Source organism: Pyrus communis, chromosome 4, assembly GCF_963583255.1.
Source record: "Pyrus communis chromosome 4, drPyrComm1.1, whole genome shotgun sequence".
Classification (NCBI taxonomy): Eukaryota; Viridiplantae; Streptophyta; class Magnoliopsida; order Rosales; family Rosaceae; genus Pyrus; species Pyrus communis.
In genome coordinates this window covers 2,083,360-2,220,127 of record NC_084806.1, presented here as the reverse complement: position 1 = coordinate 2,220,127, position 136,768 = coordinate 2,083,360, and the positions used below count along the sequence as shown (strand labels likewise).

The following is a 136,768-nucleotide window of genomic DNA, read 5'->3' as shown; positions in this document are numbered from 1 at the left end:
GCACGGACATCTGATTCTTTCTGCATAACGTATATGTTTCTAAATAATTCTAGTTCCAATTTTAACCAGTAGATACTGACAGATCCCGCAGAAGGATTCAAAACACAGTAAGGCAGCTCAATTCCCACTTTCTATGGCACAATCATTTCTCTATGATAAACAAATTATTAACACAGCTCGAATGGTGAAGATCAACTCCACGCAAAATGGCTTAACAAGACTAGAATAAAGACGTACAAAATCAAATCAATCGCCTTCAACAAAACGCAATACACAACCACCACAAACAATTCAAATTCCACACACTAAACCACATTTTTGGCACATGTTCGAAAGCTCGAGCCTATAACCTTGATCGTAGTAACAATATCCTAATTCCTCACTGAGCTGAAATCAAACACTAAACCTACAATAACATGAATAAAACCGAACATTTGAATTAAACAAATAAAGGGAATTGAACTTACTTGAGAGCAAGCTTTCTGTAAGCGGTTTTAATCTCCTGATCAGTCGAATCCCTCGAAACGCACAGCACCTCATAGGGGTCCCGCCGTATCGCCGGCGCCGACGTCCCTTCCAATTTCGAATTCGTCTCCATCTCTCTCTCTCCCTCCTCTCTTCTCTCTCTGAAGAAAATTATACTTTACAATCTGGAAATTAGAGCAATCTCCCTCGAAGCAGCCGAGTTGGTCTAATCATGGAAGAATCGAATTGACAAACAATAGTAAAATTGCAACTTTTGGTCGCCGAAGCGCGCAATTCAAAGTCGTATTGGATCGCTCTCTCTTTTTCTGATCTCGGGAAATGAAGAAGGGATGAGAATTTGTATGGCGAACAGGTCAAGGGATTGGAACAAAAAATTGATCTAATCCAAACGAGGCCTAATAGCTGAAAGAAAGAGAGAATGAAAAAGATAAATTAGGGTTTTGTACCATTTTCGCGTGTGAGAGAGAGGGAGAGCTTGAGGGAGCCGGAGAAGACCCAAAGCCAGCACACTTGCCTTGTCTTCCCTTCGCAAATTCCCCCTTCTACTCTTTTTTTTGTTTTTTTTTTGGTTTGAGTAATTTACACAAACATTACCTGATCATTTTTTTTTTTCTACTTTTTTTTTAGGGTATTTTTGTCTATTTAATATCTAAAACAATTATTTATTCAATTTCAAAGATATACAAAAAAAAAGAGAGCAACTAGACTCAACAATATAAAGTAATTGGTTGTATGAATAATCAAATGAGAAATTCATTATCACCTCATGCAGAGATCATATTTAAGCATGCCTAAGTCATCGGGTTAGTAGGAGACACCATCTTTAATAGATGCATAGCAAACAATATTACAATCACATATTAAATAAATATAAAAAATGATTATTCCTTTTAATTGCCCCTATTATTTTGTTCTTCCAGATTTTGTATTAGGCAAGGTGTTTTGTTTAACTTTAACGAAACACTTCTGTTACTGTTTATTTTTAACGAAAAATCACATCTTTACTTTTTTCTGTATTATTTACCATACTTTTATTTGTCATTTTTCATTAAAACTAAATTTTTTTTTTTTTAACTTTTCATTAGTTTTCTTAAGAATTAAAGAGTTTTTTCACAATGGCAACTTAAATATTGGAGAAAGATAGAAGCGTCACACTATTTAATCGGTTCGGCCGGCCGCCCACGCTAAGCAAACTATAGAGGTGTAGTTTAACTCATTTGCGAGGTCCATCCAGTCTAAATGCTTTCCATTTTCCCTTTTTATGTGAACATTAACGATGGCCAAAATTAAATTGAAATAGCTATAGTGGTGCACATAATTTACAAAGCCACGTGTGGGTTGTAATGGCATGCAACTGCTTTGACGTCCCCGTTTCATGTAAGTTATTCTCCAGGAAAATGTATTTACACACGTTGGAAAACAGCAAGTCCATAAGCCATCCATCAGTTGTGTGATGTTAAGCAGTGGGAGTTGGAGTCTACCCTGATAATCTTGGTGTTATAGGATCCACAAGTCCTGCACTTATGGTACAGCCAGTGGAACGGCGCGGTCCCCTTCTTATCACAGTCGTTGCACAGTATGTCCTGGAGCAGGATACCAAAAATCAATCGCTTTCCTTGGGACAATGAAGATGATAAGGGGACAACACAACAAACGGGAGAAAAGCGTCGGATAAGTTACCTGACAGCGATCCCTGTATTCTTCTGGGAGTTCCTCGGAAGCCAGTAGTGCATCAAGCATGCCAAAATAAACCTGCAAGGCAGTCAAAATCTTTATAGATTACAGGCTTGCAAAGGGGAGTTCCCGTCATTCAAACAAAAAGTTATATCATTACCGCCATATCTCCCATAGATTTGCTACAGATTGGGCAGATGTAGTGACTGCAAGTGTATGCCTGACATGATGGATTAGGGAACACAATTACATATTGATCTTTCCTCGAACATTGGTCCTTTAACTAGAGATAAATTTGGAGTAAAACGGGAGTAGGAACCGAAGGAAAGAAACTCAAGAGGAACAAGTGAAGGAAAAAAAAAACCTGGAAGCAAGCTGAATGCATGTAATGGCCACAAGGAAGAGCTCTCACAGTTGCACTTGAGGTAAACAAAAAGTCGCAGCAGATGGGACAGTTTATTTCAAGACCTTTTTCCCTGCATTTGTGATCCAGTAACTTCATCCCCAGGCAACAATTGCACGTCATGCAATGAAAGAAGTCGATGCCAAGTCCCTTCCCAACACGACATAAATTGCAGGAAGGACAATGATAAACAGTCCTGATATAACCGAAAAAGATGAGGTGAGAAACCCAAATTTGCAATCAAAATTCTAGATTCATAAATAAGAAGCAACACCTAGAGCACTAAATGATAAAGGTGTATAGTATACGTCTATGTTTGACTCCAACCCAGACTTACCCACCAGCAAAGTTAGCATTCCATCAGTTTATGTATAAAAGGGTGGTGCTATCTACACACCCATTTTTACCTCTCACACACCCTTCTCAATTTCTGGCCGTCGGATAGAATGAATTGAAGAAGATCAATGGACAAAAATTTAACAAGGGTGTGTGAGAGGTAAAATGGGGTGTGTGAATAGCACTACCCATCTAAAAATGATGAATCTTGAGAATCCAAGTTAACATAACCTAGTTTCATTTGGAGGAAAAGTTCTGACCGAAGTATGCACCTTTCATCATCAAAAAACTTGCAAACACTACAATAGTACTGTGCCATCGAGAATCCATTACAGGAAGGTGTTGTGCAGACTGGTCCAACAGGCTGAATTTTCAAGCAGCGCATGCACATCATTTCAGATGTAGCCTTCCTGCAAATTAGTCAAAATAAACACGAATGAGAAATGTCCATTCACTAACAAAATTTCCAATAGAAGATAAAGAAATGAAGAGTATATAGTTACCGATCCATTGAATGGTCGCTCACGTTATCATGGCAGAACCTACATGTAAATAACTTGCCACAGCAAGCAGCACGGAGTTTGCAATTTCTTTTATAATGCTCACATCCAAACACTTGTTTCTCTGAATCACGAAATGACGGTGAACATCCAACCAAATCTTCACCATTTGAACCTTTGACTGCAGATGCTTGAGGGGACTTCTGCTGAGAAGCTATCCATCGACTATCATGACCCATTACTTGATCAGGACAAGTGAAATGCAGCATGGATTTACAAGGCTGAACATAAGTGTTCGTGAAATAATTAAAACATGAACATACCTGGTCATTAGATTTTGAAGCAGATATGCTTTTCTTCTTGGATCAAGAGTTGAATCCCGAGAAACTTTTCTTACTTCTGATTCAAGCTCATTCTGATTCATCCTAAATATATCTTTCCATCCAGGTTTAAATGTGTCATCAGTATGTTCGAAGCTTTCAGAGGCCTCTGCACCTGAAACAGTAGATTTGAAGAGCATGAGAAAGTTTTTACATAAATGTAATATCTACTACACAATTGAATCTTATAGATTTCAAGAAGTAATGACTACGCATTTATCAAAATCATACCTCAGCAATTTCTTTCAAATAACCATAAAAGTAGATTCTGGACAATTTATAACTAGACAGCAGCAAGAAAAATATCATACAGACCTAAAGATGTGCAACTTTCTGGTGTTTCTGTATGGGAAGATGCAGCTGGAGTTCCATCCCACCATTCATTAAGCCACTCACTGAACATAGTATTTTTGGTTGCTTGCTTCCATGTTTCCATCAATTTATTTTGCTCTTGCTGAGTAAGAGCATCAGTTACCCACGGCAACATTGATTGAAGAACCTCTGCTCCTGTAGTACCAATTATTCTACCAACAATTTTATCTTGTTCTTCCACAGAAAAATGTTTATCAAACAATGGCCACAGTTCAAGTTCTTCACGGAAAACATGGTGATCCAATGTCACTCTTATGGATTTGCACATGCCCTGAAGTTTCGTGGCTAGTCCATTGTACTTTCTCAGCGTATCATCACTCTCGAAAGAATCCAAGCTACTTCGAGTTGAATCATTAGATACATTTCTAGTACTCATCAATTCATTAAGTTGTGAAAGCTCAGAAAGAACAGAAGAAATATCCTCAAACAGTTTCTCTTCCTGCTTGTGATCTAGAGTGTAAGCATGGCTAACATTATGAAGAGTCTCTTTGGCTTCTAATGCTGGAAATACAATATCGTCCTCTGCATTACTATGAGCTCTATATAGACCCCATAACAAACGAAACCTACCGGTAAAATGCCTAATAAAAGCATCATTACAACCATTAAGCTTTCCAGATTCAACATCCAAATACTCCAAGTCCTTACGTATAGCTTTATGGAACTTAAATATGTTATCAATAGGTCGTGCTGTACTACTAGCGTCAGTAGAGCTGGTATCTGTTTCCCAGTTAAAAAGACTGGAGTTAAGCGGAAGAGTAGAAGGATTAAAAGATAAGGCACGCAGAGATTTTGCCGGAGTAAGAGAACCCACTCCTAAGCTACAGTCATTTACTCCTAACCCCGGGACACAGCATGTCTGGTTACTGCAAGAACTTTGAAGGGTATTTATACTTTCTATAGGCTGGCAAGCAAAAGTTTCTGATACTGAGTTTACGCTCTTGACTGGCCTTAGATTGTCATGTGCTCCATCTATTTGATTGCACAAAGGCCTTTCCCTAGCAGAATACATAGAGGTGCACAAACATAGTGATTTATAGCTAATGTCTTCTTCGGTTTCATTCAATGTCCTTGGAGGACAACTGATTGCACTTGAAGACAAACAAATGTTTGCAGAACGACCTTTGCATGCCCAGCCAGAAAAAAGAGTAACCAGTGCTGAATCTGATGCTGGAGCTGCATTACGATAACTTTGGTAGTTAGAACAGGTATACAAGATTATGCAAATAGCATGGAGAACACAACATTTGCTGGAATAAAAATAACAATAGTAATAATTTGATAACTCAGGAGGAACCTGCTATTCGAAGATTTTGAAGAAAGGAACTTGCTTCCTTTTCAGTAAGCGATCCTACCAACCATGGCAAGACACACTCAATCAACTTCAAGGGCATCATGCATAAGCTTTGATACATAAGAACCCGCTGTCTTTTGGGGCTAAAATGCTTACGAGCAAGTGGAAGGACCTAAAATGCATTATACTCATAAGATGACATTTGAGCAGAAAAAAGATGCTTGAACAGAATAAACGCTGAATCAGAATAGCAACATTGTTAAGGCACCCTAGACACTGCTCACAGTCACAACACTCTCAAATAAACTGTTTCAACAAATGTAAAACCGATGTCTAGAATTGGAAACTAAATTATCATATTCATGCATTTGTCTAACAAAATACCTATAGCATCTAGCTTTCCAGATATAAGAACGGAAAAGAAAATTACTTTTCTTGTATGTTTGGTTTTCAGGATAAAATCCTTGAAGCTTTCAAATACTCTAGTCTGGACAACAAGAAAGATGCAGGGAACTTATTATCAACTTATCAGAGATAATTTTAGAATGTTTCCCTTCCTCTCTCACAAAACCTATAAAAATTGCAGAAAAAAAAATATATCAGGTGGGAGAACTGATTTCCATGGTGCCCACAACTTTCCCTTAAACAAATTCACAAAACAAAAATGAAAGTTACTTTCCTATAACTTGCTCTCTACTTATTTGACTATGATCTTAGGAATGTGAAAAATAGGTTAGCTATTCTCTCCCTCTCTTAGGCAGGTCAGCTCATTGTCATATTGGAAGTGGAAACAGCACGCACCTGAAGTTCCTCATTCTGGAAGTGCTTCAGTATGCCATCTATTATCTGATCAGCATGAGAGCATAACTTCATATAAAATTCAGAAGTGGATGAGTTAGCTCCTGCCCTCTGGATGCTTTCCATGAGGCACCTAAGCTTGTCAAATTGAATTTCTTCTTCTGCATGCTCGTGAGCAAAATTGAGTTCTGCATCTAGAGAAGGGAATATAACTTTGTCCTCAGCAATGCTGCAGTGAAGTCAAGAGAAACTCATCTCACAATACGTAGGCAATCATAAGATACCAAGTAAGTAAAGCATTTGATTCATACAAGTCTTTATACAGCACTGATGTCTAGTGTTCGTTCACAGTTATGAACCCAAAAATAAATAAACTGCATATAACCCATGATGGCACAGAACATATGATCTATTGAAACTTAAGATTACAAGATACTAAACTATACACAACAACAAAGTTATCGCCTCAAAAATCATAACCTTGCATAACTCATGGAACTGAACATTTTAGTAATTAAGACAATTTGATTAAAATAGGCACAAGAGGTGGCAAAACGCAGTTCAAGCTAATCCATTATGCAGACTGACTGATGGCCCACTACTAGCTGTCCTTGGTCATAATATAAGATGTCGAAGCAAAGAATTCAATGCATTAGGAGTATGTCATTTCGCAACAAGAAGAATATCAAAGGAACAGACAAGGCCAAAAACCATACCTATGGAAAATACAAACTTCTGCAATGAACTGCAACCTCTTGTTGAATGCAGACAAATCAGAAAAATCTTTAGAAAGTTGTATCCTCCTAACGGCCTCAGCTATGTCACTTAACTCTCTTTTTATAGCATTGTGCCAAAAAAGTATTTCATCTATCGGATTCAAAACAATGGTGCTGGAATTATCAGATTGTACGTCCGCACGTTTCCTTTTACAAGTCCTGGAAGATTCGCACACGCACTTCCCCTTATTTACAGAATCTTGAAATTGCCCCTTGGAATTACCTTTTCCCTGAGAAACATTTTCCCCTTCCATCCAGGCAAATACAACCTTCGCATCATAAAAATTAAGGTCAGCAAAACATATATTTCTTTCTCTAATAAACAACTTGAAATGATATGCCGTGAAAAGCAACCCTCACCTGCTGCAGAAGCTTCTCTTCTGGTATTACTTTGCTCAAGTACTTGCGCATATCCTGATGTTCGTCAGATGATATGGAGGAAGAGAGCCATGGAAGAAATTCCGCCATCATGTTAACAGGAATACTACACAGAAACTGCCACACCAAGGAAGCTTGCTCCTCAAATGAAAACTTCTCAATAAGCAAAGGGAAGACCTGCCAAATCCAATAAAACTCAGCATTTGTTGAACAATGACGAAAATCATGTAAAGTTAACGAGGGGATGAAACAAATACCTGTTCCTCTTCCTTGGACATATGCTGGCTGATTGATGTTTGGATGGCTCCAGTACAAGAAGCCAACTCTCTCCGGTAGCTCTCCTCATTTTGTTTATCGGAGTTTAGCAGCTCAAACAATTGATCGAAAAGAACGCTCTCTCCCTCGTGTTCAAGAGAATACGTTCGAGCCACATTCTTCACCCGTATATCGAGAGCTGGAAATATGACCTGAAAAGCCCAAATCCATCAATTTTTACAACCTAAACAGTTTGTGCATAATCTACAACCTCAAAATTGAGCAAGTATAACCATCACTAGCATAAAATGTAATTAAATAGTTACATAACGCATGGATGATGAGTAATTAAACCAATAATACTAACACTAATCACCAAATTCTCTACAAAATTGAAATCTGAAACAACTGGAATACTACAAGCATACAGTCTCACAGGCCAGAGTCAAACCACAAACACACCTCGTCCTCGGCATTGCAATGGTGCTTATAAATAGCGCGGAGGAAGTGGTAGCGCTCCAGCAAGGGCTGAATTCCAGCGGCGGAGCCTTCGCTGGTGGCGAAGGCCATGGCGGCTCGGTGGAGGCCATCGAGCTCGGAGCGAATAGCCTTGTGAAACAGCAAGAAGATGAGGATCGGCGACTTGTGCGCCGAGCTCTTCAGGCAAGTCTTGGACGGAGAAGGATCGAGCGGGGCTAAGGGTCCAGCCATTACCGCCACAACTCCACCTCCACCAGCAGGAAATGGTGCCGCCATTTATAGAAACCGACACGTCGTAAATTTGGGAACGTGATTGCGGATTCAGATTTCCATAAACCCTAGGGTTTCCTGTGCTACTGGATTTGGGCAATCCGGTCGGCTCGCCAAAATGCAGACACACACGCGCGCTCGTTTATGGTGGTTCTGATTGTGCGAGCAGGACGGAACGGGCGACAGCACGAGAACGTTCAACGCTTTGCAAATAGATAAGGGAGGGACATTTTATAGTTGTCCACGTCGCGAACTGGCCACCGTGTTTTATAGGTAGGGGACATCAAGGAGACTCAGGTTATATTTTAGGGTTGTTGTCGTAAATATACAAGTTTGAGGAGAATGATGACGAGTACAATAGTTGTCGGGAGGAGAAATAATTATATATTACACGTGCCCTCCACGCGTGAGTAAGCCACCACCACGGTGGTTTTGGACTGTGTACATGGACTGTCGTTTTGACCACGTAAGCATCCACTCAGTGATGGATAATATCAGACAGGTAGCAGCATCACGTGTACATGGTTTGTCGTTTTGACCACGTAAGCATCCACTCAGTGATGGATAAAATCAGGGAGCCAAGGTGGATCTTATGAGAGACAGGTTAAAGGTTCATTTTTAATAATATTGATATTATCTTTAACTTATTAATTACTAGCATATGGGCACACATCAAATGTGTGAGAAAATTTTTTATTTTTGTTTTTGAAATAGAACGAGAGAGGAACGTGGGAGTGGGAAGTTTTTTATTTTTTTTTTATAATTAGAGATATGTTAGGATTACATGTAGATGAGACTTTGAAGAAAAAAACAGCAAAATTTGATTATGTGAAATTACATTTCTACCTTATATTTCTTATTATGTTCTATTTTAAATATTAGAAGGTTAAACTGGTAACTTCATGAAATTTTGGTTGACAATGAATATTTTATTAATTAGTAGAGATTATTGGCATAATTCAATAGCTGTGAGATTTTATTACAAAAAAAATTAGTATTAATTGAAATTAAGATATTTAAGGCGGAAATGGAGGACGTGCCAATGTTTGGGTGGCACGTGACAAGCCCGTGTTGTTACAAGTTCCGTGTACGTTCAGATATTCTTCTCCCATGGCTTTGGAGATTCCAAATTAACCTACTACCCGAACAGAACCGGTGGCTACGATGCATTATGCCACCGACCGACTACGACGTGCATGTTCACGTATGAACAGTAACTAAAGTTGTAGAAAATAAGAAAACAAACCATTCTATTTCTTTCTTTTTTTTTCCCTTTTGGAAACTTTAACGTGATAGGCTAGCATATTACTCGTGGTGAGATTAATGTGATAAGGATTTATATGAATTGAGTTCACGGTTTATCAGAGCATTTCAGTTCACTAACAAAGTGTCATGAGTAATTTTTTATTATCATAACATTATTTCTCAAATCAAAAATTTATCATAACGATAAACTCGTTCTATATAAGTTGCTCATCATTATTACATAGAATTAGTTAATTTTAGGGGCTTGATATGGTAATATTCGTATGCCTACTCGCAACACTTCGTAGATCGACAAAGAGAGCTAAAGTAAGAAGGAAGCATATGCAGGAGGACCTGTCGATGGCATGCAATAACTGGTCAGTGACTAGATAATGCAGAATCTTATGACTTGTAAGTTGACAGCATATTTGGTACGACGGGCTATTAATTTGCACGTATCAATTTGATGTACCGCCGTATTCACTTTGAGTTCTGACTCTTTGCACCAGGATATGCCGACGTGTGAGATTGTAATAATAATTGTTAGTTCGAAATGTCACGGTATATGCATAAATAACGTAGTCTAATCAAGTCTCTCTATCTGTACAGACAACTATTTTATAGTTTATAGTTTATACGAAGGTATTTATTCCAAGGTCATATATTATAATATCACGCAGCGCAGGATGATCTGTGGTTGCATGGTTGTTGAGGACAGGGACATTGTATTACAGCTAGTCATGCATGGTCCGTGGAATATTAGCAATTATCTTAATCTTATTATTGTTTCAAACCTTGTATTTGACATGGATGAGTGAGACTCACAACCTTTTTTTTTTTTTGGACAAAATGGGGTTAAGAGCAGTTCCAGCGTTGGCTGGTGCTCGGGGGAAGGGCTGGTGAACAGGGCTGTAGAGCCCGAGTGAGAGAGTCCACCGTGTGGCAGCCCAAGGGACAGGCCCCGCCCAAGGGAGGGGCCTGGCATGAGTTGCCAGCCCGAGAGCCCGAGGGCTTTATGACGCACGGCTGACGTCACCCAGACGTCATCCACTTTTTTTATTTTTTCTGTCAGGCGCGTGGCCCTCAAGCGCGCGTATGGGAGCGTGGGCCGACAGGATTTCAGGAATTGGGGCCCGTGACCCATTGAAAATTGTTACCGTTGGGAAGCCACGTGGCTTTCCACGGTCCGTTCGATCTCAGTGGTTGATATTATTAGCCTTTATAAATAAATAAAAAATAAAAAACAGTTTTAAAAATCAGAAATGTTACCGTTGTGACACATGACACAATCTGGAGTGTTGGAATTCAAATTTTTTTAAATCCAACGGCATAGATTAATTAGTTGAATAAAAAATACAAATAAAATTACAAATAAAATTATTTTATAAATAAAAAAAATGCTAATATTTTATTGCCTATTGCCAGGGCTATTGAAGTGCAACGGTGGAGATGCAAAAGGCAGTTACTGTATGGCAGTTACTGTTCACCGGGTGGATAGCATAGTGTATTGCCTGGGGGAAGGGTTCCCACGCTGGAACTGCTCTAAAAGTAAGAGCCCAAACAAAATTAATCAATAATAAATCTAGATTGGGACATTTCAAGTCGATTCTCATAAACAAAACTAACTGAACAAGGAGGATTGTCAAAGTAAAAAATTGCCTAAATCTAAATCAAGACTATAGTTTGCTAAACTGTTCACCACAAAATTCTTTTCTCCATAGACATGTCGAACATCGCATTGCCAAGATCTTGAAAGCAACTCTTGACATGCCAGGCCCAAAACAAGAGGACCTAAATGATGATTGTCACCAGCAGCTTGCAACACCAAATGAACTGTGAGTGCAAAGTCTGATTCTACTAATAGTTTACGAATCCGTAATCTTCGTGCCAATTGTAAGCCCAAACAAATTAAGTCCCCATAGCTCATCAATAAGAATCTTACATGTGCCCAAATTGGTAATACAGAAATCCATTTACCATCATGATCTCTTAAAACACCACCTGCTCAAATAAAGTTATTATTTCCCTTCTTACAACTATCAATATTAAGCTTAAGCATATAACAAATTATTTCCCTTCTTACAACCATTTACCATCATGAGCCTCTAAATGTCAAAGATGTACTTGTGGCTTTGAATCAGTGGTTATCAGTCATACCCCTTTTCAACCTTCGATAATTGATTAGGAGCCTTCACTAGTTCCACATAAAATACATTTATCAGCCAATGCATATAACAAATTAATTTTCCCTTATAAATAAAATAATTAATTCCCTTTGCCTATTTCATAATGTTTTTATCAGGACTTTTAGCATGAATAAACTATAAGTAGTTGGTGAAGGCAAATTTAAGAAGAATAATATTTGGTTACTCGCTGAGGGTTATCTAATTTACTAACCAGGTGACATTGGCCAATAAAATCAACACAGCTGTCCCTTTAATTCTTTATTAAACTTTTGATATGTTAAGAAGCAAACAACCCTCTTCTTCCTCCCATTACCCCTGCCATGGCAGATCTGGACAAGTCCTATCCTCCTCCAACCTCCATCAACCCAATCCCGTGGCCTCGTCGGCTCCGGCATCATATGCAAGCTTCAAGCTCACTCGCTAAGCCGACATCGAGTCCTTAACCGAGAAACCCCAATTTGAAATCCTCCCAGCTTTCGTCGGGGCAATCTCGCTGCATGGGTGGGGGAGGATGGTGGCTTGGGATAATGGGATGGAAGGCTGGTATATGGGTGGGATTTCAAACGGAAAATTAAACCAAATTTGGAAAAAAATTCAGATTGAAGGAGGGTTGGGTGGGCTGAATATGGGTGGGATAGGCTTGGGGGGGTGGTGGGAGAGGATGATAGCTTGGGATAGGAGTGGGATGGAAAGCTGGTAGTATTTTGGTGAGGGAGATGACGTGGTCGGATAGCACGATAGCATATGTCTGGCAAACAAGATAAAGGCTGACTGCTATGTTTGGTTCTTAATATAGCAAAAGTTTAATGAAGAATTAAAGGGACAGCTGTGCTGATTTCATTGGCCCATATCAATTGGTCAGTAAACTGGATTATTCAGAAAGGAAATGGATTCTCTCCTGAGCATCTGCTCAGGATCCTACTGACCTCACTGTTGGATGAAAATTCAACATATATAAATATGATGATTCTTTTAAAGTTATAATAATTGTAGTCGTTGAATTTTCATCCAACGATCTTTGTGTGTGGGTCAATAGGATCTTGAGCATATGCTTAGGTGATAATCTATTTCCATTCAGAAATTCAACCAATCTAGGGCAAAGAAATACTTAGACTTCTTTTAATTACGTACATAATTAGCCATCAGTTTACTAGCTAATTTTTTCTTTGTTCTCTTTCAACTGTTATGTATAGGTAAAATTCATGACGATTTTATACTTCGTACTAGGATGACCAGCGATCAACAACACCCAGTAACTAATAAGTAAAGGAATTTCGGCGCAATAGAACAACCCAAATAACGTAAGTACGTAGGTCAGTAAGAGTACGTATATGTGTGTATATACATTTCTGATACTGCAAAAAATTTCAAAGTATATTCTACGTTGATCATGCAGCTATTCAGCTATACATATATCCATAGTATATCCAAAGATCTTCATGTCAAATTCAATTCATATCGAACTCGTAAGTACGCATACAATTGAGATTAAGCATACAAATCAGATTAAACATATAATTAATTAAGGACAAAATCTGAACACGGTTGATTCCACTCCCACGCACAAGTGGATGAGTGGAGGATTAAATAATTTGGGAAGAGCGTGTAGTGCTTATGTTCGGCACACACTCTTCATTTGTAAATTCAAATCACTTTGTGGATAACCCACCATTACTACTAAACTATATCTTCTTTTTTTAAGATAAAAGCTTCCTTTCTCATTTTTTTTGTTTTAAAATTTTTTCTAACCAAAATTAAGCATGTATCTTTCTTAATTAACGTCCAGGTGGCCATGTAAATTATAAGTGAGCGTATTTATATGCAGATTACCCAACAGTGGCTAGGAAACCTCAGAGAGTGTTGATATCTTTCTTCAGTAGTAATGGGTCCACCATCTGCATATCTGCATTACCCTCCAATGGCATCCACGTACACCTGCCTTTTTAGTAAATTAAATATACAGTCATGAGTCAATTTTAAGGTTAGTGGGAGAAGCTTCGAACCTTATCATCTGTGTCTTTCGACTTTCGCGTGTCTGTCGTGTGCAAAGTGCTCTCCCATCTTCCCTGGAAACCCCCTGCTAGCTCCTGCACCACTCATACTCAATGATATATATATATGTAGTGCAGTATGCATGGAAAAAGTTTATTGTTTTCAGATATATTTGGTCGCACTATATATGGTTAGGTTAACTTTTGATTAAATAGTTTGGTTCATAATCTTTGACCACCTTTCCTTTCCCACCATCAACACAAATCATGAGTGTTTATCTATTAACCCACTCCTTGGATTTTGGATACAGACCACGTACGCCATCAAAATATGAACACATCTGACATTTCTGCAAATTCTATTAACTCAGTCCCAGCACTATTATGACCAAACTATGCAATTGGTTGTCGTTTTGGGGATATATATGAGGCATAGATTAAGGATAAGCCAAATCTTCATAAGGACTACTTTTGGTCCATGTGGCGCATGTGTGACTTCCACTTCAACTTACAAATAACTTTTATATTGTGTCATCAATTTAACATATGATAAGAAGGTTAAATAGTCATAAGAGATAAATTGATATGATTTCAAAACATTACATCGTGTTGTGAGAAAATTAAAATTTAATGACCTATTTAGAAAACCACCGTAAACTTAAATAGTATAAAATGTAGTTACACTCGCAATAAAAACGCTTATAAGCATAAGTTCTTATCTAAACTACCTATTAACAAAACGCTCTTTGTCAACTAAAGATGGTGAAAAGACCAAATTAACTCTGTCAACACAACCAAAGAAAAATAAAAGTTATGGACACAAAATAATGTTATTGTTTTTTTCAAAGCATCACATTAGGTAACCATATAAGTGGCCACTATTTTCTCTTCCTTGTTTTTCTTCTAATTAAAATAAACTTTTAGTGACGTAATAGTTATCCAAAAAAAGTCGTTAAAAATATGAATAACCTCTTTAGCGACAAAAAAATTATTTGAAAGTTGTCACCAAAAAGTTTTAGCAATCATTTTATATTTTCTTTCTTGGTGAATTTTCTTTTCAAAATTTTAATAAACACATACATTGCATGCGTATAATTGCTAGTTGATTATATAAACAATCTCAAATGGGTGAGGACAGTGAGGAGTGAGGAGGCCTGTTTATGAAAGCCGCATGCGAAGTGGGGCGTGTCAAGCCCCGAGAAGCAACCCAATCTAAAAGTGGGCTTAGCTAAATTCGGTTGAAACAAAAAAAAAAACACCAACGCGCGGCTACTTCAACGGATGAGATTGTCTGACTTATCATCCTCTTCTTATCCCTTCCTATTTGAGCAGTCACGATTAAATCACATCAGTATTTTATATTCATATTACTTTTTATCTTATTTTATTTATAAAAAAATCAACATAAAATATTGATATGATTTAAGCATTCAAATAGAAATAGAAAAGGATAAGGAGGAGATGAGGGACAGACAATCCCCATCCCTACTTCAACGACTAAAACCGCCATGAACGGTCACATCAACGTCACTGTTCCCGCATTAAAATGCCGTTACGGTTGTGCCGCCGTTTGGTACAACCACTCTGCGAATTGAAAACCCTAACCCTCGCACTCTTCTCTTCATCAACCTTTCCGTCTCATTCTTCCAAATCTTAGCAATGGCAGCGCACCGGAAGCTCGCTGTGATTCTCGAGAATCCTCAAAACGACGCCGAATTCCTCCTCGTGAAACAGACGCGACCGCCGAAGTTCGACGACGAAGAGTACGACTCGTACGTCGATTCCGATCTCTGGGACTTGCCCTCCTCCCAATTGAACCTTCTAGAAGGACAATCGAAGCCCTCGATTGCAGTGGCAGGCGCAGAATCGTTGTCGGGGAAGATCGATTTGGAAAAATTCGATTTCGATTCTGCTCTCAACCAGGTATCTAGTGGTTTCAATCGTCGAATTGTAAATTTTGGGTTTAGGGTTTATGTACTTATGAGTATTGATTTAGTAGGTTCTGGAACAAGTAGGGTTTAAGGCAGCTGACGGTGGAGATTGGAGGTTGTTCAAGTACGTGGAGGAAGGTCAGTTTGGACCCGGTCCGCCCATTAACTCGGTGTTCATTAGGGGAAAATTGGTAGCACCGGAGCAAAATTTACAAGGTTTGCTCATATCACTGTCACTTTAGCAGTTCTTTGTTTTCCCTTTTCGAACTTTGTTTAATTTACTAAGTAAATGTATTTTGTATGAATTATAAAATGGTAATGGATGTGATATTTTGGTGAGATATATGCAGCTTATGTTAAATGTACATATGCAGAATCGTGTAAATGGATGTCTGTCCCGAGTTGTCTAAGCTGGCTTGTTGAAGTGAAACCAAGCAGTGTTCGTGTGGGGCCATTGATAGTTGCAGGTCTTCTAAATGAATCTGAGCAATCACGAAGGATGAACATTCCATCCACCTTACCTTACCAGGTTTGCCGTGTGTTTTCGGTCTTATTAAACCCCTTCTTTATTTCCATTATACGCATTGTATTATTGTGTTCCCGCGGAGTAAAGATTGTTGTGATTGCAGGAGTACCCTCCTGGTGTTGTGCTTGTACCTATGGGAAGCAGGACAGCAAAACCTTTTTATACAACAAACCTGGTTGTTTTTGCACCCAAAAATGCTTCAAATGAATCTGGGAAGAATGATTTTATTGCTTGTGGAGATGCATTGATAGTGGATCCTGGGTGCCGGTCTGAATTCCATGAAGAGGTATGACATGCTGGTTTGCTCTGCTGCCTCTGTAGTATGGTTTAGTTTTAGCTATTTTTTGTAGGTCTTGGTAACTTATTTTATACTTTATACATTCAGCTTGCACAAATTGTAACTTCATTGCCAAGAAAGTTAGTTGTCTTTGTTACGCATCACCATCAGGATCATGTGGATGGTAAGCTTTTGTAAAACTAGAAAAAATATAATATCATATGTTTATTTAACTTTTGCGTTTGGTTAAATTAAATTGACATGTAGACTTTTGGTCTTATTGATGTTTCCAGGTCTTTCAGTTATTCAGCATTGCAATCCTGATGCTACTTTATTAGCACATGAAAATACCATGCGACGCATTGGAAAAGGTTGTTATCTTAGCATCTTGTCTTTCCAGTGACTGAGAAGTCTAGAAATAAGGATCTTAGCTCAATTTTGTGATTGTACCACAGTTTACTGTGATTTCTAGATGAGGTCATTTTGAAACTAACTTTAGATGAAGAGGAAAGACCTTTATTTCAAAACGCTTGATATCCTAGTGTCTGTCCTCTTTTATAATTTTGGATTGTACATCAGTAAAGTTTTTATAGTAAAAACGTAGAATGACTGATAATCATTTAGTAAGATGGAAGATGGATCCTTCTTATGAAATTAGGGATATGAGTTGCTATTACCTTCTAGTTTACTATTTTATTATTTTGGGTTGTTTGTACTTTGTTCTGCTCTTCTTAAGGTCTTCTTATAAAATTTACTTCCTAATTTTATAGTATTATATGATGACAGATGACTGGTCTCTTGGGTTCACTGCAATTTCTGGAACTGAAGAGATTTGCATTGGTGGTCAGCGATTGATTGCCCTTTTTTCTCCGGTACTTCTCACTTGACTTTCTTATTCAAAATAAAATCATTGATGAAAGGCACTGCAATAGTGTGATGAACCTCACTACATTCCCATTTTTTTCTCTCAGAAGTTCAATCTCTGAGTTTAACCAGTAAAAGCCACTTGTTCTCAGATATTTTTAAGCCTATTATTTTTCCATTATTCTAATGAGTTATTAACTGTTTGGTAATCCTGATATCCTGGCAGTAACATTAGCACCAATGCTTTATGCTTTCTTTAGGAAAAAAAAGCATACTGAAGGTTTTGGTTTCATATTTATGACCAATGATATAGAGTTTTACTGATTTAGTCTTTCTATTTGATACAACTCTGATGTTAATCTACTATGCAGTTTGAAAATAATATTTATTTAATTTATTTATTGACTTTAATTCAGGGGCATACAGATGGGCATATGGCACTGCTTCATGCCAGTACCCACACATTGATTGTGGGTGATCATTGCGTGGGGTAAGATAGAAGAGAATTCTGCTTTGTTATGAACTTATGAGACCCCTAACCTATGATTTGATCAGCCCCTTGCTTGTGAAAACATGTTGCAAACTTTGCGCTATACACTTACACCAGCAATAGAAAATATATGTGCCTTCTTGTTTGTATTTCTCAGTTGGTTTATGTTTCTAGCTTGCCTGTGAATCTGAGGGATTAAAATTATCATCTTTTCCTTCAAAGTTTCCTTTTTTTTTTTTTTTTTTTTTTTTTTTTGTAACCAGTTTTGGTTCTCGAAATTAGGTTTTATTAGTCAGACATTTTTACCTGTTGTGACTGCTTTGCTTAAAAAAAACTTTGGTTTGTTTCAGTCAAGGTAGTGCTATACTGGATGTTACTGCTGGGGGAAATATGACTGTAAGTTTCTATCTATGGTATATTACTTAAGTTAATTTTCTCTAGAAGCAGAGGTTGATGGTATATCCCACATGTTATGGTGGTTTAGCTTATTCCCGTTGTCATAATTAAATACATATAAACATTTTTTTTTTTTTAATTTCGAATGCAGGATTACTTTGAATCAACTTACAAATTCATGGAGCTTTCCCCACATGCCTTGGTCCCCATGCATGGGAGAGTTAACCTGTGGCCAAAGCACTTGCTTTGTGGATATCTCAAGTATGAAACTCTCTCTCCCTTTCCCCCCGTTTTGTCTGTTGGTAGAATCATCATCACTGTTCTTGGCCAAAAAACTAGAATTCAGAATGGTATTATCATGTCACTATTTTAGATGTATTCAGACAGAGGAGTATTACCTTTCAGGAACCGCAGAGCTAGAGAAAGTTCTGTCTTGAAAGCGATAGAAAATGGAGCAGAAACATTGTTCGACATAGTTGCCACTGTATATTCAGAGGTTGATCGTAGATTTTGGATTCCTGCTGCATCTAATGTGAGGCTTCATGTGGATCATCTTGCCGAGCAAGATAAGTTACCAAAGGTAACATTTTCCTGATTTCATGACGTAATCTTTAACTTGGTCCAACATCAATGCAACTTTGGCATGCACGTTGGTTGTTGATTTGGGTGAACCTCAGACGCATTGTTCTTGAAGCATATTCATGTTAAATTCAAATTCAAACAATTCCCTTTAAGGTGTGCAGGGATTCTCTTTAGAAACTTTCCATAGCAGTTTGGCTGAATTCTCTGCCAAGGTGGGTAAATTATGAGCCCAAGCGAGGAAGCTGCTCTCTCTTTGGCCCTTTTACAAACTACCTTTAGGTTAGATAACTAAACTTGCACGTTTCGCCCGAAATGATATTTGATTGTTTGCAGCTTAATTGAATCCTTGAAATATACAGAGCCCAAACAGAGAATCTTAAAATGTTTTATGAATTGAATTATGTCATATCCGTTTTTCTGGTCTGATATGTTACTTACAGAAAGATGATCTTTTTTTGTTATTTGATCGTTGCACCCTTATCAATTTTAGCACCGAAGAGTTAAACAGTGTTTCCAGTGTTGATTATTAACTCACATGGGGCTTATAAAAGCTTGCTGCATTACTTCGTGCAGGAATTCTCGATTCAGAGGTTTCAAAAAACTTGTAGGCTGCACTTCTTCTCTCGATGGATTGGGGCATATTTAAGTAGTGTTGTCAGGTTAAATTGTTCGAAGCCAAGGAAATCTCAGGTTCTTGTTGCCGGGGCAGTGGCTAGCTTTGCTGTTGTGTTGTACATGTTTAAAAACAGGCTTAGTCCCAGATAAGACTTGTTTTAAAATCTATTTCTAGGATAAGTCCCCAGGAACGCGCTGTACTGTTTGTTAATGTCGAAATTGTACAACTCTTTCTTTGTTTGATACCAGTGACATTCGTTCATCGAAGTCAGATTGACCCCAGAGAAAAACCTTGGTTGGTAGGACGGGCTTATACGCCTCTCTGTCTCTCTCATCATGGCCGCTCGATGAGTGAGATGAACACAGGGCGTATACGCTCGTCCCATGCAAGTGTTTCCTCGAGGCTCCTTTTCGGTGTCAATTGCCAATTCCCTTGAAAACGATTGTTAACTCTATCTTGCGTTCAAAGCAAAAAAAGCAAAAACGTTCCCCAGTTATCCTAAAAGGACGAAACTGAAACACTTCTTTCAATTCGTTGGTGTATACGCGCTCTTAATGTACGTATAAAATACCTATATTTCTGAAACCTATGACACATGATATTGATGAACTCTGCCCTGTGCTTTCCACTGATGTCCCCGTACTCCGTCACAACGTTTGTCAGGGCTGTGATGGTGTTTCTCATGTGCTCTTCCGCTCTCCAATCAAACGTTTTAGCCTTTTAGGCCTACCCATTTCTCAGGCACCGACCTTTTCTCACTCGGTATCACTCAGCACACTCCCCTTACACACCATTTCACATGGATGACCTATTTAACGCAAGAAATTTACCTATACCGACTACCGTGACATTCCAAATGAATACACATGGAATCGCGTTATTTGTTCAGGATGCTACATTGGCGTACTAGGAGCACAAGCCTCTCTCCTACATATATATCTAGCTTCTTGTTTTGAGTTTTCACTTTTCACATGCTCAGAATCAGACCCAAAAAACATAGAGTTATGAAGCAAGGGAAGCTCACAGTAGTTGTCAAAGAGCTTTCCGCAGGCCATTTTCATGTCAAAATCACTATCATCCTCTCTCTGTCCATGATTTTATTCATTATCTTTTTCGGAATCTTTGTTAACGATCACACGAAGAAATTCCTAAGCTCAGATCTGATCGTCCCTCAGCTCAACACATTCACCCCACTCTCACCTCGGCCTTCCTACACACATCATTGCCAGTGCAACTTTTCTTTGTCTTCTGGCTTACTGCCTATAAGTATTTCAAGTCCAAGAGGGTCGACATTGAAAGATTACTTGGCTCCCAAGGATCTATGGCATTCCATGAGTGACGAGGAGCTCTTCTGGCGAGCTTCGATGGTGCCACAAGTCATGGAGCACCCGTATAACCGAACACAAAAGGTGGCGTTTATGTTCCTAACAAAGGGACGATTGCCATTGGCGCCACTTTGGGAAAGATTTTTCGGAGGACATGAAGGCTTCTACTCTGTTTATCTCCATTCAAGACCAGACTTTAAGATCAAGCCACCGGAGTCCTCGGTGTTTTACAAGCGCAGGATACCAAGCAAGGTCATAACTTTATGTTGAAGAATGCATCAACTTTTACGTCGGAAAATTGACCAAATGAAAAACAATATATAACGATTCGTTTTAATATGCAATTTGGAGACATTTTCGGTTTGACTAGCAGTAGATTGTTGGCCCGTCTCTTTAAAATTTTGACACATTAACGATGGAAACTAAACAGTAATTAGTGGGATTTGGCATGCAATTCATTAATTTCTTCATGAAACTGTACTCTGCAGATAGTTGAGTGGGGAAAGGCAACAATGGTTGATGCAGAGAGGCGCCTATTAGCCAATGCCTTACTCGATTTCTCAAACGAGAGGTTCGTTTTGCTCTCTGAATCATGCATACCCCTCTTCAACTTCACTACAATCTACAGGTACCTCATCAACTCCAACCAAACTTTCGTTAGCTCATTCGATGATCCAAGACACATTGGTCGCGGGCGTTACAACCCGCAAATGTTTCCAACCGTGACATTGTCAGACTGGCGGAAGGGCTCGCAGTGGTTTGAAGCTCACCGGAAGCTTGCGGTGGAGGTAGTTTCCGACGTGACATACTACCCTAAATTTAAGGACCTTTGCCTGCCTCCTTGCTACACGGACGAGCACTACATGGCAACTCTTGTGACTAAAGTTGGTGCTGGCATGAACTCCAACAGGAGCATTACTTGGGTTGATTGGTCAAGAGGTGGCTCGCACCCTGCAACGTTTGTGAGGAAAGATGTGACAGAAAAGTTTCTCAATCGGTTAAGAGATGGATTTAATTGTACTTACAATGGTGGCGTGAGTTCCATTTGCCACCTCTTTGCAAGAAAGTTTCATCCAAGTACACTGGACCTATTGCTCAGAATCGCTCCACGTCTGTTTGGATTTAACAACTAAGATTGCAGAGGTGTGTTAGACCAGTTGACAGTTGGCCAAAGCAGCATATTTATCACTTTGCTCTTGAGTTTGAATCTCTTTTTAAACTATAAGTTAAAATAGTTTAGAAAATTGCATTTTAAAATTAAAATAAAAGAAAACTAACTAGAATATAATATATATATATAAAATCATTTGTATGAAGTATGTTGGTTGGTGTATGGATGTCAAGGAAACTTGCAAGCTAAACAAGTATGATAATCTTTGCTTGCAGACATTGAAATTGTAATTCCGTGTTTCTCCTGGACGATTTGACTCAATAACATAGTACTAAAAATATATCATAGAACATGTGTAATGCATGTGACGGCAGAAATTTCTTACACTCCTCTCTCCCTAAATGTATTTTTTTTTCATTCCTTAAAAAAGTGACAAGCTAGCTTCGGCACAGTAGTCCACCATTTTAAGAGTTAGAAAGACTCACATAGGGATTTTATCCTCTCTTGTCTCCCATTGTGTGATTCACCAACAATAAGAATCAAATCCAAGAGTACCATATAAAATACAAACTTGAAATTTGTCCCTAACCACTGGACCACCTATGGGTTCTCTCTCTCTAAATATATTTGCTAACCTTTTAGCTTCATCCCCTTGTCATATAAAAATGATTGAGACCATAATTAAAAACCATTATTCTTTTTTTTTTCCCTTAGCAGAAATAGGTGGCTTTCTACAAGTTATAAGTCTTTTTTTTTTTTTTTTTTGTAGATAAATCATAGTATGATATGTACGTATATCATTTTTTGTGATTATACGAGTTATATTTGCTTATCTAGTAAAGTTAAATTGTACATGTAAATAAAATAGTCAAACAATGTCGTCTCAACAAACAAAGATAAATTTCTATTGGATATTGTTGTTGTCCACCTTCGTTGATTACTTTTGCCAAAAAAAATGCCAATTGGAGTAGAGACAGGTGCGTAGACTGGCAGAAGAGCCTCCGCCTTCCCCAGATTCCTCTTGCCCTTGCATTCAACAGCTTACTTGTTTGGCAAACAGTTATCATCCATGGATTAATAAGCCACCGGAATGGACAAGGACTTCGTCCTTCTACGTTTGTTTGTTTTGCTTTAGGACCACGGACACCAAATTTTACCTTCCAACTGAAATTGGAGTACACCACCACGACCAAGTAGTTGGGTAAATTAATTTTCTTTGCCATGAAGAAAATATATGCATGTTAGTATTCCCGTTCCATCCATTCCATTATAGGGAAGGCTTTTGTAACGGTTGGTTTGAAAGTATTTTTAAAATGATTGAGACCGTTTTTAGAAGAAAAAAAATTTATTTCCAAAAGCACTTCAAGCGCTTCATGCAAGAAACACCAGTTATGTATTTCTTGTAAGAAGCACTTCAAGTTTTTTTTATAGGATTTACTTACATTTTTACTAAAGATTGGTTCAAAAAACATTTAGAAAAAAAATGCTTTGAGTCACTTTAAAAGCAATATTAAACTAATCCTAAATCTGTTTTCTTTTTTCCTGTTTATTTTTCTTATTAACAAGTCACTTCACTTTTTTTCTTATTGATTCATAAGTTAATCCACATGACAGGTTTAGTTGGGTAACATTTTGTCTTCACTTAATTAAAAATGTCTTAATTCCTACTCAAATAAAATTGAAAAAAAAAATGTATGTATACTATTTGGTTTACAAAGTCATGTATATGAACGATAAGAGAAATGTTAAGAAGATTTTCTTAAAAATGGAATTCTTCGTCACATTATATTTTCTTGGTATAATTTTCTTTTTAATGTTATAAAATATTATAAAAAAATATGAGACGGAGAAAAGGCTCTCTGTCATTTCCCTGGACAATAATTGCGACCAAAAAGAAAATACGAACGATGATTTGACGATGGCGAGACATGTGTAAGCAGTCCATTGTGGAATGTTGAGACCAAATCTTTACTAGCCCGACACCCTCGCACCTTCTTTTGGATCTGGCTTCTTTGCCCTCCGGTTCTCTTATATTTTTATTCTTTTTTATTTGTACGATTACGATTAAGTTACATCAATATTTTATATCTTATTATTTTTATAAAAAAATTAATATAAAATATTTACATGATTTAATCGTGACTGTACAAAATACAAAAGAATGAGAGTATGAAAACTAGGAGGGTAGAGAAACCGGATCCCCTTTTTTTGGTGTAGAAAATAAAACAGGGACAAAGCGCCTTGTCAGATGCTCATTTAGTTGCACGGATCATCCACAGTTTTCTCACTCTCATCACTTGTTATCTGTATCTCAAAAGGAGCAAAAGATAGGGTAGAAAAATTGATGGGATCCGCATCTAAATCCCTTATAATTTGGTTAAAACCAAACAAAACAAAGTGCTCACATTATATACAAAATTGAGTTCTGGATAGAGAAACTTAAAAGGAGATTTTTTAAAGTATGATTCTTTATGGATTTTTTGTCATTTTATATTTTTTTAATAATATTTTAGGGATGAGATCTTTTGATATAGGCGCTTCGGTTTTGAATTTTATAGATCAAACATCCTGCTTTTTAGTGATTTGATTAAACTTTTTTTTTGTCATATTTTGGTGCTATATGCACATTGTATTGTAACAAATTTCCTATAATCTAGCATTTTGATTACACTCTCCTCTGTTAGAGATAATTGTAAAAAAAAAAAGAAAAAAAAAAGGAAAATGGTTAGATTCAATTTATTTTCACAATAATGCTACAATTTAGCAATAATTATCTACGATTTAAGATATTTTCTTTCCAAAATAGTTTAAAATATTTTTAAATCCCACAAAATCAAACGTACTGAAATAAGTTTTTCTTTTAGTATGTTAAGAGAAAATAGGATTGAGAATAATATAAACGTACCAATACACAATATGTACAAAATAAAACCTACCAAAATATAAATAATGTACCAATATTAACAATATATATCAAATCAAACGGACCAAAATTGCAAATAAACGTACCAATTAATGATTTTTGTAAATTCAAACGTACCTCCAGATAATATATACGTAATGTATTGTACCTAATAATAATTTGTCAATAACTATACTTAAAAAAACCGCAAAAAAAAAATTTGAAAAAAAAAAAAACTATGATCGAAAAAACATATCTAGAAGAAGAGAAAATACAGTTTAATTACTAATATCTCCACTAAATAAGGAAAAGTGGATTACGCAGATAAAAAGATAAATTCAAAAACTATTTTAATTTAAAAAAAAATATAATAATGACATGTCATTTAGTTTGAGGTGGCTATTGGTCAAAGCATTTTAATCAAATTTTAAAAAGGCAAAGATATTTAATCTAAATGATATAGAAAAACTATAGGGGATTCTAATTTTCCCAATATTTTATAATATTGACATGGAAATTATGCCAAAAACATGAATGGTGGAGAGTTCGGAGTGTCCCACTTTTGAGCGAATCTCCTTAGCAATTCCATTATGGATAATGAATATAATTCACCGTCGAAAATCAGTGCAACAATAACTGAGAAACTTTTTATAATGTTTTCTAATATATATATTAGTATTTTTTTGGACTTTTTAGTGTGCACCGATATATAGCATACATAAAAAAATTTAGTCATGAGATCTTTAGTTATCAGATATATTTGAATCCCGATTCATCTGATAAGTGTTCTATATTGTAGTCAGTGTTCAACACATCCACAAATTGTTGATATTTCAATTGAAATATCGGAAAAATCAAGGATCCATATGAAAATGGGTAAAACGAAAACTTTACCCTACATCAGCGAGATATAAGGAAATTAATGAATATTGACAAAATTTCTCATTCACTACAGAAATTTTGTAGGAATCCAAAGTAGATTTTGAACTTTTTTGTGAGATTTTTTTTACTAATTTCGACTAAATTTGTATAAGTTAGTATATACATTGCATTACAAATTTCCATGTCAAAAGCAATTCATATCAAGATATAGAGATATATCCATCAATATTTTGGCCTATATCGATATTTTAAACCCTAACTCTAGCATAATAGAATTTTCGGGTAATTCTTTCCCGAAAAGAGAATAATAATTCGAGAGATTGAAATTGTCAAAGATAGCATGGGAATGGAAAAACACCGCCGGCCATGCCATCTGGAGTTTTATGGTTGCCAAAAGTCTGGGGGCGTTTAAATGGTCGACCGAAAACGTGTCGAGAAACTAGAGGATGCGTTTCTCACGCGGACTATTATTATTGTTACTTAATACTTTTTATTAAAATTATTAATTGGCGGCTTTTAATATTGTAATTCAAAGTCCAATTAATCCCAAAAATAACGCCTCCGTCGTTTCATAATTCTTTACTGTTACCGTCAGTAAAACGACGGCTCCCTTATATATAATTTGTTTTAAATTATATATAATATATTTAATTTACACAAAAGAACTGTTTTTCTCTCTTCCCGTCTTTCACTTTCCTTTTGGGTTTTTCTTGTTGACCAATTCTGATTAGGTTTCTTAAATATTCTAGTTATAATACTAAAATAAATTGGGTTCAGGTAAACTAAATTCGTTAATTAATAATTTAAAAAATTTTAATTTTCAACAAACGGTAATATTTAATTATGGAGAATATCACTAAACTTGTTAAGCTTTACAATAAACTTGTCATAATAATGATTTTCAATTTTACTTTTGACAAGAATTGAACCTAAGACTTACAAATGAAGAGGAATATCACTAAACCATGATATTAGTATTTAAACTTAACATGGTTGTTGAAAATACCATAATTTTCAACAACCATGTTAATTTTACAAAATTTAGTCTAAAAAAATAGATTTTTCTAGTCTTATTGTACTTTTTTTTACCTTAATTACGATTAATAAAATAAAAGGTTTCTGTCCAACAAAAATAATAAATAAATTCCAATAATAAAAAAATGAGAGTTTACTTGAAACTCAAATTCCAAATTTGTTAGACGGATTGAGATGGGAGAGCTGCACCCCCTACTTCGTCGCCATGGTCTAGAAGCTTCAAAGTCATGAGTTCATATGACCTTATAGGTTACCAGCCTTCCCCAACCCATAAATTTAACCCAGACGGAGTCCGATCTCTCCTCTCTCTCTCTCTCTCTCTCTCTAACTTCTCCCTTCTTCATCCCTGTCTGCTTTGTACTTCAATTCCTGGCACGAAAACCTTCTTCTTTCTGGGTTTGTTCAAAGTGATTTGCTTTTGGTTTCAGACTTCGATTCAGATTCTTCGGTTAATATCCCAGAAAAGATAGTTATATATATATATATATATATATATATATATATATATATATATATATTTCAAAGTCCCGGAGTTTTCCTGGATTTCGAAGCCTACAATCTAACTTGGTATTGGTCAGATTTCTTCCCATAAGTTTGGTTGGACCTTTTCTTCTCGATCAACTCTCTGAAGCCATAACAGTATCATTGATCATATTTTCTTGTAAATATTTTTGTTTGTTAGAATGAAGGTACTAAATCAAAACCCTTTAAACTTCTTCTCAAAGCTCTTCAATTTCCAGCTCAACCTCCTCAATCTCCTCTTCTACTTCCTCCTCTTTGGCGGCGGTCTGACCCTCGGAATGGTGCTCAGCTTCTACATGAAAGACTTTTCCTTCAGTCTGCAATTAGCACAATTCTCCTTCTCGACCTCAACATCTGCATCCAATCCGCACAACCTAATGCCGAACGTAAAAGCAGTCCAACCGAACGAGAGTTATCGTCCTCCTCGTATAGGATTGAAGGAGTATCTAAAGCCGCCGGAGGTTTTCCACGACATGGACGATGTGGAGTTGCTGTGGAGAGCTTCGATGAGTCCTCGGATTTCCGAGTATCCGTTTCCCCGTGTTCCCAAGGTTGCTTTCTTGTTCTTGGTAAAGGGTCCTGTTCTTTTGGCTCCGTTGTGGGAGAAGTTCTTCAAGGGACATCAAGGCTTGTACTCGATTTATGTGCACTCGAATCCATCTTACAATGGATCGCACCCGGAAACTCCAGTTTTTCATGGCAGAAGAATTCCTAGCCAGGTCAGTTACTTTTCCTGCATAAATTTATTTGTTAGCTATCCTGCATCCCGTGATCTGATGACAATTTTGGAGTGCTAATAACAATTCTGTAAGTAATTAGATGCCGCAAAGGTGAGATTTGGAGGGAACATTAGTTTTGAATGAAAGATTAAGAATCCATTAAACAATGACATGATTGTTTGAAGTTGATTGACTAAAATGTTTAAACTACAAACCTTGTTGGCAAAATAAGATTGAATGCTTGACAGAGCGCCTGCTCTGTTTTAGACAATCCACCTACTTGAATGCACATATTTGGTCTAGGTGCTCATGCCTTCAAATCATCGTAGTTCTCTTAATTAATCACCCGATTTGATCGATTACCATCCTAATGTGTAGAAAACCTTTCCGTAATGGGTTAATTCGTACTTGATTTCGAAATGTCTTAATCCAAAGAGCATGACATGGACCATTTGTTTAATTAGGCACATTAATTCAGCCTAGTAGATTAACAAAACGGCATTGCTAAGCGCACGTAACAGCGCTCGATGATTTTCCTTTTCCGGCAGAATGTTCATTAATGGCAAGATCGTTCTTCTTACTAATTTTTATACATTCTTAATGTTATGCAGGAAGTAGAATGGGGAAATGTGAACATGATTGAGGCCGAGCGCCGCCTGTTGGCGAATGCTCTTCTCGACATCTCAAACGAACGGTTCGTTCTGCTCTCAGAGTCATGCATTCCCCTCCACAACTTCTCCACTGTCTACAATTACGTCATCCGCTCCAACGAAACTTTTGTGCAAGTCTATGATGATCCAAGCTCGGTAGGGCGTGGCAGGTACAGTTTTAATATGTATCCACAAGTCTGGTTGAATCAATGGCGAAAAGGGTCGCAATGGTTTGAAATGGACAGAAGCCTTGCCATTGAAGTTGTCTCGGATAGAAAATACTTCCCGGTGTTCCAAAGTTACTGCAAGGGATCATGCTACGCAGACGAGCATTACTTACCAACATTTGTGAACATGAAATTTGGGAAGAAGAATTCGAATAGGAGTTTGACCTGGGTTGACTGGTCGAGGGGCGGCCCACACCCTGCCAAGTTTACTAGAACAGATGTGACGGTTGATGTTTTGAATAGCTTGAGGAATGGGACTTCTTGTATATACAATGGAAGAGTATCCAACGTTTGTTACTTGTTTGCTAGAAAGTTTGGGCCTGAAACACTAGAGAGACTGCTGAAGTTTGCGCCGAAGCTCATGGGATTCAACAGATAGAATGATTTGACATACGAATATTTGAAACTACTTTCATCTATGATGACTAAGATCATAGTTGTTGTCAAATTTATATTCATTATTAGATTGATTTAGTGTAGAGTAGAAAATAAAAATGGTCCTGTTTCTGTTTATAATCCAAATCACTTCATTCTTACATTTCTGGTAAGCTACTTTTATTTTTGTTTATTTTGAAAGCAAAGTGGTGTTGGTGGGTTAAACTGCTCCAAGAACCCCAATTTCAAAGGCTTCGGCGTCTTGCGCCTATTTGATGGAATTGTGGACTGAAATTGAACAGAAGGTCTTGAGTTTATAGTCGTGAATCATTTCTAAAAGTGGGATTCTTCATGACTCTCTATCGTCTCACAGTTTCACGTCAATTACCGAGCTAACATTATAAAATATTTTACAAAAAAACGAGGTGACACAAAGTAGGTGGAGAGTCCCAATCAATATTATAAAATAGGGGTGTGATATCCACACATCCTTTTTTACTTCTCTCACACTTTTTTAGTTTTCAACTATTAAATCGGATGAATTGAAGAAGATCAACGGACATAAATTAACAAGGGATATGTGATAAGTAAAGAGAGATGTGTGGATAGCACACCCCTATAAAATATTATACAAAAAAATGAGGTGATAGATAGTAGGTGGAGAGTCCCAATTTTTTTAAGTTGTTGATGTCAATCCACGTCATGCTACACATAAATTGGTATTTCGGTTAGAAAATACTTAGACTCGTCTTTTTTTACTATTATTGTTGATGTAAACTTCTTGACTTGTTTAGAGATGCCCTTCGTTGCCACAAAACCCTTTGCGTTCATCATGCAATTAAGAAAAATAGGCTGATGGGGACAATCACATCTATCCTAATCAAAACATGTCATTGGAATAATGGAATATATGGACTTAAATCATCTTATGCCCTTAAGTCATTTTTATTTGAAGCTCAAGCAATCGTATTTATCTTCCAAATGAAGAAAAAGCAAAAAAACTTTCCTGTTATGTTAAAAAAAATAAAATCAAACAAGAATGTAACCAAAAAATTTGGCCACAATTAGGCATTGAACAATATTGGAATTGGAATGACTAAGCTAATCAAATCTTTTGAAATCCATTTTTTATTTTATTTTATACGAACTATTTTAGCTAAGGTAATAAATCTCCGTTTCTTTTATTTTCCCGTATTTTCTAGTGCATTAATCTCAAATAGTTAAAACAAATCCTTAAAATTGATATAACAAGAAAAAGCATTACATTATTTACCTCATATACAAAAGTAACATAAGATATTGTATTTACTATTTCATTGCAAACAGGTCCATGCTAATTGCCATGGTGAACAACAAAGTCCTCAAAGCAGATAATTTCAAGGCCAAATCTTCATAGCATGTGATATGTTTATGTTTCAGATTGCTTTGATTTCTTAATCCCAACTTTTGTAAGCTAATCGTCTTATTTTTTATGATTAACAGAGGTTAATTATAACTAGTTTATAATTAATCTCTTCGTAAACATGAAGGCTCAAGATCCAAACTCTCCAAGCTTTTTTCCAAAATCCTTCAATCTCCAACGCCACCACCACTATCTCCTCTCACATTTCCTGCTCTTCGTTTTCGGATTAACCCTCGGAGTTGTACATAGCAATCTCAAGGACTTTTCATTTGGCAGGCTACAATTCGCACAGTTCCCCTTCTCACCCATGTCACCTCCTCCTCCATCCAATATTTCAAAAACCCTAATGCCAAATGCAACTTCCCCAACAATATCCGTTGTTGCGACCAACACATCCGCTTCGTCAAGTCCTCCCCGCACAGGGTTGAAGGACTATCTGAAGCCACCGAAGGCGTTTCACGACATGAACAATTCGGAACTGCTGTGGAGAGCTTCCATGACTCCGCGGATTCCAGAATATCCATTCCATCTAGTTCCAAAAATTGCTTTCATGTTCTTGACAAGGGGGCCTGTTGTTTTGGCACCATTCTGGGAGAAGTTCTTTGCAGGGCATCAAGGTTTGTACTCAATTTATGTGCACTCAAGTCCGTCCTACAATCACTCATCGTACACCGAAACTCCAGTTTTTCGTGGCCGGAGAATTCCGAGTCAGGTCAGTTTTTATTCCCCTATTGTCTGCACTAAGTAAATGCTATATTTCTTTGAAATTTTTTTTTTCAGAACTGAAATTGTAACTCAAGTTTCACCACACAGACTATAAAACCATAAAAGTAAATTAATTTTTGACTACCTACCTTTACACCCTCTGCGTTTGATGTTAAATTTCATAAGGAGTCGCCAACTTTCAATATTTCACACAAATTTTTAAAATTGTATTACTATCTATGCTCGTTAAATTGTTTGTGAGACAGATGTGGGATCCCATTTTGAATTACATATAAGTCACACTAAGACTAAAACCGTGCAATTGGTTACATGTCAGATCATTAATTTAGTTAAACGTCATACAATCAGAAATCTATGAATCATATAATAAGATGTCAAAACATGGGTGGAGCCAATTCTTCTTACTATTTTCTGTTCTACAACATGTACCATTTGCAGGAAGTAGAATGGGGGAAGGTGAGCTTGATCGAGGCAGAGCGCCGCCTCCTGGCGAATGCTCTTCTCGACATCTCAAACCAGCGTTTTGTTCTGCTCTCAGAAGCATGCATTCCCCTCTACAACTTCTCCACTGTCTACTCCTACCTCATGAACTCCACCCAAACTTTCGTCGAGGTCTATGACGATCCCAGTGGAGTGGGACGCGGCCGGTATGAACTCAGTGACTACCCGGGAATCACAATCGATCAATGGCGAAAAGGGTCACAGTGGTTCCAAGCGGATCGAGACCTTGCCCTTGAATTCGTATCGGACAGAAAATACTTCCCAGTGTTCATGAAATGCAAAGACTACTGTTTTGCAGATGAACATTATTTGCCAACGTTTGTGCACATGAAATTTGGAGCAAAGAATGCAAATAGGACGTTGACCTGGGTTGACTGGGAAAAGGGTGGCCCACACCCGACGGAGTACAAGAGCGAAAATGTGACGGCGGAGCTTTTGAGTGACCTGAGGAATGGTTTTGGTCGGAAATGTGAATACAATGGGAGGAGTACGGATGTTTGTTTCTTATTCGCCAGGAAATTCCCGCCAACTGCTTTGGATAACCTTCTCAAGTTTGCAGGGGAGATCATACACTTCAACACATAGATATTCATGGCTATTGTACTCTTACTGCTTCAGAGAAAAAGAAAAGTAAAGAACAAACTTCAAATTAGCAAATTACAACATATAGGACCACAATATTATTTCTTTTTTGTTTGCAGTCTAGAAATTAAATCGTTACTTTCATGGTACAAGATCAATTAGCAAATTACAACATAAGCCACCATGGGATGGTCTGGTTTGACTATCACCAAGTAGGCCGAGCATCTTCTTACGAAGTACTTTCTGACCGTTTAAGACAAGTTGGCAAAACTGGCAACTTTATAGCATGAAGTCTCAGGGGCAAGCCTTGTCAAACATAATCCTAAGCCACGTGTTGGTTATCAGCAAGAGCATAAGTCTATGAATGGACATAAAAGCTATCAGACCGAGGGGTTGGGTGTTGGTTTCCTCATACCCCAGGCCCGAGCAAGATGCTCGGTATGTGTTGACCTGAACGAATGTCACTTTGGTACCATGTGCCGACTAAAGAACAGAGAAGTAACTGGCTAGTCATGCCTATGTACTTGGTTTATTAAATGCAAGAGCGGCCCACATCCGATGGAGTACAAGAGCCCAAATGTGATGGCGGCTCTTATGAGTGGCCCGAGGAGTGGTTATGGCCGGAAATGTGAATACAACGGGAGGAGCACGGATGTTTGTCTTGTTCGCCAGAAAGTTCATGCCTAATACTTTGGATAACCGGCTGAGACTTGCATCGCAGATTATCATGTACTTCAGCACATAGATTCAGATTGTTACATTTCCTTTTTGTTAATATTAATCCTAAATCGATTTAACTAAACGAAATCCCATTTAAGTTCAATAAAATCGTTGATATCCATGTAAATAAACTAGCACAAGCGAAAATGAGAGACTAAATAAGCAGGCAAGAGAACCGAAGCCAAGAAAACAAAATCCGTAGATTTACAACACAAGACCGTTAAAATTGGTTGGTGGTGCGATCACTGACTTGCTCCGTAAGTGTCCTCCGACAACGACGGCGACTCGGACATGGATTCAAAGCCCGCCTCGTGACTCGGCGAACCAGCCACGCCCCGAATCTCGTCTATCATTTTCACCACCTGGCTCATCTTAGGACGTTGATCAGGCGAAGCCGCAGTGCAAGCCATCGCAATCTGCAAAAGCCCCACCATCTCCTCCTCAATATCCTTGTACCTCATCAGCTCCAAATCAAACACCTCCGCCGTCCATTCTTCCCTGACCACAGACTGGACCCACCTGGGCAGGTCCACAAGTCCACCGTATCCTCCCCCGGACCCGCCATTATCCACTACGGAGGGACACTTCCCTGTGAGCAGCTCCAGCAGGAGAACACCGAAAGCGTACACGTCTGATTTCTGCGTCAACTTCCGGCCGTCCAACGTCTCGGGAGCGCGGTAGCCGCAGGATCGAGGAGCGGTCGACGTGGCGGGCGGAGGAGGCACGAAGACGGAGAGTCCGAAGTCGGAGACGCGGGCGTTACCGGTCTTGTCTAAGAGGATGTTGGTGGACTTGATGTTACCGTGGGTGAGCTTAAGCGGACTGCACGAGCTGTGAATGAAGGCCAAGCCTCGAGCCGCGCCGGCTGCGATTTTCAGCCTCGTTGTCCAGTCCAGCGGAGTCCGACCGGGTCCACGGTTTCCTGTTCAAATTAGCCCTCATAAGTTCACGATAATTACAATTAGGACAATCATGTAAAGGCGTGAAATGCTGCGTAGTAGGGCGCTTTTTGGTCATATTCAGGCGGAAAAGAAGGAAAAGGAGCGAGCAAGAAACAAAGACAAAAGCAAAGGGAAAGACAGAACAGACCCAAAATTACAAAAAAGCCCCAACCATTTGACCCCGTTTGACCACACAGAGTACGCAACCCTCCACTCATCCGCGGGATGATTGAAAATTCGAAATAGTGAAAAATTGAAAATAAAAAACGCAGAAAATTGTGAGGAATTTTAACGAAAAATTAAATTTTTACTCTAAAAAGTCTTAGTAATTTTTTTTTTTTTTTTAATTCTTGGCAACCAAACAGAAATTAAGCAGGAAAAGTGAGAAAATTTACCGTGGAGAACCCAGAACAGGCTGCCATTGGGCATGTAATCGTATACCAACAATTTCTCCTCCCTGGCGAAGTAATAAGCCCTCAAGCTCACAATGTTGGGATGGCTGAGCCGCCCCAGCACCGCCATATGCTGCTCGAACTGAGTCTTCCCGCCAATCTGAGCATCCTTGAGCCTCTTAACCGCCACCACATTGCCATCGTCGAGAACCGCCTTGTACGCCGTCCCGAACCCGCCTTTCCCCAGCATCTCGGCCGAGGCCCTGAGCAAGTCCTCGAGCTCGAAACGCTTCACTCCTTCGAAGAACACCATCCGACCCCGCTCGTACCCGGGTTGGGCGGAGGAGTAGGGGCTCGACGAGTACACGATCTTCTCAGTTTCTAGAAGCTTCGAGCCGCCCTTGCCCTGCCGCATTTTGGTGCTGAAATTCCGCCAGAAGTAGCAGTACAGCATCAGCGAAACCAGCACGAGAACCAAAGCGTCGCCGACTATGATGGCGATTAGAGCCTCCGGACTCATTTTCGCGCTACCAACACGGTGAGAATTTCCCGATTTGTTCGGCGCTGATTTCGCGGGCAACGAACTCGGCGACGACGCTACGACGGTTGGGTTAGCAGCGGGCATTACAGGAGACGCAATGGCTCCGTCAGATCCAGGCCGGGTCGGGTCGTTTGATGTACCCTTGCAGCTCTGCACCGGAGACCCGCATAGACCCGGATTTTCAGCAAAAGCGGTTACGGGGAAAATCGAAAAGGACTTGGGTATTTTGCCGGTCAGACGGTTCGCAGACACATTGAGGTCCTGCAGATTCGGCAGGCTCAGACCCGACAGTGAACCGGAGAAACGGTTCGCCTCGAGCCGGAGAGTGAGAAGATGGGTCAAATGGTTGACCGTTGCGGGAATCTGGCCGGATAAGTTGTTGTAGGACAGATCGAGACGGTAGAGACGGAAGAGAGAGGTTGCGGAGGAGGGAAAGTCGCCGGAGAGTTCGTTGTAGGAGAGGAATAAGAGTTTGAGGGCGGTGAAGTTGGAAAGGTCCGGAATGGGGCCGGAGAGGCGGTTACCCTTGAGGCTCAGAACTCGTAGCTGAGTTAGCGCGGTGAGTGGCTCGAACGAACCGCGGAGGTCGAGGTTCTCGAGGACGAGTCGGGAGACTCGGTTGTTTGTGCATGAGATGCCGGTCCAGGTGCACGGATCACCGGAGGTGGAGTTCCAGGCGGTGAGCTTGTTGGATGCGTCCGACGTGGCTTTGAATGATAGGAGAGGTTCGGTATCTGGATTTGAAGAGACGTGGAGAGCAGCGAAGAAGAAGCTCGTGAGGAGGAGAGTGGCCACGGCGGCCATGGCTGCCATTGTTTCTCTGCAAGTGAGAGCAGAGAGAGTGAGTGAGGGAGACAAGTGAAATCTCTTGGGTACTAGTAATAAAATAAGTTTAATGAGGGTTGGCGGGACGTTGGTGTAATTATTGGGAAGTAGAGGAGTTTCAATGCAATTTACCGATAAAATGACGGATGCCCCTTGACCTTTCACTGCAAGCGGGCAGTGTGACAGTGTGTAACGTATAAAGCCGTGTAACGCTAGGATTTCATGTCGTTTTATATCGCCTGATAGATATCATACCCGGGGATATAGGGAGAGGGAGTGCGATGGGGGTTCATGGAATGGTATTTGTGTGCTGCCGCAGAGTATCATTCCCGGATGGAGGAGCGGAAACGTGGGGACGTGGGTAGAGTTATTTGGGCGCGCTCCGAGATCCATACGAAAGGAGTGATTCTTTTCTAGTAAATCAGACGATCTTCCGGCACGATCTGCCGCTGATGCGCGTGCTACTGCTCGCATGAGTCTGAGGGTTTCACATGTTCCATTAAATGAGTTATCTAGTCAACTATGTTATTTATTTTTAATTGGATTCTTATGGATTGACTAAAACAGCCATGCATAATTAATCCGATGACAGTTTTGCATAATCGTGACAGTTGCTTGTTTAATGAAGAATGTGTTTCAAACGAATCATACGATGTAAGAACGAGTTAAGACACATTTTGATGCGTGGTAGGTTTACAATAATGTAACATTGTTCCGTTGGCATTATTACATTGGCATCATCGTTTCATTGACTCGCTTGTCCCTTAATTTGGATTTTTATCATGTAGACTCTTAACAAAAGAAATAATCTAGTGATTGAGCTTTTAAAGTTTGTTATGGTTTGCAAGAGACATGACCACATCATTTGTAAAACGTTTCATACAAAATTATAATACTTCTTATTTTAAGTTTTAGCCAATTTTATATCGATCCATGAACCGTCATTGTCAAACAATTTTAAATCAATCTATCATTTCTTGCTTAAAGGCTATGATGAGTCGATTTCACATTATACATTTTATCCTATTTTTGTTATGTTTTGATGAGATTTTGATACTTTATTTTGTATTTTCAATGTGGGACATGTGAATACTCTGAACAAAAAATGATCAAACGGATGAATTTGAAGTAATTCAATTTGGGGTAGATTCGTGAGTCCCTTCAAGTTGTTTGTGTTAAAGTTTCATATTTTTATTCTGAAGCACATGATCATGGCGAATTAATTAAAGCCCAACACGCAGTGATGACAGATTGACGTTTCATGCTTAATTGTGATTTTTGAGCAGTTACTTCATTACTCTCACATATGATATTGACAGGATGCTTTAAAATATAGTTTGTTAATGATAATTGATAGGGCATGTGCATTTCAAAATTACTAGCACAACACAAATTTCATAAAAAGCTCATGATAGCCGTGTGTGGCTTGTTGATATCACTTTTTTCTTCTTCTTCTTGTTCACGTATCCAAATGTAGTTTATGTTATTTAAAGTAGCATCAATCGATTTTAAATTTGTTACTTTGGAGCCATATCGTTGATTGTTTTGGTTTAAAGTAGGATTTAATCATAGAAATTGATAGTTTAATCCACTAGAATAATACAAGTGCACTTAGAGTTTGGACAAGACTTCAATTTTAATCTCTTTTTACGTGCAGGGTGGGTGGGGTTGAAAGGAGTGTAGTACTAAACAATTTGCAGAAGTTTGTTTTGAAAGTAGAGCATTTTGGAACCACGGAAAGTTATTTAGTGAAAATGCGATAGAATTTCAAGTCAAATTTAGCAGGATATGTGTCATTTGACTGCATTAAGGAGTGGGCTAAAATGTTTTTCGTCTTTTTGAATCCTATTGAGGCTAGTCCTACATTTCGGTGTGTGAGATATTTGAGACTTTGACAAAAAAAATGTAGAACATTTTGTGCAATATTGTCATTTCGGTTCAACAATGGTTGGAGCGAGTACTCAGATGTAACTTCAACTTAAACATCGTTTCATGTTAATATTATGAACCATTTTCAGCAGTGCGTCATAGAACATTGAAAACGATGGTCGCATGATTTTATATGTATATATTTGTGCAAAAATTACAAAAGATGTGCCCACTAAGAAAAATTACAGACGATAATTAAAGCCTTCATTCTTAACCAAGCCCCAAACAACCCTTAAAAGTCAGTTTTAACTTGAATTGATTCAATTAGGTTTACTTCACGACAAAACCCAACACTTAACGGGTTGTATAGGTGGGTTAAGTTTCCTTCCAATATTTGGAAGGTAATATGGCTCCGATTCTCCTTCCCGTTAGTTGAAATACAATCACATGGCTTCGCAAGAATCATTTCATTAACTCAATCATTCCATTTGGCGACAAGATAAATTTCCCAGAGTAAGTTGGTTCCTAGCTTAGTTGTGGTATAACACTTTCGACACCAAATTAGGGGTGGTAGTAGGGTCACTCCTATGTGTTGATCCATTCATATATAGAAAAAAATAAAACAAAAATGCAATGCATACTTCATTATTCAGATTGCATCAGGAAAAGCATAGATTTGTTCAAGTAAAATACAGGGTTTACCGATGTGGTAGAAGAATCTGCCAGGGATTTTGGAGGAGAAGACAAATAAGGCTTGGGTGGTATCTGCAACGAATCAACACTCCTTTCCAACATATCTATCACTTCCTTCATCGCAGGCCGATTTGAAGGATCAGTTTGTATGCACCACAAGCTCACTATGATCATCTTCCTCGTTCTTACTTTGTCTTCCTCGTTCGTAACATTCTGCAGACCAAGCTCTTCGTCCCGTTCAACACGCTAATAAATCCAATGCGGAAAATATATTTCACTTGTATTTTCAGCTTCAGCGTCGATGTTCCTTCTTCCTCCAACCATCTCTAAAAGCATCATTCCGTAGCTGTACACATCTGACAGCCGTCTAACTTTCATTTGTAAACAGCACCATAGCCTCCTTGTCCTAATTTTTCTTTGAAGGAGTTGGTCATGTTCATGACCTCAGAATAGCTGTGCCCTTGAACTTGAAGTGGCCCATTGCTCCTTAGAAAGGCCTCAACAATTCGATGTTTTTGGATTCGCTTCTTCCAAAAGAAACAGTAGATAACAACTAGAACGACGATAGCAGAAGCTGCACCAACTGTTAAAGGAGAGTTAGTTTGATTGAAGGTATGTTATGCAGAGTAATCAATTGACTTTGCCACCATGCTTAAACGCTTCCATGATTCTTAGAAAATTGATCTAGAGGCATTGTGAATGATTGATTTCCGTACTTCGGTTCTAATGCTCCTAGATGAGTATATCAATTAGATATTTAAACGAAGAGATATCAATATTACCTAGTCCAAGAATCAATTTCAACTACTTCTCTTGCAACATGAACTGCAAAGAAAACTGCTGTTAGCTAAATCACAGAAGATGGAAGTGGCAAAATAATGTTACCATTTAAAAAAACAAGCGTTTTCAATAAACTGTTTCCTGTTACTAAGAGTTATATCCTTTGAAGAAGAAATCGGATTGTCACACGTCAGAGAAAGAAAAAAAAGGTCATGTAAATGTATATACCTATTTCTCTGGTGGTGCATTTAAATTTTCCCTCTTCAACCAGGCATTCACCTTTTCTTTCACTACATTGAGAACAGTCTGGTGTTACCATTTGGAGGGTAAACTCAGAAGTCGATGAAGAGAGCTTGTTGGGTTGAGACGAAAGCATGGGGACCTGAATGGTTGCGCACCCTGGCGGCGGTGGCGCCCCCGGGGGGCGGGAGCGGCTAGGTAACCTTCTGTATTGATACTGAATTGTATAGAGGTTAAGAATTACTCCTCTAATTCAGAACAAGAGTGCTGAATTGTATAGAGGTTCAGAATTCTTTGATGGCATTCAAAAATCCTTGCAACCCCTCTGAACCACACAGATTACGGAAAGGATGGACTGTTCAGTGTTCACTCGTCGCGTCGTGAAACATTTTGTGTTCCGCCTTGCTTTCGGGTCTACTTATTTGTGTGATCACTGAACAGCTTCATAGCTGAACAGCATCTCCTAGTAATAACGTTGGAAATTAATTTAGTAAAACGTCATGACGAATTTGGTCGTTTGCGACTGTCGTTTTCTCTAGCGGTTTGATGGTGTAAGTAGGAGACGAGGCAAGAGGGAAGAACTTATCCACAATGCATTACTATTCACAAATGCAAATGTTTCACATATTTTGTGTTGAATATATATATGATTGCGGGACGGGCAGTAGGAGGGTCACTACTAGTGTCTTGATTCATTCATCTATAGAAAAACCAAAAAAAACAAAAAAAAAACAAAAATGAAATGCATACTTCATTATTTAGATTGCCTCATAAAAACACAGATTTGTTCAAGCAAAATACAGGGTTTCTACTGTATTGATACCAATGTGGTAGAAGAATCTGCCGGGGATTTTGGAGGAGAAGACAAGTAAGGCTTGGGTGGTATTTGCAACGAATCAACACTCCCTTCCAACATATCTATCACTTCCTTCATCGCCGGCCGGTTTGAAGGATCAGTTTGTATGCACCACAAGCTCACTATGATCATCTTCCTCGCCCTTTCTTTGTCTTCCTCGTTCTTAACACTCTGCAGACCAAGCTCTTTGTCTCGTTCAAGACGCTGGTAAATCCAATGCGGAAAATATACTTCACTTGTATTTTCAGCTTCAGCATCGATGTTCCTTCTTCCTCCAACCATATCCGAAAGCATCATTCCGTAGCTGTACACATCCGACTTGTGTGAGACCCCTCCAAAATTTCTAAAAAATACTTCTGGAGCAATGTAACCTGCTGTACCTCTTGCTCCCAACATCGACACAATACTATCTTTATTGTTGCATATTTTGGCAAGACCAAAATCCGAGATTTTTGGGGTGAAGTTTTCATTGAGAAGAATGTTGTGAGGCTTGATGTCTAAATGCAAAATTCATGTGTTGCAACCACGATGTAAGTACTCCAACCCTCGAGCAATGCCGAGTGAAATTTGATCCAATGCTTCCCATCCCAAGTGATCATGACCTACGTTGGGAGTACTTGCATCAAATATGAATTTCTCGAGAGATCCGTTAGGCATGAATTCATAGATGAGAGCTCTTTTGGAACCCTCAAAACAAAAGCCTAACAAGGTGACGACATTGACATGGGAAGTTGTACTAATGGCTGCCACTTCATTCATAAATTCTTCTCCATCTGCTTCTAGTTTGGTCAAGACCTTCACTGCTACAAGACGGCCGTCCTTTAACTTTCCTTTGTAAACAACACCACAGCCTCCTTGTCCTAATTTTTCTTTGAAGGAGTTGGCCATTTTCTTGACCTCCGAAAAGCTATATCTTCGTACTTGTAACGGCCGGTAGCTCCTTAGAAAGGCCTCTACAATTTGAAGATTTTGGTTTTGCTTCTTCCAAAAGAACAGAAATCTATATGATGATGACCTTCCCCTTAAGCAGCAAACGATAACGATTAGACATATGAGACCAGCACCTGCACCTGCACCTGCTGAATATACGTTGAAAATATAGTGATGTATTCGATCAAATGGTAGGCATCCCGTGTGGCTATAAACCTTACACAACATATAAACTTAGGAAAACAAATCTAAGCAAGAGGGTTAATGCAATAAAGTTGTAATTACCTATGGAGACTTTAGCGACCAAGTTTCCACCTTCGTCATCTTTGTCCATACAGCGCACAGCATGAGTTCCACTGTGGCAGAGGCACCTAGAACGGTAGGTGGTGTAATTAAACCCACATAACCCTCCGCTTCTCTGGCAGAGGCTGCAGTCGACTGCCATCCACTTCATCTCAAACCCTCTCCCCAACACTTCCTTCATTCCCGCTGCCTCACCATTCCTGTACCCTCCACCATGCGCTGCCGCCACCTTACTCGATCCACACTTTTGGGACTCCAGGACATTTCCAACTTCAGGGTATTTATCCCGAGGCAGAGCAAGAACCGAAGTGTTATTACAACCAATATTGTACGTTGGAAAAGAATCGACAAACGAAGAGTTGCAGTTGTAGAGCAGAAAGAATTGATCTTGATTTGGAGACAGCTTAAACTGAACATTAGGGAGGGTTAAGTTGTTGATTAACGACAGGTTAGTACAAGCAGAGTTGTTTAGGTAGTGTGAAAGCAGAGCATTTGAGACAAGAAGAGAACGGCTTTGGTAACTGATGTTGTGGATTATGTAATCGTTACCAGACAAATGGAGAAATGGGTAGGCTTCTCCGTCATCGTCTCCGCCTTGGCAGGAGACCTCGAAACCCGGATACCCACAAAAGGGTTGTTGCTTGCGTTGGATGTAGAATGGATACCTAATGTCTTGGCGGCCGCAAGTTATGGGCACACTGCAGTTTTGGTAGAAAAAGTCCACAGCCAAAATCAATGAGGTTTCGGATGACAGGACAAAAATCATGAGGAGGAGGATACAGACGTTTTGATTCATTTTAAATTTTAGAGAGAGAGAGAGATCATGAGAAGACTCAGGGTCATCGAAAACTTCATCGTTGCATTTTTTTTACATAGAAATGGATTTAAAAGGATTTATAAAATACTTAAATTAAGAATATACCTGGAATATAAAGTTTAATTAAAAGTAAAAGCACTTTAATCAAAAGTTGAAAAGTAATAGATGTTTAATTTAAAAAAATCTAAAATGAGGTATCTAATTCTAATTTATCCTTTTTATAAAAATCGAAGATGATAGAGTGCCTTCAAATTCAAGCGAGCATGCTCCCTCTTTCAGTTGGATCCTCGGACGAAATTGGTCAGAACAATCAACAGTGAACAATCCGCATTCAGGAGGATGTGTACTATTTCTTCACGGCATGTATGGTTGATTAAGAAACTTTAATCAACACGCTACTTGGAAATTTCATATGCAGCAGACGATATAGAATCAAGAGTTTGGAAAAATTCAGCATACAATATGGAAGTGCTTTTGCACTTCACTTTTCTCCACCTGCGCACTTTCGTGCTTCTCTGTTTTTTGGTCATAGTATTGAACAAATCAAAAGAAAATCACTTCCGTTCATTGATTTATTTACTTTTAGTAAGATTATAGTATTCGAGTCCGACACACATTTGTTTTCCCCAATACCCCAACAAAATTGAATCGAATGAGGTTTCCTTGCACAAGACCTTCCTCAACTTCTGAAACTCACTTCAAATTATTTATCAAATTTACATATACATTACATGCATCACTAGAGTAAAAGATTCAAACAATATTGGCTGGCCTACGAAGACGGATTACAAAAAAATGGGAATACATGGTTAAAAAGAATGGTGGCTCCGCTAGGGCGTTTTCCTTCCATGGCATCCTTCTTGTTACTAAGAGTTATATCCTTTGCAGAAGGAATCGGAGAGAAAAAAGGGTCATGTAAATGTACATACCTATTTCTCTGGTGGTGCATTTAAATTTTCCCTCTTCAACCAGGCATTCACCTTTTCTTTCACTACATTGAGAACAGTCTGGTGTTACCATTTGGAGGGTAAACTCAGCAGTCGATGAAGAGAGCTTGTTGGGTTGAGACGAACGCATGGGGACCTGAATGGTTGCCCACCCTGGCGGCGGGGGGCTAGGTAACCTACTGTTCGATGAAGCGATATAATAAGTATGGTAAGCATTTCCGCAGCCATCACTGAGTTGTGGATTAGAACTTTTGTCTAAGGTGGTGTTGCATTTGAAAGGGTCAGATTGTGTGTGAATAATACTACGTCAGGGATTGGAGAAGCGCCGGGAAGACTCATGCCTTCGAAAACTCCGTCATTGCAGCGATCCTTTCTAAAGCGGTCGGCAAGGAGACTGTTTTTGATAAAAATCGTAGTAGATAAAGGACCTTCGAATTCATGCCAGTATCCCCCCTCTTTCAATTGGATCTTTGGCCGAGAGGCTATTGAACAAGTGACTGTGAACAATCCGCATTCAGACGGATCTCCCATGCTTGTGAAGGGGAATCTGATGGTGCCTGCTATGTCACTGCAGAATTGGGCTTGACAATGTTTGGAAGGTTTCTCATCTGAATATCCAGCAGAGTGCAGAACCACAAGGTGAGCAAGACCGGAGAGAAACAAAGCCACCGGAGCCATCCGAAAATTCCAAGTTGATCAACAAGAAGAAAACACCCGTAGAGGAAGAAAAATAAGATCTACTCCTCCTCTGTTAGTGAAACTTGATTTAGCTGGGTTTATTTACAGAAGGCTGAACAGAAGCAAAGCAAAGATAGAAGAAGCTGAAACGAAAAGTTTTTTTCTTTCTTGTTCTCTCTTGCAAAAGTTTTTGGCAGAGGAATATTTCTACAATTCAGAAAATGAGCACTAACACTGCTTTACATTAACTAATGGCCTTAGCTTTAGGACCACGGAAAACACTACATTTAATCTTAGTCGCTCATCTACCTAATTACATGGATCAAACACCACATGGCACTCATGGCCTTACATCTTTTGACTTTACACTTGGCAGATATGCTCAAGTGAATACACACATTAAACTCATCTTATTTCTAATACTCAATCAGCTAGAGACTTATAATTCAACACTCCCCTTTAAGTCTTGAGCTGATTTCACTCCAAGCATGCTCCTGAGATAATTAAACCGATCTTTAGGCAGAGGTTTTGTGAAAATATCAGCTAGTTGCTCATTAGTTGGACAGTACACCAGATCAATGATGCCATCCTTCAGTGCATCCTTGATGAAATGGTATCTTCTGTTAATGTGTTTGGTCTTTTGATGGAACACAGAGTTCTTGGTGATTGCAATTACTGAGGTGTTGTCACAGTGCACTGGAGTGGCTTCGGTTTGAAATTCACCAAAGTCTTTAAGAACAAATCTCAACCAAATGGCTTGAGTAGTTGCTTCTGAAGCACTGATGTACTCTGCTTCTGCAGTGGAAAGAGCTACACAATTTTGCTTCACGGATGCCCATGAGAATACTCCACTGCCAAAGGAGAAGGCATAACCAGAAGTACTTTTACTGTCCTCAATTGATCCACTCCAGTCACTGTCACAGAACCCAATTAACATTGAGTTCTTACCCTTCACATATTCCAGACCATAATCTAGGGTGCCCTTAATGTATCTTAGCACTCTTTTAGCAGTTCCAACATGCTTACTGGTAGGGCAGTGCATAAATCTGGCTAACAGACTGGATGCATACATAATATCAGGCCTGGTTGCAGTGAGATATAAGAGACTTCCCACCATACTTCTGTATAACTTTTCACTTGCTGCACCACTTCCATCATCCGTGGTTAACTTCTCAGTTGCAACCAATGGAGTAAGCACAAGTTTGCACTCTTTTAGACCAAATTTGTCTAATAAAGAGCTTGCATATTTCTTTTGGTGGATGAAAATGCTTGAAGTTGTTTGAATTATTCCCATTCCAAGGAAATGATGGAGAAGACCCAAATCAGTCATCTCATACTTTCGTTTCATGTCTTCCTTGAATTCTTCAAGCATTTGTTTGTTGCTCCCAGTATAGATTATGTCATCCACATAGATCGACACAATCAAAATGTCTTTCTCTTCTGCCTTGATGTACAGTGTTGGTTCACTTAAACTTCTTGTAAAACCACACTGTGAGAAATATGTATCGATCTCTCCATACCAGGCTCGTGGTGCCTGTTTTAGACCATACAAGGCTTTGTGAAGTTTATATACTCTGTCTTCCTCCCCTTTAGCTACAAAACCATCAGGCTGCTCTACATAAACCTCCTCCTCTAGAACACCATTTAAAAAAGCCGATTTGACATCAAGTTGATAGAGTTTCCAACTCTTTTGTGCAGCCAATGCTATAAGGGTTCTGATTGTATCTAACTGAGCAACAGGAGCAAAGGTCTCATTGTAGTCTATTCCTGGTTTCTGGGCATATCCCTTTGCAACAAGCCTTGCCTTGTTCTTTTGCACAGTTCCATCCAGATTGAGTTTGGTTTTAAACACCCATTTTACTCCAATTATAGGCTTGTTACTTGACCTGTCTACTAACTCCCAGGTTGCATTCTTTTCAATCATGGAGAGCTCATCCTTCATAGCATTCATCCAAGATTCATCCTTAGCTGCATCTTCATATTTCTCTGGTTCTATAATGCACAGATTACATTGAGCAAGTACATCATCCAGCTTTCTCCATTTTAATGGAGTATGATCAAATGACTGAGTGTCACTCACACCTGCACTTGACTGAGAGTTGATCTGTGTATCATTAATACCACTTGCAGCTTCTTCCAATATGCCAGATGATAAACCACTTGAAATTTGAGTGTCATTTTCTGTATTCTCACTTCTTGGTGTATCAACAGAGTCAAACTCATAAGTAGGCAGTGACATATGTCTTTCTGTGCTTCTTTCCCAATCCCAAGCTGAGTTTTCATCGAACACAACATCTCTTGACAGGATCAGTCTCTTAAAGATTGGATCAAATACTCTATACCCTTTCTCACATTTTGCATATCCAACAAAGACTCCTTTTATACTCTTGGGTTCTAGCTTGTGTCTTAGCTCGGATGGAGTATGAACATAACAAACTGAGCCAAAGACCTTCAAATGAGCAATACCTGGTTTCCTTTTGCTGTAAGCTTCAAAAGGTGTTATGCTATCCAGTGATTTGGTAGGACATCTGTTTAATAGATAAACTGCAGTGTGCACAGCTTCTGCCCACATATAGTAAGGCATTCCTTTGTCATGAAGCATAGACTTGGCCATTTCAATCACAGTTCTGTTTTTCCTTTCAACCACTCCATTTTGCTGTAGAGTGTAAGAGAGAGACAGTTGCCTTTGGATTCCCTCTGTGTCACAGTATTGATTGAATTCATTTGATAAGAACTCCCCTCCTCTATCACTCCTTACACATTTTACCATCATACCACTTTGCAACTCAGTCATGACCTTGAATTTCTTAAAACAAGTAAGAGCTTCAGATTTGAATCTAAGAAAATACACCCATATCATCCTGGTTGCATCATCTACAAGTAACATGAAATACTTGTTTCCTCCAGTAGACTCGTTTCTCATCGGTCCACACAAATCAACATGAACCAATTCAAGTGGAGCACCTGCTCTTTGTGCTTGACCACTAGGAAACCTTTCTCTGTGTTGCTTACCATATTGACAGCCTTCACACACTTTGTCATACTCATCTAGATATGGTAAACCATGAACCATGTTTTTATCCTTCAATTTCTTGATTCCACCAAAGTTTAGGTGACCTAATCTTCTGTGCCAAGTCAGAGAACAATGAGCAAAACTGGTCTTCAACACAAGTTGTTTCTCAGGCCGTAGAGATAGAGGATAACACCTGTTTTCTTTCATTTTTACACGGATAATTTGACATTTCAGAGAAGGACCATCAAAAACAGTACACATATGTCCACCAAACACAAGATAATATCCGTGCTCATCCATTTGTCCTACACTTAATAGATTCTCTTTCAAACCAGGTAAGTACATGACTTCTCGAATGTATTTTCTTCCTCTGTTAGTCTCAATTTCCAGTGATCCCATTCCTGCCACATTAACTAACACTCCTGTTGGCATTTGAACTTTCCCTGCAACATTTGTATTCACATCAACAAGAAGATCAACATTTCCTGTCATATGATTACTGCAGCCACTATCTATGTACCAATCTCCATTAACCTTAGTCTCAGCAACTGCACAATTTGCATAAAATAAGTTTCCTGTCACTTCCATTTGACTTGCACAGTTTGCCTTTTGAACAAACTTTCCAACAGTACACTTTCTGGCCCAATGACCAAATCTATCCAGTTATGGCACTTGGATTTCCCCTTATATCTACATTCACCATAATGAAACTTTGAACACACTTTACATTGAGGTTTTACACTCTCTTGACCCATAACCTGTGAGGAAGTACTATTCTGTGCAACATTTGTGAATGATTTTTGCTGAAACTTTGGTTTTGAATCCCATTTCTTACCCTTTTGATTCCAATTTCTCTGTGGTTTAAAAGTACTAGACTGAGCATAACTTCGATTCTGCCCTTTTGAACTAACAGTAAGAGAAGAAAATGCTCTCTCAGTTGCATCTGAGGAATGCAAATCAAACCTCTGCTCTTGACTCTTTAATATAGCTAGTACCTCTTGCAGTTCAACAGATTCTAAACATTTGGTGTTTTCTATCACTAAGCATATAGGATCATATATCTTAGTGAGACTGATTAACACCTTCTGAACTAATCTCTCATTTGACAGAGTTTCACCAAACGTCTTCATTTGATTAATCAGATCATTTAAACGAGTAAGATACCCAGTCAAGGATTCATCATCACGCATTCTAGTGTATTCAAATTCTCGTCTAAGATTTTGGAGTTTCACAGATCTTACCTGATCCCCACCGTGATATTCGCCATATAACAGATCCCATGCCATTTTTGCTGAGTCTGCGTTTGCGATTCGAGGGAAGATCTGATCGGAGACTGCGCTTTGAATGATTCCGAGAGCTTTTGCATCTTTCATGAAGATTGCAGCCATTTTCTCATCATCGTCAGCATCAACATCTGTATCATCATCAGTCTTAGCTTTCTTCTTCTTCGAATCGGAAACCGAAATCCCTTTTTCCACCAGATTCCATAGTCCATGTGACTTGAAAATGGTAACCATTTTGATTCTCCATAACTCGTAGTTCTCACCGGAGAAGATCGGGGTCCTCACTTCAGCACTCCCAGATCCAGCCATCGTGAGCTTGTGTGAATCCAGAAACACGTAGTTCTTAGATCACAGACAAGCTCCGGCAAACTTCACCGAGTCCAGAAACGGTGATGTTTGAGTTCACAGAAACACGCCCAGATCTAATCGAAACCAGGCTCTGAGGCCATGTTAGTGAAACTTGATTTAGCTGGGTTTATTTACAGAAGGCTGAACAGAAGCAAAGCAAAGATAGAAGAAGCTGAAACGAAAAGTATTTTTCTTTCTTGTTCTCTCTTGCAAAAGTTTTTTGCAGAGGAATATTTCTACAATTCAGAAAATGAGCACTAACACTGCTTTACATTAACTGATGGCCTTAGCTTTAGGACCACACAAAACACTACATTTAATCTTAATCACTCATCTACCTAATTACATGGATCAAACACCACATGGCACTCATGGCCTTACATCTTTTGACTTTACACTTGGCAGATATGCTCAAGTGAATACACACATTAAACTCATCTTATTTCTAATACTCAATCAGCTAGAGACTTATAATTCAACATCCTCTAATTCAGAACAAAAGTGCTGAATTGTATAGACGTTCAGAATTCTTCGTTTGCGGTATATTAACACGCCAGTTGACTTGGAATTTGGGAGATTGGAAAACTTTCGGGAACCAACCATGTAAAATGTTGCTTGACTAAAAGACTTCCACGGTCAATTAGGGGAGTTTCCTTCTCAACTTCCCCGTTGACCAACACCAGAAAGACTTTGATCCCGACTCTTCAAACCATTCTCGTCACGATGATGGCATTCAAAAATCCTTGCAACCCCTCTGAACCACACAGATTACGGAAAGGATCGACTGTTCAGTTTTCACTCGTCGCGTCGTGAAACATGTTGCTTTCCGCCTTGCTTTCGGGTCTTCTTATTTGTGTGATCACCGAACAGCTTCATAGCTGAAAAGCATCTCCTAGTACTAACGTTGGAAATTAATTTAGTAAAACGTCATAACGAATTTGGTCGTTTGTGACTCATTCTCTCTAGCGGTTTGATGGTGTAAGTAGGAGACGAGGCAAGAGGGAAGAACGTATCCACAATGCATTACTGTCCACAAATGCAAATGTTTCACACATTTTGTTTTGAATATATATATGATTGCGGGACGCGTAGTAGGAGGGTCACTCCTAGTGTCTTGATTCATTCATCTATAAATAAAAAACAAAACAAAAACAAAAATGAAATACATACTTCATTATCTAGATTGCCTCAGAAAAATACATATTTGTTCAAGCAAAATACAGGGTTTCTACTGTATTGATACCAATGTGGTAGAAGAATCTGCCGGGGATTTTGGAGGAGAAGACAAGTAAGGCTTGGGTGGTATCTGCAACGAATCAACACTCCCTTCCAACATATCTATCACTTCCTTCATCGCCGGTCGGTTTGAAGGTTCAGTTTGTATGCACCACAAGCTCACTATGATCATCTTCCTCGCCCTTTCTTTGTCTTCCTCGTTCTTAACACTCTGCAGACCAAGCTCTTTGTCCCGTTCAAGACGCTGGTAAATCCAATGCGGAAAATATACTTCACTTGTATTTTCAGCTTCAGCATCAATGTTCCTTCTTCCTCCAACCATATCCGAAAGCATCATTCCGTAGCTGTACACATCCGACTTGTGTGAGACCCCTCCAAAATTTCTAAAAAATACTTCTGGAGCAATGTAACCTGCTGTACCTCTTGCTCCCAACATCGACACAATACTATCCTTGTTGTTGCATATTTTGGCAAGGCCAAAATCCGAGATTTTTGGGGTGAAGTTTTCATCGAGAAGAATGTTGTGAGGCTTGATGTCAAAATGCAAAATTCTTGTGTTGCAACCACGATGTAAGTACTCCAACCCTCGAGCAATGCCGAGTGAAATTTGATCCAATGCTTCCCATCCCAAGTGATCATGACCTACGTTGGGAGTACTTGCATCAAATATGAATTTCTCGAGAGATCCGTTAGGCATGAATTCATAGATGAGAGCTCTCTTCGAACCCTCAAAACAGTAGCCCAACAAGGAGACAATGTTGACATGGGAAGTTCTACTAATGGCTGCCACTTCATTCATAAATTCTTCTCCATCTCCTTCTAGTTTGGTCAAGACCTTCACTGCTACAAGACAGCCGTCCTTTAACTTTCCTTTGTAAACAGCACCACAGCCTCCTTGTCCTAATTTTTCTTTGAAGGAGTTGGCCATTTTCTTGACCTCCGAAAAGCTATATCTTCGTACTTGTAACGGCCCGTTGCTCCTTAGAAAGGCCTCTACAATCTGACGATTTTGGTTTTGCTTCTTCCAAAAGAAAAGAAATCTATACGATGATAACTTTCCCCTTAAGCAGCAACCGATAATGATTAGAAATATGATACCAGCACCTGCACCTGCACCTGCTGAATATACGTTGAAAATATAGTGATGTATTCGATTGAATGGTAGGCATCCCGTGTGGCTATAAACCTTATTACAACATATAAACTTAGGAAAACAAATCTAAGCAAGAGGGATAATGCAATAAAGTTGTAATTACCTATGGAGACTTTAGCGACCAAGTTTCCACCTTCGTCATCTTCGTCCTCACACAGCACGGAATGAGTCCTACTGCGGCAGAGGCAACTAAAATGGTAGGTGGTGTAATTAAACCCACATAGCCCTCCGCTTATCTGGCAGCGGCTGCAGTCGCCAGCCAGCCACTTGATCTCAAACCCTCTTCCCAACACCTCCTCCATTCCCGCCGCCTCACCATTCCCGTACCCTCCACCATGCGCTGCCGCCACCTCACTCGATCCACACTTTTGGGACTGCAGGACATTTCCAACTTCAGGGTATTCATCCCGAGGCACAGCAAGAACCGAAGTGTTATTACAACCAATCTTGTACTTTGGAAAAGAATCGACAAACGAAGAGTTGCAGTTGTAGAGCAGAATGAATTGATCTTGGTTTGGAGCCAGCTTAAACTGATCATTATGGAGGGTTAAGTTGTAGATTAACGACAGGTTAGTACAAGCAGAGTTGTTTAGATAGTGTGAAAGCAGAACATTTGAGACAAGAAGAGAACGGCTTTGGTAACTGATGTTGTGGATTATGTAATCGTTACCAGACAAATGGAGAATTGGGTAGGCTTCTCCGTCATCGTCTCCGCCTTGGCAGGAGAGCTCGAAACCAGGATACCCACAAAAGGGTTGTTGCTTGCCTTGGATGTGGAATGGATACCTAATGTCTTGGCGGCCACAAGTTATGGGCACACTGCAGCTTTGGTAGAAAAAGTCCACAGCCAAAACCAATGAGGTTTCAGATGACAGGACAAAAATCATGAAGAGGAGGATACACACGTTTTGATTCATTGTAAATTTCAGAGAGCGATCATGAGAAGACTCGAGTAGTCGAAAACTTCATCGTTGCAGGCTCCTCCGTGTTTTTTTATAAAAATCGAAGATGACAGAGTGCCTTCGAATTCAAGCGAGTATGCTCCCTCTTTCAGTTGGATCCTCGGACGAAGTTGGTCAGAACAATCGACAGTGAACAATCCGCATTCAGGAAACTCAAGGCTCTCGGATAACCTACTTGTACTATTTCTTCACAGCTTGTATGGTTTGATTCAGAGACTTCTGATCAACACGCTACTTTACTTGGAAAATTTCATATGCATCAGACAATATAGAATCAAGACTTCACATGGAAAATTCAGCATAAGACCTTCCTCAACTTCAGTTTTCTCCACCTGCGCACTTTCGTGTGAGGTTTCCTTGCACAAGACCTTCCTCAACTTCTGAAACTCACTTCAAATTATTTATCAAATTTACATATACATTACATGCATCACTAGAGTACAAGATTCAAACAATATTGGCTGGCCTAAGAAGACGGGTTACAAAAAAATGGGAATACTGGGTTAAAAAGAATGGTGGCGAAACAATGCACAAGCTACCTATGCTACTCTGACTCCGCTAGGGCGTTTTCCTTCCATGGCATCCTTCTTGTTACGACAATCAGAACAGAGGAACGGCCCTTGCCAAGGCTTTGAACTGGTTGAGAAGATAGAACCTGCGTGAACCGATATGCCCTCGCTCGGAGCAAGGTCAACCTGGCATACAGCACACATGAATAGCCCAGATGTTGTTGATTGTGGTGTGCACTCATCACTGCCCAACCTGCAACACATTTACAGGATATAATCATTTTCAGATGTAACCAAATAAACGAAACCAAAATACCACATTTCACCAGAAGCCAACAGGCAAATTGAAACTTCCAACTCAAAAATAAGGTTTCTGATAACTATGTATGAAACTCCACTTCGACTAAAGTTAATGACATCATTGAAAATTTTCTTTTCAAATTTAGTAGACAACCGCAGTGTGAAACTTTTCCAGAAAATTTGCATCGAATCAACTAAATTGAGTGAAGAAGAGGGAATCAACTACCTTTCAGCAAGCATCGCAGACCCTTCTTCAAATAACTCTTCCACAATACCCACAGCCGAAAGCTTCTTGGATAGTTTATTAGCAGAATCACGCGACTTCTTTCTGAACAACAGGGTCCTAAGCTTGTTAATCTTTTTTGGCGGAGTTGAAGGCTGTTCGGTAGTATCAGGTGGGATTATGTCAACCACTATGCAGGTCGTATCATCCTTTAGACCCCTTGACCTTAATGCCTCCTACAACAAAATCCACCATCAATAAGAAAGAGTTCTAGCCTTTAAGTTTAACATGCATATTGCAAGAAAATGGCCAAGTAGTTCAAACAACCTTCACAACTTGTCCGGCAGCAAGTTCAGCTGGCAACCCACGGCAAGACTGTGCTGCCATTTCAGAAGATATAGCATCCCAGATGCCATCAGAAGCAATAATAAGCCTCCCACCGGCATTTGAAAGCTTTTAAAACAATATAAGAATGTTAGCTTTCAGGTTAAACAATACCTGGCATTGAATTGAATAAAACCATGTTAAAAATTGAAGTTCCATGCAGAGAAAAATACCTTGACTTGTTTCACATATGGTATTGGAACTATAAACTCCCCAACATCCATGTCTCCAATTGATCTAGAAAGGCATAAACCCCCTGGCCAACAACGGAGGGGTCCAATCTGTAAATGTCAAAACAATATATATTACACAATGAAAAGCATAGTTTAATTAAGACTCAGCCACAGAAGTATTCTTTTCTTTGTTTTCGTCAGGAAATAAAAAATAAAAAATAAAAAAGATCTAAAAGCCCTCACCTCTGCACCACCAACAATGCTCAACCTCCCAACTTCCCCACCACTTGCAGCAACACGCTCCCTCCTACAATTACAAAGAAAATATTCAATTAGCAAATCCACGGAACAATAAAAAGAGAGGAATGTTACTGAATTTTAGTAGATACATACTCCTCTACATTTTCTTCAAGTCTATGATCAACAGTTAAGGTGGAAACAGCACCACCCTGAGTATCTAAGATACAACGGGAGTCTCCTACTGATGCAACTGTCACGGTCCATCCATCAACTATTACAAAGGTAGCTGTTGTTCCAGAAGTTTCACCTGGCCACAAAATAAGAGTAGAAAGAATTAGTACATTTGTGCTGAAAAATATGAGAAAAACCGGAAAGAAGAACAAAGACTAAGCGAGTTGTAAATTCCATACCTCTGCTCTGGAAATCCTTATCAGTCTTCACAAAGCCAGCAACCAAGGCTCGAGGTAAAGCTTGAAGCCACTCCTCCCTTCCTAGCCCACGGGGAATAGCACCCAACACATGCTTTAACAAATTCTCCCTTGTATATACTGCTGCTGCATTTCCATTGTGCCCATCAAAGATCTGACAATCAGAAAAAGAACGGTGACTATTATATTTGATTTGCAGTATATTTGATAGCTAAAGGAAATTGGTTTGAGCACACTGCTTCATTCCATAATTAAACCAACAGTACATGAAATTTTCGAAAAGTATCTCGCTCACTGCCTATATAGAGTTGGGCACTCATATGTAGAATTCAACTTTTGGGACATTCACCATGGGACAACAGCATAACAGAGGTGAGCTGCCAAGGTCTGGCTCTATAATCTAGTGCAAGTAAAAGAGAGACTTAGGCTTACCGCAAATGCGGAGAATGCTGATGAAGAATTCCCGGGTACTCGCTGACCATCAGTCTTGATCAGGAAATAATCCTCCCCCTTCCTGGATTGAGCTGCATGCCCATATCTGACAGTTGGCTTCTCCATCTTCTCACTCTTCAGTTCTCTGCTGATCAATGCAGCCAGAGGCACCATATTATGATGCTGACGCCTATCTCCGGACGCCATAACTACCTCACCCCTGTCTTTGCCTGAGGCCCAAGACCTTCAAACAATCTTACTCTTTTCCCCTCAAAAGCATACTAATGCAAAACACCTAAAAGAACCTACAGATTTTCGTAATCAATGGCCTCAAAACCCACGAACTTCTTTGCACAAATAGCACAAAGTCCCGATTCTAACAAAGAAAGATCGAATCTTTCACAAGCAACAATAACTGATCTGCATTTATCATAAGACAAAACAAAGAATAACGTCAACAAATTGGTTATATCAACAAATATATGCTGTCACTTGCCGACATATGTAATAAAAACAAAACAGGAAAGATTACATCTTGGATATTCCATCATTTGGCAATCGAAATCATATAAAACAGAAGTAAAATGTCACTAATAAGCATGTATTCACTAACCCAGATGACAAAAACTCAAATTTTCGTTTTATTCTATATTTTTTTCTCACCTTTTCTTGAGGTATTTTCTCGGCAACCAAACAGATGAACAAAGATTCCCAGAAGAATGTCTGACTGAGAAATCAAACGCAGATCCGATTGCGAAGGTAATAAGTAACACCGACGACGACGACGATAACAACAAAAAAAAAGAAATCACCCAATAAAGAAATCAACACGGTGACGCAACGCGTTTTGGTGACGAGGTATGAACTGTAAGACCCATTAATCAAATCAAACACCCCCAAATCCTTAATCTTTCGATTAAAAAATTGAACTTCGAATTCCTGCGAGTCGGCAGCAGCTTCACAACCTTTTCCTTCCCACCAAACACCCACGATTACTAAAAAAAATCCAAACTTTCCGGGGTTAAAGAAGTGGAAGAGAAATTGGGTGGCAAAAAGCAACTTTTCGATCGAAATCTAAAGAGAAATTGCAGAAAAGTAGCTATGGCTGACTATGAAGCAATGCATCCATAAACCCATAATCTGCTTCTGAAAAAAGTCGGTTTCTCTCTTTCTCTCTCTCTCTTTCTCTCTTTCTCTCTTTCTCTCTTTCTCCGAACCAATTTGTTTTCCACCAAAATGCCAAAGGCAAGAGCTTTTCTTTTCTATATTTTAATTTTTTCCCGGGAGAGAAGTTCGCTAGTGTGGAGGGGGGGTTACAAAAGAAAGATTAGGGTCTACATAGAAATTATGTTGGTTGTTTGTGATTGCTCTAAAGACACAGATTTTTTAGTATGATTAGTACATTGGATGGTACATTATGTGTTATTAAATAAATAGTAGGGTATGTGTGCTAAAAAGTTAATAACTTAAAATATTAAAACACGTGGTGTACCACTTATGTTCCAATCACAACTAAAAATTTCTCTAAAGACAGGGCATCACAAGGTTGGTCGTTTACCTAACAGATCTTCAATGAGAGTTTTCCGGGAAGTTAATCAATTAAGCTAATCAATGCTAAGAGTATTTGGCGCACTTTTTACATTTTATTATGATGGAGTGATATTTTTGTTTATTCGCAAGTGGGAAAATTTAAGTTCGATTTTTTTCAAAATCAAATTTGAACTTATGAACTTAACCGATTCTTCAACTCATAGTGTAAATAAAAAATAGCCAGTTCTTTTTTTTTTTTTTTTTTTAAGAACCAGCTGGTGGTTTCGTTACGACAATTCATCCTTCAAGGGGCTGAGAAGACACATAAAGGCATTTTAGCTCTCCTAGCCATCATGGTGCAATTCACGCTAAGAATTAAACCCAGAACGTACCGCTAGTTAACCAGTTTTATAATAAATAAGAAAAATAAACAAAAGTCCAACCTTACATGTGTACATTTCAAAGTTAAACTTTGCTAAAACTAAAAGGACCAAAATCAAAATTTGATCCCGATTCTGAAGGAATCTCCACGGGAGATGATGAAATTGAAGACTAGGGAGTAGGGAGTAGGGATACCAAGTGGATTTGGTAACAAAGTTCTTAGGGTTGGGGGATTTTTCTGTGAAAAAAGCTGACACGTGATGGGTGTTTGTGCATGTGTTTCTGTGATGGCGATGATGTGGACAAGGTTCGCAGAGCTCTCGTTGCATGTGGTTAACTGAGTGCGATTCTGCGTATGCAGATGTCTGTAACCCTGTTTACCTGTAGCCTCACAGCCACAGCCTTGTAGGGTTACCCTTCGCTTTTGCACTCGAGGGCTTTTGGGGTCCCCCCAACGCCCCTCCTAGTCAATGCCAATGCTGACGGTGATGCAATTTGACATGGATTGCGTTTATTGTCATCGTAATGTTGTGGTCGCTTAATATAATGTTATATAAATTTTCGTTCATGTTATACGCTGTTATATTATATATTAAACAAAAACATAACATGGTGATAAACTTGTTAAATCTATATTAGTTGTTCTCAAGAGGAAGGAATATGATTATCTTCAAATTTATTTCATCCAAATCCTTCGAATCTTTAACGAAAAGAAGTTGGGATAGCAGTAACGACTTTAGAATCTTCCGCCTTGAGATCCGCAGCAATAGCGTTGACGGCGAGAAAATTAAGAGAGGTGCTAATATTAGAGGAGACAACTGTTGTCAGAATAGTAGTTGGGATCGAGATTGCTGCACCCAATCCCTTGACCTCCCTACCATCACATCCCCTGTCCCTCCCCCTCCCACCCCTTTTCCACTGCATATCCTCGACCTTCGACCCCTCCCATTTTCTTCTTTCTTTCTTCTGGTTCTACTAAGTCAATTGCCACCAAATAAGAGGCAAGATATTGAAGAGGAAGAGAAAAAGTAAGAAAGTAAAAAGAGGAAGAGTGATCTCAGCTAGACGATTTTATGTAAACGGCTCATATTATTTGATCTTGAGAGTCCAAATGGAAATGATTCAGAGAGGATTTGTCACCAAAGGGAAGAGCAACCTTTCTTCTCATCACAATTTTTGCATGTGTTTTTTTTTTTTTTTTTTTTTTTTAATTTGTGGCCCGATGATAACGAATTGGTTAAGTTGTTTTAATTATTTCCGCGTTGTTGTGTTTTGTGATTAAGTATAATTAATTTAAGGATTAGGTAGGGTAGCATGTGGGTTGTGGAATTATTAAGTTGGCAGTAATGTTATTCTTATCACAGTTTTATACCACATTTCTTTACCATATGAGGTAGCAGATGAGTTGGACAGCAACATCATCTAAATTAATTAGCATTTAATCAAAATGTTAATCAATAATTAATAAAAAGATTGTTAATAAAATGATGATTGTAGTATATGAGGAGTCTCATTCTTCCACCTAAGATTATTTAAGTATTTTAATTAATAAAAAGATTGAAATTAAATGATGTAGTTTGTCCAACTCATCTGCCACCTAAGATGGTAAAGAAATGTGATATAAAATTGTGGTAAGAATAGCATTACTCTTAAGTTGGCGAGTAATGTTATTCATACCATATTTTTGTACCATATTTTCATACCACCTTAGGTGGCATTTGATGTGGACAGCCACATCATTTGAATTAATCAGATTTTTAAATTTAGTTCATTATTTAATAAACTAATAATTAAGAAAAACTAGTTAATTAAATGATGATTATGGTACACGATGAGTCTTTCTCCTTCATTTCCTTGGGTTTTGCAAATTTTTTAAATGATGTGGTTGTCCACATCAAATGCCACTTAAGATGGTATAGAAATATGGTATAAAAACATGATATGAATAGCATTACTTTTAAGTTGGCCATACGTATACTGTATTTGCATATGCACGGTAGGGTTGCGGCTGCAGGCTTGTAGCCCCCATATCCAATGTGAGATCAAAACTTTATTTTAGTTTCATTTCAAATATTGAAGGCTTAAATATTAAAACGGTCCTCTGTTTTAGTCATTTGATCAATTTGATCTTTGTATTTTTAATTTAGTCAATTTTGTCTTTGTGTTTATCTTCGTTAGCCAATTAAGGACATTTCCATCTAATTTCTATATAAAAATTTATAAATTATTATAAAATTATTTATTTGATTTAAAATATTTAAAAATGAAATAAAATTAAAAATTAAAAGAAAAATGATTCTCCTCCCAATTTCCCGACATCCTTCCTAACATTGCACTCTCTCTTTTCTACGTCACAACCTTAATCATTTTTTAGATTAGAAGTTTTATCTCTTATATGTGTTATTTCTTATTGATTTGCATTTTTCTGTAAAGAGAAAGGGTAATAATATCTCATATAATTTTTCTTATGAATTTTTTAAAAGAGATTGAATGAAATGTCCCTAATTGACTAACAGAGACAAACACGAGGACTAAATTAGCCAAATCGAAAACACATAGACTAAATTTGGCATGTGACTATAACATAGAAACCATTTTGACATTTAAGCCAATATTAAAACTATAGAGTTCCTGACATGTTTCTTATTACGTATTTACTTACTTAAAATGAAAAAAAATCATAACTAGATTAAGTCGGACCAAAAGGTAAGAAATACAAAAGATAGGAAATGAACGTTTAATACAATCTCTAGTTGTTTTTAGTTAGAATCGTGAATTGTATTATGAAATTCACATACTTCCTACTATGTGACATAAACGCTTCGAAATCATGAAACTTTTTTCTTAAACACGACGAAAGTTGGATTAAAAATGATACTCGATCAAGATCATAGGGGCAACTAATTGCCCGAATGCTATAAAGCAGCTTGCTAGCTAGGTCTTTTTGTCAAATATTTCCCAGCATGTTAAAGTTGCATCGGTTGAAACTTGAAACGGAACCGAATAGTCTCCGGATTCTAATAAACTGGAGTCTACTAATCAATAAATCAAGACTGTTGAAATTTGATTTAACGATTACAAAAAGATGCCCCCTCAAAAAGTTAGAATAATTGTAGTATTTGAATCAAATTTCAACGGTGGACTTAATTTTCTTAAACTCGGAAGGGATCCGGTTCCACTTGAAACCATGTGTGCATCAAACTCTGGTATAAAAGTTACAGTAACTCAAATTTCCATTAAGATACTGTAAGTGATTTGATTTGTCATCAATATTCTTTAAGTAAAGGACAAACTCCACCAAGCATGCTTTACCATTCCGTTGTATGTTACCATATGCATAAACCTTTGTTACCTGACAAAAAACACCGAGGCTAATGTATACACTCGGTGATATAGCAAAATTTTTCACTGAAGAACCCATCATAGTATTTAGCAGAGGGAGCCAGAAAGGCACTGGGATGGTTCCACGGCCATTCTGACTTTTTAATTTTTCACGCAGAAAGGTTTTTTTCGTAGGCTCAGGGCTCCAGTTTGACTTTTTACTGTAATTTTTTTCATCAGGTTTGATTTAAGATTGGTGACTCCTATAGAGTTTAGGTATTCTGTTGCTTGTGAGCTTCGACGAGGACTTTGGTCTGGGGATCAGTTGAGAGAGAGGAAGAAAGTCAAAGAGTATTGAGGTTTAGGTTTGAGAAATAGGTTGATGAGGACGACACCATACTAGACTAAACGACGTTGGTTGGTTGCTCACCACAAGACAATGTAATTTTTATAAGATCAAATAGCAACTGTACTTACAACTTGCAAGATCAGTATGTGTGAAAGCTGGTGTGTTTCTGTGGCTGCAATTAGAGTAGAAGATTGCGAATAATATTGAAATTGCAATTTAATTCGATTACATAATTAATGAATTGCAGATGGGGGGGTTGTAGTTGGAACGGATGGGTCTGGTAAAGGTTTTAATAGGCATCTTATGAAATTGACGTAAGATAAGAACAACAACACTACGCGATATTGTATCTGCTAAGTGTTGCATCGCTTGAGAAATGAAGGAAATTGTACCAAATACCCAATTGATAATTGATAAATGGGAGAAAAACTTATAGTAAGCGTTGTTGATCACGTCCGGCGCCTTTACAAATGCGTGAAAATTTATATACTTTAGTCTTGTAGGAACTCGTACAAATTTTATTCAACCTGAGAATTACCCTAATCAGATAATTCAGTCAAATTTCTTCTTTATACGTTTTTCTTCTTGATTAGGAGAAGAACAACTTCAACAACCTCTTACTAAACTGAGATTTTTGGGAATCTTCCAGTAAGTGCGTTGGATCCATCATCCACATTCATCATAGATTTTTTAGTGTACCGGAAATAAGACCAAGTACCAATTGTCCCTTTTTTAAAAAAAGAAATACAGCCTAGTACCGTTGTATATTAAATGTCATAATACAATTAGTTAAAAAAATTTTAAGAAAAATTCTACCAATTGTATTATGATGTTTAGTATACCAAACCATGTTCGTAGCATTGAGAAATTTCTCTGCATCCACATACTGTTCTGCCTTTGAGGGTTTATTTTTAAAAAATAAAATTAAAAACATAATCTTTATTGGTTTTGAGCAACTGGGCAAGTACAGGCTGGGATAATGGGGCTATCTGGGCCCTACACGCATTGCCATGCTAGTCCCCACGTACGATGGTCAGAAACCCACTGCCTACAGTCCTGGGCCCCGGAAATCATGATATCTTGGCTGAAAGATGCCCCAAGATGTGAACTTGTCTGGGCCTTTTATTGTGATGTTTTTGAGCCCACCAAACCATAACCTTTACTTTTCCATTCAACTCTCATTAGTCTAATTTCCTCTTAGTCCACGGTAATCATGGCGTTTTGTGCCAATGAGGTAATATAATATTGAGTTTTTTTTTATATAACATTGTACAATTGACGCAGGATGCCAAGAATGTTGTATTTGCGTCATATAAGTTGTTCTCCTATTCTTATGTAAATTTAGCATAAATGCTTTTGGGAAAGGTAATTTGCCAAAGGTGCACTCTGGGCCGAATTCTTGGCTTTTCAATTTTAGCCCATATGTAGTTGGGCCTCTCTAACCCGACGATTTGGACCCCAAAAGAAGTAGAAAAGTCCAACAAGCTTCTTGTTTCAATGTATACACAAAATATGTGACGTTATCAAATTAAAGGCACATTTTTATTTTTTGAATTTTTTATAAACGCAATTGAAATAGTTAAACTCTCTCTCCTCGTCAAGCAGGCCAAAGTGGACACAAGAATTTGTCTGAGCGATGAAATCCACCATTGGCTACCTCACCATATGCAAAACAAATCAAACAAAACAAACAAGCTTTTCTGCATTTTTGCTCTCACAAGTCACAGCACACAACTTTTAAATTTAAAAATAAAATAAAATTAAGCGCAGCTAAGTTGGTTAGAGTAATATAGACTTTTATGTACTTAAAATCGAAATTTTGTTTTCATAAAATTTACACTAGCAAACTCTACAAATCTTATGCATGTGTTTAGGGCTTAGGAAGAAGGTATATTGCAATGTACAAGGAGTATAAAAAATGTAAGGAGTGTAAGGAGAATCTAAAATGTAAATTGAATTACATTAGTGCCCTTGGTTTGACACCACTTTTATTACACAACTTTTGACATACGGTTTTGTAGAGCTCAATCTGTAATGTATTTTAACGATCTGAACTGTTTATTTTTAGAACATTATTCATAAATTATCGTTGCAAAAAGTTAGATAAATCCAAAATCATTATGTTATTTATTTGTAGTGAAGAAAATGAGCGAATATGGTTCTACATAGAACCCTAAACCCTTAACCTAACAGCCGTATGGTTTCATATTAGGATGATTTATGGTTGACATGATCTTTGATGAAAAATCTAAAAAATAAACGATTTGGATTGTTGGGCTCCGAAAAAACTTTTTTTTCATACAAATATCACTGAACAGTAGCGCTGATTGTCGAGTGGTCGTAAATGTATAACACATTTTGAAGAGAAATGTGTATCATATTGATTAGCGATTAGACAGAAATGTATAACACATTTTGAAGAGAAATGTGTATCATATTGATTAGCGATTAGGCAGAAATTGAGTTTAATTAACGTAGAAAGAACCCACCTACAAATTTTTGGCGAGAAATTTACTTCTGAGTGAGATAAAATAGCCGTTTTGGTAGTTTCCTAGTTTCCTTTCCTCGACGGATTCCGTTTCCGGGTCATTTCCCCTTTCCAAATTCCAAATCCGAAGCCGAGCTCTGCGTATCTGACCCGTCCTTTTTCACTGCTTCAACCCCTTCAAACAAGTTCAGGCGACGACGACGACGACGACGACGACCTCGTAGCTCCAGAATACTGGCGCTCCACAGTACTTCAAACTTCCGACCCCGAATCTCTCCCTCTCTATCAAATCAGTATATATACATATATATGTATATGTATATATACACACACACTGCGATTGGCCATGAAATTTACCTTTGATTTGGGTTTGAAGAACCAGCTCTAGAGAGAGACTAGAGAGGGATTCGACTACGATGGGTGTTGTGGCTGAACATTCCGATCGCCATACTATCAGAGATGTCCTCTGCCACGCCGGTGCTGGCGCCTCCGCTGGTCAGTGCCTTCCTCATTCCCATTTCTAGGGTTTCGTTCATCTGGGGACGCATTTGGAAGTCTGATGAATTTATTGCAAATTGATTGAATTGTAAGCTTTGCAGGTGCAATTGCGGCTACGTTTGTATGCCCTTTGGATGTCATCAAGACTAGGCTGCAGGTCCATGGCATGCCTTCTGGGCAAAGAGGTATTCTTCAATTTTCAGCGTCGAAGCTTTATATTCCTTTGAACAAATTATGTTTTGTTTATCAATACTTGGATGAAATTCTGTGTTTTTGTTATTTTAAGGAACTTATCGAATGCAAGTATCGAATTTTCACGATATTAGATTCATTGGGACTATGGGAGCACATGTTTAGGTGGGAGATGGAATTGTAATCTGATTAAAGTTTCAGTTTTGTGAACTCTGTGCATTCGTATAAAGTATAAACGAGAAAATATGCATTGACCAAATGTATGCCACATTTCTTGTTAATTGGTGAACCGGCTTCAGGGGGCTTTGTGTTTGTTCTATAAAATTTTTTATTTGGCTCATGGCCATTTCGAGGATAAATTTGAGTCGATCTATTAATTTGTAGTATATATGGTTCACACTGCATACTGCGTATATATCAGTATGACTGTTCTTCTTTGTTTTCCTTTTGGCCTATGATCAGGTAGTATCATTGTCACAAGCCTACAAAAAATAGTAAAGACTGAAGGTGTGAAGGGGATGTACCGGGGCCTTTCACCTACAATTCTAGCGCTACTTCCAAACTGGGCAGTGAGTATTACTTTTGTTGCCTTATATTGTGAAACAAATCTTTGGGAGCCCTTCTCTTGTGGAAACTTGAGTTCACAAGGATTTTGGGGCCCTCGGTCAGGTCAAATGCAACTATTTTTCCTGTATACTTTTTATAATTCTCCTGGTGCCATATGCACTCTGTTTGTATGCAGGTGTACTTCACAGTTTATGAGCAACTCAAAGGCCTACTCCACACTCATGGTTGGTTTTTCCAAATGTAGCTTAAAAGTTTGTGTTTGTCTCTAATTATTTCTTATGAAATGCCTAGTATTCCTATATTCTTGATTTAGGTTGGAGCTTTGAGGACTATTTAATAGCATTCAGCTTTTAAACATTCACCATGGTCATACTGCAGTTCATGGCAGCGGAGAACTCACAATTGGTGAAAATATGATTGCTGCTGCTGGTGCCGGGGCTGCCACAGCCATTTCAACAAATCCATTGTGGGTTGTTAAGACCAGACTTCAAGTAAGTTTACTGTTTTTGTGTTTGTAATTCATTTAAAATGTAGTAATACATATGTTCTATGGAAAGGGAATCTGTGATTCCATCTCATTTTCTGCTAGCCCGCATGCTTATTTCTTGTTAAAAAAATTCATAATTTTATTGGAGTGGTCAGTATTCACTACTCTCACATAGATATGCCCTTTAAAGCATGCAACTGTCATAATTCAGGGTTGTGTAGCTCTAAATTAATTTCAGTTCCGGGAGTTTGTTTTTGTTTGCAATAGCAAATGCTTCTTTGTGTTGCATAAGATTCAAAAAAGCACTAGAAGCTAGTCGGGCGGCGGGCAGGGGCCTAGCACCTAGGCGTATAGGCGGGGGCCTAGCTTTTTTTAATTTTAATTACATTTATTATATAATATATAAATATATATCTACTTATACTTAAAACACAAACATAATTGTATTAGTATATTTAAATAGCAAAATAGAATGGCATATAAATTATAAAGTACTAGAAGATATTGAAACATGGGGACCAATGACCTGTTATTTTTATGGCATTCTGTTGGATTGCAACTGAGGACATTGTTTTTTTTTTTCCTGGAAACTCTCTGTAATTATCATGTCCTTGACTTGAGATGTCGGGAGAAAGTAAACTGTGCATCAAATGAAAATAAAAGATAGTATTAGTTCAACTATGCAGACACATATTTGCTAGAGATGGTCCTATAGTGCTTACGGGTTTCTAAGAAATGTCTGGGCATGTTTTATTCTTGGGGTTGATGCTTAACCAATGTCTAACCAGGCTAATGAATCTCTTCCACATAATTACATGTTAGTTTCTGACTTAAACTCAACCTCCATGGATTTAGAAAATTAAAGGACTTCGCACTGATTAATTTTGCTCGTTTGAACTTTTTGTCATTTTTGTACATTCATATATTCTTCTTGATCAACTTCATTTAGACACAAGGAATGAGGCCTGGTGTGATTCCTTACAAAAGCATGAGATCTGCTTTCTCAAGGATTGCAACTGAGGAAGGCTTGCGAGGTTTATATAGGTCATTTTTCTTTCCAAGTTACATCATGTGACACTAAACTGAATTTCATATTTGCTTATATCGATTTTTTTTTTTTTTTTTTTCCCATTCGGTGAAAGGAGTCCATTCAATTGATATTTAATCTATCCGCATAGTTTCCCTTAATGCTACGTTTTTGCTTGCATGTGTGGTTTCAAACAGTGGGATCTTGCCTTCTTTGGCTGGGATAAGTCATGTTGCAATTCAATTTCCTGCTTATGAAAAGATAAAGTCTTTCATGGCAAAAAGGGGTAAATGTTATATCTTTACTTCTTTGTTGAACTGTTTTACTTGAAAATTCAGTGTTTTCTAATTAATTAATTAGATCTGACCCCGTAAATTTAACTTTTCAGATGATACAACTGTTGATAAGTTACACCCTAGTAGAGTTGCCTTTGCCTCATCAGTATCAAAAGTAATCGCTTCTGTAATAACATACCCTCACGAGGTATGTTCAGCTGGACTTCTCAGTAAACGGATTGGGGCTTGGATGACTGCTTATAACTTAAGAGTCGTGTTTCTCTATCTTTCTCATATTTTATTTTGTTGTCTTGACTGAATTTATTATCTCTAGGTTGTGCGCTCGAGGCTGCAAGAGCAAGGGCAGGCCAGACATATTGAACCCCAGTACGCAGGAGTTATTGACTGTATGAAGAAGGTGTTCCAAAAGGAAGGCCTTCGTGGATTCTATAATGGTTGTGCGACTAATCTATTAAGAACCACTCCTTCTGCCGTTATTACATTTACCAGCTACGAGATGATAGATAGGTTCTTGCGGAGGGTTGTACTTGCAGAAAACGAGCATTCAGGTGGCCACCCTAAGTCTGATGGCCATGCTGAACCTCAGAAGGGAAATGGAGGCACCGAGAGAGAGGGGAATGACTCTGCATTGCGGCAAGCACAAGCCCAAACAAATCAGAGGACTCCACTTCCTCTTGGAAACAAAGACCCGCTAACGGCAAGACATTGAAGGACTCCACCCTTTTTTGAATTTACCATTTGACTGTAAGAATTTTTTCCATTTGAAAGGGGAAAAAGTTACTTCCCTTATCATTGAGCTCTTCTTAGTAACTTTTCTTTCTTCGTTCAAAATGTACGTCATCAAATTAGGTCTCCAGTAGTTTGTTTTGAGCTCTTTGATGCAAAAAGTATAGATCCGAAATGATATTGGATTTGAATTGGATTGTAATAAGATAAGAAATTGCAAAAGTTGTGCTTTTATTTCCAACAGGGGAAGATTGAGCTTTGGTGGTGTAATAAAGCACGCCGTATTCTTTGTCCTTTTTATTCCCAAGGGGAAGAATTGTTGCTTTAGCATGTGTGGTGTTAACCGTTCTCCCAACAGTCATGGTCCTCGGCCCTTGCCACTTTAACTTTAGAAAGGAACCTCAAAAGAATGGTAATGGTTGTACCTCTATTTCTTCTGAAATAAGGGAAGGATCGTCTTCGGTGGATCTCTTTGGTTCTTGTTCCGTCCTTTTCATTTCGGAAGTTGTTTCTATTCAAAGTAGGTTTTTTCTTTGATTCTCGAAACCAACCAGCTCTGACTTAAATGTATTCCTTCTACCTAATATTGGAAGAGGTTCCAAGTTTCTCACGAGTTCAAATGCACCATATAAGTCATGAAAAAAAAAAAAAAAAAAAAAAAAAAAACACGAAAGAAGAAAATGTTTTCCCCCTTGAATGAAGTTGAGAGGAGTGCCGCGTACAATTTTATTTTTATTTTTTGATGCAAACGATAATGGCATGAAAAGGGGAGAAGTGAAACCATAAAGTCAGATGTACGATAAACGCTTTTAACTACAAATCCAATGCCGGTAGCTAAAATTATACAATGCAATACAAGATTGATTTGTATTGGTATATTTGGACCAAGATCATGAGAGATGATTGATCACATGACATACAACAAAGAACTTCTAATAATATTTTTCAAAGATTAGTTTATGAAAACATGAAGTACTTGGAGTTAACGAAAAATTTGATACAAATCGTTATAGAAATTATATGGCCGACATCACTTAGTGGAATAAGGCGTTGTTGTAATTTATTCGGGAATAGTGACGAGCGTAGGCCGCCAAGCTCTTCTCAGTAACGACTTGTAACGGAAACCGGTCCAGGCCGGCCTAGGCGAGCCCGGTCCAAATCCGCCAATTTCTTTACCTACCGCCAGCAAACTACCGAACTCTGCCCGCTTATCTCTCTCACTCTCCGCCTTCGTCCCGTCGTTCAACTCAAATGGCGGCGACGACACAAACAAATCCTTCAAACTGTTCCTCTGAACCGGAAGCTCTTCCGGTAGCGGCATCGGAACCGGCGGGTCACGGCGGCGACTGCTGCTCCGTGTCAGGAGCATGAGCAAGGTGGGTTTGCGGCGGGGGAGCTGGATCAAGGGGCTCGACCGCGGGCTTCGCGTCGGGCTCCGGGCCACGCCGCACTGCGTGGCGAGGAGCTTGAATTTCTGTAAAGTCCCCATCTTTTGGATTTGAGGTCTGTTGCTGCTGCTAACTCCCATTCCTCTCTCTATATATACATGTGAATTATTGGGGGTGAATATTTGAATTTAAAATGGTGAATGATTGCAGGGGAGAAACTGAGACACAATTGATTGCTTGTGAAATGGGGAAAAGGATATGTTGGGAGGTTGATGCATCTTTTTTATACACACACTGATAAATATTATAAATTAGACCAAATAGTGACTGGGTTTTTTTCTCCTCGTTTTTCACTAATTCAACGAGAGGAGAGAGAGGGGGTGAGAGAGGAGAGAGAAGAGAGAGAGTGGGTGCATTTTCCAAGTGAAATTCCAAAAATCTGAAAATCTACATAGGGCTCTGAAAAAGAGACAACACCTCATTCATTGACTGAAGAAGATTGAAAGGTCAGTTTCAACCATTAATAGGATAAAAATTTTAATCGGATATTAAGTGTCAATATATAAAATTTCTTTCAAGCTTTAAACATTAACAGGAGAAATTATAACATTAAAAAATTTATCTATTAATAAGAGACTTTGTAAAGATTAATTTATAATAGGGTAATGCTAAGGAGATTAAATTTGTAGATATAAATTTGTAAACTAAATGATATGGAAGCTGATGATTAGGTTGTAACCTAAATGTTGATATGCACATTCCTATTGATGACAAACCATCTAATTTGTAAATTTTGTCTACAATCTAATTTTTCTAATATTACTCTTGATAATAACACTGTAGCGATATTCCATGTGAACAATTTTCATCGTGTATTAAAGTTAAAATACATAGCATCTAAGTTAGGTGGCCTAGATTTCTAATTCCATTTTCTACGTTGTCAGCCTGCATCCAAGGTTCTTGAACAAGAACAACAACGTTGTCATTACCTAACCCTCACCACCACAATGTGATTTTTTTTTTTGGTAACCAAACAAACGTATGAAAAATCCAAATTTAGAAGTGTTAAATAAATGATTGATGAAATAGTAGTTCTAATCGTTTAACACAGTTAGACGTGGATTACGTCATAGTACTCAAGTTTGAACTTCTTTCGTGTAAATTAAAGTGATTTAAAACTCCATAAATTTTAGACTTTTGTCGTTTATGTCCATTTTACTTTCCGGTGAATGAGGTATTTGATCATGTCATATAATTCAAATTGGTTGATAAACAATATCACAAGAAGCAGAAAAAATAGAAGGAAAAAGATATAGACATCAAACAAGTATGAAGAGCCAAAACGCTAGAAGATCAAAACTATATGTGTAAAATATGAACCCAAGAAGTTGATCTACCAACTCTTTGATCAAACCTTTTTGAATTTTTCTTATGGCTGGGGTAGAATAACTTCGTGCCTATGCCTCATTATATCAACTGCCGGAAGAGATGATATGAGCTCGATGAGAACTCCGAAATTATGAAATCACTCTTGCTAGTTAGCTGGAAACACCGGTGATGCTCTGGATCAACGCAACCTGGTGTCCCTTGTGGAGCGATTGAGACATGCGTGACATCAATGGGGAAGAGCCCGGAGAGCCCATAATCTGCAACTTTAACGCAGAAGTTGTCGTCGAGCGGAATGTTGGTAGTCTTCACATCACGATGTACAATTTAATAAGCATGGAGGTAGGACAATGCGTTGGCGGTTTCTATGGCAATGCTCATATGAATAGGCCAAGTGAGTGAGCCAGGGTCTGCTCTGTCTTCGTGGAGATGATTAGCAACGGCTCCATTGGAAATGTATTCGTAGACAAGGAGGAGTTCGCGGCTGCGGCGTGAGGTGCAACCATAAAGGGAGACTAAGATTTTGTGGCAAAGACCGGTGAGGGATTTCAATTTCATTCATGAAGTGTTCACCGCGTTTGTAATTGTGTTCGTATAAGAACTTGATGTTGTGCGGAAGCGTCAACCAAGTGTGAGTGAAAAATAAACCACAATAACTGACAAAAGATAAATGGAACAATACCAACAAGAACACCAAGATTTATACTGGTTCGGCAATGCCTACATCCAGATTGGAGACGACGGAGTATTCCACTATAATCAATGAGAACATACAATAGTGTTTATCACTCAATTTCCCAAAGACCCGAATAACCCAAACTCTCACACTTACAATAGGAAGAGAAAACCAAAAATACAAAGCAAGACAATTTGAGAAAATTCTTCTCTATGCCAAATGGCTTCTTGCTATTTTTCTTTCTTCCTTGTTTTCTTGATGTTGTATTTGAGTTATGCCTACACCTCCTTTTATAGGCCAAAGGCCTCTCATCAAGTCAAAAGAATTAGGCATAAATGCATCCATTCTTTGACAACAAATTAGGCATAAGACCATCCATTTTATTTCCCACATGTAGCATGCCAACCATCAATTTTGACCACAAAAGTAGCCAACATCATTTGTTGGTTTTAGACTACCTTGTTTGAGCCAATAATCAACAATCTCCACCTTGGCGCAAACCCTCTAAGTAGAACTTCCAATAGTCGTCTCCCACTCCCCCATGGGGCAATCAACAAATTTTACAAATGCCAATCAAGTCTAAGCAGTGCTTAAACTTGAGCAACGAAACTGGATCAAATCGCTTGTACCATTGTCTTGGAGACTGCTTCAAGCCGTACAATGATTTTTCCAATTTGCAAACCCAATTTTCCTTTCCAGCAACCTTAAAACCTTCTGGCTGAGACATATAAATCTCTTCCTCCAAATCACCATGTAAGAACGCAGTCTTGACATCAAGTTGGGCCAACTCAAGATCAAACTGCACAACCAAAGCCAATAGAATACGAATAGAAGAATGTTTTACTACAGGAGAAAATACCTCATTGTAGTCAATGCCTTCTTTCTGAGCATAGCCTTTAGCTACCAATCTGGCTTTGAATCTTACATTGTCTTTTCCCAAAGATTCCATCTTTTTGGCATACACCCATTTACAACCAATTGCTTTCTTCCCCTTTGGTAACTGAACCAGCTTCCAAGTCTTATTTTTATGAAGAGATTTCATCTCCTCATCCATAGATTTCTTCCACAACACGTACTCTGAACTCATGACAGCTTCTTTGTAGGTGGAAGGAATATCATCTTCAATAACGGGAAGTGCATATGCCACAATATCAGTAAATCGAGCAGGCTTTCGAATTTCCCTTCTCGATCTTCTGGTTGCAATATAGTCTTGTTGTTGTGGAGGCTCTTGGGTAGGTGCCTCCTCTTCATCATCCTCGTCCTCATCATCATGATTAACTGTAGGACTAGTGTCTGTAACATCAGACCTTACTGGAACAACTGGAGTCTTCAGTAACTCCACCTGCTTTGAGCTACTCATGGTCTCGGTCGTTTCAGTTTCACCTTCATGCTTGTTCTGATTAACCATAGCAGCCTCATCAAAGGTCACATCTCTGCTTACAACAAATTTCTTCTCATCTGGACACCAGAGTCGGTATCCCTTCATGCCAGTGCTAAAGCCCATAAATAGAGCTTTCTTTGCTCTTGGATCCAACTTACTTTCTCTGACATAATAGTAAGCAGGACAACCAAATATGTGTAAGAACTTGTAATCAGTACAAGGTTTACCAGACCATACCTCCATGGGCGTTTTGCCCTCATTCGCAACAGCTGGCAATCGATTAATGAGATGGCTTGCATAAGTAATTGCCTCAGCCCAAAACGCCTTGCCTAATCCAGCATTAGACAACATACACCGAACTTTCTCAAGCAAAGTACGGTTCATGCGCTCCGCCACCCCATTCTGTTGCGGTGTCTCCCTAACCGTGAAGTGCCTCACAATACCCTCATCTTGACAAAATTTCAAGAAAGGATCAGACTTATATTCACCCCCATTGTCTGATCTGAGAGTCTTGATCTTTCGACCGCTTTGCGTTTCAATCATCTTTTTCCACTTCAGGAATATCTTCAAGACTTCATCTTTACGCTTCATGGTGTACACCCATATTCTTCTAGAGAAGTCATCAACAAAGGAGACAAAATAATGGCTACCTCCCCAAGATGCATTCTTGGAAGGTCCCCAAACATCAGTGTGAACATAATCAAGAATGCCTTTAGTGTGGTGAATAGCAGTGCCAAATTTTACTCTAGTTTGCTTACCCAACACACAATGCTCACAGAATTCCAATTTGCATGCCTTTGCACCTTTCAATAAGCCTTGCTTCACCAATCCTTGCAACGCTTTTTCACCAGCATGCCCAAGACGCATATGCCATAACCTCGTGGTGTCTGTGCTATCTGCGTCAGCAGCTTCGGTGACAGCTGCTTCACCAATAACTGTACTCCCCTTCAAGAAATACAAGTTATTTCGTCTTGTACCTTTCATCACCACCAGTGCCCCGTAAACAGCTTTAAGAACTCCACCCTTCATGGTGATCTTGAGACCCTTGGATTCCAATGCACCCAGTGAGATAAGATTTTTCTTCATATCCGGTACATACCGAACATCACTTAATTCTCTGACTGTTCCATCATGCATCTTCAAACAGATTTTGCCTATCCCTTGTGTTTTGCAGGCATTATCATTACCCATCAAAACAACTCCACCATCCAGCTCCTCGAAGCTAGAAAACCATTCTCGAATGGGACATATATGATAGGTGCAACCTGAATCCAAAATCCACTCCTTGGAGTGACCATCAGCAGATGAACTAGCCAAAGCAAACTTGAAATCATCATCTCCAGATTTTGCAATATTTGCTTCAGGACCCGCTTTCTCTTTGTTCTTCAATTTGGGGCAGTCTCTCTTCCAATGACCCTTTTGGCCGCAAAAGGCACATTCATCTTTAGCAGGAAACTTCCCTCGTGACTTTGAACGAGATTGTCCCCGCTTCACATATTTTCTTTCCACTGTTCGACCCCTTGCAACAAGTGCCTCGGTTTGTGAATTGTGAGTCTTTAGTTCCTTCTTTCGACACTCATGATTCACCAATGCCGCAGACACCTCATCAAGTTTCACCTCGGATTTTCCATACAACAAAGTAGTTGTCAAATGATCATAATCATCAGGCAATGAATTTAACAAACATAGTGCCTTGTCCTCGTCAGGAATTTTCACATCAAGGTTTGCTAAATCAGCAAGTATTTTATTATAATCATTGAGGTGTTCATGCATAGAAATACCTGGACTATACTGAAATCGGAAGAGTCGCTTCTTCAAGAAGAGCCGATTTTCTGCGCTCTTGGTCATATACTTCTCCTCCAATTTTGTCCATAACTCCTTAGCAGAAGTTTCCTTCATATACGGGTATTTCAACTCCTTATCAAGGAATGATCGAATAGCAGCACAAGCATGAAGATTAATTCGTGTCCACTGCTTGTCATCAATATCTTCTGGTTTATCTTCCAGAACCATATCCAACTCTTGTTGATACAACACATCCATAACTTCACATTGCCACATACCAAAATTATTAGAGCCATTGAATTTATCAACCTCTAACCTTGTAGTAGCAATTTGATGTCTATTGGATGTAGATGTCGACGAAGACGATGTCGACTCCTTCCCCTTCACACATTCATCTTTATCTCCAGCCATCTACTCGGCACTATTCACGGGACTGTAGCGCCAACAAATTTTTCACTCCCACGAGAACGCCTAGTCGAAACACTAGGCTCTGATACCACTTGTTGTGCGGAAGCGTCAACCAAGTGTGAGTGAAAAATAAACCACAATAACTGACAAAAGATAAATGGAACAATACCAACAAGAACACCAAGATTTATACTGGTTCGGCAATGCCTACATCCAGATTGGAGACGACGGAGTATTCCACTATAATCAATGAGAACATACAATAGTGTTTATCACTCAATTTCCCAAAGACCCGAATAACCCAAACTCTCACACTTACAATAGGAAGAGAAAACCAAAAATACAAAGCAAGACAATTTGAGAAAATTCTTCTCTATGCCAAATGGCTTCTTGCTATTTTTCTTTCTTCCTTGTTTTCTTGATGTTGTATTTGAGTTATGCCTACACCTCCTTTTATAGGCCAAAGGCCTCTCATCAAGTCAAAAGAATTAGGCATAAATGCATCCATTCTTTGACAACAAATTAGGCATAAGACCATCCATTTTATTTCCCACATGTAGCATGCCAACCATCAATTTTGACCACAAAAGTAGCCAACATCATTTGTTGGTTTTAGACTACCTTGTTTGAGCCAATAATCAACACTTGACTGCAACTTCCCGGCCATCTTTGAGTTTTCCTAAATTGGATTGATTAAAGCGTTTGTAACTGTGTTGAACATATAATGATTGCAACTTCCCGGCCATCACTCCTACTGTGTTGATTCATTGATTCATGTACAGAAATAAACAAAACAAAAATGAAATACATACTTCATTATTTAGATTGCCTTAGAAAAACATATATTTGTTCAAGTAAAATACAGGGTTTCTACTGTATTGATATCAATGTAGTAGAAGAATCCGTCGGGGATTTTGGAGGAGAAGACAAGTAAGGCTTGGGTGGTATCTGCAACGAATCAACACTCCCTTCCAACATATCTATCACTTCCCTCATCGTTGGCCGGTTTGAAGGATCAGTTTGTATGCACCACAAGCTCACTATGATCATCTTCCTCGCTCTTACTTTGTCTTCCTCATTCATAACATTCTGCAGACCAAGCTCTTCATCCAATTCAAGGCGCTTGTAAATCCAATGCGGAAAATATATTTCACTTGTATTTTCAGCTTCAACGTCGATGTTCCTTCTTCCACCAACAATCTCCGAAAGCATCATTCCGTAGCTGTACACATCTGACTTGTGTGAGACCCCTCCAAAGTTTCTACAAAATACTTCTGGAGCAATGTAACCTGGTGTACCTCTAGCTCCCAACATCGACACAATGCTCTCGTTCCTGTTGCATATTTTGGCAAGGCCAAAATCCGAGATTTTTGGGGTGAACTTTTCACTGAGAAGAATGTTGTGAGGCTTGATGTCGAAATGCAAAATTCGTGTGTTGCAACCACGATGTAAGTACTCCAATCCTCGAGCAATACCAAGTGAAATTTGATCCAGAGTTTCCCATCCCAAGTGATGATGATGATTCTTGGGAGTACTTGCATCAAATATGAACTTCTCGAGCGATCCGTTAGGCATGAATTCATAGAGCAGAGCCCTCTTCGAACCCTCAAAACAGTAGCCCAACAAGGAGACGATGTTGACATGGGAAGTTCGACTAATGGCTGCCACTTCATTCATAAATTCTTCTCCATCTCCTTTAAGTTTGGTCAAGACCTTCACTGCTACAAGACGGCCGTCCTTTAACTTTCCTTTGTAAACAGCACCATAGCCTCCCTGTCCTAATTTTTCTTTGAAGGAGTTGGTCATTTTCTTGACCTCCGAATAGCTATGCCTTTGAACTTGAAGCGGTCCATAGCTCCTTAGAAAGGCCTCAACAATTTGATGTTTTTGGATACGCTTCTTCCAAAAGAAACAGCAGACAACAACTAGAACGACGATAACAGAAGCTGCACCAACTGTTAAAGGAGAGTTAAATTTGATTGAAGGTGTGTTATGCAGAGCAATCAATGGATTTTGCAAACGTGTTTAAACGCTTGCTCATTCCGTGATTCTTAGAAAATTAATCCAGAGGGATTAGGGAATGATTGATTTCCGTCCTTTGGTTCTAGCACTTGTCCTAGATGAGTATGCATACCAATTAGATATTTAAATGCAGAGATATCAATCTTACCTAGTCCTAGCTTCAAATTCAACTGCTTATCTCCTGCACCTTGAATTGCAAAGAAAACCGTTGTTAGCTAAATCACAGAAGATAGAAGTGGCATAAATAACGTTACCCAAAAAAAAAAAAAAAAAAAAGAGGTTAATGCATACATAACAATCATTTAATACTTGTGTGTATCTCCTTTGAAGAAAGGAATCGGATTATCGCACGTCAGAGAAAGAAAGAAAGGTCATGTAAATGTATATACCTTTGGCGCATTTAAGTTTTCCCTCTAGAACCAGGCATTCACCTTTGCTTTCAATACATTGAAAACATTCTGGTGCTGACACGTTGAGGAAAAACTCAGCTGTCAATGAAGAGGACATGTTGGGTTGAGACGGACGCATGGGGACCCGAATGGTTTCACACCTTGGTGGCAGAGGGTTAGGTAAATTACTGTTAGATGAATTGATATAATAAGTATGGTAAGCATTTCTGCAGCCATCCTTAGGTTGTGGATAAGAATTTTTGTCTAAGATGTTGTTGCATTTGATAAGGGTAAGATTGAGTGTGAATAATGATACTTTAGGGATTGAAGAAGCGCTGGGAAGACTCAAGTCGTCGAAAACTCTGTCGTCGCAGCGATCCTTTTCTAAGCGGTCGGCAAGGTATCCGTCTTTGATAGTAATCGAATTTGATACAGGGCCTTGGAATGCATACCAGTATCCTCCCTCTTTCAATTGGATTTTTGGCCAATCGGGGTCTGAACAATTGACTGTGAACAATCCGCATTCAGGAGGATCTCCCGGGCTTTTGAAGGGGAAGTTGATGTTGCCTACTATGTCACTGCAGAAGTGGGCTGGACAATGTTTGGAGGGTTCCGCTTCTGAATATTCAGCAGAGTGCAGAACCACAAGGTGAGCAAGAACGGAGAGAATAAACAAAGCCACCGGAGCCATCCGAGAATTCCCAGCTGATCAACAAGAAGAAAGCGCCGCAAAGGAAGAACAATAAGAAGATCTACTCCTTCTCTAATTCAGAACAAGAGTGATGAATTGCACAGAGGTTCAGAATTCTTTGTTTGTAATGTATTAACACCCCTGTTGACTTGGAGTTTGGGAGATTGGAAGACTTATGGGAACTAACCATGTAAAGTGTTGCTTGACTAAAAGGCTTGCATGGTCGATTAGGGGAGTTTCCTTCTCAACTTCCCGATTGAGCAGCACCATAAAGACTTTGGCCCCTTGACTCTTCAAACCATTCTCGTCGCTATGATGACATTCAAAAATCCTTGCAACTCCTCCGAACCACACAGATTACGGAAAAGGATTGAGTGTTCAGTGTTCACTCGTCGCGTAGTGAAACATGTTCCGTTCCTTCTTAGTTCTTGCTTGCGGGTCTACTTATTTGTCTGAGCACTGAACAGCTTCATAGCTGAAAAGCATCTCCAAGTAACAGTACTAACGTTGGAAATCATGCCTGTATCCTCCCTCTTTCAATTGGATCTTTGGCCGATCGGGTTCTGAACAATTGACTGTGAACAATCCGCATTCAGGAGGATCTCCCGGGCTTTTGAAGGGGAACATGATGTTGCCTGCTAAGTCACTGCTGAAGTGGCCCGGACAATGTTTGGAGGGTTCCTCTTTTGAATATTCAGCAGAGTGCAGAACCACAAGGTGAGCAAGAACGGAGAGAATAGACAAAGCCACCAGAGCCATCCGAAAATTCCCAACTGATCAACAAGAAGAAAGCGCCGCAAAGGAAGAAGAATAAGAAGACCTACTCCTCTTATTTGTCTGAGCACTGAACAGCTTCATAGCTGAAAAGCATCTCCTAGTAACAGTACTAACGTTGGAATTTAAATTAGTAAAACGTCATGACGAATTTGCTCGTTTGTGACTGCCATTTTCTCTACCGGTTTTGATGGTTAAGTAGTAAACGGATAGTGTAAGAAGTAAAAATAAATGTGTAGAGAGCACAGCTCTATTTAAACTTCTTCCTAAAATCTTTTTCTATTTTACTCTAAATAAATAGAGTACATTGAGCTTTTTCGTTGTTCAGAAAGTAAGCTGAGTTACGCATCCCAAACAAAAAACTGACAAAGTAAATGGGCTAAACTGGACCGCTACATGACCCGTTTCAGAGGCCCATATTGAGCCTACCCAACCCAGACAATATTTTTAACGAAACGAGGAATCAAAACTTTCATGCGCACCGTTTCGGTTAGAAAGGAGACGAACCGGTATGTTCCAGAGGCTTCTTTCCTTTTTTGTTTTTGGTTAAGTTTTACTTCCATTTTTTTTTTTTAATTACTAGAAGCTAATGCGTTTACCGTATGCCAGAAAACATATACAAGTTCATATATATATATGTATATGTGTGTGTGTGTTTTTAAGGAAGGAAGAAATTTTGTGATTGTAAAATCTGGGATGATTTGGTGCGTTAGGAACTTATTAGGGAGTTAATATAGCTTTTAATTGTTGCATGCAAGAATTGGGTATCAAGTAAAATGCACTTAAAACTTAAAAAGCTTCCAACTTTATTGAAAGTGGTTTTGATCAGAGCACTTGTTTGTGTGATTCATCACGGATTCATGCCCTTCTTTGCAATTTTTTGAACTCATTGGAACGATTCTTTGTTTGTTAACTACGTGTGAAGGCGGTTCGATTGTTTTAGCTATTTGCTTGTGGAATCGGAATCAGAGATTATCTTCGTATTCATGGATTTAACTCAGAAATTGAGAATGTTGATAATATACAGCATCCTTCTTGCAGAGATCTCTTATAAAGGCTTGCATTCTCTTCGAGTTGGGACCTAACGATTTTATCTCCAGGCAATCATTTTGTTATTGCAATTCAGGTTTTGATTGTTTGTGTCTGCGCTTTTATTTGTTGGGGAATCATTTTATTTGTTTGCGTCCAGTGCTAGACTCCGAGGAACAATTGCTGCTGCTGTAGTGAAACAATGGCATCCCAGTTTTTGAGATTTGAGGACTTGTGACGTCTGGCCACAGAACTTTCTTGTTGGCAAAGGCGTGGTGTCCCGTGGCTCATGACGTCTGGCCACAGAGACAGACATGTAAGGACTTGTGGACTTGTCTTAGCATATTACAGAATCAAGATTGGGAGATGGTGCTTCCTCAGGCTATTGGAAGACGCTGTTGGGGATCATATCAAGATTGGTTGATTCTAGTGAAATAAGTCGATTGTTACAACCTTGAGATTAGCTTGTTGAATCCGTTCTTTAGGAAGAAAACTGATCTTCCCAAAACATGGAAATTTTATCACAAGATGGTTCTCTCAGCGCTTCCCTCTGTCGAAAAATTTGTTTGCATGCTTGTTCATAGCCAACACCGGGAGCTTGCATTTTGGGTCCGCGGAGCTCAATCATGACTTAAACATAAGCTAGATGGTGAGCCGTTTGAGGATGCTGTCTTGTCAGATGGATGTTTCTATCCTCTAAGCAGTGATTATAGCATTTCGAAGATTAAGGTTACTAATGGGCTTGCTGCCATCAGAACAGAGGATGATCATGAGATAAAAACAGAGCCATTAAGTGAAAATATCCGAGGAGCAGGAAAATTACGGTGTGTTGAAGTATCTTGTGAGAGCTTCTACTTGTTTAAAGGTTTTATAGCCCCGAACCTGATGCTGTTCTTGAAACACATGATTTCAAAGCATATAAACTGGATTTCAGCCGGATGGCATTGAAGAGGGTACATGATTTGGGCGATCAAATACTATTTCTAGGATTCAACTAATCACTTTTGAATCAAACATAGTCCGTTACGTCACATTTTTTGTTCATTTCAAGAGCTAAGGTCTAAAATCGGAATTTTATTTTAATCATATGGGCGGCGTGCGTCAATAATTTTGCTCAAGTTGATCATATGCAATATGCTTGTCGCTTGGAAATTCGTCCAGCACCACCAATTAGTTATTTTTTCAAGTAATGGGGTACCGCCTATTCACTCATCTTCAAAGATGCTGCAAAAACCCTGAAATTCAACACGGCTTCAATTCTCTTCACTGTTTGTCAGAACAGAATCATGTGGTTTCGCAAGATGCATGAAGCGAGCACACTACCCTGGTCCACTGGCCTGAGCCACAAACGTAAATGTTTTTCACATTTTTGTTGAATATATATATATATATGATTGCCGGAGGGGTAGTAGGAGCGACACAGTCACTCCTACTATGTTGATTCATTCATATATAGAAAAAAAACAAAACAAAAATGAAATGCATACTTCATTATTTAGATTGCCTCAGAAAGCACATATTCGTTCAAGTAAAATACAAGGTTTCTACTGTATTGATACCAATGTAGGAGAAGAATTTGTCAGGGATTTTGGAGGAGAAGACAAGTAAGGCTTGGGTGGTATCTGCAACGAATCAACACTCCCTTCCAACATATCTATCACTTCCTTCATCGCTGGCCGGTTTGAAGGATCAGTTTGTATGCACCACAAGCTCACTATGATCATCTTCCTCGCTCTTACTTTGTCTTCCTCGTTTGTAACACTCTGCAAACGAAGCTCTTCATCATGTTCAAGACGCTGGTAAATCCAATGCGGAAAATATATTTCACTTGTATTTTCAACTTCAGTGTCGATGTTCCTTATTCCTCCAACCATCTCCAAAAGCATCATTCCGTAGCTGTACACATCAGACTTGTGCGAGACCTTTCCAAAGTTTCTAGAAAATACTTCTGGAGCTATGTAACCTGCTGTACCTCTAGCTCCCAACATCGACACAATGCTCTCGTTCCTGTTGCATATTTTGGCAAGTCCAAAATTCGAGATTTTTGGGGTGAACTTTTCACTGAGAAGAATGTTGCGAAGCTTGATGTCGAAATGCAAAATTCGCGTGTTGCAACCACGATGTAAGTACTCCAATCCTCGAGCAATACCAAGTGAAATTGGATCCAAAGTTTCCCATCCCAAGTGATGATGATGATTCTTGGGAGTACTTGCATCAAATACGAACTTCTCGAGCGATCCATTAGGCATGAATTCATAGATCAGAGCCCTCTTCGAACCTTCAAAACAGTAGCCCAACAAGGAGACGATGTTGACATGGGAAGTTCGACTAATGGCTGCCACTTCATTCATAAATTCTTCCCCATCTCCTTTTAGTTTGGTCAAGACCTTCACTGCTACAAGACGGCCGTCCTTTAACTTTCCTTCGTAAACAGCACCATAGCCTCCTCGTCCTAATTTTTCTTTGAAGGAGTTGGTCATTTTCTTGACCTCCGAATAGCTATGCCTTTGAACTTGAAGTGGCTCATAGCTCCTTAGAAAGGCCTCAACAATTTGATGTTTTTGGATACGCTTCTTCCAAAAGAAACAGCAGACAACAACTAGAATGACGATGACAGAAGCTGCACCAACTGTTAAGGGTCAGTTAAATTTGATTAAAGGTATGTTATGCAGAGCAATCAATTGACTTTGCCAACGTGATTAAACGCTTGCTCATTCCATGATTCTTAGAAAATTAATCCGGAGGCATTTGGGAATAATTGATTTCCATATTTCGGTTCTAATGCTCCTAGATGAGTATCCACATCAATTACATATTTAAATGTAGAGATATCAATCTTACCTAGTCCAAGCATCAATTTCAAATGCTTATATCCTGCAACATGAACTGTAAGAAAACTGCTGTTAGCTAAATCACATAAGATGTAAGTGGCATAAATAATGATACCATTAAAAAAAAAAGTGTTTTCAATAAACTGTTTCCTGTTTCTAAGAGTTATATCCTTAGAAGAAAGGAATTGGATTGTCGCACAATCAGAGAAAGAAAAAAAAGGTCATGTAAATTTATATACCTATTTCTCTGGTGGTGCATTTAAATTTTCCCTCTTCGACCAGACATTCACCTTCTCTTACATGACATATATTACATTCTAGTGACAACACTTCGAGTGAAAACTCAGCAGTCAATGAAGAGAACGTGATGGGTTGAGCCGGAAGCATGGGGACCTGAATGGTTTCACACTCTGGCGGAGGGGGGCTAGGCAAACTACCGTTAGATGAAGCCATATAAGTAATGGGTTTATATGCCCTGGTATCATTGGAATCAGTTCTGCAGCTATCATTAAGTTGTGGATAAGAATTTTTGTCAAAGGTGGTGTCGCATCTGAAAAGGGTAAGATTGTGTGTGAATAATGCTACTTCAGGGATTGGAAAAGCGCTGGGAAGACTCAAGTCGTTGAAAACTGTGGCATCGCAGTGATCTTTTTCTAAGCGGTCCGCAAGGTCTCTGTCTTTGATAAAAATCGAATTTGATAAAGGGCCTTGGAATTCATACCAGTATCCTCCCTCTTTCAATTGGATTTTTGGCCCATCGGGTTCTGAGCAATCGACTGTGAACAATCCGCAGTCAGGAGGATCTCCCACGCTTCTGAAGGGGAAGCTAATGTTGCCTACCATGTCACTGCAGAAGTGGGCTGGACAATGTTTGGCTTCAGCAGAGTGCAGAACCACAAGGTGAGCAAGAACGCAGAGAATAAACAAAGCCACCGGAGCCATCCGAAAATTCCCAACTGATCAACAAGAAGAAAGCGCCGCAAAGGAAGAAGAATAAGAAGATCTACTGCTCTAGTTCAGAACAAGAGTGATGAATTGTAGAGGTTAAGAATTCTTTGTTTGCAGTATATTAACACCCCTGTTGACTTGGAATTTGGGAGACTGGAAGACTTGTGGGAACCAGCCATGTAAATGTTGCTTGACTCAAAAGACTTCCATGATCTATTAGGGGAGTTTCCTTCTCAACTTCCCCCACTGACAAGCACCAGAAAGACTTTGACCCCTTGACTCTTCAAATGTGACATTCAAAAATCCTTGCAACTCCTCTGAACCAAACAGATTACGGAAAAGATTGAGTGTTCAGTGTTCACTCGTCGCATCGTGAAACATGTTCCGTTCCGTCTTGCTCTGGGGTCTACTTATTTGTGTGAGCACTGAACAGCTTCATAGCTGAAAAGCATCTCCTTTTTCTAGAGTAAAAAAAATAAAATAAAAAAATCAGACATTTAATTAATTAAGAGTTATGTGAGTTTAGTTAGATCAGTTTTTTAAGTTAAATTTGTTAATTATATGACGTGTGATTAGCAAAAAATATACACATTAAGAGACACTTAAGTAGTAGTTAAATCATCGACCACACCACATAGTTTACAAAATTTAGTTTTTTTTTTTTTTTTTTTTTTTTGTCAAACAATAGATTTTGTTAGATTAGATACCGACAAATTTGAACCCACATCACATAGTTTACAAAACTTAGTTTTTTTTTTTTTTTTTTTTTTGTCAAACAATATATTTTGTTAGATTATATATTAGATTGGATACCGACAAATTTGAACCCAAATCACATAGTTTACAAAATTTAATTTAAAAAATTAATCTCGAGAACATTACCCGTTAATTAATTAATACAATTTAGTTAACATAACCATGACAATAAGTGTATTTTAAATTCAGGAAAAAAGACATGAATATCTTGTGGAATTAAAGTATTCATAAAATATGACAAGACTCGGAAGATGTTGTGACAAATCGAATAAACAGTCAAAAGTATTTTAGAATTAGACCCACCTTTAATACGACGGGACCCAATTGTGTTTGTTAACTAAAAGAACTATAAAAAAAAAAGCAGAATTATAAAACAACAACATTTGCAATCCTGTTTGTGTAGACAAACAATGTGACGCGCATTCATTAAAAACAACAATTTCGTTGTGCCATGAAGTCGAACAAGGTTGCATAGTTTTACTGCTTTAGAATTGTGACAAATCAATTATTTCGTTGAATTTTAATATAACACAGTAAAATTTTACATTATTAATTGTACATTATCAGTATTATAATATGTGAAATCGAACATCACGGGGTCATAAGGATTTCTCTTATACAAGGGATGTGTTAATGTTATCCTTAAATTACATGGTATGCTGAGAGATCTGATCGAAAAAATTGATATATTGATTGATATTAATAAATAGAGTTGTTATCCTGTCATTGACGTTGCAAAATTATTTTACGCTATTTTTTTTTTAAATATAAATGAAAAGTACACTTTAAGCTAGGGGGTGGGTTCAAAAACTAAAAACCGAAAAAATATGGACTGAACTTCGAATCAAAAAAAAAAAAAAAAAGTAACCGAACATCGAACCGAAACTGAAAAATCGAAAACAAAAAAAAAACTGCACCGAACCTTATTGGTTCGATTTCGGTTTTGAAGGTTCATAAATTGAACCAAGCCAAACCGAACCAAATCCCTTTACCTTTATAAAAGTATGTCCATGATGTTTCTTTTGTGAAACTTTGTTGCCAAGTTTGAAACTAAGCCTAGGTTTTTTTAAGGAACATACTTGGTTCAATTAGTGAGGATATTTTATTGGTTATAGAGGAAAGACTTTGGAACATGAAAAAGTTTCTCTACTTGTTTGCTTTTTGAATGGATACCGTGATTATTTTTCTTTGCATTGCAATTGAGGTTGTTGATAGAATATAAAAATATAATTAATTTATATGATCTTGTATATGTACAACTATTTTCTCACTTTTCACTTTTCTTATTTTTTTATTATTAGTCTACCGATGCAAGCTTATTTTCTAAATTTCATATTTAAAACGATCAAATTTTATAAAATAAAAAACAAACCAAAACCGAACTAAATGAAACCGAATCCACTTCTACTTTAAGCACTATGTCATATTTGCCAATATTTGCCCAAACCCTTATGGCACTTGCACAAAAAGAAATTTAAAAAATTGGACACGATCATGCACGTGAAGGCATCTTTCTTCTTGTATTTATCACGTGACCGATACTTGTCTGCTCTTTCATCCAGTCTCTTTTTCCAGGGGGCAGAGAGGCGATATTTGAAAGTGACTCTAGTGCTACATTAGCTGCAATGCAAAGACAAGTGGAAGATTGCTGAATTAAGGTGCCCATCATCAATGACATACGAAGGCTCATACATGGATGCACTGAAGTTAAACTGAATTTTGTTCGTCGCCGGGCCAACAACGTTGCCCACAGATTAGCTCGTTCAGGAATTGGAAGACAAGCCGAGGTGTCGTGGTTTGAGGAACCACCAGACACTATCATGGATACTTTGCAGGAAGACAAAGCTGAATAATTTGATTTAAATTGATTGTACCTATTGGGAATAGTTGACTTCTAAGTCGCTAGTGCGGGACGTTATTTTTTTCTTTGATCGGGTTGAAATTCCTCACAAGATTTTTATCAAAGCTCATGATGCACCATATTTCCAAGTTGTAAGGTTTTTTAATCATCAATAAAAATCGTACCTTTTCTTAAAAAAAAAAAAAAATAGAAAAAAAAAAAAAAAAAACCTTCCAAAAACGAAAAATAAAATAAAATAATTAGAACGTGGCAATTATTATGCATAATGCCACCCATGAGGATGAGGTCAATGAAATGCGGTATAAAAAAACGCTGCAATAGTTTATATTTTATACTACATTTTTAAAAAGAGATAAGATCTATATGTGTTGATAATTTTTATTTTTATTAAAAAAGTAATACAAATATGTTATAAAAAAATATAATAAATGTAGCATTACTCATGCGATATTCGACTAGCACATGACCATATAATCAATTTGGCAATAAGCTAGAGCTTGCCTATTTTGACTAGAGTAGGTATGCCATCCCCTTATAGAGAAAAAGTACGAAATGACAAAATAACATTGTTACTTATTTAGAAGCACAAAATTATTGTCATTAAACAAAAATAAATTTCAAGATAATTCATCTGTATTTGTTTCATTAAATTCTTGGTTTTAGATAATGTGTTTACAATTCACTCACGACATGTAAGAGTTTATATATTTATACATATTTAATTAGTATAAAACACATATCTTGTATGAACGCAAATGAAATCAAAATAACACATAAACTTAAATGTTTTGACATCCTAATCCCACCGAAAAAATTAACTAATTCTTAATAATTGTTCATGTGGATTGAACTCTTAAATATATACTAGCATTTGTCTACATACTTTATGTGTATGAACACACTTTTTTAGAAAATGAGAATGAAAGAAGGAGAGAGAGAACGTGATGGGAGTGAGAGATTTTTGTTTTTGGTTTTTTTTTTTTTAAATTTTAAATATTAGAAATATTTTAACATCACATGTATGTAATGCTTTAATAAAATTTGGACATATGAAATTACATTATTGTCCATCATTTTTTTGTATGATAGAAGATTAAGTTGTCCTTTCATTAAAATTTTTAATTGATAAAAAGAATTTTATTAATTAATAAAAAATATATATATTATTATTATTTTTTGCCATATCTCTTAAATATAAATTGAAGATCATTTTTAATCAAACGTGGGGATCTGAAGCAAAAGTCCTAAAAGGCGCGTAACTTCACGCTTCCGGAACGTCGTGGCTCTGACTCTGAGTTGAGAATTAATTAATAAATCAAGAAGTCTATTCAATTTCTCGATAAAATCGAATGGGGATAAGAAGGAAAATGACACCTTCCACTTAGCAGGGCGAATCCCGCCATACACGTGTACAACGTTTCCCTCCCTCACCCCAATGACTAATCCGTGCGGCCTCCGTGCCACCAATCGCAACCCTGTTAAAGCCTTTCAGATCTTTTCCATTTGGTCATTAGATAACGCTCGAACTCATGAACCATCAATACCCCCACTCCCACACACTCACTCAAATGACCTAAATTGCCCTTATCTAACCACAAATTTCGACCACCTCATTGAGTATTTTCGTCTCTAACTCAACACATAATCAATAATGTCATCCAACGCTATAATCCGATAGTATTTTTATTTAATTATATATGAAAATTTTAAATTTAAATATCATGAATGATAAATACGATACCAAATTAAATTACGCAAAGTCTAGTTTAGCCGAACCCCACCATCTCCTTCGTCTAAATATATTCTTGCATTAAAAAAAAATCAATAATTTGACTTAAATTACAATATATAACTTTTTTATTAATACGCTAAAAAATTGTATAAAATGTAAGTTGTGTTATGCGTAAAAATGATACCAAAATGAAATACAACAAGTATATTTTTAATATTTTTACAAACGTAAAATGGTACAAAACGTAACTTATGTTTTGCTTTTGCACAAAAAAAAAAATCCAATTTAAAAGCATCACAAATATTCAACAAAAAACAAGATTGTAATTTTCTAAATTGAGTGCCCCCATCGCATTAAGTCATGGGCGCCAAAGTTGTTGGCAATTTGATTTTTAATTATTTATATTTAACGATAAGGATTTTAAAAAATAAAAAAAATAAGTTTTGTTCTTCCTCATGCCCCTACGCAGTACCCATCCATTTATACAGAGCCTGCTCCGCCATTTCCTTTCTTCTTTCGCCTTCCTCCCATCGCTTCCCTTTCCCCTACTATTCCAACTAATATTACCAAATTGCCCCTCAAAACCTACCCCATATCATCGTCTTCTTCTTCCGCCAGATCCATAGGGTTTTGCTGTTCCGACTCTGCCCCCGCAACTCCAATCGTTTCCGATCCGATTCCCCCAATTTTCTCGATTAACCCTAATTTTGACAAACCCTAGAGGCGCCGATCCCCTAAATACCATAGCCCAGTTGTTCTCGGTTTGTTCCAATCCCGTTGACTTTATTTCTGGGTTTAAGACGCTCTGCTTGCAGAGGAGGACCGGATATAAGGTTCTCGTTGAGCCAGTTTCTGCTTCGCCGTTCACGCGATGTTGAGTACGGGATTGCAGTTTACGCGCGGCCGCGGAGAGGATCGATTTTACAATCCGGCAAGAGCTCGTAGGGCCCACCAGAACCAGAAGGCGGAGCAACTTCGCAGACCTCAGAGCGATGTCACGCCCAGCCCGTCTCCTTCCTTGAAGGGTAACCCCAACCGGGAGCCGGAGAACCGGACCGGGTCCGATGAGCCGCCCAAGCCCGTCGCCGTGCCTGCTTTTGAGCCCGTCGTGGAGCCCTTGAGTAATCTCGAGCGGTTCTTGCAGTCGATCTCTCCGTCCGTCCCCGCCCAGTACCTCTCCAAGGTGTTTGCTTGAATCTAATTTGTGTAATTTTTTGGGGTTTTTTTTTTTTGTTAATCTTGTAATTAATTGTTTGGTTGCAGAGGACGATGAGAGGATTGAGTACATGCGACGTGGAATATCAGCCATACTTTGTTCTAGGGGATTTATGGGAGTCCTTCAAGGAGTGGAGTGCTTATGGTGCAGGAGTGCCTCTGATTTTGAATGACAGTGACTCTGTGGTTCAGTACTACGTCCCTTACCTGTCCGGCATTCAAATATACGGCCACTCTGCGAAATTGGCAACTAAGACAAGGTATACATTTTACTCCATACTTTTGGCTTAATTCGATTTATCATTTGTTTTGTAGTTTAGAAGAATTTCGATATAGTTCTAGTTGGTTATAGTCAAATGCATGCATTGTTTGTATTTTCTTTCATGATAGTGAATCAGTGATAAGTGTACCGTTATCTCTCTGCAAAATGATTTTTGTCCTGCATTTACTCAGAGGTAAATCCAAAACTGAATTTGAGAATTTGTTGTTGTTCTTGATTGTATGGTGCGTGCACTTATGGTAAACGGGTTTCATGGATTACTATGTTTGTTTACTCCTTGCATCAGAATATATACTTTTAACGGAATCAGTGTATACTGACTATTGCCTGTTGCTTACTTTAGTTTACATATTTGCTTTTTGTCAAAACGTGAATGGTTTATTTCATTCATTTATGTTATTCAAAGATTGATGGTCGTTTATTGATAGGCAACCAGATGAGGACAGTGATAGTGACTTCAGGGATTCTAGCAGTGATGGTAGCTGTGATTACGAAACTGATAGGCTAAAATATTTGAGTGAGCAGCGGAATCACCAAGTTCTGACTAGTGAAATTCCTCGTAGGATAGAAAGATTATCTTTGAGAGACCTGCATTTACCACCCCACGAAGACTGTTCCAGTGATGAGGGCGAATCTATAAATTCTCAAGGTTCCTTACTGTTTGAGTATTTTGAACGGGACCTTCCTTATTGCCGTGAGCCTTTAGCTGACAAGGTTATAATTTCATTTCTCTCTAGCATCAATAGTAATATATCTTGCTATTTATGACCTCCCTTTTTTCGGATGTTGTTCTGAACTTTCCCTTTCTACAGATACTCCATTTTCCTGAGCTAAAGACACTAAGAAGCTGTGATCTACTGTCACCCAGCTGGATATCTGTTGCATGGTACTATAGATCACTGTTTTCGTTTACTCATTGTACACTGTCGTGTGACTAATTGGTTTTGGTATGACCTTTTCAGGTATCCAATTTATAGGATTCCAACAGGACCAACTCTAAAGGATCTTGATGCGTGCTTTCTAACATACCATTCACTTTTTACACCCATGAGAGGTACTTTTTAACTCTTTTAGTTTTGCTTAGGATGAAAGTTTGTTCCCTGACATTTGGTCTGCATAATTGATACTCTTGTGATGACATGTTATTTCATTTTGATGTTTTGGGTCTGATTTTATAAATTGTAATCATACATCATAAATGAGATACCACGTTGTTTCGTTTGGTGCTTTGGTCTGATAATATATCTTTTATTCATATAGCTTAATGAAATAACAAACCATAAACCATATATTAGTTTAACTGCTTATGTAGTTAGATTGATTTTCTTACAGATTTTATCTTCTAATTTTAGCATTTACTACAATGTGGGGATTTAGCATTATTGATTAAATAAAGTTATTGTCAATGCACCGCGTATGCTGATATCTGCATTATGCCCAAGTTTATCTTGTCTTATCCCCTGTACATGCATGCTTCCATGTCAAAATGGATGTACAATATGGTAGACAGATATCAAGGATGATTCATTACGTGTGAAGTATAAGTAGATTTTAAATGTGAAACTTGTCTCTTCTTTGATTATGTTTCAGGTGTACAATATGACTGTGCTCCTGTATTGACATATCCAAGTGACATGGATGGTGTCTCTAAGATGTCGTTACCTGCTTTTGGCCTTGCTTCATACAAATTCAGTCGTTCATTGTGGACTCCGAGTGGTGGATCTGAAAGCCCGTTAGCCGGCTTTCTTTTGCAGGCTGCTGACGACTTTCTAAGAAGGCATAAGGTCAATCACCCAGATTTTCTGTTTTTTAACCGTAGATGATATCAAGATGATGCTAACTGTGACGCTACTGCCACCGTTCTAGACGTGAAGCCTTTTGCACGGGTTACTTGTGAAAAGTCTCTTTATTTTGTTAAAACTCATGGCGGCAATTTGGTTTGCGGTGATTCTGTCGTTTGGTTTTCTGTTATTTACTAAAGGAGAAAGAAAAGAAAAGAAGAGGATGAAGGGTAACCCACAGAAGAAAAGTGAAGCTTTTGGCATGAGATGAAAGAGGCTCAGTAAAAAGTGAATAGAAGGAAAATATAGTTAGATAATCTATAGAAGGTCTAGCTCTAAATGGAGGTTACTGCTTTTGATGTAAACAAGTTTTTATCTTGCTTGTTTCCGTTGTATTTTGTTGGTAGTAAGAAGAGTACATTAACTATAAAAAAAAGAAAAACCGGGCTCTTTTTTATGCCGTGATATGATGTTAATTATTAGTATGTAATCCTGTCTAAAGGGGGTTTTGATTTAGATTAAACTGTAAGTGTTAGTTTTTTCTTCCCCAAATGTGTATCTGAATCGCATCCGTTAATGATGGAAATGTGTTTTAAGAGTTTTGTTAGCTGTTGCCTGATGATTAGATGTGCTGTTTTACAGTCGACATCACTTAATGGGACAAGGTTTTGTTGTAACGTTTTAAGCGTGTTGTTGCTGCTTATCTGTCTGGTTTGTGATCTATGTTTCTCTTGCTAAATGAAATCGAGTTCAAGGAGTCGGTCGTCATTCTTTTGTCATGGCAGCTGGAGGAAGAGTTTTTATATTAATCTTGTGTTTTAAGCTCTCAGATTTATAAGGGAAACATTTCTTTCATAACGAATTGGAAGCGAGGAGAAATTAATCAGCATCGTTTTCAAGCAGCAAGTCATGAAACTTTGTCTCCAAAGCCTCGGAACATATCCGACTCATCATCCGATAAAACGACGTCAGATCAGATATCTGCTCTATCGACATCTTCACGATGAAGGCCTTCGCAACTTTCTCCCTCTCCTCGCACATCTTCAGTTGTTTCATGTATGCAGAAGCGTTTCTTACTGTTGCCCCCATCTGCTTCAGCCTTCTCTCTTGCTGCAAGCTCAATGCCGTATTCGCCTGATATCACACCATTCGGAACAACACACCATTAAAATCGAACTATCATGACAACCTACAAGAACTAGGAACTATGTTGCGGGTTGGTTATACTGTGTGGAGATGTTTTAATACTGACCTCCAGAAACTCAGCTCCGACGTCGAGTTGATCAGACTCTCTGCCGGAAACAATTCCACGCTTCGAGTACATGTTTCTTGCTACTGAGAGGCTCGTTACGATGTTCCTCCTCTTCATCTCTTGATCATGGTTAAGCTTTGGAGATTTTGGCACACATGCTGTGGTTCCATTGAGCTTCTTTTCGTAAGCTCTCACTGCTTTAACAAATTCCTGCAGATACAATAATTTTGACCATAAAATTGGCAAAAAACAAACCAAAAACATGACAAACTAGAAGAAATTCAGTTCGTGCCTGATATGCAGACGGGCATCCTGGATACTCAAAATCATCCGAATCGAGTTTTCGCATTCTCTCCGGATGAAACTGAAGCCCCATGATAAAATTACCCTCGTGGGGATTATAAGCATCCGGATCATAAAATCCTTCAACCAAACCATCCGGAGAGAAAGCCATCGGCACGAACCGCGGCGCCAATCTCTTCACCCCCTGATGGTGATAACTATTCACAGATATCTCCATTCTCTCACCATCCAAAGAGTCTTTAAACCATCCATGCAAAGGTGTATTTTCCACCACCTTCACCACATGCCTATGCCCGTCGTAATTCTCATAGCTTATGTGAGCAACTTTGAGTGTATTTTCCAGGCATTCTTTCGACAGCTCGCTCTCAACGTCTTGATAAAGCGTGCCGCCGCATGCGACATTAAGGACTTGGGAGCCTCTGCATATTCCCAAGTACGGGATGTTTCTTTCTAGGCATAGCTTTGCAAGCCCTAGTTCTATTGAATCTTTCTCTTTGTCGATGGTGGTGTCGCTTGCATGGAGCTTTCCGATCTCTTCTAGCTCTCCGGGAGAGAAACCGGAGAGCTGCGCATCATAATGGGACGGATCGATGTCTTCGCCTTCGCAGAGAAGAACTCCGTGGATTGGCTCGAAACTTTGGAGCAGCATGTGGACTCCGCTGACTCTTGGGACGATGAAAGGTACTGCTCCATAGCTTACTATTAGGTCTAGATGATATTCTCCTGTCCCACATGTTGAGAAATGAGAAACAAGTTTTATTTAACACACACTGTTGGTTTAACAAACGATAATTTTTGCACGTCTGCAATTAGACGAGTTGGCAACAGCAATATTCTCTCCATGTGCATCAAAGTTTGGTTTAAGAAAACGATTATCTATGTAACATATTTGCATTTAGCCAAGTTGGCTAAAGTAATATACTCTGCACTATAGTTCGAATTCTCCTTTAAATTAAATAAGAATATCACTCAGAATCGAGAAAGAACATATAGTTTCATTGTTGAACAAGGTAAATCAACGTCTGAAAATCTGAGCAATGTAACATCCAAAAACAGAAAAACTACCTAACAACAGAAGATATATGGAGACAGATGGAAACTAACCCACAAAATCTACAAACTTGTTCTTGCGGACGGTTCGTCGGGAGACGATAAGAACCCGAGGCAAAACCGTGGACAAATCTGAATTAGCCATGGATTGTGGATACACAGTGACCAATTGCACAGAAATTAAGAGAGAGATATAGAGTGTGCGCGTGTGTGTGTGTATATATAGAGAGAGTGTGCTTAGTAATTAATTGATCGGGAATTTCAGACTCAAGTCTTAAGACTGAGGTGTAATGCTGATTAATTGCTGATTATATATGCGATATTGTGAATGGAGACGAAAATCTGGGAAGATTGATTTGTCCATGTCGTTTTGTTTCCTTGTTTAATGGCTTGGATTTTCTTTCGTTCTTTGGTTTGGTGAGCTTGTTGCGTTGTATTCGTCTAGGCGCCGCGTATCTAACATATGTTTGCCAAAGGAATTGGCCAATTATCCTCTATTTTCGTGCCATCTTGTTTAGCTTAGCGTTGTCTTAGGGAATTTGGATAATTACTAATTATTAGGATTTTGGATAATGCCTTAAATCCAAAGGTCAAGCTGAGAATCACTGAATCGTGTTTTTGTGAACACGAGTATCAATAGGTGAACGCTGGTATGATTGGTTAAGTGGATCGAGTATTAGTGAGATACAAAAATAACACGAGTATCAATAGGTGAACTTTAGTGTGATCGCTTATGTGGATTGAACATCTATTCAATAATGATTTATAGTTAAACAAGTATAGAAGGGTTTATAGAAAAGAAGATTTCCGGTAAAGGAGAGTAACAATGCAATGACATGTTATGTACTATCACGTAGAAATAGTCCATGGAGTCTAGCATGCATTGCCATAGTAACATCTTCGATATAAGCTTCTATCTTATTTGCGGGGTTTCACTTTCACTAGTGGTGGGTTTCTCTTCTTTTTTTTTTTTTTTTTTTTTTTTTTTTAAAGAACAACTGATGCAATTCACGGTTAATCACCACTTCGGTACATAATGCTGGCCCATACCATGTGATAGACCCTATCTAACATACAGTGGAGGCCCAAGATGGGATGGGCTGCTGTTTTTTAGTGTTGGCCCAATATAGAAGGGGTAATTTTGAGATTAAATAGTTGTTGCTGGTTTAGTGATGTGGACTGTGGCACGGGGACCAATCAACATCCAAGATTTAAAAGGGTGACCTGCTATTTCCGGTATGACAACCGGGGAATCTGGCAATCCGACAATCCAAACCGCGCTCTTGCAACCTGTCCAAAATCTATTATCCGGATACGTATAATCCGGTACAACAAGTACAATGATATAATTATTTGAAATTTTTTCAGTTTATAATCAATTATATTCATACGCTTGGTGTACTGAAATGAATTTTCGACAAACTGAAAAATTTATCCAAATAAAGATCTACAATAACTCGGCGTAAAGATTAATTGTCACACGTATACACGTGTGGCAAAAAACTAGTTATCTTTTAGAGAAAAACATTTTAACCTCAAAATTATAGGGAAAAATTGCTAATTATTCAACAATTGCCAAATACTTGAAAAAGTAATCAATTTGTGCCACAATTTTATTTGTTGTTAGACGAGTGGAGCTCACTCACTCCTTGATCCTTGTAAAAAGTTTGAAGCTTGAAACTCAAAGAGTAAATTGCCAATTTGTCCCTTAAACTATCACCCAATTTTTTATTTCTCTCATGAACTTTTTAATTGGAAAATTAAGACCTTAAACTAATTTTTTTGGTCGATTTCCCCCCTACCGTTAGTTTTTCATATATTTCATCCAAATTAACGTTAACTTTTATCATGTGCAAATCACGTAACTCTCATTTGTGAACAAAACCGTCACTTCACTAGACATTCAGACACAAAAGTTATAGAATCGCACATATTTGCATAGGTTTATATTTTAGAAATATAAGATTTTCAATTATTTTAAAGAATGAAGCGACCAAACTACCTACACATGTTGTGCACATGCTTCCATTTAACAAAAATTTAGATGGAATGAATGAAAAATTAACAGTAAGGGGCAAATCGGCAAAAAAAAAATAGTTTAAATCCGTAATTTTTCAATTAAAAAATTCATGAGAGAAATCGAAAATCGAATGATAGTTCAAGGAGCAAATCGCAGGTTACTCAAACTCGAAAGGTATGAAATTCAAATCCAACCTCATCTAAAAAGCAGCGACAAATTCCCCATTTTTCTTCGCCAAAACCAAAAAATAAACAAAGGGAAAAGGAAGTTGCGCAAATTTCTTTTCTTTTTCTTCAAAAGCAGTGAGTGATATTTCAGTTTACTAACGCCACACGCTTGCAGAGAGACAACAATGGCAGTCTCGATACCCATTGTCGCCATCGTCACCTCCCTCCACCTCATCGCCTTCATCTTCGCCGTCGGCGCTGAACGGCGCCGTAGCACGGTACCCACCCCCATCTCCCTCTGTCTGTCCGTTTTAAGTTTTAATTCTTAATTCTTAATTTTTATATTTAAGTACTTCAAACCCTAACTGTTACTGTTTGTGTTTGTGTCTCTGAATTAGGCGAAGATAGTGCCCGATGAGTACGACGAGCGTACCTACTGCGTGTACGGCACGGACGCCTCCACGGTGTACGGATTAGCGGCGTGTGGGCTGCTTCTGGTCAGCCAGGCGGTGCTTAACGGCGTCACCAGGTGTCTCTGTTGCGGCAAAGGTCTAGTCACTGGCTCGTCCACCACTTGGACCGTCTTCTTCTTCGTCTTCTCCTGGTGATTTTACCCATTTTATCCCCCTCTCCTTAACCATTTTTAATTTCTTAATCTTGGTTTAATTATTTGATCAACGGTCTTAATCGTTCCATATCTTAGAAATAGTCAAAGTAACTTATTGACTTGGTCACTTGGTTGGTATAGTGTTCCTTTGGATGATCTAATTGCTTGCTTGTTGAGTTGTTACACATTGACATTTACGTTTAATTGTTTGTATTTTCCTGGAATCTGATTTGGAGATAACTAAGATTCATACAGGCGGCTTTGTTTAGTGAGATAAGGCTTTGTCGTTGCATTGTTAGTGTACTGTGCTTGATCCATGAGTGAATGTAGTTCTCTACTCTAGTATTGTGTTTGTGTAAATTGCAATCCCATTTGCTTCATTTTGCTAAACCAAAATCTGAAGCTTCCGAACTGTGAATTAATCAGGACAACCTTTTTGGGAGCGGAGGCGTGCTTGTTGGCTGGGTCGGCAAAGAATGCATACCACACCAAGTACCGGGGGATCTTTAATGCAGATGACTTGTCCTGTGCTACTCTACGCAAAGGGGTGTTTGCCGCCAGCGCTGCTCTTACGCTGTTGTCACTGGCAGGGTCAAGTCTTTACTACTGGGCACATTCCAAAGCTGATACTGGGGGATGGGAGAAGCACCGAAATGAAGGCCTTGACATGAGCAGTTCTAACTACGGGCAGCATGAGCAGCAGCAACAACAAGCCAGTGCATTTCAGAAGGTATAATTCCGCTATTAGTTCTGCAGTTTTGGTGGCTTTTGTCGATCGAGGGGAAAGAAATGGATGGAGCAAATATGACATGAGCTAAAGACTTGTATATGCTATGTCATCATACATATGTTAGAAGTGGAAGTAATTCCCCAGTCATATATATTCCCCAACTTTTGCTGGTTGCTTGATTTCCCATATTTCTTGACTTATGTGTGTTGTGTTTTGGTATTATACATATCTATGTTTGACATTGGTTCTCTGGATCAGGCAACAGCACCCAAAAAAAAATTTAGTCGGAGAGGAACTAACTCTAGGGGACTCGTTGTTTTGTTAAGTAATTGTAAAAAATGATGATAGACTAAATTTCAATTGTTAAACTAATCAATAACAAATATCTAACAACGTATCGATAAAAAGTGAACGACATTATTATCAGATATCGATTAGGTACTTAAAAATTTATCATCTCTCTATTGTGATGTGCTGCAAAAAGAAAATTGAAAGTTTCAAACTCGAGTACAAGAGGATGGGTAGGCTACTAATAATAATTTGGTTCGAATTTGCTTTTCGCGAAAATTGAATATAACTTTTCACATACAAGTGAAGAGAAATATCACTAGACAACAATACTAATTGGCATCAATGGTGCTATTTAAATACAACAACAACAACAACAAAATCTTATCTGATTAAGTGCGGTTGGCGATGAATCCTAAAACGCCACCGCACTCGGTTTTGTGCCAAGTCTTCCATTAGCTCCAAATACTCTGTCTTTGCTTAAAGTCTATTTCCAAGTCTTCCTAGGTTTCCTCTACCTCTTTTGCTCTTAACCTATTTTTCCTTGAGCCTTTGTCTTATAATTGCATTTTTTAGCATCTTAGGTCTCTGTTTCACTTGTCCAAACCATCGTAACCGATTTTCTCTCATCTTATATTTAATTGCAACCACTCCCATTTTACCTCAGATATTCGAATTCTTAATCCTGTCTTTTCTCGTGTGCCCACACATCTAACAAAGCATTCTTATCTCCACTATACTCATTTTTTGCACTGTTGATGCTTGAACACTCAACATTTCGTGCCATAAAGCATTACTGACTTTATTATCATCTTATAAAATTTTCCCTTCAGCTTTAGTGGCATACAACGGTCGCCATAATGCAATGCTAGCCTTATTGCCGACCTATTTAAATGAATTGAATTTTTTACTTTTATCAACAAATCCACGAACAATCCGAATGTTTTTTTTATTTTTTTTTTAATCAACGGATCCATTAAGTTTCTTTTTTAAGAAAATTAGATCAAGTTTCTTGAGCTCAATGAGCTGGACATTTATGCTGGAGTGAAATGTAACGCTAAAGATGGATTGAACTGTAGGCCTACGTAAAAAAACTTAGTAAAAAGCTTCATTAATATACCTTCAAGTTCAAGGCTTCCACACAAACAACTTTGAAATTCATGATAAATCCATCTCCCACAAGCACGAAAACGCCACTACTATTAGTTATTAGCGGCTGATAATTAAGACGATAAATAAGAAAGTGGGAGCTGAGATTAAAGGCTAATCAAGCTTAGCATGTGGGGAATGGGGAACCACAAGTGTCGGCGACCTTCTTGGCGTTTGGGGAGTTGACAAGCTTCTGGAGGTTGGGGTTCTTCACATACTGGCAGAGGCAAGGGCTCTGCTCCTTGAGTTTGCCGCAACACACGGCGGTGGGAGAGTTCGAGGACATGATTGCGGCGGCGCATGGGGCTAGCTCCATTGGGTTACAAGTCACGGCTGCCTCACCCACCTGGGTTTCACTGACCGCAACAAGAAAAACTACAAGACACAATATTCCAACGTTATAGTAAGACATTGATCTCATCATCTTCAAGCTTAAGTTGAAGCAATGTATGTTGCCTACTGTATAAATTTTGGTGCAGTGCAGGTGAAGCTCTAGTTCCATCTCTTGCCAATTTATAGAAGAGTGGCCAGGGATAGTGATTAGTACAATTAGTTCGAAAGGGATCCTCTCCGGATCCCTTCCTCCTAATCCATTAAGTCTGGGGATCCGAGCCGTTGAAATTTGATCCAACGGTTACAAACAAGGGTTCACTTTAAAAGTTATGATAACTTTAACTGTTGGATCAAATTTCAATGGTCCGGATCTCCGAACTTAGTGAATTAAGAAAAAGGGATCCGGAGATGATCCCTTTTCCAATTAGTTGTCGATCTTCAACAACGTTATCATACACTAGTAGTAGTACACTACTCTTCTCCTTACAATTTTATAGGTGAAAAAGTGCAAAACGACTTGCGACTTGTCTATATAACTCACATGTACAAGTTTATGTTATTTACGCACACAAAACTAAAACTTCATATTAAAGATCAAATCCACAAACAAAATGTGTCAACATATATTTTAGTTTTATATGTCAATATAAAGTTATACTGCATTTTACTTCGATCACGACCAATCTCCCCCTAATTTTTTTTATTAAAGCGAAATTCCCTACTTTTACTTTTACACTCGCGTTGTAATGATGATTAGCCCAACACCGAAAAATCGTACATGTGAAATATGTTCAACAGAGGTACTGGTCAATGGTCAAAGGATTTTTGGATCCAAAATGATTTCAAGATTATATGAATTTATGCATGCCTTATGTGCGATAGATTTTTCAGTGTATTTAGAATATGAATAAATATGTTATATGTTATTATATAAAATGACAGACTTATGAAAAAAAAAAAAACATTCTCATTACTTGTTAATAACATATGACATATCATTCTGTGTTTTATAAATATTGAAAAATCTCTCTATAAGAGCACTAATGATGATAGTTGGAGCATGCTTATCGGTGATCAACGTGTTCATATCCTCTGCACCCCTTGTAATTATAACCAATGTGGTCCAATCACATAACCCACGAGTAAATTACGATTAACTTTCTTATCTGTTTTCACTTTTGTAAAATAAATTGGTATTATAAAAAGATCTTCACGCACTTTAATTTAATTTTATACAAAAGAAATTGCAGGGTGACATGACATCTTTAAAGTTAAACTGCTAGAAATATGATGTTTTTTTTTCCTGTCTTGAAATCCAAAAATTGGACCAACAAAAATAACTAAGTCGAAAGATTGGTCCTCTATCGTTGGAGAAGAAAGGTCCAAACAAATGGCAAGGCCCAGTTAAGTTGAGTACATAGCCGTACCCTTTCGTTTTTCCTGGATAGTTTCATAGTTTCTGTGACCAAACAAGAGTTTCATAGTTTTTCTTCTTAGGAAAATCAAATGCTATTAGAATTTAACCCTAAAAACCAGTCATCTCATTCCTCGCTTCACTGTTTTTAACCTTTTTCTCATAACCGGTTAACGCAACATGACTATTTTAAAGTGCTAATAAATTGAATTATTGCAAATAAACTACGGTAGGAATGCCCTAATCCATATTAATGTTCAACTTTTTAATTCAAAAAACTGTGACATACAAAATCATTAATCGACATTTAACATTCCTTGCACGTAAATGTAAGATTTTGTGCCTGCATGAAGATTTTTATTAATACATATAAGCATTAATTTGAAATAGGCATGCGAGGAAGAACCAATTTTCTGAGCCATGCCAATTGCCCATTCCTTAATTTCTTCCTTTTTATAAATAAGCTTATAGATGTAGGCCTAGCAGAAAATTAGTTGTAATTAACATTGTCACATTGAACACAACCATGTCTCATATTCGTGCCATTCTTGGGGGAGGAAAAGGTAAACTTCTGTAATTTCATTTGCAACGTAACCATTTAGGACCTATTTGATAACTATTTCGTTACTTGAATTTGATTTTTGCAGTGGCTAACATATTATTATGGAAGAACAAGATAATATCTGCCTTAATCTTAAGCGCGCTCACAGGCATATGGATTTTTTTAGAAGTACTAGAATACCAGTTTCTTACTATTCTTTGTAACACCCTCACGATCACCATGCTTGGTATTTTCTTCTTGCAGCAAGGAGGAGCGAGACTAATCGCTCGGTAATCTGTTTTTTAATAATATAATCTGTCCACTAAATTAACATCAGTATCTAATCCGTTTTCTGGTTCTTAGTTTCTGTTTGTATAACGTTATTCATCGTAATTCCTTGTTAGGTTTGGTTTTGTTCCACCTCATTTGGATGACATTAAACTCTCATCGGAATCGACTTGTAGATACTTGTTCGAAACATTTAACCTGTTCTTCCTCAACGTTTTGGAAATTTCATCTGGAAAAGACTTGAAACTCCTATTTTTGGTACGTAATCTTACTTGATTTCGACATTTTACGTACCCTGACCAGTGACCTTTCTCTAAGGATTTTGACATTGTGAAGTGTTCAATATACATGCAGGCAATGGCTTGTCTATGGATATTGTCGGTTATCGGATATCATATCAGCCTTCTGAACCTTTTATATACGAGTGAGATCTCCGACCAGACCAACACAAATACAATACACACACAATACATTATTGCAGATCGATAGTTTTAAAGTTTGATTAATAATCTTGTTTGAGACTAATTGATCGTTTTCTGTGTTATCGGTATGAAGTCATTGTGTTTGTAGGAACAGTGCCAGCTTTGTATGAGCGATATGGTGCTCATCTGGATACATTTGCTGCCAAACGCATCCAAGATGTGAAGGACTTGTACCGATTGTTTCTTAACAAGATTCCGAGGCGAGAAGCGAGAGAAGAATAAGTTAGATATAGTAGTTCGTCAAATCATAAAATCATTAGTACCTGAATAAATTTGACTCAGAGTCAATAATCTCGAACAAATTTTTATAAGTACTTTGGCATGGAACATCATCAGTACTCTAGCAACTATATATATATATATATATATAAAGAAGAAAAGAAAACCTTGGTAACCTGCTTCATTTTAGTGACTGTCTGCTACTTTGTTGTCACTAATTTGATGTGGATGTCACCACATGACTAGCCATCACCTTAGATTTCTACAAAGATTGAAAAGTACTCTCTCGTAATCAAAAGCGAAATTAACGATGGAATAAGACAATGTGCAAACAACTTTCAACATAATGAAACGGAGAATAAGGGGACAGAAAATGCACCTGGTTTATAAATGGCACTTTCTCGTTGTCACTAGCTGTGTTTGGTGAACTAGACTCTCCAGCTTGGTTAGCATAATTGAATATGCGGGAGAAATTTGTAGCAAATCGTGGCTGAACCATATTTGATGTAGCCGCGGTTGTGCTAGGCATTACTTGCGAAGCAAGGAATGGAATTTGCATTTGCACTTGAGGATTAACGGGTAGAACTCCCGGTCCAGACATCAGTGGCAACGCTGCAGTTGCTGAGTGAACTGACATGGTTGGAAGGCCTATTGTATAACACATATTAGTCATTCCCATTGTCATTCCCAATCCCATCCCAATTTCATACGCATTGCTCGTTCCCAGTCCCGGTCCCATGGGCAAATACGGCTTAAATTGGGACATTTGCGTGCCTTGAATCCCAGCAAATGATAAATTTGGAGTCTGGTACACAGCTCCTCCACCCATGGACATCATCTGATGTTTATAACAACATTTTGATTAAGGCAATTAAAATTTTAATTGAAAAGAAAGAGGCAGAGAGATGTCAGGACATACTTGTACTTGAAGCTGCAAGGATTTGATATATTTAATCGCATCGTCCAGCATTGAAGCTTGGTCTGTCTAAAACTGGAAAAGCAGTATCTTTGATTCAGTAGCCTTGAAAGTTTTAAATAAATAATTCAAGGCACAGATGAACAAAGGAAAATAATATACAAGAAGATCATCAGTCAGTCTCAGCTAGCTTGTTCATCTTAATCAGCACCTTGCATAGTCAACAGACTCAACAGCTTAATGTTAGAGATGATGAATACACGAGTCAGCAATCTGCTAGGTCTATTTAGATTAGCTTAATTTGGTGTGATTAATTAGATGTTTAATTATGTTTAGTTACCCATCTAAGCCGGATTCTTGAAGATCATCTTAATTTCTGGAAAATTAATTTCCACGAAACCATAAACTCTTTTTTTACAAGTAATTGCTAATTACAAATCACTCATCGTATTAATTACTACTAACACTGTCCAGATTGCATACTAAAAATACTTTGCTAGCTTAAGCGTTGAAGCTCTTTGGCCTTATTGAACTTATGATTAGTGGAAAGCGAATCTGAGACTTCCACGAAATTTGGTATAATTAACCCTTTTTTTTCCGAATTTTTTAATATTTTTGGATTATTAAATACATACATATATATATATATATGTAATATATAAACAGTCTACAAATTAATTAAAGGGTAATGCTAGGTAGACTAAATTGTTAAACCAAATGATGTGTTTATTGATGATTGAATTATTACTTAATTACTGTTGATTAAAGTGTTTATTTTCTAGTCATAACAGATTTGCAAATTTGATTTAGAAATTTAATCTATAGGTAATGCTAGGTAGACTAAATTGTTAAACCAAATGATGTGTTTATTGATGATTGAATTATTACTTAATTACTGTTGATTAAGGTGTTTATTTTCTACTCATAACAGATAATAGTTGTTACCAAAGAAGAAAAAAACTAAATCGTGGTGTTTGGCTTCATACGTGTGACAATCTGCTCTAATACTATGAAGAAAGTTGGGGTTCCATCATAAAACCAATTGACAATATGAGAAGTAGCCCAACTTCTTATAAGCCCATACAAGATCCTTTATTCCATCAATATGAGACTCATTCTCAATAACAGCCATCACAACAAATCACAGTGGGGTGGCACCTATGTCAGAAGTCGGATAAGTGAAGTTATATATATACAAACAAATAGTTTTGTGGGTACCATCTCTAGATCGATCGAAGCTAATTTAACATCAATATATATTAAGCGGCAAGGGGAAGAAAGAAGCCATGATATATACATATATATACACCTTGTTACAGTTGGGTATAATCTCCTGTAGCACCTTCTGCTTCCCCCGGATTTTGTTCCTACGCATCTACTCATGAAAACAAGCAAGCGTAATTAGTTAAGTTAGTTTGATTAGTAAAATAAAGTATATAAGGCAAGGAAATACGATAAGCTGGGTGGGTGGTTGGCTCACCCTCTCAGACATATTGTGCAGTTCAGTGGCACGGCGTCTTTTGGGCCGTTCGTCTTTGCTTGGCTTAAATTCTCCAGAAAGCATTACAGGTTTAGTCTCCTAATTAAACAAAAAAAATTAATTAAGCAAATTAACAAGAAATACAAGAACTCCACACATTAGTTAGAACTAGCTAGTTAAGTTAAATATGTACGGACCATCTCATGGGACGTCGTCGTCTTTCCACTGAATTCTCCTTTTTCCAAGCTTAACCCACACAACATAACCTCTTTGTCGTGCGAGAAAATATTGGGTGTGGGCTGCTGCATTTGTAACAATGGATCAAGCTGAATATTCGACAAATTCTGAAATATTTCTTGAAAATGTTTATGGTCATCTCCTCCTCCAGCTGCCGCAGTTGCACTAATGCTACTACCAGTATTGTTCCAATGAGCATTATCAGTCGGAGGGTCAAGGACAACCGAATCAATAGGAAGCACACCGAAATTTTCGTACGGAAAACCTTGAGAGTATTCATCCTCATATGTGTGATGAAATTGAGGTTCCACCATTAAACCAATTGGCAATATGAGGAGTAGCCCAAGATCATATAAGCACATAGCAAACCTTGTCCCTCACCGATGTGGGACAACTCTCAACACGCCCCCGCACGTGTGGCGGATTTTCAAGCCTACACGTGGACAACAACTGGGTGACGTGGAGCGCGTGTGGCCGTTTGGCTTCACACGAGGACAACCCGCTCTGATACCATGATGAAATTGAGGTTCCACCATAAAACCAATTGGCAATATGAGGAGTAGCCCAAGATCATATAAGCACATAGCAAACCTTGTCCCTCACCGATGTGGGACAACTCTCAACAATGTGGTGGTGGACGACTTGGCGATGGTAGTTTTCCAGTCGGGCAATTGGTTGCGCATGTTAACTATAATGTGTAAACGCCACTTGACTTTAGCAGCTCAGGCCACAAACAAACAAATAAAAGCAACTCAAAGAGGTGCACCGCTATGTGTGTATATATTATTTACAAATAGAGAGAGAGAGAGAGAGAGAGAGAGAGAGAGAGAGATGAGTCCAAAGGGATTTGTCAGAGAAACTGATAGAGAACCTTCAAAGCTCTTTTTCTTCCACCAGCACTCAACTAGCCTTCATCGCAGTCTCAAACTTAGGGTTATAATTTTCTAAACGCTTTGGTTATCCTTCTTCCCATCTGTGAGAGAGAGAGAGAGAGAGAGAGAGAGAGAGAGAGTGGCTAAAGCTGCACTATTTGGGATATATTCGTAGCTATGAAGAGTTGGAGCTAGTGATCATGTGTGGTGCTGTAAGTTTTAGTTTTCAAAATCCATGAATCATGCACGAGCTAGAGATAGCGGGAAACGAACCAACAAAAAACCAACTAGTAGTAAAGACAATGTAGGAACAAGAGGTAGATTTATGAGGAAATATTAATTCGAGAAGATGTGTTACGAGGTTATTCATGTACGTAATTATATAAATATGTTAATAAAATTATCTTACACAAGAAAATAGTGAATCAATAATACTGCGTGATTGCGTTACATACGCATGCGCAAAATTTTGGCGCGTTGTGGTTGTACATGCGTAATATTTTTGGGTAATCAGTAACATGATGATGAGTTTGTCTGTTTGCCCGTATAAATCCATAGCAGCTTATCCCATAGTCTTCAGCGTATCTCCAGAATCCTTGATCAGCACTGCAGTTCTGTAGTGTGGGCTACATGTCGAACGCTGGATGGCACACGTCTACACAAATGACTCGTGTCTACTCGGGGAGCTTCATCCCCATCAACTTGACTGTTTTATTTTTTATTTTTCCATTTGTTTTGTCTCTCAACTTACTTACACCAATGTTATTTTAAGGGAATAATGTGAAACCGAGTTTTTTAGTATGCTCGAAATACAATTATATATGCCATATATTATTACATAAATAAGAATACATTGAAAAATCTTTCCTCGTCAATATAATTAATGCATGTTTGCTTGCAGCCTAAGAGATTATTGAATGGCATTGCTAGTTAGATTGTATACACTTACGAGTTTGTCTACCTTTTACGTGTTTATGTCTTCATCACATAATAAACAAAATTGTAATGTATGCAGTTGGGTGAATTACGTTCTCAGAGGCTACTCAAGATAGAACTTGTAGATCCATGTATGTTCATCGAGATTTATGAGACTTAATTTTGGGCAGAATTACTCATTTTAGTTTGTGTTAAATCATGTAGGATGAGTTTCTAATTGAATTCGGCACAGATGTACGTCGTGAACAAGAAATATATATCGATCTTATATTCTTATATAGATTTATATATACTACTATTTATGCTATATACCATCCATGCTAGGGTTTTGAGTTTCAGATTAATTGCACGTTCATCTATTGGTTAAATAAAAGGAAATAGGACAGGAAAAGAAAAATATCTGTTAGTCGCTGCCTGAATAATATAACCCTAGTTCCAATGTTCTGACCAAGTTTGTTTCTATGATGGAAACGATCTTCACGGCTCATTTAGTGGACAGGACATGAAGGTTATTGTTTTTTAATTGTTAGAGTAGAATTTGAAGGTTAAGGTTGAGATACATGTCCAGTGTCTGGTATAAACAAGTCAATTAGATAGGTTGGAATATGAAAAACATTTTAAAAAAAATCTTTCAACTGCAACAACAAATTTTGTGTCATTAAGTGGCATCGACTGTATAAATTCTAGCAACTATCTCTCTACCAACAGGCATAATCTGCAAATTGACTGCAACAACGATCGCGATCTAGCAAAGATCAAAAGTCAACTCGCAACAATCGCTACCCACAACGAAAATCAAGCATCAATCCATGTCGAGGAAGATGAGAAGAAGATGATGCAGTGAGGAGAAGGCATCAAAACGGAGGCGCGAGCGCGATTTGCTTCTGGACTTGTAACCCAAACCCCTGTTATCCTAGATTTATCTCATCCGTGATATTGTTTAGGCGCATTAAACAATGGTTGGTACTCAAATATAATTTACTTGATCACATCCCATCCAACTAGCGCACCAAACAGAACCTCTTATAAAAAAGCTTGGGATTTGCAGTTTGGAATCACAGCATTCAAATATTTGATTTGGTTAACGAAATGGAGGTGAGGACTGAACTATTTTTGTCACTAACTTACATTATTTTTTAGAAATTAGGACAAAACAAGATGCTAGTCATATATGAACGTGTTCTTATCGGTAACAACACATTCATTAGTATAGCAGAAAATTACAATCGTTCTTACCGGTAATAACCTTTATAAATTTTTAGATCAATCAGTAAACATGTTCTTATCGATAAGAATTCTTCATATATAATTGCCTACTATGTTGTAGTAATTTTTCAGAAAAATAATTTAAGGCTTTGGGGTCCACTCTTTCTTAGATCTTTTTTCCTTTTACATGCATTTTGCCAACACTTTTGCCTACTATATATTTTGGAATAATTTAGAAGCGAGGCTAGTGTCGGCGTTAACAGCGATGTTTTGACGTGCCATAATGTGAGGGTTAGCGTGTCAAAGTGTTAGAAAAATGCATGGCATGACACACTAACTAGCACTTCGTGGCATGGCAAAACATTATTGTTGACCCCAACATATCCTGAAATGTTTTTGAGTTGTTTATCGTGTAGACCTTGGTACCATAAATGATATTTTGATCAACATTCAGCTGCACCGTGTCAACTTGGCCGAGAGAGGATGAGATTGAGAGCACCACCACCTCCTCCTTTCTCTTACTCTGTTCTTCTGTCTTTGCCATGGTCTCTCTTCTATTTGATTCTTTTGGGTCTCTTTGCGTTTTCGGCTTCGACGGCCCTATATTAATTCTTTTCTGACCCAAACAAGAAAACCCATTTTCCTCCCCACCTCACCGTAACACTTTCCACGTTGTGCTTTCGTACAGCGTTCCAGTTTATCTCCTATCTCGTCCAATTGGTTTAAAAAATCGTAGTTGTAGTACTAGACAATATATATAAAGAAAGTAAAGATTTTACTAAAAAGTTAATTGGCAATAAAAAATAACTTAACTACATATAAGTACATGCAAAATTCTTCATTTTCTCGAGAAAAACAGAAAAGGAATGGCATATTTAATATCAAACGTGGGCACATTATCCTTGGGGATTTATAATATTATCCATACTACATGAAAAAAAGAGAGAATAAAAAGACCAAGTAGAAACGACGCAGAATCGAAGACCTGGCATTGTCAATGTCAGCACCTTGATGATGCTGATACAGTCCTTGCCGTAATACGGATCCTTGGCTTCATATCTTATATGAAACAAAGGAGACTGCGCCCAAGTCTTCCTTTCTCTAGGTCTTCACTTTCTAGGTCACTTATTCTCATTTTTGTAAACAAAGTCGGCATCGCCGAATTAGACCAGGAATAATGTGTCCATCTTTCTGCATCCGTTCTCTTTCAAACTACGCGGTCCATAATTTCAGTAAACATCAGATGATTCGTTTACACTTTGGGCCAGTGGGTGCATGCATTGAGCCGCCCCCGGGGGTGGGGGGGGGGGGGGGAATCACTTCCTCTTGAGAATTTCGGTGAACGTTCATGAATACCTTAGATGCTGATCTTACGAACTTCGGTGAATGTCTATACCTTAGATGCTGCCTTTTTGAAGATTAGAGTTAGTTTCATACATGTTCTCCAACTGTTTGATAAAATGTTTGAAAAAAAAAGTGAACAAAATAGTGATCTTAGTGAATAACAAAACATCATCATTCTTTAACAAACATATTAATGGGATGCAATGATATCAATCATTGTTAGTGTGTTCAAGATAAGTGTGTTTCTTTGTTAAGTATTCATATGGGAGCAGTCTTGAAACATGTTAGTTATCCTCGCAAATGAAGCATTAAAAGGTGTGCAGTATGTCTTTCCAAATAACTTCAGACCTACCAAGACTTGAAGAAATTGCGATATACATGTTATTTCTGGTAAAAAAAATTTCGCATTGCGCACTATTCTTACTGACCCTTTTAATATTATTTCTTGGATCCTGACCATATTTTTAGTTTAACCATTTTAATATGTGTCCGTATACATACACGCGCACCCCTCCAACGCGGAGAAGTGCGATTGGCTAATGGGCACCAATCACAATATATGAGGGCAACTGGAAAGAAATATAATACCTCCTTCGATAAGATTAGACTACTAGTATGTTGGTCAGCTTATCAGAAAGCCTTATCAGCCATTTCTAAGAGAGAAGGTAGGAGCTTGCAGTTTATCAGTTCATATGGTGAGGGACTGGAAAGAGCTCGGAGGTGGAGGTGGAGGGACTGGTTTAAGCGGCGGGAGTGCATCAGTTTTCGTGATGTTGTGGGCAGCTCTGGCCACCTTTGTTGTTATCTCAGCCATCATCTTCTCCTGTGCAGATGGTGTTCCCAAGGACAAAGCCTCCACCAACGGTCACGATACTTACGGTTCTACTTGCGCCGCTGCAGGCTGTGGAGCCGGCTGCGGTGCTTGATCAGCAACCGCCACCCGGCGCGCGACTGAAACTCAGCTTCCAAGAACCACGCTTGTGGCTGGTGAGATAGCAGCAGAACACAACTTTGAAACAAACAAATTGGCCGGGGAATAGGAAACTGTAAATTTTGGCTTTTTAGCCAAAATGGTTAATGAGATTGTTATAACTTTTTATTATGGTCTCTAAGATTCAAAATCGATAGAAGTAGACTCTCAGATCGTCCATCATCATTTTGGTCATTCTCTGAAAAATCTCCGTTAAATTGAAAAAACCATCAGTCCAATGGGAATGTTGGTTTGACAAAACTATCTTCAATTTAACAGAGATTTCTCACAAAAAACCAAAATGATTAACGGTGGACAATCTCCAAAACCACTTATTGATTGACCGTGAATAATCTCAAGAATCACTTCTATCGATTTTAGATCGCAAATACCAAAGTGAGGAATTATAACAATCTCATGAACTACGGATAAAAAGCTTGTAAAGTTTTATTTTTACTTTTTATTACTTGATTTTGATTGAATTGTTTATTTCGAAGATAAAGGTTACCATTGTATTACAACCTTACAAATGGGATGTAATTATCATGATCAATGGATAATGAATATATTTTTTCCGAATGCAAGTAGTTCTCTTATCTGACCGTTTTGATTCCAGTGGCTGACATGTTGCCATGAGCTAGCGTTTGGTTAGGCAAAGTCACATGTCTAAAGCATAGCATACATCCATCAAACTCACCAGATGCCTTGAAACCGTGAGAACAAGTTACACGCAAGATGACGACGATGTTCTTGACCATTCACACGACGCTATGTTGAAAGGTGTAAACATATGACACCACAATAATAGGTTTAAAACAATGTCACCTTTACCGTGTCCCTCCCATGTACAACTTTTACTGGATATGTCCTCTCTTAAACATATGAAAACACTCTAGTTCTTGGTATCGCATTTTATTCAGCGACATATTTACTTTCCAAGCTGTTTCCTAATTTCGGTGGATGATAAATCCACGCGGAACTTATCTTCTGGTATTGAGATGAACATATCTCTTAACTCCTCAGGAATATCAAAATCTTCAAGAACCTGACGAGGTAATTACACAACAGATCGAATAAACAACTTTCGTAAAGAACGGTAAAATGGATGGATGGTCAGTAATGATCGCAAAGCTTACCTTGAAAACACCATGTACATTACGGCCACCCACAAGAAAAGTGGTCCCTGTTTTCTTGCATCCAAGAAGTATCTCCAGCATCTTCTTGTAGTCCCCATCATAGTACTTCGGCTGTAAGGGAAGAAAATTAGCTCGCAAAAGTGATTAAAGTAGTGATAACTTCCATATGTAACTTCAGCATGCATATCCACCATCAAGATACAACTGTTATAAAACTAACTGCTCCATCTAACTTTTAACCATATGCATTGAAGGAGCATACATTAATCATCCTCGCCGCTGTGTCCGCACCAATCACAAAAGCACTGCCCGGGAAAAGTTCAGCTTTCTTATAAAAAAATGGCTGATTGGATATAATGATTGTTTGTCCTGTTAGACAAAGAGAAGAATTATGACTTCTACATCAAATAAGTAATGACTCATTATCCATGTTATACGCATATATAACATGAAAAGATTTTCTCCTCAAAAAATTTCACCAACTAATCCCGTATAAAGACTCATTACCCCTCAAAATCCTGGAAAAGGAAAAGGAAGACAAACAAATGTCATAGATAATCAGCCTCACCAACTTTTTCAAACTGCTTGACACGATCTTTGATTTCTGATACTGAAAGTGGAGGTTTATCAGCATTGACTGCTGAAATCTCAAAGCATGGATAGCCATTGCCGCATAAGCTGCATATAAATGAGTGATTGGCGAGTATTATTATACATGCCTTCTCAATTTTGGAAAAGAGAGAGTGCCAGTTAAAGCAAGCTGTTGTACCTAGTAGCAACCTCCAAGAGCTTCAAGTGACCTTCATGTAATGGATTAAAAGAACCAGACAATATTATCTTCCTTTCTGCAGTCGACATGTGTGGTTCTGCAAAACAGTCGATTAAAAACAAAGCATTATGCAAACAGCCAAGGACACTGACCTGTATAACTATAGAATACATAGTGCTAAGGTTATGTTAATTAAATCCTACCACTTGAAAACGGATACACCTTAAAGCATATTTGCCCATTAATAAGTTGCTCCAACTCTTCATCTTCACTAAAATTCGTTTCACATTCATCAGGTACTTCAGATTCAGTGAGCTCTGAAACAAATGTCCCGGGAACTTTGCATGAATTTGCAATTGCCTGTAACAAATTAATAGAAAGAAATATGAGTTTAAGCAAGTCACATTTAGCAAAGCTACGAAGCTAATAAAGGGGTGGAATTACGTTGCTAAATTTTATTTCCCTATATATAAGGTCCCCAGAGTAACTAGTAGAAATTTTCTCAGACCTTGAGTAAAAGATGACTTGCAACCATATCTTCTTCCTCTCGATTTCGTAGACCCTAAAATGACAACAAGCATGACATAAGAGAATGGAAAACTTGAAGATCATAATCAAGACAATAATAAATGACAATCACCTTAGAAAGGGTCACTGTTGACACCCAAAGTCTGTCAGATGTCCTTGTTGACAAGTGAAGCCTAAACATCAAGAAGAAAGAATGAAGTAAGCAGGCCTAGGTTGACGAAGCATGAAGAAAACACTAAATAAATAAAACAAGCCCTTATGGGAGGTGTTATGTGTGTAACATATCTTAAATTAGAAACCATAAGACAAACTATAACATGTACAATGGCACAAACGAATTGGATTTTATGAAAACCAACAAATGTCAAAATGCAGTTTCTTACCTGGATCCTCTGTTTCTGCCATCATTACTCAGTGGCTCTATTTATGCATGCTAGAACATACAACAAGTGCATATCCAACTAGATCAAATAAAATATGCACACATTCAAATTATACCTGTGGTCTCCGAGTTTTGGACGTGAGGTAGCCAAAGTAGCAGTAAAACCTACACCAAGAACCGGGGAACCTATTGCACAGAAAAAGATGGGGTATAAGAGCCGCATTCACATAATACCTAAAACAATATGCGTGTGTTCATCGGCACTTAAGCTACAGATGCCACCTCATTATCCTGTGTTTGGCACTAGAGCAACTAGAAAGTTGAAGCTTTCCACGCCACGCAAAGCTAGTCAACCAACTAATCATATATATGGAATGATGTATAAAGTACAAAGCTTGGAGGAAATGCAACTCCAAGACATAGCTTTAAAACACTATCCGAATCTGAATTCAGAACTCAAGTATGATTCTATACTTATAACCGTATATATGTACGTGTATATATATATGGACCCTATATATGTATAACCACATAGTGAACCAGTGAGTGTGAATTAGCACTAACCTGGCGAGGAGAGCTTGAGAGCGCGATTGTAGGCCAACAAAGCCATTTCTTCAGCAGTGTGTGCACTACAAAATTGGTTCGGAATCTGCAGCAACACAGAAAGCAAACAAATTTCGATCAAATTCCATAAATTGACGAACTAATAAACAATTAAGAGCGAGAAATAGAAGAATTAAAACCTTGCCGAGCAATTGGATCATCGACATTCTGGAGTAGGGCACCACCGCTTCCAGGACCGTGTTCGATGCTCCGGGAATCGACAGCAGCCACGCCACGGCCTGATTTATGCTAATCCTGATTAATTAACCATGATAAATTCTCAATCACACACATTAATTTAGCTGTAAATGTTACCTGAGAGGCTCCGCCGACGAGATAGAGGACGGACTGCGTGGGGCTCGAGTGAATGGCTTCCACTAGTGTCCTTGTTCTCACGCTCATCATACTAGGGCGCGCACTCATGCAGCCTTCCTTCATTGACGTCTCCTCTCCTCCATCGTCGTCATCCATCGGATTCTCTCTCTCTCTCCCTCTCTCTCCCTCTCTCTCTTTCCTTTTCTTCAGTCTTCTTCTGTCCGCAGCCGCAAAACGGTGTCGTTCTATTCTGTGTTAAAGAGTTCTGTGGGACCATTCAACTATGGGTCCCGCCACCTGCCCAAATGATCATAATGGGGTGCGGCCCATTCCATTCTAGTAAGTTGAGAAGCCCGATACAAAGGCCCATTAAATCTGGGGCCCAATTGATTTAGACTTGTCAGTGCCTAGCTATATAGCCACCATAGTCGTACATTGCAGGGTCTGTCGTTCAAATAATTTTGCGCTGGATTGATTTGATCGTTCATCGGAATGAGTTGACTCATTTTTTATTTTATTTGATCGTTGATGAGAGATTTTCGTGCGCGATAGACGGAGAGGGCAGCGGGATTGTTTTTCTTTCTCCAAAATTTCCAAAGTTTTGACGGTCTCTGCTGCTGCCTAATTATGCTCTCAAATTCAAATAACGTCGGCTTGGCACTCATGACGAAGCACATGAGTTGCTTTCCAATTAAGATACCAATTATAACGAGATACATGTTAATACTACAATAAAGTTCATCGAGTTACATATCAACAGCAGACGAAAGCAAAAGATTTTTCTCAACTATAAAAAAAGATCATTTTTTCACAATTAAGGGCTAATGCCATTATTCCACTTAACCCATTTTTAATACTTACTAATTGTAATTATGCTTGAACCTTTGTAATATGTAAAATTTATATTATTAATAAGAACTCCTTTACCCTCGTGGATGTAGCCCAAGTTAGGGTGAACGACGGATATCTTTTGTTTACTTTCATATCTCTATCTTTTTACATATTATCTACATTTGGTGACTAAAGTAACCTTGCGAAGATCACACCTCGATATGTTCTGAAGTCAACTTGATTTTATACATTAACAGTGAACATTGTGAAAGACCGTTGTTATTTGCCAAACTCGAGTCGATTCACAAGCACATTCAGGAAGAAAAATCGAACAAATGACATTTAAATTTGGCGTATATACCATTTGAGTTACAAATTTTTTGCCGAGGATAATTGTTGTGATGTAAATAAAATGTGCCTACTTTCCTCCATACCAATTTAGCAAGAACAAATGTATGATGAAATTGGACGGCACATATATATGGCTGATTGCTGCTAAAAAATGGAGGTCCATTCTCCGTTGTGGGTGCTGCCAAGAAAAATTCTTTGTATAAAGATATGTCAGTGAGTTGGCGTCGTCTCTCTTATTTGCAATGGCAATGCAGTTGCAGACAGACACGAGTGGAGAAAAAGGAACCTTTAAATTAGACAAAGATACTTTCTGCTGTAAAGCTCCTTTTGTAGATGGTGGTGGCCTGGAAGGAGCCTGCTGTGTCTTTGTCCTCGCCTCAAGTCGCCATTTACCGACACACAAACAAGTAATTAACGTCATATTAACTTATTAATCAATTAACGTTGATCGGTTGCTATTTATTCTTACGTTGTTTTTTAATTAAAATCAGTTCATAAATTAATTAAAAGGTTGAACCTTGAACCGTTGGCAATGCCATCCATGTCCTGCCCTTTACAAAACTCGGGTCCAGCCAGCCGCCCCAAATCCCTACACTGGAATTCTCAAATTGCAACTCAGGCCCTCCAAAATGATTTATTTACTCTTTAGTCTCTGTAAAGTACGAAGCTTTGTAGAGTGGGCCTCACCACTGACAAACGGCTACTCTCTAGACTCTCCGACAGTCTGAACCGAAGCTCACATGTCAATTTATCTCCATTTCCCATTTCATTTTTTCGCGATAATTACAACTGTTTCTTTCTATTTTTGTCCAATGCCATGTCAGCAAGAGTTTTGGCCATGTTTCCAGTGAATTTAATAAGGGACCGGATTATGATTATGCCCCTTTAACGGTTTATAACCCGTGTGGAACTATCATCACTCTCTAATATGCACTTGTTGGATAAATTTTTCAGTATATTAAGAATACGTAATGAAAAATCACATGTCATATAAATTTTCATATGTTTTTCAAATTGTACATTGATATATTCTTCTAATTGTACAATGATATGTGATATTTTGTTCTGTGTTCTGAACACATTGAAAAATTTATCAACTTGCTAGTTGCCTCCCTGGCTCTTCATTTCACCGCATCGTGATTAAAAAAAAATTTAGTATCCGATTGGCAGCGGCTTAAGTGTTTGTGCAATCAGACATACAAAAATTGGGTGTCCTATAGTTTGGTATCATCCATACTCACCCATAGTTTCACCCCATTTAAAGAACGATGCATGCGATTATTTCCATACAAGAATCCGTTCATGTGTAAGGCATCTCTCACAAGTGTAAGACCAATATCAGTGTGGGTGTGAGACCACTGTGGCTCAAATCAAACCCTACTATAGAAGCCCATATTTGTTTATGAGGGCTATTCTACAAAAATCATAAATGATAGATCGTAATGAATGGCTTGATTAAATATTTTAATTGAAGCATACAAATTCAATGAATTTATTCCAACAGCCTCATTGTTAGCAAGTAATTAATTACTTTGGTGATTAGAACCTTTTTAATCAACCCGTTACGTTTAGAACTCAAACCCTACTCCATCATTTTAATATAAATTAGACTTACAAGTTAATATAAATTAGCATAGAATTGTAATATAAAAGTAAAAATAAACAACTAAATTGCACTGTTCCCATGGACAAAAGCATAGGTTCCAACAAATATCGCGACAAATTGAATTGGAGGGATTTGAGACACAGTTCCATATGGATCCCCACACCAACTTCTCTTTTGCCATTTTTCTATATTCCCAAGGTCCTTGCTTGCTGAGCCCCTCTACCGTTCTCCATCACTGTTGAAGCTTTCACACTTCCTTTCTCTCCCTTCACCTCCATTGTCTCTCTCAGCTTTCTCCACAACCCCCCCCACTTGGTTTCCGCAGCAGAAAGAACGGTAAAGGTAATCCCTTTGAACTCCGACTCTGTAATTTTCTGCTGGAAATGTTCTATAATTTGATTTTGGTGCTTCTGCTGCTCTGCAACTCTCATTCCCTGGTGGATTCCTTGAACGAGGAAGGCTACGCCCTTTTGTCGTTCAAGCAGTCCATTGCGGAAGACCCAGAAGGGTCTCTGAGCAACTGGAACTCCTCTGATTCCAACCCCTGCACATGGAATGGGATTACATGCAAGGACCAAAGGGTTGTTTCTCTCAGCATTCCAAAGAAGAAACTTTCTGGGTTTCTTCCTTCCGCCATGGGAGCCCTCTCCGAGCTCCGCCACGTCAATTTAAGGAACAATAAGTTGTACGGAAGCTTGCCCCTTGAGCTTCTCCAAGCTCTGGGGCTCCAAAGTTTGGTGCTTTATGGAAATTCCTTATCTGGGTCTGTCCCAAATGTGATTGGTAATCTCAAATACCTTCAGTCCCTAGATTTATCAGAAAATTTGTTTAATGGTTCGTTGCCCGCGTCGATTATACAATGCAAGAGGCTCAGAACCATCGATCTTAGTCAGAATAATTTCACTGGCTTTCTACCAGAAGGGTTTGGAAGTGGTTTTGTTTCTCTAGAAAAACTTGATCTTTCTTTCAATAAATTCAATGGCTCGATTCCAAGTGATATGGGAAATCTGTCTAGCTTGCAAGGCACTGTTGATTTGTCTCATAATCTCTTTTCTGGTGCAATCCCGGCTAGCCTTGGAAATCTTCCCGAGAAGGTTTACATTGATCTTACATATAACAATTTGAGTGGTCCAATACCGCAAACTGGTGCTCTGATGAACAGAGGACCAACTGCTTTTATTGGGAATCCTGGTCTTTGTGGCCCCCCATTGAAGAACCCGTGTTCTTCCGAAGTTTCGGGTGCTAGTCCGCCATCCTCGATTCCGTTTCTGCCGGATAACTCCCCCCCTGGGGATTCTGACGATAATGGTGGAAAGAGTGGGAAAGCAAGAGGGTTGAGTAAAACAGCTGTCATTGCAATTATAGTGAGTGATGTAATTGGCATTTGCCTTGTTGGGCTGCTTTTCTCATATTGTTATTCGAGGTTTTGGGCTCGTAGTATGGTTAAAGATGAAAATGGTTTTGGCAAGGGAGGTAAGGGAAAGAAGGAGTGCTTGTGCTTCAGAAGAGATGATACAGAGACATTATCGGAGAATATGGAGCAGTACGATCTAGTGGCATTGGATACACAAGTGGCATTTGATCTGGACGAGCTTCTTAAGGCGTCTGCTTTTGTTCTTGGAAAAAGTGGAATTGGAATTGTTTACAAAGTTGTGCTTGAAGAAGGAATCACCCTGGCAGTGAGAAGATTGGGCGAAGGAGGTTCCCAGAGATTCAAGGAATTTCAGACGGAAGTCGAAGCAATTGGAAAGCTAAGGCATCCTAATGTCGTTACTCTGAAGGCATATTACTGGTCTGTTGATGAAAAGCTGCTCATATATGACTATATTCCTAATGGCAGCCTTACCACCGCCCTTCACGGTAAGCTTACCGTTTTTCCTTGTCTAATTTTGGTATTCATACTCTTGTTAGTGGTTGTTATATTCTCTTATTAATGGTAGGTGGATTTAACTCAGATTTGCGAATAAAACTATAGCTGTGGTGTTTTTGTTGATTTGATTGTTTTGTTATGTCATTAGGGAAGCCAGGGCTGGTATCATTTGCACCGCTATCATGGTCTGTTCGGTTGAATATCATGAAGGGAATTGCAAAAGGCTTGGTCTATCTGCATGAGTTTAGCCCCAAGAAATATGTCCATGGAGATTTGAAGCCAAATAACATACTGATTGGACAAAACATGGAACCCCGCATTTCTGATTTTGGACTTGGACGCCTTGCAAATATCGCTGGAGGGTCCCCGACTCTACAATCCAATCGAATCCCCACAGAAAAAGCACAAGAAAGGCAACAAAAGAGTGCAGCACCAACTGAAGCTTCTGTGGTTAGTTCGTCCAGCAATTTGGGATCTTGTTATCAGGCTCCTGAATCTCTGAAAGTGGTTAAACCATCACAGAAGTGGGATGTGTATTCGTATGGGGTAATCTTACTCGAAATGATTACCGGAAGATTGCCAATAGTCCAAGTGGGTTCCTCAGAAATGGACCTGGTTCAATGGACTCAGCTCAACATTGAAGAGAAGAAGCCTCTTTTAGATGTTTTAGATCCAAATTTGATGCACGACGTGGATAAGGAAGACGAGATTATAGCGGTTTTGAAGATCGCAATGGCTTGTGTTCACAGCAGCCCTGAAAGGAGACCAATAATGAGGCATATTTCCGATGCTTTGGACAGGTTGACCACATCTGCTGTCTGAGATATGATGCGGCAAATTCAATCCACTTGTGAAGCTTGATGTTTGGGTTAGTTCAATCTTAGTGATCGTGCATTTGTGTATTTGGCGTAGGCATTCCAACAGTAAGATTTCTGCTTTCCTTACTGTTATTTGATAGAGCTAGGTTGAGGTAGTTCTGCTGAAAGAGCATTGTTAACTGGATTGTGCATGGATTGGCCCTTAACTAGTATATATGTGAAGGATGATATCTTCATGCTCTTATTGCAGGCCCTTTGTATCTTGTTGTCCTTGTAGGTTAATGAAGTTGTTGATTTGTTTCTTGTTCCTTACCCTCTATCTCCCAGATAATCTTTTAACCATTGAACGAAACGGGTTTGCCTTCCCCCTCTAGGATATGAACGATAATCGCCATTGAATTTAGACTTTTTAGCCAAAAAGATCCTTGAGATTGGCATAACTCATCACTTTGGTCCTGAGATTTAAGATCGATAGAAGTCGTCTCTGAGATTGTCCACTGTCAATCATTTTGGTCCTTTCGTGATAAACGTCAGTTAAATTGAGAATATTTTTGTAAATCAACCGCTCCACTTGAACCGTTGGTTTCTTTAGTTTAACGAAAAATTTTCATATAAGGATCAAAATGATTGATTATAGACAATCTCATAAACCACTTCTATTGATTTTAAATCTCAGGAATCAAAGTGATGAGTTATAACAATCTTAGGTACCATTTTAACTAAAAAGCCTTGGAATTTATTCTTGTTATGTTAGCAACAAATGTCAGCTAAGCTACATTGTTAGAGCGAATGTGTTTACCTGTGCACCTAAGCTGGAATCTCGTTTATCGCAACTTAGACTAGTTTAAGGTAGAATATAAACTATCTTTTGTTAGCAACTGGCTGCAAAGTGTTTTCAACTGCCTCATGATTTCATCACGTTGTTAAACAGTAGGATTAAGACAGTTGACTATCTATGTACCTACCATTTAGCGCGAACACAGGGGGAGTGGACTCCACCAAACTATTTAATCAAGATTAAGACAGTAAGATTCCAGCTGTCCTTTGATCAGTTTAGTAATTAGTAATTAGTAATTAATCTGCGTGTTCTCTTCTGTTGACTTAAAGCAGAGTTTCTTTGTCCGAATGTATATGGTCTAACTTGTCCAATTTTGCATTCTGTCACTAACCTTTCAGTGGCCTTGTGGATTCTGATTTTCTCCCTCACTAGTCACTGCAGTAAACAAACACGTGAACGTCTCCCGTTTATGTGTCGGTGAGGTCGCGATATCTTAAGGGTAATCGGATATTTTTCACGTGATGCGATATCTTAAGTGCAGAATGCTCGAGTTCTTCACGCTCAGGTTAGCCCGGGGCCAATCTATCAGAGCATCATACCCCTCCAAGCTCACCACTAGACAAGAAAATGCAATTATCACACGTTAAAAAGCAGGATGGCACAATTGTTGAAGAAAGAAAACGCAGACATATGTGAGTTTGGCCAGTTGGCCTGTCTTGAACCAAGTTGGAATTCTGCTTCAGACTAGTTTACAATATCTCTCGTGGAAGTGATCGAAGAAGAAAAAGGGAGGAAGAAGGAAGGTACAATGTGCAGATGGATGGTAAGTTTCAGGCTGCAGAGTTCTGAGGCTGAGACCAAGATCATTGATGGTAATTACCAGTAACAAGGCTTGTAAATATTTAGCTCAAATAATGAACATGTTCTTACTGATAAGAATATGTTCATTTTTAGAGCTAAAAATTTTCAAGTGTTCTTACCAGTAAGAACATGTTCATTATTGTAACTAAATATTTACACGCATTCTTACAGTAAGAACTTTGTAAATTGTCAGCTTAATCAGTGACCTTCATATATAATTGCCTACTATTTTGTAGTAATTTACAAAAAAATAATTTAAGACTCCGGGGTCTACTCCTTCCTAGAATAATTTAGAAGCAAGGCTAATGTTGGGGCCAACAACAATGTTTTGGCATGCCACGATGCAAGGGTTAGCGTGTCAAAGTGTTAGAAAAATGTATGGTATGACACTCTAACCCTCGCATCATGGCACACCAAAACATCCATGTTGGCCCTAACGCGACAAGCGTCGCTAATTGTCAACAGAATGTATGTCATGACACGCCTTGCATTCTATCGACAATTCTCCAAGCTTGTTATGCCGTGCCACTGGGAGGGTTTAGCGTGTAAGAAAGCTCGATGCATTTCGAGCCATTAAATTTGACTCACTACTTAGCTTTTACGACATCTGCTGCTATATACTGGAAGCAGTAGTGAGTAGACATTGTACCATGGGAGACAGAAAGTGTGCCTCCATTACCAATCACCCAGTGTTGTGTTTGCTTATCTACTTGTGCTGCTACAAAACATGCAAGTACAAGTTAGGAACAAAACTCCACAACGACAAGGGATGGTCTCTGTGATCCTGACAGCATTGGTTAGATTCTGCAACCCAAGCTTGCTACAAATTAAGGGTCCGAAAATTCAGGTCGGAATTCAACGGAAATCGAACGCGGGAGATCAGCAAATTAAGGTCAGAATTCACGGAAATAGGACGCGGGAGATTGGATTCATCAGCCGGTTCGACAAACTTACAACGAATTAAAAAACATGCCCTCTAAAGATAAAAGACATGAAACTTTCAAAATAATAAGATTCTCAACTTCTTACTTGCTCTTCCACCGCTCCATGAAATTTATTGAGAACACGAAACGTACAGCTACAATAGCGGACCTTAACGTCACATGATGAGAAAGATACTAATAAGATATTACACTCTTTGTAGGAATTGTACACAAGAATCTAAGGAAGAAAACAAGAGATTGATATACGGCCACGTGGGTTTGTAATCCGTAACTTGGTTACACCACGTAGCTATGTTCTAGAATCATACAATAATTTTTCGAGTTCACTACTTTGCTACTTGCTGACAAAATGCTGAAGGTGAAAAAACTACTCCTCCATCATGCTGGCCTCAAACAAAAAATAACAAAATGGGTCACCTGTGTATTAACTTATACTTTAGGAATTTAAGTTCTTCCTGTGTGGAACGCTTCTATGCACCCGGTTATCGTAAAGAACTTGATCAGGTCGTGCACCAATAAACATGATGAAAGCCTTTCAAGCTGGTTGTGAAATAAAGCTTACTCCCGTAACAAGTTGAACTTACTCCCGTAACAAGTTGAAGGGATTAAGTTTCATGGTTTTGGTAATTATTTGGAGTCGTGCTGACAAAGAAATTCGACTATACATGGATAGACCTGCTCCACTGCCTGCAGTTCAATCGCATATAGCTATAAACATGTGGCTGTGCAAACAAATATATCAATAGAGAACGTCACACTATTGTACCATAAGAGAGGGAGAGAGACGGAGAAGAAAACTTCGTACCAATTTGCCTCCGACCAAATCATAATGAGCGTAGTGTGGACCACCGGGTTCTCCAAATAGTTTATATGTAACCAGGTGCTGTGGAATCAGCTTCACAGTTTCTGGTTCACCAAAGTATCATGAGCACGAATCAAAGAAAATTTAGAGAGAACATAAGCCCGTCTATGATATGAATTTACCTTCTACCGCTTCAGGTGGGCAAATTAGATCCTGGTCTCCAGCAATTGCCAAAATAGGGACACTACTTTTGTTTAAATGGTCCTTGTACAAAAAGGTACCGCTCCTGTCACGTAATCCACCCTCCCGAAAAGCTGTTGTTAACTGCAATAGAAGTTTTGCGGGTATGGTGCCTGCCATTTGTAAAAAGCACAGAATCACTAATGGTTGACTTGTTGATGAATCAGTAAGAGACATCCATGGAGAGTGGCTCTAACAACTTCTTTTTAAATAACCACCCATCATGGTTGACTTCGAATTTCTCAAATGGAATTGACAAAGTATATCGTGTCGGTAGGAATACTTACAAAAGTTATTCAAAACGAGTTTTTTCAACAACTCTGGATGCATCATGTCCTCTGCTGAAATCAAGTTATTGAGCCAAGAGAAAACATAAGGAGGACGGTTTGAGAGAGGATAAGTTGCTGTCAGTAGTGTTCCTAAGGGAATAGCTGGCACATTGAGAGCCTGGGCGGGATCAGCCTGCATGACAAGTTCCTTGACATTAGTTCCTTAACAATGTTTAAGCTCCACTTACACACATTCATTGTACTTAATTTAGAGATGATCTACCGCAACTCTGCATCCACTTACAAGGGGTATGAGCAATTTGAGAATTGACTTTGAAGAAGTGTAATCAAGTGACGACGCTAATGTTACAACAGCTGCCAATTGAGACTCTCTTCCTTCAGAACCTTAAAGATGAAATAATGAAGCTACCAGATCAGATTCATATACTGGAGCATTTCTCACACGTATTACAAAATGAAAATAGTACCAAAGCATATCAAGGAATCAAATCTGGAAGCGTTCAATCAATGCTATATGCTATCAGTATTTAAGCAAGTTCTTAAGAGAAATTTTCATGTAACTGAATAACACTCAACCGGACTCAATTGTATTGGGGAAAGAAAATAACACATTAAAACACTGCATGAGGGGTAGGAAAACAGCACGTAAACCAGTATGCAACCAATCAAGTATCAACAATGATACATAGAGCAGCGAATTCCACCCAAAAGGCAAATAAAGATAAAGAAAAAGAAATGCATGGGGGAAAAAGGGATTCTCACCGCATCGTGAAAGCATTGCATAAAGCAAAATACCACCCATTGAGTGTCCAATGGCTAACAACTTCCCATCCTTTGGCTTACTCTCTGCCATTATATATTCCATCTGTAAAGATGACATTTGAAGACCATAAATTCATCATGTAAAAGGAAGGATAATCATCTGATTCAATATAATAGAGAAGATACTATGTGTAATCAAAATGGATGCTTCTTCTAAAGACTAAATTCAAAAAGGGCAATCATATGAAAGCCTTCCATCAAGATAAATTGTCACCTCACCGCAGCAGGTACATCCTCTTCCAAGTAATGGTCAAAGTCCCAATCATATTTCACCATCAATTCAAGTTGTTTCTGGAAATCTTCCAGCGTGGAATTAAAACGCTCTTGCAAGTCAAACAATGGAGGTGAAACTGATCGCTGACCTTCTTCGATGATATTTACAAGCCTTTGACTGAGGTCCTTGATCTGGCTAGCAATAGCTGAGTTTTGTCTGGTCTCTAACAGGCCTGAAATCTTATCGTTTATCTCATTAATACGTTCAGATAATGCAGAACCAGCAAATAGTTTTGAAATTTGGTCAAGCAACTTAGCAGACATGATCTTCGATTGACCTTCACTAAGAAAGCCAGAAAATCTTTCTGACAGCTGCGTAAAAGTTTCTGTCAACTTTGTCACTGATTTTGATTCATCCCCTACAGTTATTATATTTGTAACGTCTCCACTGAAAGCTGAAATCACTCCTTGAGCAGGAACCTTAGATGCTGAGGCACCAGACTGCTTTTCTGCAGAAAATGCTCCATTAGTGGCACTCTTAGAAGCTGAATTATCATGTTTTTCTTCTCGAGCAGGAGTCTCAGGTGCGGAGGCAACAGGAAAACCATTTGACTGCTTTCCTGCAGGAAAAGCTGCATCAGTTGCACTCTCAGAAACAGCTTCCATCTCTTCAGATCTTTCACGGGCAGATTGCTGAATTTCCTTGCGATCCGATTCTTGCACGCTTAATCCAGCACCACGAACTTCGAGAACCCATGTCTCGAATCCTTGCCTAGACATGTAACGTGCAAACGAAGACTGCAGATATGCCACATTCATCAGCAATCACAAATAAACAAACTCATAAAATGCACATGTTGACACTGAAAATTCACTCCTTATAGTATTCTTTCTCAAAAATTATGAACAAAGCCGTAAATTTGGGATTTTTTTACAACTTTTCTCTATCATCTGGCTATAAATTAACAATATTTTAACAAGAAAAATGATTTTTTTTAATAGATATATTAATTAAACGATTAATTGAACATTACTAACAATTATATCATGCAAATGTTACCTCAGGAGAGAGATCATATCCAATGGCGTTGGTCCCCACTCCTGATAACAGCAGCAATGGATGTTTCCTCTGAGGCGCCTGTTTCAGTCAACACTCAACCTCAATTTCTCGTAAATTATAAGTATTAATTCCTAAAAATTGTTCCATTTAAATTTTTTTTTTAAATTTAAATTGAACAGAAATTAATTCCTTTTCAAAAATTAAATTCAGTACCTTGGGGCACGGGTGGTATCGCCAGAGCGCGAGCTTCCAATCGGAGTTCGGCACGGACACGTAGTGGAGCTCATCGGCCGTGCATATCGACGGCTTCTCCGGAAGCTTGACGGCGGCGGCCTCTCCGGCGCCGGTGGAGAAGGCTCTGAGCCGGAACGACGTCGTCCAGCACGAGGTCGACAGCGAGAGGACTCGACGCGCCGCCGAGGCGCGCGAGCCGAGGAGGGTGGGGCAGAGGGACCGAATCGTGGATAACGACGGCGGTGACGTGGATGATGATGGCGATGATAACGATGATGCGTGATGATTCAGGAGAAGCGCGCAGCGAATGTCGTACTGGATTGCCGCCATCTGAAGCTTGGTCTTTCGGTTGTTACAGTTTGAGCATTTCGCGGTAGAAGCGGCTGAGACGGTGGAGTGGGGCGTTGAATCTGAACCTGAGTCTATTGCGACACCTAAGGATTCAGGGACAGGTGTGTACAGACGGTTCGGCTTCCACCTGTACAACTTTTTATTTTGTTTTTTTTTATTTTTTTAGTTTGTGGAATATTAATTTAGATTCAAACTTGGACAAGTGGACTGGACAAGAATCAATTGAACTCGTAGTAATGGCCGCGCCACGTTCGCTCCGGCGGGTACACTCACTATGCAGCTTAAAACAATGTTTTAAAAGACGGTAGTGTCGAATCCTATAAATGACGAATTCGATACTAAATTAGATTGTTCATTGTGTGATTTAATCGAACTCTTTTTCCATTTAATGTAAAAATATTGTTGTACTAAAAAAAAAAATTTTAAAAAAAAGACATTAGGGGCTGGTCTTGCAGTGGGTTAGGATTAGCGCCTAGATAGTTTTAAACAGATTAAGGGGGTTAGTCAATACCTAAGTGGGTCTAGGCCAGCACCTCAGTAAGTTAGAAAAACGCCTAAGCATGTCTAAAAACCATTTCTTAATTTCCAAACACCTAGTGCCTATTTGGGGCTTGAACTACTCTAGACAGAAATTTTTAGAACAATAATTTTAAATAGGAATATCGATATTTAGGTGTAACAGGGCTTGAGTTTATAGTTTTTAGGCCCAAGAAATAAGTCTTAGATTTTGGGCCTCGCCCCATTTGTCTAACGACGGCCCAAACACTTCTTTCTTCCTTACTCTGACTTGTTCCCGAACCAGCAAAAGCAGACCGAGAGCTTCCGAGTTCCAACACCTGAAGGCTGAAGCCGCCGTCAGTCTGCCAAACCAGAGCCAGTTCTTCCACCATGTCTAGCGGAGATGGTCGAGGGGGAGGGCGTGGGGTTGGAGTGAAGGGAGTGTTCATAGGAGCAGGCTGCAACAGAATCGTCAACAACGTCTCGTGGGGTGCTTGTGATTTAGTCGCTTTCGGTGCCCAAAACGCCGTTGTTATCTTCAATCCCAAGGTCCTCTCTCTCTCTCTCTCTCTCTCTCTCTCTCTCTCTCTCTCCCCTTTATGAACTCAGTTTGTATTGAAACTAATTGTCTTTTCATTTTTTACAAAAATGGCTGCAGACTGCCCAAATTTGGACTACGCTTCCAGGTCACAAGGCTGCTGTGAATTGCACGCAGTGGCTCCCAAGTAACAAGTTTGCATTCAGAGGTACTTTGGGGACTTCTCAGAAACAAGTGAAGAAAAAAAAAGAAAAAAAAAAGAGTATTTTTAGTGTTTTCTGAATTCATGTTTACATTTTTTAAGTTGTTATCTGGGTTTCTGACTAGATTTTGCGGATTTCCACAGCTAAACACTTGGACCGGCATTATTTGCTCTCTGGAGATGCTGCTGGTGTAATTATTTTGTGGGAGTGCTCTGTTCTTGAAGGAAAGGTATAATCTTGTCGTTACCGGTGTTCATGTTATCGCAGTTCTTATTGTTTTTTGTTGGTGTTTTCTTAAAGTTTCCTTCGCAACTTATCAGTACAGTAGGTTGCATTGAATTGCCAAACGAACGTAGCGAATGGCTAGTTAAAACTGTGTGAAAAGTTGTAGTTTTAGGTCCTACCATTTATTTCCTAGCTAGTTCGTTACTTATTTCAGTTTCGGAAGACTGTTTACTTGAAAGAATTGTCTCTGAGTGACGAGTATATTTGAAAGAATTGTTTTCTGTTGAAATGTGTTATCTTCATGGACTCCCTTTGCTTTTCCTTTACAGTGGAGGTATGTGCAACAACTACCTCAGTTGCACAAGAAGGGTGTCACATGCATAACTGGAATTATGGTTTCTCAAACTGAGGCAGTCTTTGCCTCTACGTCTTCCGATAGTACGGTTTATATATGGGAGGTTGTGTTTCCATCAACTAGTGGAGGTGAGCCCAAAGTTCAATGGACTAAATCAAAAATTTTTAACTTTCATAAGTTTTATAGATTTAATATCTAAGTTGATTTGCTTTAGTTCTACACGTTTGATTCTACTGACAATGTCAAAGAAGGGGTACAAGACAATTCATGAAGTGACAACACCATTCCTCCAAACTCTTCCCTAAATCGATCTACTTAGGTTCATGTTATGGATTTGAAACAAACATTATAAAAAAGTTTTGAACATCTCTCTAGCACGAAAATATCATGTTTTTGTAGTGAATGATACAGCCAAAAGTTCTCCCTTCACATCAAATGAAAGAATTTCAAAATCAATTGGAAACATGACTTTTCTGAGTTTTTCTAGGTGACTGTGAACTGTTGCATCTGGATTCTCTCTCTGTTGGTACAAAACCCATGGCAGCGCTTTCGCTGTCAGAGTTGCCTGGAAGTACTGGGCACTTAGTCCTGGCAATGGGAGGACTGGATAACAAAATTCACCTTTACAGCGGGGAGAGGAGAGGAAAGGTATGTTGCATTATATTAATCAATCTTACTGTCTGATTTTTTTTAGACATTGTTGTGCCTTAAATATGTTTTGAATTCTTTTCATATGTACATGTAGTTTGTTCGAGGGTGCGAGTTGAAGGGGCATACAGATTGGATCAGAAGTCTGGATTTCGCATTACCTATGTGCACCAATGGTGAGGCAAGCAATGTACTACTTGTTAGTTCATCTCAAGACAGAGGCATACGCATATGGAAGATGGCTTTAAAGGAGTCTTTGGACAGCAACCAGAGTGCTTACCGGAAAGAAAAAGTAAGCTTAGCATCTTATATTGAAGGCCCTGTACTTATATCTGGCACGACGTCATATCAGATATCATTGGAATCTCTTCTAATTGGACATGAAGATTGGGTGTATTCAGTGGAGTGGCAACCCCCGTCAAATGCATCTTCTGAAGGGATTGCCTACTGTCAACCCCAAAGCATCTTATCTGCATCTATGGACAAGACAATGATGATATGGAAACCCGAAAAGACATCTGGTATCTGGATGAATGTTGTTACTGTTGGAGAATTAAGTCATTGTGCTCTAGGGTTTTATGGTGGCCACTGGAGCCCTAATGGAGATTCAATATTAGCACATGGATATGGTGGATCTTTCCATCTCTGGAAAAATGTTGGCACTGACTATGAAAATTGGCAACCACAAAAGGTTCCATCTGGGCATTTTGCAGCAATAACAGATATTGCATGGGGAAGATCTGGTCAATACTTGCTGTCAGTCAGTCATGATCAGACAACTCGAATTTTTGCTCCTTGGCAAAATGAGGCGTCTCCTAGAGAGGAGGAGTCTTGGCATGAAATTGCTCGGCCTCAAGTCCATGGTCATGATATTAACTGTGTGGCCATCATCCAACGAAAGGGGAACCATCGATTTGTCAGCGGAGCTGATGAGAAAGTTGCCAGAGTGTTTGAAGCTCCATTGTCTTTCTTGAAGACATTGGGTCATGCCATTTCACAAACATCTAACTTTTCAGATGATTCCCAAGTAGGTGTTCAGATTTTGGGTGCAAATATGTCTGCTCTTGGGCTATCACAGAAACCTATTTATGTTCATGGTAACTCTCTCTCTCTCTCTCTCTCTCTCTCTCTCTCTCTCTCTCTCTCTCGCCTTTCTTTCTTTTGTAATTTTAATGTGGTTTTAATTGCAGAAGCCCCAATTGGGCTATCACAGAAACCTATTAGGAATTGTTTTTACGGGCTTAATTTATTTATTGATTCTGTTTCTTTTTGTCAGCTGAGCAGCATACCCCAGACAAGAATGATGGCCTCGACACATTTGAAATCATTCCTGATGCTGTTCCAGTTGTGTTGACTGAACCTCCCATTGAAGATCAACTGGCATGGCATACACTATGGCCAGAGTCACACAAGCTTTACGGTCACGGTAATGAGCTGTTTGCTTTGTGCAGTGATCATGACGGGAAGCTTGTTGCTTCTTCATGTAAGGTATGTGGAGTCATTGTACTTGCTGGGATAATTACTGAAACATGGGTAATCTTATAAAGTTCTTAGGCAAAACATTGCTCCAGAGAATGGAGCGCACTTGACTGGTGGATAATTGAAGGAAATTATTTGATGGTCCCGAAAGAAGTGTAAATCATTTGAAAGTAAGGCATAACAAGAATAACTTGTTTCATAAGTTATCGTTAATTTGTTATACTAAACATGATTATGTTGCAGGCCCAATCAGCAGCGGTAGCAGATATATGGCTATGGCAAATTGGTTCATGGAAAGCAGTTGGTCGCTTGCAGTCTCATATTTTGACAGTGACACAAATGGAATTCTCTCATGATGACAAATTCCTGTTGGCTGTGTCAAGGGATCGCCAGTTCTCTGTATTTTCAATCGATAAAGCAGGTACTCTTTAGTTTAAGCCAATTGGTACTTTCACTGTTACCAGTGCCCGTTAAAAGATTGTAAGACTTCCCGTGATACATAGTTCATCTGATGTCTTTGTTTAGGCACCGATGAAATTACTTACCAGCTCGTAGCAAAGCAGGAGGCACACAAAAGAATTATATGGGCATGCTCTTGGAATCCATACGGGTACGAATTTGCCACAGGCTCGAGGGACAAGACAGTGAAGATCTGGACTGTGGAAAATGAGTCTTCAGTGAAGCTGCTCGCGACTCTTCCCCAGTTCAGTAGTAGCGTCATGGCCCTATCTTGGGTCGGTCTTGATTGCAAGAGCAACGAAGGGCTTCTCGCAGTTGGAATGGAAAACGGACTCATTGAACTGTGGAATCTATCTGTTAAAAGATCTGATGATGGAGTAGCAGGCGCAGTTGCTTCCCTTGTCGTACGGCTTGAGCCGTTGATGTGCCATGTCTCTGCTGTAAACCGTTTGGCGTGGAGAAACTGCAAGAATGAAGATTCCGGTAGCTTACAGCTCGCTTCTTGCGGGGCAGATCAATGTGTGAGAGTGTTCGAGGTTAACATTAACTGACCATATTATCGTTTTACGTACATGTAAAATCATTTTTGCAAGGGTCAATATTAATTTACCAATTCTAACGTAACAGCGAGTAATGTTATTTAGATATACAGTTTTGTTGGCGTATTTTTTAATACAAGTTTTAACAAGTGAGTAAGTGAAACGAAAAATATTTTTGAAAATAGTGGGCCCCAGAATCCGCATATTTGTGCTTGCATTATACAAGTAGAAATCAAATAAAGCTCTTCTGGTGGGAGCCACTGCAAATCGGATCGAATCCAACTCGAATTCCAAAAACAAAACTATTCCTCTTGTGTATGAATGTGACAGGAGATGATGAAGAATTAATGGCGCCGATTTCTTTTGTCAGAGCTTTCTTTGTCTTTCGCAAAGCTAGAGATATGAGATCATATAAATAAATAAATAATAATTCGTTAATTAAATAGTATGCCCCATCTGCCAAACTAGGGATCAAAATATGACATTTCACATATCCTTCATGTTGAACATTGAATTGGATGTTGAAAGTGTCAAATTTCATGGTCCGTCCCTCTTTCTATTTGGACTTGTTTGATATCCGCTGCAAATTGCGTTATTCTAATCTAAATTACGGGTAGAACATGCTCTTTTGCATGACTAACTCGCTTAACTCATATCTGCTTCCGTTAGTATAGTAGTCACAAATTGTTGCTTAAAACTTAAAAGTAATGAGCTACTTGCCTTCACTTAGATTGGAGTGAAGGCAACAAGAAATTTTTCAGTATGCCGAAAATAGGACTTGTTACGTTAGATGTAATAATACAATTTGGTGAAAACTTAAAAAAAAATAAAAAATAACCAATTATAATGTGACACTCGGTTTATCGAATCGTATTTCTGGTACATTAAAAAAATTATGAAAAACAACTTTGGCGTGCCATGAGAGTTGAAAAACTTTGAAACACGTGTAACTTAATTATAATCACAGTAGTACAACTATCTCTGAAATCTCTCTCCCAACCCAAAACCAAAGCACAAACCTCGTACTATCACCCGCCATTTAATTACTAGGTTAAATAAAACAAGAAGAATCTAAAACGCTGTGTGTGACTGGTTTACTCACATGAAAATCAGTGAGCTGCCGAATACGATGCACTTTTTGCTACGGGTCAATTTTGATCTGATGAGGTTAGCTGATTGTGGTTGGTCGACATTATTTTTTTATTTGTCTGTTTGTTAAGTTTTCAAATTTTGACGAGATCAAGATGTCGTTGTCGATTGATGTTACTCAATTCCAATTCCACACAAGATTTGTGTCACCGTCCTCGCAGATGCCATTACCAAGTTTAGAGGCAAAGCTACACCATTTGCTTTGGTGGGGATGTATCCAAATTATAATCCACAGATTTTATTATAGAGAGGTAGGAATTCATTTCTTTTTTTGTATACGTCAGGAGTTTTAAATTAGAGTGGTGGGGACTAGTATTTTTTGACAATAAAAAAACGTTTCTGAATATATTTAACGTAAAAACACTAAAAACGTTTTTAGTTTGCAGAGGATGATTAGCAACATTTGGATTGAGAAACGGCCCGGACTCCTGCGGGGGTTAATAATGGGGAAGCTTGACCCATGGGGAAAAAACCGGTTCCGAGAATATTTCGTGAGCGAAGAAGGGCAATGCCGTCGTAAAGCTCTTTCGTCAACTCGCAATCATGACAGGACTCGAGGAAGAAGTCGCGGTCAAGAAGCACTTCCCATTATAACGAAAGCACTTATGAGCAGAAACGTTTCCTTGAAAACCAATCGCAAACGAACCAAAGTGACTGCTTGTGCTTCTCCCTCTCCCTCTCATCACGAAACTGCGATTACAGTGGCTGCTTCTGCACACAAATTTGCAATTGAGTGGCGAAACATGCACAAGCCGTTCTCATCCAATATGCACTAAGCAAAACAATATTAAAAGAAAACTATATGTTACTTATAAAACATTTATTCAGAAACTGATCTGCACAAGCACACAATACTATGTTTGGTTGAGTTTTCCAGCTTTTACAGTATATAATTATAATCCCAGACACCACCTTCTCATATTCCTATCCACTTCTCTTGGATGACGACTACGGCAGCGGCAATGGAGCAGGCAACCATATACCAATACGACGAGGAGGATGAGGATGACGAGGACGACCAAAGTTTTGCTTATTATCTATCACAAATACATACCACAACCAAATACCAATACCAAAGCCAAAGACTCTAGAAACAGATACACAAGTTTTAAAGATAAAAATCAAAGCTTCCCACTTCCCCAAAATTGTTTCCTTCTCCAGGCATTGTTCACTTCCCTCATCTCTGCTGCTTGATGCTGTCGGTGGGAAGCTGAGCAGAGACTTCCGGCAGCCCCATGGCGGCCGCGGACGTCATGGTTTGGTACTGAGAAGGCATTGAGGGCGCCAGAGGCTGTGTGTAGTATATCTGCGCATGAGAGGGATCAGTAGCATATTCATAGGCATAACTGGCATTGCCCCCAGAAGAAGGAACGGCCGATTGGGACGGATGGTGCATCTGGGTGGGGTAGCCGACAAATTGCTGCTGATGCTGAGCAGATGGGACTTGAACTAGAGGCGGAGCTGCTGTGGTTGCCGTTCTGTACACCCCTGTTGGGGCACCCAGTTCGGGTTTGGCAATTTGGGGATTCCTTATCTGGTTGTAAGGCGCAGAAGGGGAGGACATGGCAGGGTTAGGAGGCGTTTGGGAGCGGGTCGAAGGGATAGGAGCGGCAGAATCGCTGATATTCGATTGCTGAACTGGCAAAGTGGTGTAAGGTTGTGGCTGCCTGGTAGGCATGTAATAAACTTGGTATTGCTGCTGCTGCTGCTGATCAAGCTGGGGATGATGATGGTGGTGCTGTTGCTGCTGGGGCGGATATACTGGGTAGTACGCCGGAATGGGGACCGAACCTGGGTGTTGCTGGATGTAATGTGTTCCAGCGTGTATAAATTGATGTGGCTGTTGTGCTTGTTGTGGGTGTTGTTGGTGTTGCTGCTGCTGCTGCTGCTGTTGATGATCGAATTGCGATTGCAAAACGTACCCAGAATCGTGAACCTGTTGTTGCATCTGAATCCGAGTGTTTGGATCGGAAAGATTTAATTTCGGATCAACTAGGTTTGCCGGAAACCTGGCGTTTGCAGAGGGGATTTGAACCACTGGGTCTTGATAAATTACAGGTTTTGGGCGAGACATGGCATTTGATAAACTATTGTCACTGCAGAATTGAAATTATAATCCCCAATTAATCACTTGACCATCACCCCAAACAACAACTTATAAGTAATTTAAACAGACAGATAATTAAAAACAAAAGTTCTAAACGATTAATCAAGCCAATTATCGTGAAAAATTAGGCATACCTTGAAACAGAATCTGGGGAGGGCAAATCAACAACGCCACTAGATTTAGGCTGCTGAGACTGAGGAGGCAGAGTCTGTGGCTGAAGCTGAGGCTGAGGAGGCGTCGGTTTTCGATACCCAACTGGGGCGCCGTGATCGGATCGCTCGTCGTCCGAAACTACTCGATTCAAGTAATCGGTGGCCGTGCTCATTGGCGCGGCGGATGCCACGATGGTAGTGGGAATCGGAGGAGGCGATGAAAGGACCGCGAAGCCACCGTCGTCTTGCCTCTGCCCAACAGGGCCAACACCACCACCAACAGTCATCCGAGCGAACTGCTCTTCTATCCCCATCTTATGATCCTGCACTCTAATCCGATCTCCACCTCCTCCGCCGCCACCATCTTCCACGTGGACCCGAATCGGCGGCAAGTTCGCAAGCGATGGCGACGATGACGTGGACCCAAACGAAGAGGAGTTCTCAAGCATCGGCGAATCGGGGACGGAGTGAACGTCCTGCCCGTTCCCACCGCCGCCACCTCCGCCCTGTTTGGCATTCTTGCAATTCGCAGGAACTGAAGCCTCGACGTCTCTCGAACCGGAGTCCAAATTATTGGCAGCCCCGCCTGAAATCGAATCGTCGTCGAGACCCAGCAAGCAATTGACGGAGGCGGAGTCGGAGAAGCCCCGATTGAGCATATCGGACTCGCCATTGAGCGCGTTCAAGAACCAGTCCTCAGACTTATTGGCTGAAATATCGAGAATGGGCCCCATCGATTGCGACGACTCGGGCTTCAGGGGGAAGAGAAAGAGACGGAGGCGTGAGGGTTTGGACGAAGCGCCGCTGTGGTTAGCCGTGCGTTCGTACTCGTCGATCATGTTGTCGAGGTCCTCGTCGGTGGTGACGGAGATTAAGGAATCGAGGTCTTCGCTGGGGAGCTGGTACTTGAGGGTGAAGGGTCGGCCGTTGAGTAGAGTCTTGGAGAGGCGGTTGGAGAGTTCGGAGAGGGAGGTCTGGCGGTCGACGACGACGATTCGGGTGTCGCCACCGACGTAGCATAGCGACTTGTCGTGGGGGCGGGGGACGATGTGGCCGCCGTAGCTGCACATGAGGCGGAGCCTGTTGGTGGAGGGGATGGGATCGTCCCATGAGTCGGTGTTGCGGGAGCGAGGGGAGGAGTCGAGGGACTCCGGGTAGTTGAGGTGGTGGGGTTGCAGCGGCGGGGCCACTGGTGGTGGGTCCATTGCGGCGGCGAAGTGGAGTGAGTGAGAGAGTATTGTGGGGGTTTTTTGGTGGGTGGTGGTGGTTTAGAATTTCAACTCTCTTCTTCTCCTTCTTTTGGGGGTGGTGGAGGAGAGAGATGAGAGAGAGAGAGAGAGCGAGAGAGAGAGAGAGCGAGAGAGAGAAAGAGGAACGGAAGAATGGGGAGTGGATGCTCATATAGTTACCCCACACCTGGTCTGCTCTTCTCAAAGCTCCAGCTGTTTTTTTTAATTATATATATATTTTTTATTTTTTTTAATTTAATTTAATAATTTGTTTGGTAAATGCACTAAGACTTAAGCTAAAACCCAAATATTTTAGTCCGGAAAATTTAGTTTTTAGACCAGCTCCAACAGTTTCATCCTAAAATTTTAATCCGGGATTATTAAAGAATTAACTTAGACTTTTTTTTTTGTTAAATTAAACTTTTAAAAAAAAAAAAATATGCAGATTATCGTAAATTAATTTTATGAACATTTTAATCTAAAAAAATTTAAATTCCGATCAATATTGGATGGAATCCACTCCGATTTCTGGCCTAAATTTTGAAGGGAATTTGGCCTTGGTTTAGCATTTAGCATTTAGCCTAAAATTTCCCCTTGGGTTGGATTAGGTTTGGGGGAAAATTTTGGAGGGTAATTTGGCTTTTAGCCTACCATTGGAGTTAGTCTAATAGGGGATTTTGGGTTAATTCTTTGGATTAATTATGTTAAGTAAAAATAAAATTGTGAACATTTTATTGGGAGGGGGGAAACAGGAAGGGAACCGTGGGAAAAAGGCCAAAGTTGGAAATGAAACTGTGGGTATATTTTTGCTAATAGGTTGACACTTGACAGCTAGTTTACTTATGGTATATTTTCGTTCATCAAGTGACATTATGATGTCATGTTCATTCTCTTATTTATTATCGTTAATTAAGTTTAAATTTTTAAATTTGTGCAGTGAATATATACAATATTAAATAATTAAGTTTAAATTTTTAAATTTGTGCAGTGAATATATACAAAATTAAATTTAAGTAGAATATAAGAAAATTTTCTAATTTTTATATGGATTATAAGAAAATTTTATTTGAAAATATATTTTGTAGAACATGAAGATGATAGTTTTGTGTCGTTGTATGTGAAAAACAAAAATTTAACAAAAATAAAAAACAAAACATTAAATAAATAAATTAATGACTTAGGTGTAGGGAGACGCAATCCAAACTCATACCCTCAGGAATGCCCAAGGTGCAACAGAAGCAGTGGAGGCCCATGACATTTAGGGATTAGGGGTGTTTGAATAGTAACGGTGAAACAATTAAAATCTTAGCTTTAGGGATTAGGGGCATTTGTTATAACTCACAGTTTTAGTTGTAAAAAATATTTTGCATCGCAGTTGAGGAAAATATTGCAAGAACTTTGGATATGGTCTACCGTTTATTAGGTTCTAAAACTATTTTTTATTGATTTTTAAAGATAAAAAATATCGTTAAATTTAGGTTTTAAATCGTTGATTCCAAGTTTTTCAATATGAAATATAATAGATTTTGCACGGAAAAATATATTTTGAAGAACATGAATATGATAGTTTGTTATGGTAAGAAAGATAAAAAAAAAATCACAACAACAAAACTGAAAATGTAAAAAAATTGAAAATGGGGGGATCGGTATGAAGTTAGCGACCTTTTGTTCATAGAAGTCGCTAACTTACTACCGATATCTCTAACTAAGCATCGGTTTAAAAGTACCAATCGTATCCTTTTCATTTTTTTATTTTTTTCTCCTTTTTTCTCTTTCCATTAATTTTCTTTTTCTTCCACGTTACTTTATCTAGATTCAAATACCTTTAAATTTATATTCTTGTTTTTGAATTTTTTTGACATGGATTATAAGAAAATTTTCACCAAAATACATTTTGTAGAATATGAAGATAATAGTTTGGTGTTGTGGTATGGGAAAAACAAAATAATTTAAATTAATGGGTTAGGCGCATGGAGACGTATCCCAAACTCATGTCTTCAGGAAGGCCCAAGGTGCAGCAGAAGCAGTGAAGGCCCATGAGGTTTAGGGTTTAGAGGCATGTGAATAGTAACAGGTGAAGAGTATTGGGCCATGAAAATAACATCCTTAGTTCGGCGAGTTTCAGTTCCTGACACGCTCAAATTTTTCCCCTCACAACATCGTTGTGAACAAATGTTTTTTTTTTTAAGAAGGGGTTTCTATGTTAAAAGTTACAACTTTAGTGTGAACATGGTTGATAACAGTTTATAAATGCCCCACCTCAGCAACAAAGCTTCGTCCGACAACCATGGTTGACCCCCTGAGATCCCCTATTGATGCAGCCTACAAATGCCTACCCCTGGCACCAATGCTTTTGTGGGTGACAATGGTCGACCCATGAGATTAAAACTAAACCTACCCTATATAAATGCCTACCCCGGCCCATATGGTTCATACAGTAAACATGGTTGACATATGGGATTAAAACTAAACCTGACATAAATGGTTCATAAAGGCAACAATGGTTGACTTGTGAGATTAAAACTAAATTCTACCCTATATTGATAGCAGCTTATATATGCTCTACCTTCGACACCAATGTTTCGTGAGGGTAACAATGGTTGAATCGTACGCCTGGGCCAGCATTGTTTGGCATGCGTCGGTCCGCCTCGATTTTGCGTGCACTGACCCATCGCAATTTTCATGTGCCAGCCTGCCTCATCT

General features: G+C 38.8%; 21 protein-coding genes and 2 pseudogenes across 27 annotated transcripts in view; 10 read left to right on the top strand and 13 right to left on the bottom strand.

Moving 5' to 3' along the window:
• The window catches only part of LOC137730967 (chaperone protein dnaJ 15-like), a 4,850-nt gene extending 3,775 nt beyond the window's left edge, over nt 1–1,075 (bottom strand). The window contains exons 1-2 of the mRNA XM_068469987.1: nt 933–1,075; nt 468–791 (exon numbers count right to left, since the gene is read on the bottom strand). Coding sequence (XP_068326088.1) covers nt 468–598 — 131 coding nt within the window. The 5' untranslated portion in view covers nt 599–791; nt 933–1,075. The remainder of the gene's footprint in view (nt 1–467; nt 792–932) is intronic.
• Nucleotides 1,076–1,763: 688 nt separating this feature from the next.
• On the bottom strand, nt 1,764–8,629 carry LOC137732039 (zinc finger protein BRUTUS-like). Its single transcript, XM_068471330.1, has 14 exons — nt 8,115–8,629; nt 7,655–7,864; nt 7,380–7,574; nt 6,960–7,288; nt 6,247–6,472; nt 5,449–5,617; nt 4,095–5,327; nt 3,723–3,894; nt 3,403–3,624; nt 3,172–3,309; nt 2,525–2,759; nt 2,321–2,380; nt 2,167–2,238; nt 1,764–2,069 (listed from the first exon to the last, which is right to left on the bottom strand). Exons 1-14 carry the CDS (start codon nt 8,406–8,408, stop codon nt 1,929–1,931), a joined length of 3,696 nt encoding a protein of 1,231 aa, XP_068327431.1. The 5' UTR covers nt 8,409–8,629; the 3' UTR covers nt 1,764–1,928.
• Nucleotides 8,630–15,281: 6,652 nt separating this feature from the next.
• Nucleotides 15,282–19,772, top strand: LOC137731316 (uncharacterized). Of its 4 annotated transcripts, none has more exons than XR_011068245.1 (13): nt 15,282–15,747; nt 15,824–15,971; nt 16,106–16,284; nt 16,385–16,567; nt 16,667–16,742; nt 16,852–16,929; nt 17,345–17,430; nt 17,839–17,912; nt 18,263–18,308; nt 18,460–18,569; nt 18,714–18,888; nt 19,052–19,169; nt 19,464–19,772. XR_011068245.1 is itself a non-coding variant. In XM_068470416.1 (12 exons), exons 1-12 carry the CDS (start codon nt 15,484–15,486, stop codon nt 19,653–19,655), a joined length of 1,587 nt encoding a protein of 528 aa, XP_068326517.1. In that variant the 5' UTR covers nt 15,282–15,483; the 3' UTR covers nt 19,656–19,772. The 4 variants fall into 4 exon arrangements, 2 of the variants coding, with proteins under 2 accessions (XP_068326517.1, XP_068326516.1); XR_011068246.1 differs by having other exon boundaries at nt 19,044–19,169; XM_068470416.1 differs by lacking the exon at nt 19,052–19,169 and having other exon boundaries at nt 16,130–16,284.
• A 738-nt stretch (nt 19,773–20,510) lies between these two features.
• On the top strand, nt 20,511–21,964 carry LOC137731268 (glycosyltransferase BC10-like). The gene is made up of 2 exons (XM_068470367.1): nt 20,511–21,083; nt 21,320–21,964. Exons 1-2 carry the CDS (start codon nt 20,511–20,513, stop codon nt 21,962–21,964), a joined length of 1,218 nt encoding a protein of 405 aa, XP_068326468.1.
• A 4,968-nt stretch (nt 21,965–26,932) lies between these two features.
• On the top strand, nt 26,933–29,658 carry LOC137732138 (glycosyltransferase BC10-like). The gene is made up of 2 exons (XM_068471438.1): nt 26,933–28,002; nt 28,614–29,658. Exons 1-2 carry the CDS (start codon nt 27,445–27,447, stop codon nt 29,256–29,258), a joined length of 1,203 nt encoding a protein of 400 aa, XP_068327539.1. The 5' UTR covers nt 26,933–27,444; the 3' UTR covers nt 29,259–29,658.
• A 1,119-nt stretch (nt 29,659–30,777) lies between these two features.
• LOC137730675 (glycosyltransferase BC10-like) lies at nt 30,778–32,468 on the top strand. Its single transcript, XM_068469642.1, has 2 exons — nt 30,778–31,368; nt 31,821–32,468. Exons 1-2 carry the CDS (start codon nt 30,778–30,780, stop codon nt 32,466–32,468), a joined length of 1,239 nt encoding a protein of 412 aa, XP_068325743.1.
• Nucleotides 32,469–33,263: 795 nt separating this feature from the next.
• LOC137732247 (probable leucine-rich repeat receptor-like protein kinase At1g68400) lies at nt 33,264–35,918 on the bottom strand. Its single transcript, XM_068471548.1, has 2 exons — nt 34,522–35,918; nt 33,264–34,107 (listed from the first exon to the last, which is right to left on the bottom strand). Exons 1-2 carry the CDS (start codon nt 35,870–35,872, stop codon nt 33,428–33,430), a joined length of 2,031 nt encoding a protein of 676 aa, XP_068327649.1. The 5' UTR covers nt 35,873–35,918; the 3' UTR covers nt 33,264–33,427.
• Nucleotides 35,919–40,274: 4,356 nt separating this feature from the next.
• On the bottom strand, nt 40,275–44,063 carry LOC137732989 (rust resistance kinase Lr10-like; annotated as a pseudogene).
• A 5,696-nt stretch (nt 44,064–49,759) lies between these two features.
• On the bottom strand, nt 49,760–51,947 carry LOC137731267 (LEAF RUST 10 DISEASE-RESISTANCE LOCUS RECEPTOR-LIKE PROTEIN KINASE-like 2.1). Its single transcript, XM_068470366.1, has 2 exons — nt 51,134–51,947; nt 49,760–50,993 (listed from the first exon to the last, which is right to left on the bottom strand). Exons 1-2 carry the CDS (start codon nt 51,945–51,947, stop codon nt 49,870–49,872), a joined length of 1,938 nt encoding a protein of 645 aa, XP_068326467.1. The 3' UTR covers nt 49,760–49,869.
• A 420-nt stretch (nt 51,948–52,367) lies between these two features.
• Nucleotides 52,368–55,913, bottom strand: LOC137731088 (probable protein phosphatase 2C 15). The gene is made up of 9 exons (XM_068470164.1): nt 55,345–55,913; nt 54,682–55,101; nt 54,232–54,403; nt 53,975–54,128; nt 53,825–53,888; nt 53,582–53,689; nt 53,352–53,477; nt 53,028–53,260; nt 52,368–52,754 (listed from the first exon to the last, which is right to left on the bottom strand). Exons 2-9 carry the CDS (start codon nt 54,886–54,888, stop codon nt 52,532–52,534), a joined length of 1,287 nt encoding a protein of 428 aa, XP_068326265.1. The 5' UTR covers nt 54,889–55,101; nt 55,345–55,913; the 3' UTR covers nt 52,368–52,531.
• Nucleotides 55,914–62,700: 6,787 nt separating this feature from the next.
• LOC137731773 (nicotinamide adenine dinucleotide transporter 2, mitochondrial-like) lies at nt 62,701–66,832 on the top strand. The gene is made up of 9 exons (XM_068470984.1): nt 62,701–63,245; nt 63,350–63,433; nt 63,903–64,009; nt 64,183–64,231; nt 64,386–64,498; nt 65,444–65,538; nt 65,719–65,807; nt 65,910–66,004; nt 66,131–66,832. Exons 1-9 carry the CDS (start codon nt 63,167–63,169, stop codon nt 66,524–66,526), a joined length of 1,107 nt encoding a protein of 368 aa, XP_068327085.1. The 5' UTR covers nt 62,701–63,166; the 3' UTR covers nt 66,527–66,832.
• Nucleotides 66,833–67,603: 771 nt separating this feature from the next.
• Nucleotides 67,604–68,032, bottom strand: LOC137731266 (uncharacterized). The gene has a single exon (XM_068470365.1). It carries the CDS (start codon nt 68,030–68,032, stop codon nt 67,604–67,606), a length of 429 nt encoding a protein of 142 aa, XP_068326466.1.
• A 6,260-nt stretch (nt 68,033–74,292) lies between these two features.
• LOC137730594 (LEAF RUST 10 DISEASE-RESISTANCE LOCUS RECEPTOR-LIKE PROTEIN KINASE-like 2.1) lies at nt 74,293–77,776 on the bottom strand. Of its 2 annotated transcripts, none has more exons than XM_068469581.1 (3): nt 75,979–77,776; nt 75,738–75,776; nt 74,293–75,522 (listed from the first exon to the last, which is right to left on the bottom strand). In XM_068469581.1, the coding sequence occupies exons 1-3, from the start codon at nt 76,667–76,669 to the stop codon at nt 74,438–74,440; spliced, it is 1,815 nt and encodes a 604-aa protein (XP_068325682.1). In that variant the 5' UTR covers nt 76,670–77,776; the 3' UTR covers nt 74,293–74,437. The 2 variants fall into 2 exon arrangements, with proteins under 2 accessions (XP_068325682.1, XP_068325683.1); XM_068469582.1 differs by having other exon boundaries at nt 75,738–75,770.
• Nucleotides 77,295–79,470, top strand: LOC137731262 (uncharacterized; annotated as a pseudogene).
• A 404-nt stretch (nt 79,471–79,874) lies between these two features.
• LOC137732434 (LEAF RUST 10 DISEASE-RESISTANCE LOCUS RECEPTOR-LIKE PROTEIN KINASE-like 2.1) lies at nt 79,875–82,598 on the bottom strand. Its single transcript, XM_068471741.1, has 3 exons — nt 81,543–82,598; nt 81,314–81,346; nt 79,875–81,101 (listed from the first exon to the last, which is right to left on the bottom strand). The coding sequence occupies exons 1-3, from the start codon at nt 82,243–82,245 to the stop codon at nt 80,017–80,019; spliced, it is 1,821 nt and encodes a 606-aa protein (XP_068327842.1). The 5' UTR covers nt 82,246–82,598; the 3' UTR covers nt 79,875–80,016.
• Nucleotides 82,599–87,056: 4,458 nt separating this feature from the next.
• Nucleotides 87,057–90,100, top strand: LOC137731084 (uncharacterized). Of its 2 annotated transcripts, XM_068470159.1 has the most exons (7): nt 87,057–87,783; nt 87,864–88,075; nt 88,524–88,573; nt 88,664–88,809; nt 88,908–88,981; nt 89,058–89,149; nt 89,686–90,100. In XM_068470159.1, the coding sequence occupies exons 1-7, from the start codon at nt 87,472–87,474 to the stop codon at nt 89,916–89,918; spliced, it is 1,119 nt and encodes a 372-aa protein (XP_068326260.1). In that variant the 5' UTR covers nt 87,057–87,471; the 3' UTR covers nt 89,919–90,100. The 2 variants fall into 2 exon arrangements, with proteins under 2 accessions (XP_068326260.1, XP_068326259.1); XM_068470158.1 differs by having other exon boundaries at nt 87,058–87,783; nt 88,524–88,809.
• A 372-nt stretch (nt 90,101–90,472) lies between these two features.
• On the bottom strand, nt 90,473–92,626 carry LOC137731261 (putative glutamine amidotransferase GAT1_2.1). Its single transcript, XM_068470362.1, has 4 exons — nt 92,536–92,626; nt 91,421–92,154; nt 91,129–91,338; nt 90,473–91,010 (listed from the first exon to the last, which is right to left on the bottom strand). Exons 1-4 carry the CDS (start codon nt 92,624–92,626, stop codon nt 90,756–90,758), a joined length of 1,290 nt encoding a protein of 429 aa, XP_068326463.1. The 3' UTR covers nt 90,473–90,755.
• Nucleotides 92,627–94,660: 2,034 nt separating this feature from the next.
• On the top strand, nt 94,661–96,248 carry LOC137731993 (uncharacterized). The gene is made up of 3 exons (XM_068471266.1): nt 94,661–94,946; nt 95,067–95,272; nt 95,702–96,248. The coding sequence occupies exons 1-3, from the start codon at nt 94,854–94,856 to the stop codon at nt 96,009–96,011; spliced, it is 609 nt and encodes a 202-aa protein (XP_068327367.1). The 5' UTR covers nt 94,661–94,853; the 3' UTR covers nt 96,012–96,248.
• A 13,115-nt stretch (nt 96,249–109,363) lies between these two features.
• On the bottom strand, nt 109,364–112,641 carry LOC137731414 (uncharacterized). The gene is made up of 12 exons (XM_068470521.1): nt 112,414–112,641; nt 112,239–112,337; nt 112,060–112,144; nt 111,612–111,681; nt 111,226–111,286; nt 111,094–111,147; nt 110,789–110,945; nt 110,586–110,682; nt 110,385–110,494; nt 110,079–110,185; nt 109,817–109,927; nt 109,364–109,725 (listed from the first exon to the last, which is right to left on the bottom strand). The coding sequence occupies exons 1-12, from the start codon at nt 112,567–112,569 to the stop codon at nt 109,609–109,611; spliced, it is 1,224 nt and encodes a 407-aa protein (XP_068326622.1). The 5' UTR covers nt 112,570–112,641; the 3' UTR covers nt 109,364–109,608.
• Nucleotides 112,642–115,400: 2,759 nt separating this feature from the next.
• LOC137731704 (receptor protein kinase-like protein ZAR1) lies at nt 115,401–118,197 on the top strand. 2 transcript variants are annotated; one of them, XM_068470891.1, is made up of 3 exons: nt 115,413–115,543; nt 115,661–117,061; nt 117,220–118,197. In XM_068470891.1, the coding sequence occupies exons 2-3, from the start codon at nt 115,837–115,839 to the stop codon at nt 117,891–117,893; spliced, it is 1,899 nt and encodes a 632-aa protein (XP_068326992.1). In that variant the 5' UTR covers nt 115,413–115,543; nt 115,661–115,836; the 3' UTR covers nt 117,894–118,197. The 2 variants fall into 2 exon arrangements, with proteins under 2 accessions (XP_068326991.1, XP_068326992.1); XM_068470890.1 differs by having other exon boundaries at nt 115,401–117,061.
• Nucleotides 118,198–120,604: 2,407 nt separating this feature from the next.
• Nucleotides 120,605–124,618, bottom strand: LOC137731784 (uncharacterized). The gene is made up of 9 exons (XM_068471004.1): nt 124,113–124,618; nt 123,900–123,977; nt 122,846–123,637; nt 122,567–122,669; nt 122,088–122,188; nt 121,802–121,976; nt 121,457–121,627; nt 121,278–121,378; nt 120,605–121,159 (listed from the first exon to the last, which is right to left on the bottom strand). Exons 1-9 carry the CDS (start codon nt 124,461–124,463, stop codon nt 121,100–121,102), a joined length of 1,932 nt encoding a protein of 643 aa, XP_068327105.1. The 5' UTR covers nt 124,464–124,618; the 3' UTR covers nt 120,605–121,099.
• Nucleotides 124,619–125,304: 686 nt separating this feature from the next.
• LOC137731950 (elongator complex protein 2-like) lies at nt 125,305–129,513 on the top strand. The gene is made up of 9 exons (XM_068471216.1): nt 125,305–125,531; nt 125,641–125,728; nt 125,867–125,952; nt 126,278–126,431; nt 126,791–126,951; nt 127,049–128,048; nt 128,228–128,439; nt 128,674–128,851; nt 128,956–129,513. The coding sequence occupies exons 1-9, from the start codon at nt 125,373–125,375 to the stop codon at nt 129,438–129,440; spliced, it is 2,523 nt and encodes an 840-aa protein (XP_068327317.1). The 5' UTR covers nt 125,305–125,372; the 3' UTR covers nt 129,441–129,513.
• A 1,869-nt stretch (nt 129,514–131,382) lies between these two features.
• LOC137730861 (uncharacterized) lies at nt 131,383–134,203 on the bottom strand. The gene is made up of 2 exons (XM_068469853.1): nt 132,819–134,203; nt 131,383–132,673 (listed from the first exon to the last, which is right to left on the bottom strand). Exons 1-2 carry the CDS (start codon nt 134,039–134,041, stop codon nt 131,755–131,757), a joined length of 2,142 nt encoding a protein of 713 aa, XP_068325954.1. The 5' UTR covers nt 134,042–134,203; the 3' UTR covers nt 131,383–131,754.
• Nucleotides 134,204–136,768: the final 2,565 nt, after the last annotated feature.

Excerpts from the sequence above, each read along its gene's own strand:
- LOC137732039 (XM_068471330.1), bottom strand. The coding sequence starts at position 8,408 with ATGGCGGCACCATTTCCTGCTGGTGGAGGTGGAGTTGTGGCGGTAATG. Across the intron at positions 7,865-8,114 it reads ATTGCAATGCCGAGGACGAG|GTCATATTTCCAGCTCTCGA; the intron begins GTGTGTTTGTGG and ends TGGGCTTTTCAG. Across the intron at positions 3,625-3,722 it reads CTTCAAAATCTAATGACCAG|TCGATGGATAGCTTCTCAGC; the intron begins GTATGTTCATGT and ends GGGTCATGATAG.
- LOC137731316 (XM_068470415.1), top strand. The coding sequence starts at position 15,484 with ATGGCAGCGCACCGGAAGCTCGCTGTGATTCTCGAGAATCCTCAAAAC. Across the intron at positions 15,972-16,105 it reads ACCGGAGCAAAATTTACAAG|CTTATGTTAAATGTACATAT; the intron begins GTTTGCTCATAT and ends AGATATATGCAG. Across the intron at positions 16,743-16,851 it reads CCATCAGGATCATGTGGATG|GTCTTTCAGTTATTCAGCAT; the intron begins GTAAGCTTTTGT and ends TGATGTTTCCAG.
- LOC137731268 (XM_068470367.1), top strand. The coding sequence starts at position 20,511 with ATGAAGCAAGGGAAGCTCACAGTAGTTGTCAAAGAGCTTTCCGCAGGC. Across the intron at positions 21,084-21,319 it reads AGCGCAGGATACCAAGCAAG|ATAGTTGAGTGGGGAAAGGC; the intron begins GTCATAACTTTA and ends TGTACTCTGCAG.
- LOC137732138 (XM_068471438.1), top strand. The coding sequence starts at position 27,445 with ATGAAGGTACTAAATCAAAACCCTTTAAACTTCTTCTCAAAGCTCTTC. Across the intron at positions 28,003-28,613 it reads GCAGAAGAATTCCTAGCCAG|GAAGTAGAATGGGGAAATGT; the intron begins GTCAGTTACTTT and ends AATGTTATGCAG.
- LOC137730675 (XM_068469642.1), top strand. The coding sequence starts at position 30,778 with ATGAAGGCTCAAGATCCAAACTCTCCAAGCTTTTTTCCAAAATCCTTC. Across the intron at positions 31,369-31,820 it reads GCCGGAGAATTCCGAGTCAG|GAAGTAGAATGGGGGAAGGT; the intron begins GTCAGTTTTTAT and ends TACCATTTGCAG.
- LOC137732247 (XM_068471548.1), bottom strand. The coding sequence starts at position 35,872 with ATGGCAGCCATGGCCGCCGTGGCCACTCTCCTCCTCACGAGCTTCTTC. Across the intron at positions 34,108-34,521 it reads CCTGTTCTGGGTTCTCCACG|GAAACCGTGGACCCGGTCGG; the intron begins GTAAATTTTCTC and ends TAATTTGAACAG.
- LOC137731267 (XM_068470366.1), bottom strand. The coding sequence starts at position 51,947 with ATGAATCAAAACGTGTGTATCCTCCTCTTCATGATTTTTGTCCTGTCA. Across the intron at positions 50,994-51,133 it reads GGTCGCTAAAGTCTCCATAG|GTGCAGGTGCAGGTGCTGGT; the intron begins GTAATTACAACT and ends TATATTCAGCAG.
- LOC137731088 (XM_068470164.1), bottom strand. The coding sequence starts at position 54,888 with ATGGCGTCCGGAGATAGGCGTCAGCATCATAATATGGTGCCTCTGGCT. Across the intron at positions 53,690-53,824 it reads GCATTGTTGGTGGTGCAGAG|ATTGGACCCCTCCGTTGTTG; the intron begins GTGAGGGCTTTT and ends TGACATTTACAG. Across the intron at positions 53,261-53,351 it reads CTGCCGGACAAGTTGTGAAG|GAGGCATTAAGGTCAAGGGG; the intron begins GTTGTTTGAACT and ends ATTTTGTTGTAG.
- LOC137731773 (XM_068470984.1), top strand. The coding sequence starts at position 63,167 with ATGGGTGTTGTGGCTGAACATTCCGATCGCCATACTATCAGAGATGTC. Across the intron at positions 63,246-63,349 it reads CGGTGCTGGCGCCTCCGCTG|GTGCAATTGCGGCTACGTTT; the intron begins GTCAGTGCCTTC and ends TAAGCTTTGCAG. Across the intron at positions 64,499-65,443 it reads TTGTTAAGACCAGACTTCAA|ACACAAGGAATGAGGCCTGG; the intron begins GTAAGTTTACTG and ends AACTTCATTTAG.
- LOC137731266 (XM_068470365.1), bottom strand. The coding sequence starts at position 68,032 with ATGGGGACTTTACAGAAATTCAAGCTCCTCGCCACGCAGTGCGGCGTG.
- LOC137730594 (XM_068469581.1), bottom strand. The coding sequence starts at position 76,669 with ATGGCTCCGGTGGCTTTGTTTATTCTCTCCGTTCTTGCTCACCTTGTG. Across the intron at positions 75,777-75,978 it reads AAAACTTAAATGCGCCAAAG|GTGCAGGAGATAAGCAGTTG; the intron begins GTATATACATTT and ends TTGCAATTCAAG. Across the intron at positions 75,523-75,737 it reads GAATTTGAAGCTAGGACTAG|TTGGTGCAGCTTCTGTTATC; the intron begins GTAAGATTGATA and ends CTCCTTTAACAG.
- LOC137732434 (XM_068471741.1), bottom strand. The coding sequence starts at position 82,245 with ATGGCTCCGGTGGCTTTGTTTATTCTCTGCGTTCTTGCTCACCTTGTG. Across the intron at positions 81,347-81,542 it reads ATGCACCACCAGAGAAATAG|GATATAAGCATTTGAAATTG; the intron begins GTATATAAATTT and ends TTCATGTTGCAG. Across the intron at positions 81,102-81,313 it reads GAAATTGATGCTTGGACTAG|TTGGTGCAGCTTCTGTCATC; the intron begins GTAAGATTGATA and ends GACCCTTAACAG.
- LOC137731084 (XM_068470158.1), top strand. The coding sequence starts at position 87,472 with ATGTTGAGTACGGGATTGCAGTTTACGCGCGGCCGCGGAGAGGATCGA. Across the intron at positions 88,076-88,523 it reads AAATTGGCAACTAAGACAAG|GCAACCAGATGAGGACAGTG; the intron begins GTATACATTTTA and ends GTTTATTGATAG. Across the intron at positions 88,810-88,907 it reads GTGAGCCTTTAGCTGACAAG|ATACTCCATTTTCCTGAGCT; the intron begins GTTATAATTTCA and ends CCCTTTCTACAG.
- LOC137731261 (XM_068470362.1), bottom strand. The coding sequence starts at position 92,626 with ATGGCTAATTCAGATTTGTCCACGGTTTTGCCTCGGGTTCTTATCGTC. Across the intron at positions 91,339-91,420 it reads GATGCCCGTCTGCATATCAG|GAATTTGTTAAAGCAGTGAG; the intron begins GCACGAACTGAA and ends TTGTATCTGCAG. Across the intron at positions 91,011-91,128 it reads TCGGAGCTGAGTTTCTGGAG|GCGAATACGGCATTGAGCTT; the intron begins GTCAGTATTAAA and ends GTGTGATATCAG.
- LOC137731993 (XM_068471266.1), top strand. The coding sequence starts at position 94,854 with ATGGCAGTCTCGATACCCATTGTCGCCATCGTCACCTCCCTCCACCTC. Across the intron at positions 94,947-95,066 it reads CTGAACGGCGCCGTAGCACG|GCGAAGATAGTGCCCGATGA; the intron begins GTACCCACCCCC and ends TCTCTGAATTAG. Across the intron at positions 95,273-95,701 it reads TTCTTCTTCGTCTTCTCCTG|GACAACCTTTTTGGGAGCGG; the intron begins GTGATTTTACCC and ends TGAATTAATCAG.
- LOC137731414 (XM_068470521.1), bottom strand. The coding sequence starts at position 112,569 with ATGGATGACGACGATGGAGGAGAGGAGACGTCAATGAAGGAAGGCTGC. Across the intron at positions 112,338-112,413 it reads TCGTCGGCGGAGCCTCTCAG|GCCGTGGCGTGGCTGCTGTC; the intron begins GTAACATTTACA and ends AGCATAAATCAG. Across the intron at positions 109,928-110,078 it reads CAGCGGCGAGGATGATTAAT|CCGAAGTACTATGATGGGGA; the intron begins GTATGCTCCTTC and ends CTTCCCTTACAG.
- LOC137731704 (XM_068470890.1), top strand. The coding sequence starts at position 115,585 with ATGTTCTATAATTTGATTTTGGTGCTTCTGCTGCTCTGCAACTCTCAT. Across the intron at positions 117,062-117,219 it reads CCTTACCACCGCCCTTCACG|GGAAGCCAGGGCTGGTATCA; the intron begins GTAAGCTTACCG and ends TTATGTCATTAG.
- LOC137731784 (XM_068471004.1), bottom strand. The coding sequence starts at position 124,463 with ATGGCGGCAATCCAGTACGACATTCGCTGCGCGCTTCTCCTGAATCAT. Across the intron at positions 123,638-123,899 it reads GATATGATCTCTCTCCTGAG|TCTTCGTTTGCACGTTACAT; the intron begins GTAACATTTGCA and ends GCATATCTGCAG. Across the intron at positions 121,977-122,087 it reads TCAAATTGCTCATACCCCTT|GCTGATCCCGCCCAGGCTCT; the intron begins GTAAGTGGATGC and ends CTTGTCATGCAG.
- LOC137731950 (XM_068471216.1), top strand. The coding sequence starts at position 125,373 with ATGTCTAGCGGAGATGGTCGAGGGGGAGGGCGTGGGGTTGGAGTGAAG. Across the intron at positions 126,952-127,048 it reads GCGGGGAGAGGAGAGGAAAG|TTTGTTCGAGGGTGCGAGTT; the intron begins GTATGTTGCATT and ends ATGTACATGTAG. Across the intron at positions 128,049-128,227 it reads GAAACCTATTTATGTTCATG|CTGAGCAGCATACCCCAGAC; the intron begins GTAACTCTCTCT and ends TCTTTTTGTCAG.
- LOC137730861 (XM_068469853.1), bottom strand. The coding sequence starts at position 134,041 with ATGGACCCACCACCAGTGGCCCCGCCGCTGCAACCCCACCACCTCAAC. Across the intron at positions 132,674-132,818 it reads TCCCCAGATTCTGTTTCAAG|TGACAATAGTTTATCAAATG; the intron begins GTATGCCTAATT and ends TCAATTCTGCAG.